The sequence below is a fragment of the Microtus pennsylvanicus genome, chromosome 1 (genome assembly GCF_037038515.1).
Source record: "Microtus pennsylvanicus isolate mMicPen1 chromosome 1, mMicPen1.hap1, whole genome shotgun sequence".
NCBI lineage: Eukaryota > Metazoa > Chordata > Mammalia > Rodentia > Cricetidae > Microtus > Microtus pennsylvanicus.
In genome coordinates, this window is record NC_134579.1 from 23,898,866 (window position 1) to 24,043,044 (window position 144,179).

The 144,179-nt window shown below is 38.4% G+C and overlaps 1 protein-coding gene across 3 annotated transcripts; it reads right to left on the bottom strand.

Moving 5' to 3' along the window:
* Positions 1–12,709: 12,709 nt before the first annotated feature.
* Positions 12,710–112,422, bottom strand: Cyyr1 (cysteine and tyrosine rich 1). 3 transcript variants are annotated; one of them, XM_075959233.1, is made up of 5 exons: positions 112,023–112,420; positions 107,102–107,204; positions 95,826–95,903; positions 32,594–32,751; positions 12,710–17,908 (listed from the first exon to the last, which is right to left on the bottom strand). In XM_075959233.1, the coding sequence occupies exons 1-5, from the start codon at positions 112,093–112,095 to the stop codon at positions 17,742–17,744; spliced, it is 579 nt and encodes a 192-aa protein (XP_075815348.1). In that variant the 5' UTR covers positions 112,096–112,420; the 3' UTR covers positions 12,710–17,741. The 3 variants fall into 3 exon arrangements, with proteins under 3 accessions (XP_075815348.1, XP_075815355.1, XP_075815364.1); XM_075959249.1 differs by lacking the exon at positions 12,710–17,908 and adding an exon at positions 38,877–39,082 and having other exon boundaries at positions 32,704–32,751; positions 112,023–112,422; XM_075959240.1 differs by lacking the exon at positions 95,826–95,903 and having other exon boundaries at positions 12,713–17,908; positions 112,023–112,415.
* Between the last annotated feature and the right edge of the window lie 31,757 nt (positions 112,423–144,179).

Genomic DNA, 144,179 nt, shown 5'->3' on the forward strand with positions numbered 1-144,179 from the left:
TGTCAATAGAAGTGACTTTCATTCTGGAATTCTGAGTATACGTGTGGGGGAGAATGAATAATGCAGCTAGTCTTGTTGATACAAGTCTTTCAGCTTTTGGACTAGCTCATCTTCAATGACAGTAAATTTCCTAGCTACAAACTTTTGATAGTCAAAGCAAGAACAATACTAAAAAGAAGAGGAAGAAGAATGTAAGCCCCACGTAAATCATTATCCCAGGTAATATAAATTCTAACCAAGGTTGACTAATAGTGAGTTTTGTAGTCAAATGCTAACAGCGACTCATGGTGAGTTTTATATTCACACTTTGATATGTTGCTAGAAGAAAATTGGGTCTTTATCTCCTTCCACCTTTCTTTTGAGAAGTCTACCTGAAACAAAGAATTGTTCCACTGACATGACCAAACAGATTTTTTTCTGGATAGAATTGAATACTCTACAGACCAAGGTTTCTGTACACAAGAACACGTGTGTGTGTGTGTGTGTGTGTGTGTGTGTGTGTGTAACAAAATATCTTTGTTAATTTAGCATTGTGATACAGAGCTGTTTTAGTTACATTGTTTATCCCTGGGGTAAATAGCTGAGAAAAACAAAAGAAAGTGGAGGATTGCATGTTTTGTCTCAGTTTCAGAGATTTCAGTCTGCACATGCTTGGCTGTCTGTGCTTGGGCAGATCATCATGACAGCAGAGACATGTAGTAGGGCAAATTGTTGTTGAAGACAAGCAACACAGAGAGAAAGAAAGCCAATTGGAGACCTGGCCCAATACTCAAAGAATAGCTTACTTCCAGTGACACTTTTCTTCCAGCTAGGCCCCTTCCCAAAGGTTTCAATAAGTGACCAAAATTGCAATACTATCTGTTGCATCAAGTATTCAAAACTCAAGGCTGCTAAGGTATTTCACATGTAAATATAAAAGTAATGGGTACCTTTCCGCTTTTTGATGTATAATAAATGTTGAGAGTACCAGAAGCAGTTTCTAGTCCACAGTTTCCTGGCCTGACCTAGCCAACTTTGTAGTCTCTCAAATTCAACAAAAGTGAAGCTCTCATCACAAAATCATGGTGAATGGCACCACCGAGAAGAGGCTTAACTTTCTAATGGCAGTTGGGTTTTTGTGAAGTAACAACTGCCATTAGAAAGTTAAGCCAGGCTGGGGCAGAAGGGACTTCTGTCACATGGACATGGGTATGATTAGATAGAGTCCACAAAATTAAAGAGGGGATGGGAAAATGCAGTTACTAAGATTTTTGGGCAGAGAAAATATTACTAAACTCAAATAATTCTAGAAAGAGATTCAGCTTGAAAAGTTTCAATTTTGGGCTTGAACTTTTCTGGCAATTATAAATAATACAGAATTGATCATTTTGACAATTTTAAGCTCAGATGTCAGCAGCAGGAAGTACATGAACATTATCATGCAACCCTGTGGGCATTTCCAGTTGAATAATATGGCAGAAGTTTTCAAAATTTTACTAACACTGAAGCCTGCTGTTTTATGTTTTACTTTGTCACTTACATTATTATGTAAAAGATCTAGCTTTGAAGAGTTTTGTTAATTTACATTCTACAGATATCTAGCTAATAGATGGTATTATGTGTGCAGTGCTAAATCTCCAGAGATGACTAAAATCTCTAGGAGCAAAATAATTGAAAAATATTCATTACAAATTGTTCCTAACACACAATGATTTGACTTAATGAGTTTTGACTTTATAATGGTGTAAAAGTCATATCCATTAGGATTTTGAGTTTAGATCTCCTGAGCTAGTGAATGGTAGTTACATATTTTCTTATGTTGATGCAAAGTGGCTGTCAGCCATATCATGGAGTCAGCCTCACAAGCGTAAGTATGAACAACCATTATTCTATGGTGTGCTGTGTTACTAAGTGATGATGTTATTTGAAAGTTTACGCATGTTACATATATTTTCAACTCACAATATGTTCAAATTAATATGTATCTTTTGTGTTGTGGGATATTTTTACACTGTATGAAGATGCGTCACTGTGATTGGTTTAAAAAGAGCTGATTGTACAGTAGCTTGGCAGGAAAAGATTAGGTGGGACTTCCAGGGACAGAGAAAACTCAGGAAAAAAAAAGGTGGAGTTAGTTACCAGCCAGACACAGAGAGGAAATAGGAGGTATAAAATGGAAGAGAGATAATGCCATGTGGCAGAATGTAGATAATTATAAATGAGTTAATTTATGTTATAAGAGCCAGTTGAGACAAGTCTAATCTAAAGGCTAAGTTTTCATAGTTAAAAAGTCTCTATGTCGTTATTTGAAGCTGGTAGTACAGAGAAAGAATTGCTACACTTTTGGGGTGCATAACTCAAAATATAAAGGTCAAAGAGTGACTGTATCTTGTGTCTGATATTCTCCCCTGGCTCCAGTCCAGACTCATTACCACCTTCTAAGTACACAAACTCAGAGACTAAAGTTTGGATGAAGCACAGGACCTTTTATATTTTGCTGAGTTTTATTGATTCATATTTATTGATTTTATCCTGTTATGATTAATTAATCTTGATTGCCAACTTTATTGGTTCTGAATCAGCTAATATCTCTCTGGGGGTCTAGAGTTAATCCTGGAAGGATTAATGGGAAGGAGAGGAAGACACCCTCCCCCCAGAGTGGACAGAGCCCTTTGTCTGTGGACCAGGTACAGAGGTGCATGAGAGAAAAGTGGCGTTGATTTCTGTTCCCCTTTGTACTTGCTGGTGCATCTATCCATTTTTGTTGTTGTTGTTGCTACTGCTATAATCCTTTAGAACCCAGCTTCTTCAGGCTTCCAACATAAAATTAAGACCAGGGATTCTCCAAGAATCTTCCAGACTTCCCCACTAGACTGGGGCTGCCAAGGCATCTACTTTACAGAATGAGCAGCAACAAGGGGCAGGCAGCTCTGGTGTGCACATCAATCTACCAAATTTCTTGTTGGAATATCTGCTCTATGTTTCTAAAGCACTCTAGTACAATTTCTCACATTTTTTTATATCATCTCCCCTTCTTGCAACTCTGAATCGACTGCACTCACTGCCTTTGTCCATTCACATCTGAATACCATGAGCAGAAAATGCTTGGTGTGATTCGGCAGGTGTTCCCCGGTTCTGCAAGCATCCTTCTTCTAAAACGACTGAGCTGTTTATCATCCGATACATGACAAGGCATATCTGCCTTGCGTTTCATTTTTTTTTTAAGAAGGCCTTGTTTTGAAAATTAATGGGGAAATATCTAGAGAGAAATCTCTACACCAGCAATGTAAAAGCAGCTCCAGCTAAGATGGTAACAAAAGCTTTGTCACAGTGTACAGCAGAGTCACAGCAGAAAGAGCCTGGAGTCGATCCTTGTGACCCCTAGCTGGCTCATTGACAAACCGCTCAGGCTCCTCCACAGTTTCAGAGACACTGACAAATGTGCTTGAAAGATCGGTGATGTCAGACTGTGTTCTCATTTGGGAGATTATTAAGCACTTGATTTCAGGGAACTCTGTTTAGTTTTAATCAGAAAAAAGATTCTACTCCTGTAAGACATAATTACGAATTATTTTCTAACTCTTGAATCTTCTTCAAATGAAAATATTTGTTTAATATACTTAAAAGTGAAAAAATGCATTTATTTGAGTAAAGAAATGGTAATGATCTATTGTTTTTATAATAAATGCTAATGATTACTGTTTATCTAGAATATTTTTGTTAAAAAGAAGTGATAGACATTTCCTCCAATAGTCTAGATATAATATATTTTATTTATTTTTTGAAACTAAAAGATAAATGCATATTTTCTCACATCTCTTTCTTTTTTTTCATTTACTACATTTTTTATTGAGAAAAGGAAATAAAATTTTCCCCCTCCTTTCAGCCTCCCATTTCCCTCCCCCTCCTCCCACCCTTCTCCCCCTCCCCCCACTCCTCTCCCCCTCCCTCTCCAGTCCAAAGAGCAGTCAGGGTTCCCTGCCCTCTCCAACCTTCTCCCATGCACCCCTTACTTCCTCTCAAATTCATGGCCTCTTTTTCTTTAATTACAGTTGTTACATGCATAAATATATAAACACAATTTGTTCATTCTATTCAGTAGTATATATATATATATATATATATATATATATATATATATATATATATATATATAGTTTCAGGGCTGACCTACTAATTAGGATTGGATAACCAATTGGGCAACTCTTCCTTGGGGAAGACTCATTCTCCTGTTCTAAGAATTCCTTAGTTGCCTATGGAATTCCTATGTTTAGGGGTGGCACCCTGTGAGATTGCCACCTTCCATATTTGTTGTTGGTTGCTTTTACTCTTTGCTGTTTAGGCTTTCTACTGTGTGGGGGGCCCGCCACCCAGCTCCCAAATAAATCACAGAGGAGATGTTTTCTTACGCCCAGCCTTAGCTTGACTTGTTTCTTGCCAGTGTTGTCCTCCTAAGAGATGCTGCCTGCATCTGTCTCCCGCTTCTCTAGACACATATTTATTGGCAGGAAATTTGTTTTCTTAGCATTAAGAAGACTGCCCAAACTGAAGTCTTGAATTGATTTAATTCGACTGCAGAGTTCTGTGACAGTGTTCTAAAACAGTGATTACATCAGTGTTTTCTCAGCTGAAATTTCCTCAGTCGAACAGACAATAGGAAGTTGTCAAGTGAGGAGAGAATCAAGTTGTGCTTATTGGGTAGTCATACTACATCCATCAATCTTATAAGACATGTCAACCCTGCAAGGGAGCTAAGTTTAGTTTGAGATTTCATGTCGAGAGGTGAGGGTGTTCAGGGAACTGTATTATTTTTATTGCATTCACTAACAAAGAAAAACCTTGACCTCACTTTTCAGCATTCCTTCTGATGGGGCTATTTTTGAAATCCTTCTTTTTTTTTTGAAGCCAGAGCCCAAGTGAAGCACAGCTTGGTCCTGAACTTGATGTGAGCTGATTTTCAGAAACTGGGCCAACAGCTATCTCTTTAAATAAGTGACTGTAGCTAGACTAAGGCCCTCTCTTATGGTAGAATGAGGCCTTGGTTGGGGCTGCTGATTTCTGGGTCAAATGATGGTTAGTGACACACTGACTTCATTATTATTTTTACTTTGTGTCATGAGCAGCCCCTGTGAAAGTACAGTGGCAAAAGACAGATCGACCCCTGTAGTTATTTCTTCATAGGACTCCCTAGAATGGAATCTTTCTCCTCTTCACACCTTCCCTTGATTCCCCTAGGAAGAAAAAAAGGAAAAGCCAGTTTTCATGTGGAGATGGTCTCATTTGTGTTAGATGTAGGCAGTCTAACATCTAAATAAAAATCTATTCTCAGGGAGCTGTAGCTCTTCTTGGTAAGAGTTTCTTATTTTATTACGGGAATATATTCCTATCTCCCATCCTCAACCACTACTCCAAAATCTTCCTGTGTCTCTAACCTCTTCAAGGTCCAGCTCACCAAATTTCCTTTATCTTCTGTAGTATGCAAACATGAATCTGGAATATTGTGGTGGTATAGATAGTCAGCAACTGTCAAATAGTCCATGACTACATATTTGCATTAACTCAGTTTCTGTTCTCTGTCTCTGTCTCTGTCTCTCTCTCTCTCTCTACCTCTCTCTCTCTTTCTCCCTCACTCTTGCTCTCCCTTTTGTTCTTCCTTCCCCCTACTCCCTATCATCTCCTCTTCTCTCTCTATTATCAAGCACCTCTATGAGGATAGTGGTGATTGTAAATAGAACCCCACTGGCATCTGAATAACAATATACAAATGCTGCATATTAAAATGAAGTAATATGTATTTTCAAATTTTATCATTAAATTGAACACATTATTAGTAATAGGTTATATATATCTTTCATGAATCTATCTTTCATCTATCTATCTATCTATCTATCTATCTATCTATCTATCATCTATCTATCATCACATATCTTTTATCTATCTTCTATCTCTCTCTTTTGTCTCAATAGTGTCTTGCTGTGGAACAATGGTCTTTTTTCTTGTAGTTTGTATTATTTTTAATAAAACACTGATTGGCCAGTAGCCAGGAAAGAAGTATAGGCAGGGCAACCAGGCAGGAAGTAGCGGTGGGGCAACGAGAACAGGAGAATTCTGGGAAGAGGAATGGTCAGTCTGCAGTTGTCACCCAGATGCAGAGGAAGGAGGATAATACCTCACTGATAACAGTTACTGAGCCACGTGACTAACACAAACAAGAATTATGGGCTAATATAAGTTATAAGAGTTAATAAGAAGACTGAGTTACTGGGCCAACCAGTTAATAATTAATGTAGACTTCTGTGTATTTTTTGGGGACTGAACTGCTGCGGGACTGGGTGGGACAGAAAACAAATCTTGAAAAAAATGAAGCCCCCACCCTTCGGTACCTAGATAGGGTTATGTTTCATGGTCTATTATGTATCAGTAGTATTTCTCTAGGTAATGTACCCATTAAAGATCTACCACAGGGTTCCAATACCTGTGGTTGTGTGGGTTGGGCAATCCTTCCCTGTGAGCTATGTTCAGACGAAAGGCAGCATGGGGAAGAGTAGGGAAGGGAGAGATCTTTTCGTGATAAACACTTTGAGTGTGTGTGCTTGTATGCATTTGTATACGAGTGTCTTTGCCCTTGGTTGGAACAGATTTTGTTGTTCGCAGCTGCGAACTTCCTATCTCTCTACTAAAGGACTGGATTTATAGTCGTGTGCAACCATACCTAGTTTAACCTAGGTCTGGGGCATTCAAACTCAGATCCTTCTAGGTACATAGCATGTGCTTCACACACTGAACCGTCTCTCCAGCCTGTGATGGAAAACTTTTCATGGAAGAAGTTTGAGCTTAAACCCAACTTTGCTTCTATTAGAGCCTGTATTATAATTCTATTAGACACATTAGGTGATTAATTTGGCATGTTCTGTGTTATTTGAGTGCCTGTATTGAGTCCTTAGAGCTATGCACTCAGCAGGCACACCCTCATTCTATTATCATGGAATTCAGAGTCCAGTGGAGAAAGAATACAGGAAAAAACAAATGATGCTGCATATTTGGTTAAATGACTCTGTCTCTGGGCAGCGCATCAAGGAGCAGAGAGGAGTTGTTGGAGACCTATTCAGATGGAGTGTACCGACTGCAGGGAGTGCAGAAGGCCTTGAGTGAATGAAGTCCCTGAGGAATGTGTGATGCTGACAAGGGCATGGCCATGTCAAGGACCCACAGGAAGATGCAGTTATTCCTCCTGGGTGCACGTCTGAGGGATCGCAAAGGTTTCCTCTGGGTCATGTGCAGGTGTTGACAGCACTTGCAGAAAATGTCTACCACAGTTTTTTCCCTGGGTGTTTATGGCCTGAAGACTACTCTGTGTGCCTATAGAGACTGTTGCTTCTGAGATTAGCTAAACCTGTCTCCTTGTTTAGTCAAATACCGTAATCCTGCCACCATATTTATCTGTATGTAATAGCTGGCCTCCTTGTTCAGCTGCATGTAATAACCCTGTATCCCTGGTAAACTCTATATTGAAAAACATGCTGAGCTTCTAGAGGTGGTGTGTTTCTCCCCTAGAGAGGCCATTCTACCCAGCTCTAACTTTTCCATGTGTCCTTGTGTTTGCCTTTTCTTCAGGTCAGGACAACACTAGACAGGGAACAGATACACAGAAGTCCTTAGTTTTGAAAGAGAGTGGCAGTCACAATCAGAATCAAGAATTTGATCAAGAAGTCTCTCTCATAGTGTAGTGGATAACTGAAAAGACTTTCTGGTCTCAGCCTCAACTTCAACCTTAGCTAAAAGTAACATGGAAATTTAACATGTAGAAGCTTTGTGACGGGGCCTGTCTCTATCAACATATACTTTCATTTTCCACTTAGAGCAAGCACTTTATGTAAAGTCGTGGCCCTCTCAGCTGTTCTGCTACTGTGAACATTCCATGAGCCAGTTTCTCACCCATGGATGACTGATTGCTTTATGACCAAATGAGATGATGCTTGTTGAATACTAAATGCTATGTATTTGTTAAACATGAGGTAAATAAGAAATGGAATAGAAAGAGGAGTCAATTGATGGAGATACCACACCAGGACTTGCTCAGCCTTGGTCTTGACTTCAGTGACTGCTTTAAGGTCACTGTCCTGGGCTTGTTAGTGGATCATGTCCTATCTTCTTCCATTGTTCTTTTGTTCTCATATTCTACCATCTACCATAGTTGATGCATCTGAAGGCCCTCACCAGAACTGGGACAGTTCTTTAGACTCCCGGATTGTGACTCAAATAAATTTCTGTTCACTACAAATTACCTAGCCTCAGGTATTCTGTGGCATTAGCAGAAGACAGTCTAATGTGGTTACTTTTGAACTCTGCTGTTTGTATAAAACTAGCTAGCTATTACTCTTATCTTAAAGTTACTTCTTATTATAGCAATGTCCAGTTTTTTTGGTATATATGTACACACACATACATATGTATTTCTTTTAATATTCTGTAATGATCTTGAACTTCTAAAAATGGATAACACAATGCTAACTACAGATTTCACAAGAATATTTGGACAAATATTCCATCCAGTATATTCCATCCAGTAAATCATCCAGTAGATGTCTGAAAGTACAGATAACACTAAACTATATTGTCTCTGTTTTTACCTATAAATATGTACATGCATATATATCATTCATTTTTTGTTGTATCTAATATTCAGGTATGGGCACCTGTGGGATAATCTATTAAAGCTGGGTGCTGGACCCAGATTCTGTCTTAGAGGTAAGAGTCCAATTACTCTCTTGTCTTGCCCATATTGCCATAAAAATTGGAACCAGTGCAGCAAAAGGAAGATTTACAATGGATGAACAAACGGAAGGATGTGAGTCACTAACACTGTTCAAACATGTGAAGGAATTTACTTGGAATTCGAACCTCTCCACCAGGCCCAAGACTCTCTCAGGGGCAAAGTTTCCCCAGAGCAAGTCTAGATGTATTCATTGGTTTATTTACTTTTATTTATTCTTATTGAAAGAACCTATTCTTTTAGTTTATTCTTACAGAACATTTATTATTACTGAAAGAAATGCATTTTCTTTTGAACTGCAAAGTCAGTGCAGTTTTTAACTGTGAAAACCTGAGGACGTTCATAGTCCCTACCACATAGACTTGAGCAGGGTTAAATTTAATTTGAATGTGAAGTGTGTTAGAATAGTTCTTGGCATACACTTGCCCACATTCACACACACAGGTGTTTGCCATTGTTGTGGTGTGCTGTGACATTTGTAAGGTTGAGTCTATTGAGAATCATTTTGCAAGGGGAGTTCTGCACTTTACAGTGTGGGTCGATACACTATTGCTCTCCATATACTCAAAAATAGCACAGATGATGCTTGCCATTTGTTCCTCATTTCCAGCCTGTTTCAACTGATTTTGCTTCTTTTCATAATATTAATTTTTTTCAGTTATACCCCTAAGAAACGCAATGAGCGAATCATGGTGTCTTATTTTCATGCAAATGCTGCAGAGTGAGTCACTTGTATATCATAGCTAAAGTCTGAGTGACACCAGATTCCATTCTATGGAAATGTGACTTATGAAGCAATTCCTTCTTATGTGAAATATGGAAACTCAATTTCAATGTAAAGAATTAGATAAGTGATTCTCCCGAGCTGGCCTGTAGTTGTTTGTTTTGGTTTTTTTTTTCCCTTTTAAGGGAGTCAGTCAGGATGAGTACCTTCCTTTACATGGACAGGCATGTACATTGTACTTAACATCACAGCTCACTCATGTCTGGGTAGATATATCATTAGCTAGAGACTACTAAACTCCAGAATTTGTCCATTTCTTTGATCCACACCTCAGAATCTGGACACCATGTAGAATATTCTATTTACTATTAGCTCGCCTCATTGAAACCTCAATTTTTGTGTGCTTGTGTACAAGTTCATGTGTGTGGTACCCAAGTGCATGTAAGGTGAATGCCCATGTGATTTCTTGTATGGGGAGGCTAGAGACAATTGCAGATGTTATTCCTCATGAGCTGTCCATGTTGTTTTTGGAGACAGGGTCTTTTGCCTTCATCTGTTTAACTTGGGAAATGCAGGCTGGCCCCTGAGCATCAGATCTGCCTGCCTCAGCTTCCCTAGTGCTGGAATCATGTCCCTTTGCTACGATGTCTAGTTTTGTTCTTTTATGTTGGTTATGAGGGTGAAACTAGGCTCCTCACACTTGCACAGCAAGTAGTTTATTAACTGAGATCTCACTCCAACTCAATATTAACATTTTAAAAGGTCAAACACTTTTCTAACTGGATATTATCATTTTGTTGCTTTATGATCTAAATGTATGGTTTTCCCACGAGCCTACAGACAATGTCCAAGAGACAATTTTTGCTTTCAAAGAATTTATAGACCAAAGGGAAGACAGACAGATAATCCTGATGATGAAGAATACAAATGGGTACAAAGTAGGCAGAGCTGGGCAGTGGTAGTGTATACTTTAATCTCAGCACTCAGGAGGCAGAGGCAGATGGATCTCTATGAGTTCAAGACCAGCCTGGTCTACAAGAGCTAGTTCCAGGACAGGCTCCCAAGCTACAGAGAAACTCTGTCTTGAAAAAACAAAACAAAAAAAGTGTCCAGAAGAGGAACACAGTGAATTTTGACGAAACAAACACAAAACTACTATAGTTTTTTCAGAGTTTGTTCCTTTTATTTACATCTGGAGGAATGAAGGCATTTCCACAGAATAAGCAAGAGAATTATCTATCTCCAAGGCCACCATGTAAGGAAACTAATGTTCTATGTTCTCATGGTGGTGAAGAGCTCTGAGGGTTCTTTTCCAAAGCATTTTCAGAGGTGTTGAATTCAGATCAGCTTCCACCTTGATCATCAGAGAGTGATTCATGAGAAGATACAGAAAGGGAAATCATCTCATTTATGCCTCTGGATTTTCGTCAGAAAAAATTAAAATATCCGTGTTTCAGTCCATAGAAACAAGTCCAAATCTGTCATTCATTTACCACCCACAGCCAAATACATGTGAAAAAATGATGTCCCTCCACACCCAGAAGCCACTCATCATGGCTTAGAAGAGGAAAAGCCCAACAGAAAGAACTAGATTTGTAAGCCTCTTGAGAAGGCAAAGGTTCCTACCACATTTGTACAGTCTCAAGCCTTTTCCCAACTTATTGTTTCTATTTTTACTGATGGTATTCAGGATTAAGCTGAGGAACAACTTGATGCATGAACTTCCATCTGGAAGCTTGTCTGCGAGTTTGCTCAGTGAAGATGACATAGGCATCCTGGAATGAACTGAGAACAAGAGGTTAGAATTTGGGACTGTGCTGAGACGTGTCTGTAGAGGTGTGTGTGAGCTGGTATGTGGTGGACTTTGTCCTCTGCCAAGTGCAACGTGCGGAGCAGATGAAATTTATGAGAAACACAAACCTCATGTGTCTCCTTCAATATTACTTAGGAACATGGCATTTAGTTAGCGTGGCCTTTGATTGTTGCCAGATCTGTGTACGATTGTCACTTCAGTAAAAGCAATTTGATTATATTTGGACACAGCGCAGGGATTCCTTTAGCTGTTGACTCACTATGTTCTTGTTAGCAGGAATCATTTGTTTTTCTGCGTCATCTGAAGTACAAATAGCCGCCACAGGAGACTGTGATAAAATGCCTGGCTAATGGGATAGATGGACCCTGGCACTCTCCACCTATTTCGTTCTGGGCCCCGGTGTGATTCCTCTTTTTCAGTGTGAACTGAACCCAGTACCCAGATGCTAAGCAATAGCTATAGTAAATATGGAAGGTTCAAAAACCTGTGTTTTCAGTCCTCCTGGTATTCTGTATTTATTTATCCCTTGGATTCTCTCTTTACTTGCTCTGTGGGGAGGCCCAGAGGCTGAGAAAGTGAATGCAGCCTCTAGTCAATAGCCAATGTGCCGAGGAGGTCCTCAATCCAAATGCCTTCAAGGAATTTATTCTCATCAATAATCTCTGCCTGGGAGAGAGCTTGAAGCAGATCTCTTTAGCTGTGCACCGATACACTGCAGTTTGGAGAGCTTCAGTGCCCCAAGATGCAGGGAAGGCAACCTGGAGTCCCAATCTGTTGAAATGGAGATGTGAATGGTATTTCATGCCACTCAGCTTTGAGATGCTTTGTCACCCAGCCACAGGTAATTATATCATTGATTATAGAAGTAGCAGGGCTTCCCATGGGTCACAAAGCTGGAAAGTGAATCTATCTATCTCTATCTATCTATCTATCTATCTATCTATCTATCTATCTATCTATCTATCTATCATCTCTGCTTGTATTAATTGCAACAACCTGGCAATGGTGATATTGATTATATTTTGAAACACAGTGATGATATATACATTTTACACACACACACACACACACACACACACACACACACACACACACGAGTTCACATATAGTTAAGACATGGTAGAGACTGAAATGAAAATCAAAGGGTCTCCATTTACAAGCTGGGCTCTTTTCTCAATTCGAAGGGGAGATAAGAGCTGGTGGCAGGGTTATGAGGGTAGAAAGCAGGCTTCTTGAGGGAGGGTCTTTTTAGTCACTTTTCTTTCTTAGAGATCTGGACATCTTGAAATGAAACTTAACATAAAGGAATTGACCATCATGAAAACGCAGCCTTATCACATACAGACTGTGTCTATAAACAGTTAATATGTATTTCACTTTCTAAGCAGCCTCTGACTGAAGAGCTGAAAGTTCTTAGACACAGTAGATTTCTAAGCTCCTTCTTCAGTACCATGCCTGCCTACATGTTGCCATGTTTCCTACCATGACGATGATAGACTAAACCTCTGAAACTAAGTCAACCTCAATTAAATGTTTTCCTTTATAAGAGTCGCCATGATCATGGTGTCTCTGTAATACAATAGAACCCAAACTAAGACACAAGGCTATATATCACTTAAAATAGGGTTAGCGAGACTGAAGAATTTTTTTCACTTAATTTCAATTCATTTAAATCCAAATGCACAGGTCTAGAGACTGTTATTTTATTGCATATTTAAAATTTAATTTGGGCTCATATGGAGAGTAAATTTTCCAAGTCTCAGGCTCCAAACTAGAATTTTTGCATATATTCATCTAGTTTTCAGAAAACCCGTTGAGACCCATTATATTATTTATATTTCATAGAGCAGAAATTTAGCTATCACTGATAAAATAGGCTTCCTCAGATCAGGTGAGAGACAGGATTAAAAAGTCAGTGTGGGTCCATATCTATTTCTAGTGCAGAGAAAAAGGACCAAGTCAACAGAAATAGAAAAAAAGAATGACAAAAAGCAGTTAAAATGAGGCTCTTGTTACAATACATTCTTTCATTTTATTCCTTATGATAAACAATTTAGCCATAGCAAATGTTAGTTTTTAAATAACCATAATCCAAAATTTTACATAGAATATTGTTTTCCTCCATATACATCGGTGAACTTTAAACATCTATGATATATTTGTTTACGTTATTATGACACTAAATAAACACAGTAAAATCCTTCATCTTTTGTAAATGTATAGGCTTGTGCTATACCTTAGGGGAAGCCATAAGCCACTTGAAGAGAGATGGTGTGGACAGAAATGGTTCCCGGGCAGGTAATACTTATAGAACATAGGAGGCACATGGTGAATCTACATTAGCGCGACGATGAGTATTCCATTTCATCAGCCTTGCCTCTTCACTTTTCTTTAGGAATGTGTAGTGCATTTGCAAACAACATGCTCAAATCCCAGAGAGTTTGGCATTGTGAATTATAGCTGTAGAGGAGTAGAGACTAATCACATTTGTGTGGGAAAAATAAATTAAAGCCTGTGGACTGTTAACACGATGCTAATACTTCCTGCGAGACATGGAGCCTTTCAGCAGAAGAGTCAGGAGCCCCTGAAGGCTTCTCATCTTCCTAAGATTATCCTCGCCTAAGCCGAGCAAGACATTCCAAACAAATCAAGCCTTAATACCTCACTGCAGACCAGGTTCAGTCAGATCAACACATTTCTGATATAGCTATTTGTTACCATAAAAGCCACTGCTCACTCATAGTGTTTCCCAACTATTTCTTTTGGTTATTTACCAAGTTTCTTAGTGTCATTTTGGAATGCCAATGAATTTTAATCATGATATTGGATTAAATGTTTTAGGCTCCCTTCTAAAGAGACAGAAAGGTCTCATCATCTATACCCAGTGTTCAGCAAACAGTTTAAAAGCACACAGAAGGATCTACATAAAAATACAAATGTTAAGGCCACTGGCAGTAGACTAGAGCACATTTGAATTATTTATTGACTGCCTTTTCATTTAAAGGTAAGCACTTCATAAAAATCTGTACTTGCATAAAAGATAAGGGTGCCGCCTTACCTTTTCCATTACTTATGTAACTTTTCTAAAAGAATAGATTATTTAAAGTTTATAAAATGCAAAAAATGGCTATTACATTTGAGCACATTTCTATAGAAAGAAATCAAATTTTATTTCCCCCTTTAAAAAAGTCTGTTGTATATGGTCAAATTCTGGCATTTTATTACTAATATAAAATCTCTGGGAACATGTTTCTCAATATTTATTCCATAGTTAGAGCAACTTCATCACACTAGTGACTAAAGCCAAGGGGTTTTTAGGAGGAGTTTGTAATAACTAAGGGGATTTTAGCTCCCAGAACCTGTTGGGCACCTTTCATTTTGTTTAAATAATCAAATTAGTGAATAAGATTAATCTACTAAAGATACAACCGGTCATTTTACATCCTCCTAAAACATAAGCAAAAAAAAAAAAAAGCTGAAAGGACTAGTCTGCTCTTTATTTTAGAAATTCTTTCTAGAATATTTCTTTAATGCATAGCTAGATTTTGTTTGGAATCTTGATGGGATGGCAGGGATCTTCACAAAATTTCTAGTCACCAATAATGCTGCTGCAACTGCTTTTTTATTTTTTACAGGTATATCTTAGAGAGAGCATTTGGTTGATTGTCTACCCATATCAGTAACACTTCTTCCATGTCCCCAGTGAAGCTGCCTGTGCTTCTTGTGAGGCAAATTTCACAAGAAAATCACAGATTTCACAAAAGAATACTTTCCGCTTTCCCAGAGCACATTAAAGTTATGTTTAGATTGCCTTTACTAAGTTTCTTCAAAGTAATGTATACACCTGTATTAAAAATATTTTATTGCTGATAAAAGGCAGCTAGCAACCGAGCTTTCAGCAGACGCACATCTTTTTGGTTGTTGGTGGTGTGAGAGTTGTTTAATGACTAGTTTGGTGGTTGCTGACACTCACTGGATGGCTGTTAGTTCCTTCAAATGACAATGAAGCCTGCTGTCTACAAAAGGCTTCTCTGCAGTGTGTGATGCTCTTTGGTTGCATTTCATAAACAGTGTATCTTCTTTCAAATTTGTAGTCATTTCCAATTCTGCTGCTGATTTATCAAATGACTTAAAAGTAAACCCTCTACTATCACCTCATCCCTGCCCACAGCACCTTTCTCCAGGAGTATATTTCACCCAAAGAAACCACTTTTCAGAGCTCACTTATAAGGAGCAATTGTTTATCTGGCAATGATGTTACAAGGTGTAATTGAGTTAAATATCTTTAAATTCTATCTCTAATTCAGTTTCTTTGTGATTTTACCATATCTGTAGGTTCTTCTCCCACTAAAGTCTTCAAACTGCCAAAATTGTGCATGAAAGTTGAAAGCAATTCTTCCAGATGAATATTAATATTGATATCCTGATCTGTTTTCATGAATCACGGATGATTTTAATGGCTTCTACAATGACAAGTTTTTTTTCCAGAATGCCTCTAATGTGTTTTGTCAAACCTCCAGAAGATCCCATTTTTATGTCAGCCATGACCTTATAAAAGACAGTTCCTAAGTAGTAAGGCTTGAAAGGTGAAGTTACTCGTAGTCTATGGGACACAGTAGGCTTCGGACATGAGTAACATAAAAACATCTTTGTTTCTTCTCCATCTCCATGTGAGCTCATGGATGACCAGAGCCTTGCCAATGAGCAGTAACATTTTGAAAGGAATTTGAAGGATCAGTAAATTCCAACACTTGGCTTAAAATATTCATTAGATTACATTGAAAATTGACTTGCTTGTTCTCTATATAGACTGAATAGATTTAGTAGATTCTTAAGGATTTTTGACTAGTAAATGAACATTGGGTATTGGCTTTATCTGAAGGTTGCTGTTTGTGTCATAGACACTAACAAGAAAGGCAGCCTATGTTTTAAGGCTTTGGGGTTAGGATGGCTTCTTTCTGTTGAGTGTGGAAGTTCTAAAGACCTTATCTGCCAACAGTAGGGTCCTTTGCTTTCATCTAGACTTCATTTTACTATAACCATCTTTATGTGCGATCCTAACTTGGTCTGTGGGAGAATAGGATGAGGCCTACACATCAGTGTCTGCTGCCTCACTGTTCACTTTGCTGTTGGAGAGCAAGCTCCTCTCCTTCACTTCAAGACCTGATCTGCGACCTTCAAATCTCTCTCTTACAGCATTTTCACCCCTGCCCACCTCTGGGGGAGGAAGAGAGTTCAGTCCTAACTCCGGATTAAGCTTTATGACTTAAGGGAATGTGGATGTTTTGATCTGCTACCCATACCACTAAAGAGTCTTCTTTATGAACAATGGGTCACCTTTCTCTTTCTTTACATGTGCATGGAAAGAGATAAGTTTACTTTTCTTCAAGAAATCCCAATTTATGTTTAGAGATTAGTTTATGAACTGGGCTAAGACACCAACCTTTCAGCCTATTCCAGATTTGACCAAGCCTTTCTCACTGAGATGAATTATTTCCAGCTTTGAGTTTAAAGCAAGAGCTATATTCTTCTTTTAGCTTCCACACTTAGAAGTCATTGTTGACTTAATAATATGCCTCATTTCAATACTGTTATCAGAAAAGAGAGGGTAAAGGAGGGGGAAGAAAGGGTAATGGGAGGAGTTTTTCAGTGGAGCAGACACAGTTCACACAATATTTATGAATGTACTAAGCTTGATGTCTTATAGGGACAGAGTTTAAAACAAAACAGAAGACGACTATGGCAGTATCAACTGTTAGCCAATCACAGATCACAGACATAATAACAGCAACGACAGCATTTAAAACTTTGTGAGAATTACCAAATGTGATACAAAGATAGGATGTGAGCTCCTATTGCTGGGTGAATCATACTGTTTGGCGCAAGGTTCCCATGAACCTTCATGGTGTAAAAAATGCAACACCTGAAAAGTGCAAAAGGGCAAAGTGCAACAAGATGAGGTAAGCCTGTGCTAAAACCAGAAGTTCCTTCTGGTTTCTTCCATCTAGTGCCTCTATTGGTGCAGGCACAGAATAGACTTGAAGGCACTCAATTCGTATTTGTGGACAAACAAAATAATGAGCAATTATTGTTCTACTAAAGCTATATGGAATACACTTGCTTCCTGATATAACTCAGACTATCCTCTTTTCTTCTTTATTCCAGGTTCAGTGTTGAAATATCCTTCAGCTAGTTCTAACGCCACATGATTAGCAGATGGTCTGCCAAGTGCACTGCTCTAATCTGATCGTGCTTGCATAGACCAGTATATCCCTTAATATGTGACTGCCAAGAACCAAGCATAAATCTCCACCAAGGGTCAACTCTGAGCAGGGTAGGAACCCTGGTATCCACATGGGCATTCTGCCTGAGATATTATCTGTCCTCAACCAGTAGACAATCATTTGTTTGGCATGTTTCTAAATTAAGGCATTCCATTCTGGCAAAAATTGCTAATTAGCACATATTCTGTTGTGGGAGGAGGAATGTTTCCTTGAATTTCCAGGATAAGGAGGGGGTGGGGAGCGCTGGGCTGAAGCTTGAGGGGTCGGAGAGTATGGTGGAGGCAAGTCTGTACAGTATTCCATCTCGTGGTCGTACGTGTAGGGGGGTGGCGCCACTGGAACGAAAAGGAAAACAAATCAAGCATTTAGTAAATATGTTGGTTACTGTTTTAAACCGGTGTGCTAGCTATTTTGAGAAGCTAAATACCCTTTGCTTCCCAAACTATTAATATTTGTGTAGAATGCACACGGGTATGGCTGAACAGATGCATTTTCTGTAAGGTACTGCCCTGGTGAGGGCATTTGGAGTTGGGGCTAATGGAAAGTTGCTTGGAAATAGGATGCTGAAGGGGCAGAGAGTGGAGATACAGAGGGAATTTGAGCTTGGCTGAAAGTACAGAAGCAGAAGGGTATGTGTATTTCAGCAGATTATGGAGAAAAAGAGAACTGGAAATGGAGCCTGGGAGCTGGATTCACCATTAGCATGCTGGCCTTGATGTCATGGGTAGATTCAGTGCTGTGGCATTCTTAAGAAAGAAATTGTAAAATTCATTTTTTTTTACAATTTTTCCTTGTATATATTCACTGAACCCAATACTGTTTATAAAAAGACATTTTTATACAAATGCATATGGCACACTGAATATGTTCTTTTATAGGCTCCACCCTCCCTTTGTTCTCCTTTGCTGTGCTGTGGGATGATGGTCTTGTATTCTGTCACATGTATTATTTTAATAAAATGCTCATTGGCCAGTAGTCAGGCAGGAAGTAGAGGCAGGGCAACCAAAACCAAAAAATTCTGGGGAAAAAAAAGGTCAGTCTATAGTCAACCCAGACTCAAAAAAAGCAAGATAAAAATGCTTCACTGATTAAAGGTGCCAAGCCATGTGGCTAACATAGACAAAAATAATAGGTTAATGTAAGTTATAAGAGTCGATAAGAAAGCCTAAGGTAATAGGCCAACCAGTTTATAATTAATGTAGACCTCTGTGTATTTCTTTGGGACTGAACGACTGCGGGGACTGTGGGACTGCGGGGGAGGGACAGAAACCTCTGTCAACACTCCTTGTTTAATTTCTGCTTTCATGTCATAGATGATGTTAGGTTTCTATATAAAATCTAGGAATCACAAATAGGAGCCACGATGCCTTTCTGAGATGGGCTGAATTCCCTTACTAGGATGCCCTCCTGTCGCATCATTTCCTCCTAAACAGCGTAACCTAGTTCTCCGTTGTGACTCGATGCAATTCTACTGCCTGTGGACCACATTCTGTCCACCTCTGTGTTGCTGGGTGTTGGTTGGTTTCATAACCATGGCTGTGACTAGTGTTGTGTAACACGGACGTGAAAGCATCTCTGCGGTACTTAGAAAAATAGATTAGTGGATGTGAATTATTAAAATAGATTTGTGAAACTACTCCCTTAGAGGGAGAGGCAGGCTGCAGAAAGGTGAGGTGACGGGAATTAGAAGACCTTCATGACAGCAAGGAGGAAATATTCACAAAACAAGTGACAGAGTATAGGTCACTGAGAAAGCAGGAAGGTGTAAGAGGGTGAAAGCAGAGATGAAAGCACTGGGCAGCCAGCACGAGGACTTCCAGAACTTGCGGGACACAAGTTTTGTAATGGAGATGAAGTATCTCCAGAAAATCTGTCTTAATTTTATTTACTGTAATGTATTTTACCACATTAAATAACCACATTTACTATACTTGATAGTGATTTCTCCAGCATGCTTGTTTTGTAGTGATCCTAATTCGGTCTCCAGGGGAGGAAGAGAGCCACCTGGGAGCTGAAATTCATCCATGTCTTCATGATGATAAACCAAAAATAAAATCACCCCCAGGACCTAGATCCTACTTGGGAAGTGACAGGCCTTAACTGGTCACTATGAATGTAGCATAGATCTCAAGACTAATGTCACAGTAATGAGACAAAATCACCAAGCTTTTGGCATTGCAATGACAGCAGAAAATAGCTAGCATTTCAGCAAACTGCTCGTCCCCCAAGGACTTGACAGCTTCCCAATAAATAGGCACACAGGAGGCTTCAATCACTAACAGGCACATGCGTGCACACAGGAGACCTCAACCACTAACAGGCACACGAGTGCACACAGGAGACCTTAACCACTAACAGGCACATGCACATAAGTCTCAACCACTAACAGACACATGCATGCACACAGGAGACCTCAACCACTATGAACATGGAAGCAGTATTTCTCCTGGATCCCTCTGGTGTGCCTCTTTTTACAAAGACCTTGCTCTTTGGAGTTATGTACTGACCTCCCTATAGACAGAGGAAGTGAAGAAAGAGAATTTAGGAAAAGAGAAAACAGGAATATGGATGCATCCAAGTGAGTGGTTTATTCCCAGAGAGAGCCCTGCTCTGCTGAGAAGGTACTCCCTAGTGCATGGGAGAGACAACATCTTTCATCAATCAGAGAAGTGGGCTAAGTGACGATACCAGCAAAGAGGATCTAAGCTTCTTTAACCTTCCTTCAGAGCAGCCTGACTGTACACTCTGTCTCGACAACAAAACGGAGTAATTTCTGGGGAGAGCAAACACATTCTTGTGAGATTTTGTGCCCATTTCCTGGCTCTGTTAAATACAAGAGGCTGATAGAAAGGTTTATGGAATGGTCTTGCGCATACCAAGAAAAGAGGCCCTACAGCCTTCACATGAACTAGCAGATCCCAGGAAGCTCCTGGTCACACTGGTCCTTGTAAACATTTAGTTTCACTTTGGTATTATGCTGAAGCTTCTTACGCCCCTGGTGATGTGGGAGTCCCTTCTGTGTGCTGTGATTACTGTTAATGAATAAAGAAACTGCCTTGGCCTGTTGATAGGGTAGAACTTAGGTAGGCAGGGAAGACTGGACTGAATGCTGGGAAAAAGAAGGGTGGAGCAGGGGAGAAGTCATGAAGCCACTGGAGACAGACATGCCAGAACTTTGCTGGTAGGCCAAGGCCTCATGGTGATATACAGATGAATAGAAATGGGTTAAATTAAGATGTAAGAGTTAGCCAATAAGAAGGTAGAGCTAATGGGCCAAGCAGTGTCTTAATTAATATAGTTTTCTGTACGATTATTTTGGTTCTGGGCAGCTGGGATGAATAAGCGGTCTCCTCCAACACCCTGGCATGAGGAACACAGTTTGACTTAGTCCACATACTGCCTCCCCTTCTTCCTCTGTTCCAAACCCATGGTGTGTGTTTATGCCTCTGCGACAGTGCACATATGTTCTGCCATGACATAATGCTGCTTGTGGAGAGTTTTCTGACAATCCTTAGGGCTCATGCTGCTGTGATTGAACATAGCAATCACTGTTTCTGCTATGAAACAGTGTTCTCTCAATCACAAACCTTTGAGCTCTGATAAGATGACCACAGCACTGGAGCCTGGCGCTTTGAGTGCTATAATCATGAAAGTAGCACATCTTTTGTAACACAATCACTGGAGGACATTTCTGAAATCATGTATAATTGATGGTGTTATATTTCTTCAAGAGAGTAAGGTCTCATGAGGAAGCAAATATTCAAGGTATCAGTTTTGAAATTCCTAATCAATCTTAAGGGGTTTGGTTCCTTTCAGTTGGGAATATGATTTCTGGAAGATGAGACGAGACTTTGACACTGTTGCATAGATGGTATTCCAACCCCCTGATGTAAGTAGTATAAATATGCTATTCCTCTTTAATGTCACATATGGGTGTCTATAATATTTAAAAACAGATGTTGAGTATGGTCATCTGTAATCCCAGAATTTGGAAGGCTGAGGCAGAAGGATCTTGATTTTGAGGTCATCCTGGGATATAAGCAGAGTTCCAAGTCAGTTTGGAATATATAGCTAAACCTTGTCTCAAAATGACTGGCTAAATAAATGAATAGATGAGTAAGCATATAGATACTGAGGGAAAATATGAATTTCAGAGAAGAAACACAGTGTTTTCAACATACTCAAACAATATTTAAAAAATATTAGAAAATATGGATGCAGAAGAAAATCATCCTGAATTTTGTCACCTGATAATGAGGTGTCACCCCGATACCTCTGGGGCATTCACACCTTCGCAGTCACATACAATGGCGCCATCTTTGCCACCTCGTATCATGGCAGTGATTGCGTTGCTGTGTAATCTCACCAATGTTTTATTATTCCTGGGTGTGTAATATTCCACGTTACATTACCTATTCCGAGAGTGACATCTTTATGATTATAAATGACTGACAAGCATCTTCGCACAGGAGACTTTATTGCTGGGAATGATTCCTCTGGAATAAAATTCTAGAAATCTTCTGGGTTAAACAGTGCCTAAGTGTTATTATTTGCAAATGCAGGCCATGGTGAATCTATTTACGAAAGACACTGACATGGCACAGACAGTCTGTCATTTGGTATTAGGAAATTCATAAATGAGAAAACATGGCTATTTTGTCCATCATTTCTCTGATCAAGACTGAAGTTTGCAGCATCCATATTCTATGGTTTTCCTTGGAACTCAGATTGGGTAGTTTATGTATTTACTCACCTTTCTTTCAGTCTGGTAACTTATAAATTGATCTCTTAGAGTTAAGAATAATAAAGCAACAAACATATAAATTAGACGTTTTCATTTTAAGAATAATTTGTCAACTAGGTGTAGTGACTCACACCTTTAATCCAAAGGGTGGATACAGCCATTCAAATCTCTGTGAATTCAAGGCCAGCCTGGTCTACACAGGGAGATCCAGGTGACTCAAGACTTCTTAGTGAGATTTTATCTCCAAATGCAAACAAATTATAAAACAGAGTAATTTATCAAGGCTGCTTATTTTACTACATAATTTTGGATATTCCAAAACTTAAAGTTGTATATAACAACTTTTTTAACCTTTAGTTATCTGTGATTTGAAAGTATAAAATCATTCTTATTTTCACATATCTGATTCATAACCATTCTATTTCTGAGTTTACCCTGCTTATTTTATATAATTATACTTTTTTTGAGGCAGGATATTTCTATGAAGTGTAGGCTGACAGAAACTTAGAACATAGCCCAGGCTAGCTCTGTTCCTCCTGCCTCAACTCTCCCCTGAAGGCTAGGATTATTGAGGTGTGGGTCACAGTTTTGTGTTTGGTACATTTAGTGAAATTCGTTTTTCTTTTTAAGATTTTTATCTTGGCTAAGCCAAATATCTAAATATCTAAGCCTATTAAATAATTCTTACCATTCACATTGTTATAAATCTGCTAGAGAATCTACTTGCTCTGTCCCTATGGACCAGGTGTATCTGTACCAGACATGGCTTATCATAATTATTATTGATTTTAGATGGACTTACTATCTGGTAGTACTAGTGAATTACATAGTATGTATGTGTGTATGCACATGTACGTCTGTATGTATGTGTGTATGTGTTTGTGTGTATGTGCAGTGTTGTATGCATATAGTTTATATACTTGTATACACCTTTTTACATGCAAGTTTTAGTACTGTTGGGGCAAGGCAGCTTTTCTTTATTCCATCCTCATGTTCCCTACCCAAAGCGGAAAGTTTACACAAAGGTTCCTGAGTGGCTGGCAGGATGTCCACAGACCCATCCTCTGACACATCATACAAATACAGCTGTTTCTCCTCCACATAAGTCCAGGATGCTATTCCCCTTCCTCTCAGATAACACCGGAACAAATCAACTTATGTCCTGCATCCTGTGTCATCATGAGAAGGCCACTCTCCTAGGATGGCATACATCTTAAACTTGTAATGCAGGAGGGCTTTGCACACCTAATGTGACCAATTTTCCAAGCTCTCCACACCCACTTTGCTGTGGAAAACAGCACAGAAAAGTCCTAGGTGTTGGTTCTTCATCCCTTCAGCTAAGGAATGAGGACATTCTTTTCCAACAGTGTCTGTTCTGTGCTGTGTGCATGCATGCATGTGTGTGTAGATCAACCAAAAGTGTCTCCTCCTCACTCACTGAGGTGGGTTCTGTCACTAGGACTTGGAGCTCACCATTGACTGCCTAGGTTGGTTGGCCAGCAGATAGCTGGCCTTTTATCAGCTGCCGCCACCTCACATTCCTAACAGTGTCCATTGCTCACAGAAGTGTGAGCTCTTGAGAAGGGATTTGCTGCAGGCTCAGAGGAGTTTTGAGTTTGGGGAAGGAAGAGGAATGGAATACTGTTATCTGAAGTGTATGGATGGGAACAACGGTTTCACATTTGTTTCAAATTAAAAATTTGATTTTTGCATTGACAAGATGTCTCATGGTAATAACGGTGTTTGCCCCAGAAACCTGGCAACTAAGTTTTATCCCCAGAACCCACCAAAAACTAGAAGAGTTGTCCTCTGGCCTTCATATGTGTAAAGAGACACGAGCACCCACAAATATCACAGAAACATATACCATAATAACAATACTGATATATTTTTAAGTATCTGATTTTCCTGCAAAAGATGGATTCCTCTGCCTCACTATCAAACCAGAATTATGATTTTTCTTCTCATCCTACAACCTGCCGGGCCAGAACATATACACACTTATGATGTTAAAGCCATTTTTCAAACCATGATGCTATTTTCTTTTTAAATATCTGAGCTCTTTTCAACCACACAAGCCATGGGAGTCTAACACTTTCTACCTCTGTCTATTACTATATCTTACAGATATCTGAAACCAGTCCTGTCCCATATATGTGTTTACTGAGGACTTAGCATAAGATCCATGGTTAGTGATGGCCTCTAAAATGTCCATGTGAGCCTGCCTCTTGTCCCTGTGACATTTATGCTTTTAGTCATCCTTTTCTCCCCCTGTCATTAGCAATTGTGTTCATATTTTATAAATCTTTAAATATGATTTCTGTTTTTTATTTTTCTGGTCTATTCATTCCACCACAAATTTGGTCCTTATGTTGATTTGCAACATATTGAGGACAAATCAAAGAAAACTATTTAAATTTATGTCCCCTCTCTTCCGTTCGCTTGTCCTTTATCAGCTGGTATTTATGCACCGTTACTCAAATGACTCCTTTGCATCTGTTGTCCAGGCTCTTATAGCATCCTGTCACTATAGTAACCGTGATGGGAGGGATGATTAAAGAGAGACACGTGTGAGTCTTCTTAGACTATCACTGTGCCAAGACATGGACGGCTAGAAATTGGAATTTCCCCCCAGGGATCCTTAGCTGACAGGCCAAGGATGAAGCCTGATCTCAGCCAGAGGAGGAACTTGTCTCCTGGAAAGAGGTTTCACACAATTTTGACAAGTCATGATGTCACCTTGTAGGAAAGACTGAAGCCAAGACAAGAATGGGTCAATGATGGGTGAGACCACACCTTGGCCAGTACTGTTAAACTGTGCATAATTCTTGCTCTCTATTTAGATCTAATCCTCATATTAGATGCCTAAGGATGGACTGATGGTGAGTGGGAGAGATCATTTGGCTCCCTTTATTTTTTCCCCCTCTTCCCAGTCTGGTCACAATGAATAGATACCCTTGTTTTGCTTTTCATGATTGTCTATTTAATTGGTCTATTGAGGACTGATGGCTGAGCATAGCTTGTTAGGGCTGCCAGGGCACAGGCTCTGAGAGTAACAATGCTAGCAACATGACTGCCTGGCAGCATCCAGACTCTGATTAAGTCCAACATTTAAATTACCCTTATGTGTATGTAGGAGCTTAATACTGCTAGACAAGAAAACAACCATGCAGCCCAATCTCACTTTAAAACAGTGACCTTTTCTTAGATATGCTGTCTGCTGGTGTTGCTTACAAAGCATGTTCTACAGCAGGCATTCTACACACCCCACATCCTGAGGTGGGTTTCATGCTCTCCTCACTCTCTTTCCCCTCAAGTTTATCTTTATACCTCTTGACTCTCAGCAAAAGACTGGGTTCTTATTTCATGGAGAAAACAGGAACAAAGTGAAGAAAAGATTCTCATATCTGACCACCAAATCTACAGCCTCTAAGAGAAAGAGAGTATTCCTTACTTATATATGGGATTCTATTCTCTCATGCTCAGACTCTTATTTCTAAAAATTAAATACATGATTATGTGTATGTGATGTATATTTGATCGTTGTGGGCTCTGTCATACATATTGGGTCAGAAAACAACTGAGTTGGTTCTCGCCTTCCAATTTTATTTGAATCACATAGATTAAACTCAGGTCCTTAAGTTCATCACACACTAAGTCATCTCTCCAGGCAAGACTTTGATCTTTAATATTGCCTCCTGCATTCTAAATTTACCAGCGTCCTCCTTTTTATTTTATATAAGTATATTTATTGCTAAAATACAAGATATCATGAACTACAGTTCTCTCTGGAAGAAATCTAGTTCCATCTCTATTTTCTTGATCCACTTTAAAGCCACTTTAAAGTAAAAGCTAAAAAAAATTGTGCCTATTTCTCTACTTCATCACACAATTCATATGTGGTGGTCAATATGAGACTCCTCTGTATAAACTCATGGCAAGACTCTTCCATGGTCTGGTTAAGGGGAAGGTTTTTATTGTAGACATAAGAGAGAGAGTTAGAATGACAGAGAGGGAGAGAGAGAGAGAAAGAGAGAGGGGGGAGGTGTAGTAATAAGAGCAGTGGGGTTGCATCCCTGGCACCCGGCCGCCCGCATGTTTAGCTTTACCCAAAATAATTACATGGAAACTATATTCTTTTAAACACTGTCTGGCCCGTTAGTTCCAGCCTCTTATTGGCTAGCTCTTACATATTGATCTAACCCATTTCTAATAATCTGTTTAGCCCACGAGATGGCTTAGCAGGGAAGATCTTAACCTGCATTTGTCTGGAGTGGGAGAATCATGGCGACTCACTGACTCGGTTTCTTTCTCCCAGAATTCTGTTCTGTTTACTCCGCCTACCTAATTTTCTGTCCTATTAGGGCCAAGCAGTTTTCTTTATTAATTAACCAATGAAAGCAAAAAATAAATACAAGACCCACCTCCATCACGTAGGGATGTAAGGAGAGAGAGAGAGAGAGAGAGAGAGAGAGAGAGAGAGAGAGAGAGAACATTTATAGACATCTGGAGGAGTCTAGAGCCGAGAGAGAAAGAAGCTGGCTGAACATGGCCAACAACAGACTGCACATTGCCAGTACTATCTGAGAGAGAGAAAAATAGAAGAATAATGAGGGGTAGAGAAGAGAGAAAACATAAAATAGCTGGTGTAGGAGCCTAGAGAAGTGCCAAATTATAAGGAGGATAAGTAGTTGCTGGGTGATAGGGTTGGTAAATCCACAGGCTGGAGGGATTTTAGGGTAGAGGAGGGGATAAACAGGTGTGGTAGTTTGAATGTAGTTGACCCTATTAACTCATAGAAAGTAATACTATCAGGAGGTGTGGCTTTGTTGGAGTGGGTATGGCCTTGTTTTAGGAAAGTGTATCACTGTAAGGTCAGGCTTTGTGGTTTCATATGATCACAATACTGCCTAGTGTCTCAGTTGACTTTCTGTGGTCTGTAACGTGTAAAACTCTCAGTTACTTCTCTAGAAACATGTCTGCCTTCATGCCACCATGCACCCTGCTATGTTGACAATGGATTGAACCTCTGAATTTAAGTGCTGAGTTGTAAATGGGCCACCCCAATTAAATGTTTTCATTGATAAGAGTTGCCATGGTCATGGTGCCTCTTCACAGCAATAGAAACTGTAATTAAGACAGAAGGGTTAGGATTGGGTATGGACATAAAAATGCTGCTGAGTGCCACAGGTGCAGGTTACTTATAGAGCCATCTGTCCCTTTGGCTAGAGATAAGGGTAGATGAGAATGGACTTCTCAAGTTCCTGAGGAATTCTGCCTTTTGTCTAAGCACCAGAAATCCTCTTACAGTCTAGATTGAGCTAGGCTTTGGACAAGACAGTGGGTCTGCCCTTTGTGGGGGTGAGGCAGGGTACCCTTTGTGCCTGACAACCCCAGGAAAAGACTCTGGCATTTGATTACTTGGTCCCCAGTTGGTAGTCTTGTTTAGGTGGCTTAGGAAGTGTGGCCTTGCTGGAAGAAATGAGAGCAGGCTTTGAGGTTTCAAAGCTGCACATGGTTACCAGTGTGTTGTCTCTGCTCCCCGTGTGTGGCTAATGAGCTCTCAACTGTGCCTGCTGTCTCCTGCCTCCAGTCATGATTCCGTGACCCAATAGACTCTTATATGTCTAGAACCATAAGCCCTTACTTCTGCATGTTGTCTTGGTCATAATGTTTTATCATATAAATAGAAAAAAGTAACTAATACATTAAACAACACAAACAACTTTGCTGCAGCATGAGTTTTCTTTGTATAATTAATAGAACAACAATGGAAGCTTTTCCACTTCGCCTTTTTGTTCTTACACAGCTAAACAGGTTGCTAGGGTGAGGTCTTGATCATCACTGTATCAATTTTGTTTCTCTTTGCATGACTTGCATCTGCAAATTCATTGTAGCACTATTATCTTATACAGAATATTTCCAGTATCAATAAAAATTGCACATTATTCTTTTATCTATTTAAAATTATTTCATTTAAAATTATTCTGTTAGCTATTCAGTGTGTGTGGTTGTCATGGCACAGCACATGCAGCGGTCGGATGACAGCTCTCAGGAGCCAGGTTTTTCTTTTCATCTCAGGCCCTGGGAATCAAACTCAGGTCATTAGGCTTATTTGTCCAATGCCCTTCCCTACTGAGCCAAGTTGCCTGCCCAGAAAATTCCTTTAGTATGAGTGTGTGGTTTCTAAGGAAGCATGACAAGAGCTTTCCACATAAAGAGCTAGGCCCGTGGGCTGCTCTTGGTGGTGTGAGTGAGGAAGTGCATGCAGCGACTTCTTCTTTCTCTTTTTCTGTAAATGCGTGTTTTGCCTGCATGAATGACTGTGACCCACCAGAGTCCCATAGAGGCTGGAAGGGGGCATTTGTTCCTTAGCAACTGGAGTTACAGAGAGTTGTGATCTGCCACACAGGTGCTAGGGATTGAAACCCCAGTTCCCTGGAAAAGCAGCCAGTGCTCTTAACTCCTGAGCCATCTCTCTAGCACCCAGTGTTGAGGTCTCAGTGATTCCAGGGGATTTTAAAGAGTATAGGCTGGCGGTTTTATGGAGCATGAAAGAAATTTGGGGAACCAAGAAGAAAGCTCATACACATGGATAAAAATAAAAATTTTTAAATCTTACAATTTATTCCAAGTTTCAATTTGCAGAAAGACAAAATGCAAAATGCTTCACGGAATAGCTTAAACTGTTTGCGATGGTTTGGATGAGAACAGGCCCATAGACTCATATATTTGAATGTTTGGTTGCCTGGAGTGGCACTAGTAGAAAGCATTAGGCAATGTGGCCTTGTTGGAGCAGGTGTGTCACTGGGGGCAAACTTTGAGGTTTCAAACGTCTAAGGTAGGCCCAGTGACTTGCTCTCCCTGCTGCCTGCATGCTGCCAGGCTTGCCTGCCATGCTGCGAATGGGCTAAGCCTCTGAAAGTATAAGCAAGACCCAATTAAATACTTTCTTTTATAAGAGCTCCAGCCATCATGGTGTCTCTTCACAGCAATAGAATACTGAATCGGACACTGTTTTAAAATGAACATTAATTAAATCGTGTCTTCCTTTATTGATCAAGCCAATGTGTACCTAAAATGTCTACCTGCAAAACAGTTTCTACTTTCTTTTGAATTAATGGTCTCTGTTTGACTTTCCATTGTTTTCCTGGGTTATAGATTGGCCTGGGAGGGGAGCACTGACAGAAAGAGTGAGGAATAAAATGTAGTTCATTTAAAGTTTTCTTAATATCCATATATTTATACTATCCACAGCAATATTATTGGCACAAAAGGGAATATCTGAATTCACAGGTTTTTTTTTTTTTTGTAAGTAAAACCTACATATTCCTAGGCAGAACTTTGGGTCAGCTTTCTGGATATTGACAAAAGACAAAAAGTCTTGTGAGTTGTGTCAGTTCACTGGTCAGGTTCACTGAGTCCTCACTGTGGGTCCAGTCTTGTTTCACATGTTTCAGACTGAGATATAAAAGAAATAGATCAAGATCCCTTTCTAATAGAGTTAACAATTTAGAAGGAGATGGACAGTCAAAAGTACAACACATGGTCTCTTAGAAGACAAAAACTACCATGGGGAAAAAGTAGATCAGAACAAAGAGTCAGATGCTGGAGTGAGAAAGGGCAAACTGACCTTTAATCTAAGTCTTGAATGAAGTGAGCAAGCCAAAATTTTAGGCAAAGCCTTGAGATAAGAGAGATGAGAAAATGTGTTGTGAGCAAAGAAAAGAAAAGTATCATTCACCATGTTCATTTCTGCGTAATGGCTAGATAGTCTATGTCCAATGAGTAAGTACTGAGATAAAATAAATCATAAGGGCATAAGCAGTTTGGGAATGGAGATATGTGACTTTGGGAAGCATTATCATATAATTTGTTTTAACATGTGGCATGAATGACCAACCAAATAAGGGTAGATAAGTGGAAGAAGACACAACAGTGAGTGGATACCAGAGAAGAAAGGACAAATGGAGAGGTTATTCCTACACCCATCTGAAATACGTTTCTTCAAGTTGAGCAGAAAAGGGTACAGATAAAGGAAGGATTGGAAGTGGATGTACTTAGAAGGTATGTTGTGTTGTTCCTTTATTAAATGGACTGGTAGAAGGAACATGAATATGGATGTGAAAATAATATCCTACAAAGTTATCAAATTTAGAATTTACTCACTATATTTTTACTGTTGAGCATTCTATAAATTTATTATTTTTTTAATTTATACAGGTATACAAAAAATATAATTGCATCTACTTACTCTTCCTTCCTCCAATTTCTCCACATCTTCCCAACATGCCCCTTTCCCAATTTCAATTCTTTTCATCTTTTCCTGATAGTCTACTGTCTTAGTTAGAACTTCTATTGCTGTGAAGAGACACTGTAACCACAACAATTCTTATAAAGGAAAACATTTAAGTGGGGCTGGCTTACCATTGTAATAAGAGCGGCGGGCTAGAACGTAGCCCGCCCACACGGCTAGCTTTATACCTGAAATAATTACACAGAAACTGTATTTTTTTAAACATTGCCTGGTCCATTAGTTTTAACCTCTTATTGGCTAGCTCTTACATATTGATCTAACCCATTTTTAATAATCTGTGTAACACCACAAGGTGGCTTACCAGGAAAGATCTTTTTTTTTATTGAGAAAAGGAAAAAAAAAAGTTTCCCCCTCCTCCCCTCCTCCAATTTCCCTCCCCCTCCTCCCACCCTTCTCCCCCTCCCCCTACTCCAAAGAGCAGTCAGGGTTCCCTGCCCTGTGGAAAGTCCAAGGTCCTCCCCCCTCAGTGGGGCTGATCTATTGGGAGCTCACCAAGGCCAGCTGGACTATGACTGAAAAAGCATGGGATAAAACTGGACTCTCTGAACATGGCGAACAATGAGGGCTGATGAGAAGCCAAGGACAATGGCACGGGGTTTTGATCCAACTTCATGTTCTGGCTTTGTGGGAGCCTAGCCAGTTTGGATGTTCACCTTCCTAGACCAGGAAAGATCTTAACCTGTGTCTGTCTGGAGTGGGAGAATCATGGCGACTGCCTGACTTGGCTTTTTTCTCCCCACATTCTGTTCTGTCCACCTACCTAATTTTCTGTCCTATCAGGGGCCAAGTGGTTTCTTTATTAATTAACCAATGAAAGCAACAGACAGATACAAGACCCACCTCCATCAGGCTTACAGTTCAGAGGTTTAGTCCATTATCATCGTGGTGGGGAGTACGGCAGCATTTAGGCAGACATGGTGCTGGAGAGATAGCTGAGAGTTCTACACCCCGATTTGAAGGCAGTAGGGATAGAGAGGGTTACACTGGGCCTGACTTGAGAGCATCTGAAACCTCAAAGCCCACCCCTAAAACACACTTCTTCCAAGAAGGCCACATCTACCCTCAAGGCCACACCTCCTAGTAGTGTCACTGCCTGTGAGACTATTGGAACCAGTTCCAAATAGTCACATCTACTAAACTCCAGCTAGTGCTGCTCATATGTGCATGGATATGGGGAATGTAAAAAAAAGTGGCCACATTCTCAGAGAAGAATGATCTCCCTATCTTTCAATTCTCAATTGCTCCTCAGCAATGGATGTAGCCTGGAGATCATCTAGTCATCTATATCAGAATTTGAACAGATAATTACAGTTGCTGTGAGTTCATGAAACTGCTCACCTTTTCTATGTTGTATGGTACATATACAAATTAACCTAGAAACACTAATAAGATTCTCTAACTCAAGATTAAGGGCTTTGTATGTAAAATCTTTTGCACTCAATATATTTATATGTAGAACTTCTAGAAGATTCTCAACCCGTGTTTGTCAAATTATTAATATATAACCTTTGCTCTTTATTGAGAATTTTATTATGTGGAAGCTTTACTTTTTGTTTAATGAGGACTCTAAGAACTTTTTTCAATACTTTCCAAGAGACATATGTACCTACTGCCTCAACACCAGTTTATTGAGACAGATTGCACATTTTCCCCATAATTACTTGTCAGAACTCATTGGCAGGTAGGCACAGTGGATGTGAAATTTCTATTTATCTTAATTCTGGTTGACTAGCTACTGCAGTTAAGACACAGCCACTGAGAGTATGACTACATTTAAAGATAAGATGAATTGTTTCTTTTTTACCCAGATCTCTGTTCAAAACCACAGCTTCAATCTATACTTATTTGGGAATGCTCTGAAAATCTGACATTGTTTCAGTGAGAGTTTTTTAATGGTTCTTGAAGGAGTAGAGCCTAAGAAACCTGTTCCATCCTTCAAAAGCTAGCCTTGTTGCTTACCAGGATAAGAGGAGATGGCGTTGATGTGGGCTGCTCTGATGACACCCACACGGGTCCCCCGGTTATTCTTCATGCACATGCAGATGCATATGGCGATTCCTGCAATGACCCCCATGATGAACACGATTCCAAACACGATACCAGCAATTGCAGTGCCCCTAGGAAGGAAAACAAAAGCACGTTGGCCTCAATAGTCTGAAAGGCTTTGAGCCTTAAATACAGCTCATTGCTCTAAGTTAAGAGTTTCTTCACTTTTGTGCTTAAGGGAACGTGTTTTATTTATTAAGAGAAATCTTTAAATTAATTATACAATTGGTCTCTTGTATTCAATAGGTAGGAAAAACTGAAAACCTTTAAAAAAGCTCTGTATGGTACCCTTGACAAACTCACCATTCAGATTCTGCCTTTATTTAATAAATTTTAAGTTAGAGAGATGGTTCAGCAGTTAAGAACGCATACTGTTCTTCTAGGGGACCTAGGTTTGTTTCCCAGCACCCAAGTAAGGCATCTGTTACTCCAGCTCTAGGGGATATATCACTCTCTTCTGACCTTTGCAGACAACACACTTACATGGACATGCCCTGCTACACATACACACACACACGTACACACATGCCTCTTCACAAACACATTCTTACATACACACAGAAATCTTTAAAAGAATTTATAAATTTATAATAATATGAATCTCCAGTTATAAAATAGTAATTTAAAATAAAAAATAATCTAAAATCATTTGATTCTAGATTTGAATGGCTATAGTAGAATTTCATTTGTATTTTAATAAATAAATCTTGCCTGAAGATCAGAAAAGTAAAACAGCCACACTGGTCAGCCTTACAGATCAGGCAACAATGACACACACCTTTAATCTCAGTAGCCATAATGACACATGCCTTAAGTCCCATAGTCACACTAGCTTGCCATAGAAGCTAGGCAATAGTGGTGCATGGCCTTAATCCCAGAACTACAGAGGATTATAAAATGGAAAGAGATAACTCTCAGTCTCCTGGAGGCAGGATCACTATTTTTGGACTGAGATCAAGGTAAAAGCCAGGGACTAGTTGCTTTGCTTTTCTGATCTTCAGGTTGAACTCCAATATCTGTTTCTCAGTTTTTATTAATCATGCTACAAATGGCAAAAATAAGTATATTGAGCTAGGATAATATTTGTTTCAATGAAAATTAAATTCAACTTAAAATTTATTCTTTATTAAAATGCTTCATAGAATAAAGGGGGCTTTTTCCTCGTAAAACAAAGAAAACTGAATGCAACAGCTGTGCTCTTGCACAAATAAAGACAGACAATGATCCAGTTATGTCTCTATGAAAATGTAACCGTTTTTTGATTATTATAATATAAAGCATATTACAGGTATACCAAACAATCCTACAGGTCAGGCAGTTATAGAAAGGTTAAATCAAACTATAAAGGACATGTTCAACACACAAAAAGGGATGGAAAATTACCCATGAGTTAGATTGCATAATGATTTATTAACCTTGAATTTTCCTAACATTAATGAGAAAGAAACAAAGGTAGCAGAGAGACATAGGATAATAGAAAAGACTTCTGAATTAAATCAGCTGGTGTATTTCAAAGATGTATTGATCTCAGATAGAAACCAAAAGATGTGCTACATTGGGGAAGGGGTTTTGTTCTTGTTTTCACAGGAGAAGAAAAACTATGGATACCATCAAAATTAATAAAGATTCCATTTGAAAAGAAGAACCACTTTAGATAGAGAAATAATAGCTCATCCACAATTGTATGGGTGATAAGGAAACCTCAGAAGAGTTAGGGCAGGGTTTTGTTCTTGTCTTTGCAGGAAAATATACATCTTCAAAAAGCCAAGATTTTGGACTTTGGATGTCTAAAGAGGAAAAGATAACTATTCAGAAAGGACCACTGAACAAAGAGAAATGTGACTTTTGAGGACAGGTGATCTGCAACTTAAAATTTCATAGTACATTCTCTGTCCCCATATATATGTATATATATATCATATATATGTATGATATATATATATATATATATATATATATATATATATATCCCAGTAGAAATATAAACTCACTTAAAAAATCAAAGCTGGCTTTGAGGTTGGACAATGGCTATCCTTCTCCAAATTTAAGCATGTTGTTAAAAGAAAAATTCAGAGTTTCTTTTTCATGTTAGAAGTCATTAATATAGGACAGAAAGAAGAAAGATTACAGGAAAAATTTTACTTTTCTCCATACCTATTTTGTCTATATCATATCTTTCATTGAATATATTTCTATATGAATAATCCTTAATTTTTTTTTACAATGAACAGTAGATTTTCCTGCAGTAATCTTTGATGTTTCCAGGAAGAAGATGCGGCCCCACAACAACTCCACCTGGTTGATATGATGTCATGATGCTGATAGCGCTACTTTAAGACTGGTTTTGGGTACCAGCTGCTCAAGATGGTTCCAACTTGGTTAAACTGAAATGGTGCACCTTTTATTTTCATTTATTTTAAAATATCATTTTCAGCCTCTTTCCTTACCTCTGAGTGTACTGATGTCGTCTGTATCCTTTGAAGCTTTCTATACTCCTTGTGTTTTATCCGCCCTGTCTGAATTCCTTTCTTTTCATTGTACAATTTGATGACTCTCATGTTTAGTGTTCCACTCAATGTCTGGTCATCTATGAGTCCTCCCTGCTTTATTTTTTGGATGTGACTAAGGTCTGTTACCCAAAGGCACATGTGTTGGGAGCTTGCTCACCAATGTGGAATGTGAGGAAGTAAAAGGATGAGCCCGATGGGAGGAGGTCAGGTCTTTGAGAGTTTTCAGGATTTCCCTCACTTTCCTTGTTCCCTCTTACCTGTGTTCTCACCATGATTCCATCACTAATGTGATAGACACAGCTAGATGGGGTCTTGCTAGAGGTGGAGTCATGCTGTTTAGACTTTTGGATTTGAAAACTGTGAGATAAACAACCTCTTTTCCTTCTTTCTTTATAAAAGCACTGGTATTTTGTTATAGAAATGAACTAATGAACCTTTCTTTCAAAACTTACCTCTCTGAGGAGTGGAAGGGGGATGTGTTGGGGGGGGAGGTTGAAGGAATTGGAGAAAAGGAGGGAGTGGAAACTGGAATTGGTATGTAAAAGGAAAAAATATGGTTTGTTTTCTTAAAAAAAAAACAAAATAAAAAAAGAGGTTCTGAATAGCCACTCGTAACCTTAGTGATCAAGGCCGAAAGGCAGAATTGGATAAATGAAACTTGTAAGGTCAGTTTTCATATTTCTTTTTCTTGATGAGTTTCTTGTCCTCAGGAAAAGCAGATTTTTTTTCCAGTTTTGTTCTGGAAGAATATGAATCTAACTGGAAATTCCCTAAAGCTTGGACTTTTGGATGGAGAGGTATTGAATTTTCACAGGCCCTCATATGTTTGCTCCAGGCACACAATCTTGTTCTGTCATGACTGCTGACTTTTACCTTTAAAACCATGGCTTCTGAAGCCAGACTACCCTCTAATTGCAGATTGGACAACTCAAACAAATTGCACATCCTCTCTTCACCTCAGTTTTGTTGTTCTTGAAATGACAGTAGGCTTGGTGCTTATCAGCCGCTCCTGCCAGGTTTCTTGTTCTGGATTTGTGTTCACAACTCATTTGCTGGATAAATAGATTCCTACTTCCAGGGCACTGTGCACATCTATCCCACATCTTCTATGATTAGCTCATAACCTCCACCCAAAAGCAAGGTATCTTACAAATTAGAAAGATTGGAATGGTGAAAAGGACAATATGTGTGTGGCATATTGTATGACGGTCCCTGAGGCAACCTTGTATTCTGCAAACATTCGTGTTTCTACAGTGTAGGTTGGTTGTTAATATGCACACATTGCCTAGAGACCACTAGGCAACCTTGGGTTGCTTCAAAGCCTCTTCTTGCACCAATCGACCCTTCCATGCACTTCTGAAATCCTTAAATGCTCTAAAAAGTGAAAACAAAGAGTCTGAACTGATGTTACCTAGAAGACATTTCATCTCCAAGACTCTTACCCAACTCACTTCAGAAACAGAACGCCACTGAGGAATCCAAAGCACTCTTATTTACAGGAATTTTTATTATTTTTTGAATCACAGAGGTTGAACAGGTGGCAAATCTGGAAGTGTTTCTATAAGCAGTTAAAGAACGGCTGAGTCCAATCGTTTCACTGCAAAGAGAAAGACTTGTAGGCAGAGGTAATATGATGAAAAAAATGAAAAGTTATCAGGAAATCTCCTTTGTATTATAATTTTCAGTTTATGATAAGATTAAATTGGAGGACTTAATTTATGTCCCTGAAATAATCAATGGCTCAATTATTTAAGCAAAGAGTTTCCAAATCAAACTGAAATTTTGATATAAACCCAATTTATATTCATTACTCCTCTTCTCTGAAACAGAAAAAAGTGGGACATGAGGTGCATTTTGTCCCTTTGTTGACAGTTCTGGTGATGGCGCATCCCCCTAAGGTCATGTGAGTTGCAGCAGTGTGCTAAACGAGGTTGCTAGATTTTTCTGGATTAAATCTTAATTCTGGTGTCCTTGTTCCTTTGCTGCCCAATAGCAATTGTAAATTAGTGCCTAATACACTCTAAGTATAGAATTTATAGCACCATTTATCAATTAAAAGAAAGAATAAACATTGCAATCTTTGGTATTTAAATAACTTGGTCAGAAAAGAGAGAAGTTTGGTCTGCAAAGTTTAGCATCATTATTACTTGAAAAAAACTTTTAGGAATTTTTTTTTTGAAAGAATGCTTTGCAAGATGAGCACATTTCTTCTCCCTTCATGATTTTTTGCTACAAGCCGCAACATTATACAGTAATTGCTCAGCCATCTTTTCACAAACAACTTATCAGAACCAAGGGATCTGATAAAGACTAAACCAAAAAGTAAGGCTTTTTGGCGTTATTGCTTTGTGAATAAAGTGGTTGTCCTTTGCTGTAGATTTTTTGCTGTAGCTAACTCCCTTTCTGTTATGTATTTGGGAATTATTTCTCACAGTTCAGAACTGTTTAGTGAAAAGGGTTTTCCACTACCATGCCTTGTTCCTCTCTACTAGGTAAGCACAGAGATCTGCCTTCCTGCAATTATCTTTATCAGCAGGCATTTGGGTCCAGGCATAAAGCATCCCATTTAAGATATCCACAGATCTCCAAGGACATACAATTACTACCTGCCCAAGCTGCTGCTCTGGTTTTATCCCATAACATCTACGATCAGAACAGTTGATAACAGCATAGGCCAGAACTGATAATTTAGAGGCCTGAATCTCTTCTCTTAGAGCAATAAGTCTGACTGCAGACCTAGGTCCATAGAAATTACAGTTTCCAGTGTATGTGCTTTCTGATCAAGAGCCATCAGCTTCCCCTAGGTTGACTAGTTACCTCACAGCCTTTACGCTTACTGGGAAAAGTACATGACCGAAGTACATTGATATGTTTATACGAAAATGTAATGAAATCTACTATTTCATGTGCTAATTAAATAGTTTAATTAGAATACACATATACACCCTCCTAAACAAAAAAGATTCAGAGAGCTTCTAGATTGGTATATACACTGAGGTACTGGGACAGGGGTATATCATGAATGAGCATTGTTACAGGTCCCCAGACCTTAGCACAACTGACTCCATGATAGACACATCATTCAGGCCTTGGAATCCAACGCATAGGCAGCACCACCTGCCAAATCAGAAGAAAGACCTAAGCCATCAAAGTTCATTGTTCAGGGAAAGTCCCTAAACATATGGACTTTGCTTTTTGGCTTCCATAGTTATGATTCTGGCTAACTGTTCTTGCTAACTGGGATGTATCAGACCAGGATGTGAACTTTGTACTTAAAAGTTCACCCTAAAAAGGGCTGGGGACTGCACCAGGGTCCTGAACACCCAATATAATTGCTGGCTAACTAATAAAGATTTTCTATTGACTTGAACCCATGTCTGAGTGGTCTTCTCTGTAGGACACGCAACAGGAATGAAGCTCTGAAAGTGCCAACACCCCTTCCCAACACTTTATGCACCTTACATTTGGTTCTTTCTGACAAAAGCCAATAACAATAGCATATACCAATAACAGAAAGTATGGGTTTTCTTGAGTCCTGCAAGGCATTCCTACAAATGCTCAAGACCCATTGTGAAGAAGTAGGAAAGCTTTGTAGCCAAGGCACAAGGAAGTGCTGATAACCTGACGACTGGATATTTGCATCTGGCATCTGAGGGGAGGAAAAGCTTACGGGACTGAGTCCTAACCTGGAGGAATCTGAAGCTAATTCCAGTTAGTTAATATGACAATGGAATGGCATTGTAGGAAAGCAAACTGGGCTTGGTGGCACGTGTGTATCTCCACATCTGGACTGGAGACTGAGATAGGAAGGTCAAACTTCAAGGCCTTCCTGTGCCACATAGTGAGTGAAGACAGCCTGAGTGACTTACTGCGACTTGCTCTGCAAATGAAACTTAAAAATAAGACTGATCTTAGCAAGCTCAGCAAAGCAATTTCTCAGTATGGAGGAGGCCCGGGTTCAGTCCCCAGTACTGCACGTGCGTGGGTGTGTGGCTGCATGAGTGTGTGTGTATGAAAGAGACATAGAAAATCATACACTTCTTTCTTTGCCTTGTTAAAAACAAAACAAGCAGCAACAACAAAATGCAACAACCCTAGAACAAAATTATTGACTAAAAGTTTATAACAAAGTGACATTTTAAAATAGAATCAGATAATACGTTACTGTGATAATATTTACAATTCACTTTTCCTAAGCTCAGCTTGGCCACAGCAATTTAATACAGCTATCTTGACACTATTTTCCTATTAAGTGATATTTATGTAAAATAGTAAATATGAAAAAATTGTGTAGTATTTTCTTTCCTCTCTGACATGACTCAATTTGTAAATACATATTATATTACAATATAATACAATATTTATGAGTTTTCTGTGTAGTGATTTAATGACATCAATCACAACAAGGCAGGAGGGTAAAGAGAAGCTCAGAAAACCAAAGGCCCTCATGAAAATATTAAGAATCAGAAAAAATAATTCTGTTAGGAAAAGTCTTTCATATAGACGTAAGATTTTCTAAGCACTGTTGTGAGAAATTTCTCCAGGAGTGGGAGTATGTGTGTGTGTGTATGTGTGTGTGTGGATGAGTGTGTGTATGTGTGGGTGGGACTAGGCAAATCTACCTCATTTCTTCCTAAGTCTTCTTGACAAAACACAGAATAATTCCACCAAAGTTCACTGGGAGGAGTAACAAGTTTATAGAATTTATTTATAGAGAAATGGGTGAGGTGTTATAGTCAGGAACATGGGAGACCTTAAAGGAGCCACACTGGAGGGTCTAAATCCAGCATGGATGATGGCTCTCCCGTGGTTGGGTAGATAGAGCCCCTTCCCTAGTTCTTCCCAGCTTTTCGCTTCTGGCCCTTCCCCGAGACCGCATACAATTTGGGCAGGGTTGCCTTCCACTGGTTGGACAGAGGGCTGTATATTTGGATAAGGTTCCAAGACCCTGCCATCTTTTCCTTCTTTGAGGAAAAGACAGAATCAGTAAGTCTTACTGTAATAATCCTTTGCAAGTGAACTCAGCTGAACTCAGCAGTGTAGCTGGAGGATATGCCTGCATAACAATAGCAATGGACAGGTTTTTTAAGAGTGGGCTTGCTGGTTAAAAAAAAACCCACCAAATTTTCACAAGAGTAAATTTATAATGAGTTCATTTCTTATCATAACAAATTAAATGTGAGTCAAATTGTTTAGTCCTTTTGCATGGAAAATAAAGGGCCCAACTTATTTATGATAATCGATACATGATGTGACAAAAGAATGCAGAAAATCATATTTCAACAAAGGAAAAAGTAAGACATATACATAAAAAATGAAGTGTGGCAAAATTACCCAATGCAATATTCCAATTACCCAATAGTCTGGGGGTTTTGAGCAATGGATTAAAGTAGCACTCTTCAAAGCCAAAATTTTAGCAAAACATTTCAGTAATTTATAATAAGGTATACAATTTAATAAAATTTCAGCTTGCTTAACTTAGAAGAAATAAATGTATTTTTCTATGATATTTTACTAGATAATCATGCTGTTGTAAGACTAGAAAGACAATTGTCTGGAGTCAAAACTCAGCAGTTGAGAACCCTTGCTGCTTTTGCAGAGGCCCCAGGTTCTTTTCTCCACACCCCAAAGTGTCTGCAATTCTAATGCCAAGGAATCCATAGCCTTTTCTGGTCTCCATATGTACCTTTACACACGTTAAGTCATGTCAGAGAGGAAGGACAACAATACTCAATTTTTTCATATTTATTATTTTGCATAAATATCACTTAATAGGAAAACAGTGTCAAGATATCCGTACTAAATTGCTGTGGCAAAGCTGAGCTTAGTAAATCCCCATAGGACACACAGAGGAGCACAAGTCAATGGAGAACAGTTTCCAGTTCTTTCGTAACTTCCAATAAAGACTGCAGGCCCTCCAAACTGCTTTGTTTTTCTCATCTCTATAGCTAGCTTCATATACACATAAATACCATGTTGGAAGCCTATGATGTCAAGTGTATGGTCATTATTATTCTATGAAGAAACTATTAGTGAAGATTAGAATCACTAATATACATGACTTCACCAATGTTACTACTCTGTGAATAACAGAGGTAAGTTACTATAAATTCCCTAGGAGAAAAGTGCTACATGAAATCATGAAAATGATTCACAAAAGAGAAAAAAAGAAAAAGAATAATTGTCTTGGCCTATTTGGATTTCATAGGGATTTTTTTTTTTTATGTTTTCACTGGTTGCAGGGTGGAAAATTTTAAATCCACTTGCACATTCACTGTCCTCTCCCAGACAGGGCAGCAGCTGGCTTTCGTGGCCTACAGCCGAAGGGTCTCCAAGGTCTCCAAGCCTGGCTTCCTGAAAGAACTGAAAGAGTAGGTGACAGATCTCGATGGGATAATGAGCCGAGGAGCCTTGGCTGGAGTTTACTTACACGGCTCTGCTGACAGCCTGAATATACATTCAAACCTGGCCACTCTCCCAAACAACTGTGATGCTCTTCCTGGACCCTGTCTGTGCCTAGACAAACCTGTGATTGATCACTGTCTACTGAGGTTGTCTCCTGTCTATGGGGTGCCGGGATCTGACACTTATCCTTTGGATGCCACTCGTATGAGCTGGAGGCTGCCCAGACCTGGCAGCTGCTGCCTTGTCACACTTCTCTCCTGGCCTTGCTCACAGGCTCACCTGTGCCAGCCTGCTGTGATGAATTGGAGCCGTCATCTTTGGCTCCTTCCTAGGACCTAGCCTCATTCTCATCAAAGTCATTCATAAGCAATCCACTCTACCCAGGCCGCTGTTTCATTCGCTCTCAGTATAGATGATTATATCTATGTTCAAATTGTTCCTGAGTTTATATCTTACTATTATCTACTTGCAAAAAATTTCCATTTTTATTTTGCTCATTTCAATAGGAATCAGTTGCAGAGAAGGAATGTGATTAGCTAGCTGGGAACAATCTCTAGATCACTACTCATAGCCAAGGCCAGGATTATTTGGAATGACCCAGCTTGCCTTACTTGCCTTCTTCAAGCCTGTCATTGGTAACCACAGAAGAAAAATGTAAATGACATGAAGGTGGTGTGGAAGAAGAAATAAGTGGTTGGCTAACAAAGACATACATGTTCATATATGTAGCTGGATTTTCTTTGGACTGCCAGCTCCCAAAATGACACAGAGACTTTTTATTAATTATGAAATGTTGGCCTTAGCTTAAGCTTGTTTCCAACTAGCTCTTATAATTGAAATTAACCCATTTATATTATGTATGTTTTGCCACGAGGCTGGTCACCTCTCCTCTGTACTGTATATCCAACTTCTTCTGTGTCTCGCTGGTGAAATCTGCACCTCCTTGATTATTCCCCCAAGTTCCCCTCTCTTCCCTGTAGTCCTGCATATCCATCTATTGTGCACTGAGTACTTTATTAAACCAATCAGGTGTCTTGGCAGACACTCACCTTCATGGTGTACAAAAAAGATTATCCCACAACACATATACATTGTAGATTTGTATAGTTGGTAATACCAAAATTCCAGGCTGGCTTTTGGGTGGGAAGATTAGGGAACTCTTCAATGATGTCATAAAGGATTTGAGATGGGAAAGGATGGGAAATCGGGTGAGAGCTCCAGGTATGGATCGGTGTTATCGTGGATAGTAGATAACACGAAGAAAATCTAGTAAAAAGAATTGTACAGTGATCTTGGGAAAGAACACAGAAGATTCAGCTTGACAATGGTCCAGGGAAGAGGCTGAGGAGGTGGGAGTGGAAAAGCAGAAAATTCAGTGAGGGTTGTCTTTGACTCATCAAATCAAACTCCCAGAAACCTATTGCAACCATCTGCTACATTAAGGCACTCAAAGCTTTTGAATAACCCTAGTATTTAAAGGTTACTAAGCCTGGAGGTAACATAAATATTGTGAAAAGTCGGATTTTAAAATGCTTCTATATGGCTATATATGACTATAAGGTTTTAGGATGAATTTAGTCTATCAAATCTTTTATAACTCCCAAAAATTGCTCTACAGAAGGGGTTCTATGACCATTTACAGGAAACACAAGAAGGGTCAGACTAGTGGTCAGACTAGAAGGGATGCTAGGCCACAAACTTGTCCATCTTTTTGCTTAATAGCTGGAAAATAGCGTATTTTCTAAAGGTGAATGTATATTTAGAAGACACATCTATTTTTAACTGTATTCAGTAGAACTGTAAGATAGCAGGCACATACCAATAGGAACTTTGCTTCAGTCTCTAATCAATGACCTGGCAAATGACCTTTGTGTGCTTAAACTTCTGTGAATCATAAATTAAAAATTAGTCTTTGAGTTATTCTTATATAACATCATGCAGTCTGATCTTGCTACCCAGATCTTTGTTCAGTTAGAATCTAATTATTTTAAAGATGTTTGGGGTTCCCTCAAGCTCCTCAGCACTCTGACTAATTAACAGAAATTCCACTTTAGTAACATGGTTGCTGCAGGTCAGTAAAGAAAAACAAAGTAGATAGAAAAAAATCTTAACCTAATGAGCACTAAAATAGAAAAAAGATTGGAATTTGATTAAATTTCAGTGTGAAGATTAATTATGGAGCAATAGAAACAAAATTCAATGCACATTACTAGTTGTAAATCAAACTGTATTTATTCACATAATTCTTTGGCAATATGTTCAATTCTGAGAGGGAAAAATACCTCTTTCCAATAGTTCTTATCTCACTTATACTCAAAGAAAGAAAAAATCTTTGCCTGTGGAGATGTGATAATCATATAGAAAGCAATAAATATTTCATATGCATAATTATAATTGTATGTTGTCATTGCCTATCTAGTGCTTTAATCTTTCTCTCTCTATGTCTCTGTCCCTATCTCTCTGTCTCTCTCTCCGACTCTCCCCCCCACAGTCTCAGCATGTAGCCCAGATTGGCATCAAATTAAGACTGCTCTGGCATCTGCTTCCTAAGTGCTGGAAGTATAGGTAGATGGCACTATGCATGTCACCAAGATGGGTCCTAAAATAATAATGCTTACCTTAGAAAAATATTGTTTTATCTCAAAGACATTAGAAAAAAACCCAAAGCCTACACTATTATGGCAGATATTGTATATGACTTCTTTTAATTTTAGCTAATTAAAGAGCCAAGATATTAATTAGTCCTATTTTCTCTTTCCACAATGTATATATGTATTGAAATATCATTGTAAACACATACATTAATTATTTTTCTCATTTGCCAATTAAAATACATTGAAAGATTAAAAAAAGAAATGGAGTACTCTTTCCTTAAAAGCGGAACATTTCCTTTGGTGGATGTACACAGAGATATTGATTCTGACATTTCTGCTGGATTAAATTGACTGAATGTGGTTTCAAACTGGGTCCTGTTGTGTCATTTATATCATACATTTTATTTGGTTTGAAATTTCAAGAAGCAGCTAACTTTGGTGAGTCATCACTATATACTTTCCTCAGAGTAGTGAAGACCCCATCTTTTCATATAATCATTTGTTACAAGTATTTTTCTGTTGATATAAGGGTGGCCTAGAAGATAATACATTTGACCTCCACCAGAGAAGATGGACCATTACACGGCAGTTATATCTGATATCTGAGATAATAAGGTATTTAAAACCTTTTAATTTAAATAAGACATAAAATATGAGTTATTTAAGGAAGAAAACTTAGGAACTAAAAGCCGATAGAAGCACGAAAGGATGCAAGGCTGTTTTAAGAGCACAGAGTTCAACATGGTAGATGTTCTTTCTGTCTTCGATGGTAGGAAGGCAATTGACTAATGGCTGAGCCTACACAGAAATTAGCTCATGGTCAAGAGGCTTAGTGATGTGGGAGTGATTTCTTATTAATAAAGAAACTGCCTAGACCCATTTGATAGGCCAACCCTTAGGTAGGTGGAGTAAACAGAATGGAAGGCTGGGAGAAAGAAGCTGAGTCAAGGAGTCGCCATGGTTCTCTCACTCCAGACAGATGCAGGTTAAGATCATTCCTGGTAAGCCAGCTCGTGGGCTACACAGATTATAAGAAATGGGCTAGTCCAGGTGCGAGAGTTAGCCGAGAAAAGACTAGATATAATGGGCCAAGTGGTGTTTAAAAGAATACAGTCTCCGTGTAATTATTTCGGATAAAGCTAGCCGTGCAGGTGGCCGGGTGTGGGGACGCAGCCCCGCCGCTCGTACTACTACAGCTTAGAGCCATAGTTGAGTGGGTGATAACAGAAAAGGTTAGGTGCCAGTGGTCAACTTGTGTTTCTGAAGGATGAAGGTTGCAAACAGAAGTAAAAATAAATTTCAGGAGCAAGAATGGAGATAAGGACACCTGCTGGGATGTTGCTAAGTGACTGGGGTGAGGGAAGATAATGGCTAGTATAGTGGTTCAGTGAGGAGAGGGGGTCCCTACAAAGGTTACATTAAAGTCCTAATCCTCAGATCCTGGGAATGCTATGGTGTTTGGAAACAACCATTGGCAGATGCAGTTCATTTAAGGATTTTGAGGTATTGTGATCATTTTGGGCAACCTGAGTAGGGACCGAGTCCAGTGGCAACTGTTGTCATAAGGACAAACAAGGAGGATGTGACAATCAAAAAAGAAGGCAGCGTGATCATGATGGACTAAGTGCTGGGACAATGCTGGGACAAGTCTCAGTACGGGCAGAGCAATAACATTGACACTGGAATCTGGACATCTACACTAGAGATGGCTAGAGAGTTGGGGTCCTGTTTGACATCGGTTTTTGGTCTCCAGACCTTCAGGAAACACATTTCTGACGTTTTAAATTAGAAAGGTTTCTTTAAGGTCATTTCCCATGTCTGCTGCATGTTGGTGGTCTTATAGTAAGGCAAGGGAATCCGCAGGAGGAAGGAGGCAATTCAGGTAAGTAGGGATTCTGAGCAAGCCCAGCAGAGCAGGACGCAGATGTATGATAAATGGATAGCTAGAAGCCAATTTGAGCAGGCATGCAGGCAGCTACATTTGTGAAAATCTGCTGGGTCAGAATGCTCCTATTTGAAGATCAGCAAGTGGATCAGACTAGCTAGAGGAAGATAATGTTTTTGAGTAATAGAAAGCAAAACTAGAAAGGGAATAAAATTAAAGAGAACTCAGTATTTGCTTGGGAGAGTAAGAGTTCATAGCAGTGTAGTGATTCTACCATAGAATAGGCAGAATTTATACCCTGTTCAAATGGAGGACAGTCAGCTTGGGTGGCTATAACTAAAATTACATGCAAGGCTTAAACAGGAGGTATTTATTTCTTACAGTTCTGGAGGCTGATGTGGGATTCACCTCTGTATGCTGTGAATATGTTTTATTACCATTGGTTAATAAAGAAGCTGCTTTGGGCCTATTGCAGTGCAGAATAGAGCTAGGCAGGAATTACAAGCAGAGATAGGGGAGAAAAGTAGGTGGAGTCAAAGAGATGCCATATAGTTACCCAAGGAGACAGACACTGCCAGAACCTTTCCGGTAAACCATGAGTCTTGTGGTAAAATACAAAATAATAAGAGTGGGTTAATTTAAGATGTAAGAGCTAGCTAGGAATATGGCAGAGTCACTGGCCAAGCAGTGTTGCAATTAATATAGTTTCTGTGTGATTATATCAGATCTGGGCAGCCGGGAAACGGAGAAGCAGCCTCTGTCTACAGGAGGCCAGAAAGTTCAAGGTGAGAATGTCTGCTTGCCGATGGCTGCTTTCCTTCTGCATGCCAGAGAAAGGAATCTCTGATGTGTCTGCTGCTTCCTATGTTCATTCATCTCATCATGGGCTTCTACCTTTCTATTCTCATTTAAGTCCATTGAAGACTTCAGCTTTCTAGTACCACCATAACGCCACCATGTTGCAAGCTGCACTCTAATGGAGAAGCAAATAATCATTTCATGATGAAGAATTTGATGTCCCATGGTCCACATGTTGATTACACAGCAGTATCATGTGGGACAGATTCTAACATACCCTCCTGAAAGAGTAATAGGACCACTCCAGGGGAGTTTGTTTATATATATGATGAAGACCAGCAGGTGGCACACAGACAAAGGGAGGGTTATCACTTGGAGGTGTCTACAAGTTCATGTTCTCAGGAAAGGAGAGGCTCTGCAGTGAGACACAGCTATAAAAGGGGCACAGCAGGCAGAGAAAGCATGTAGCAGTGCTGAGCTGCAGCCTTGTGTGGTTCTCTACTCCTCTTGTCTTCTGCACCCTGCCCCAAGCTCTCATAGTGCTAAGACAGATATAGAGTTATCTGCATCTCTCTTCCAAAACATGTGGCCCACCAACTGTTGGCTTTGGGTGGCAGGTGCAGAGAAGCTTCACTTGATATCTGGAATGTTTGCTGACATCGTAGATGAAATACTTAAATTCTTTTTTTTGTTGGAGTCTGTTTGCCTTGCTGGTAAGCCACAGACACATGGCACTACACAGATTAATATAAATGGGTAAATTAAGATGTAAGAGCTAGCCAATAAGAAGATAGAGCTAATAGGCCAAACAGTGATTTAATTAATACAGTTTCTATGTGGTTATTTTGAGTCTGGGGAGCTGGGAACAAACATGCAGGCCCCAACAACATCTTTTGAGTACTGGTACCTTGAGATTTATAAGACCTAAGGGTTAAGTGTGAGCCAAAAACTCATAGATTCTGCTACATGTGAACCAGCAGATGGGGAAAACTTCCAGGGAACAGTAGTGCAGTAGCTGCGACTTGCTCCTCCAATAAGCTACATGCTTCTTCTATGTGTATTGGCACTGAGAGCAAAGGACAGACATTTCCTCCTAAGAGATGCTAGTGGGGGAAACCTTTGTTTAGAAGATAACCAACAAGGTGGCAAAGGTTCCTGATGAATGTTTGCTTTCCTCTTCCTTGGTGCTGCACTCAGGGTGAGTAAATCACAGGATGCAGCCTGTGAGGTCAATCTCATCTCCTGACTGTGAGAGGACGTTTTACACAGAACTTTGGAAAGCATCACATGTGGATTCTGTTTGCTTTCCTGGGTCAAGGGAAAAGTCTGGAGCAAGGTCCATGTAATAGCCCAGGATGGAGAGGAGGAATTGAAACTCTTCTCCATCATTTGGCCACATGCTATCTTTTCCCTCACCTGACACTTAGCTATCTCAGCATCATGTTCTTCACCTGTGTACAGAGGAGATAACGAATCCCAATTTCATCTCTTGTTATCTTGATGGAAGGATCCTTACAGTCAGAGTAAATAAAATTCTGACCACTATGTACCTTTCTAAAGTATTATAAAAATTAACAACAGTCTACTTAAGACATACTGAGAGAGGTGAGGATGACGGTGAGGGGGAGGGGGGAATGGATAGTATTAATAAGTGTCAAGGGATATGCATATTTTAAAGATTGTGGAAAAAAACCATACTTCAGAGGACTTTGGTTTGTTTAGCCTAGTATCTCAGTGATTCATGGCAGAACAGAATATGTACAACAATAACCAAAACACAAGAGCAGTCACAAGGCATGGCAATCCAAGACATTAGTAGTGAATTACTCTTTGCACCCTGAACAAGTAATCAGATTTTACATCACAGCATTGGTCTGTATACTCAGACCAAGATGAAATCCCGCAGCATGCCTGGGAAATGTGGAATTATCTGCATAGGAAAGCTAAAATGGAAGGCAGATATCCAGAAGCAGCATCATGACAAGACTACAGGGACACTCTGGCGCTCTGGATTCAAAGCATACCATAGGAAGAGTTAACATTTATCCATCAAATTGATTATGGCCTTGTTTATAATGATATAAAAGGGAATGAAATGAAGATACATATGAAACTTTCCTAGAAAGATATCTTAGCGGTACGTGGAATGCAGAACAATCTAGGCAAGTAGAGTAAGCAATATTTACCTTGGCTAAATTTATAGAGCAATGCTGCAATAAAAGAATAAGGATGTGTTATTTGTGAATCTTAGACAGTGTTAAAGAAAACAAAAAGTTACCAGGTTACTACTATACACTAATTATTTCAGTCTATAACCTCCCTGAAAAACATAAAGTACTCTGCCCTTCAAGTTTCTCTAGGCCTTTGCATTCACAAGGGTAAGATATAAATTCATGCTTCCTCTTTCCTTCTCCTTCTCCTCCTTCCTATAGAAGACTTAGTCTCTTGTGTACATACAACAGACATCCATGTCAATCCATGAATTAATTCGGAGTGTGTTTTGTGTTTCACATTGTTTGCAGGTTGCAATATTCAAGTGTGCTTTAATGGACACTACAGAGAAGTCATTTAGTCCTTTCTTCCTCACAACCATGTGGAACAGGTGGAAATTCAACCTTTGTTGAGTATTTTTAGGATGATTTTTTCTTTTTATTCCTTATTGACATATGGCATTTTATTTTTTCTAAGATATTTATAACCTGACTGATAGAGATAGTCTAAAGATATTTGTTGCAGTTAAAAAAAAAACCCCATCTATTTAATAATTAACTCTGAGGTAAGTGGGCCAAGGAAAATGAAAGTGGACACAAATGTGGGAAGTTTAATGTTATTTTCTTCTCTTGTTTTCAGAAGGCTCGGGTTTACAGCCTTATTTGATTCCCTACAGATACAAAGCCACTCACTGTGACAACAGCCCTAATTTCAGTGTAGCAATTTAACACTATGAAGGGTACTTTGAGATTCTATTATAAGAAGCAATTTGTGGAGAATCCCTTTTTCTAGAGTGTTTGAAATCTGGTCCTGAGGACCCACTCTTAAATATTTAACCACTTCTCTCAATATGCAAAAAAAATTAGTAAAACTATTTTATAATTAAATTAAATCAAATTTTTATTTGAAAAAATATTAAATATTATATAACTTTGATAAAAGGTAAGATGCTATTAAAATAGCTATAAATATCATAATCTACTTTAAGAAATTATTTGAAACTCAAAATCTTTCATTTAAATTTTTTAAAGTCATACACACATATGCACACAGAGGTGTGTATATATATATATATATATATATATATATATATATATATATTACATATTTTTTTCTTCCTCTTCCAAATTTACTATCTCTCATCTTATTTCTGTTCTCAGCATGATTTATCTGGAAACTCTGTTGCCAGGAGACTGCTGCTGAAGACTATTCACGGCTGCTTCCTCTTTGAGATTTAAGATTTCCAATGAGGAGTCACAAAAATTATTGGTTTATTTGTGAGCATGTAACTGTATTTTAAAAGATAGAATAAAATATTTGTCTAGATATTAGTGATTAATAAATTATATGTAACAACAAAGTAGAAGATGTAAAAAGAAAGAACTTTTTAAAAATTTCTATTGCATCAGAGAGAGAGAGATAGAAAGCGAAGGAGGACAGGTAAAAACAAAATCTCCATCTTGCTTATGAGACAATCCTCCTGTTCCTTGTTACTTTTCCTGACTTTCCTCACTACCTGTAGATCTCTACTTTCTCTGGTTCTGCTCTGTTATTTGCTCAGTACCATCCTCTTCAGTACATAGGAATTTTGAAACAGCCAATTCCATGAACTGGAACCAGAACAGCCATGGGCATGGACAGCAATCGAGGAAACAAAATGCAGTTATAAGAATTGCATACCGCATGGCTTTCTAGAATCCAGGCCACCCACATGTCATCCAGATAACTCACGGTATTATGAGAAAATGCAATGAAAATAATCCTGCCATCTAGAAACTCTCTGAATTTCAACCCAACTCAGCAATGAAATCAGAGGGAAAACAGGACCTCTCATTTCCAAACTTTCATGGTCTTGATGTATTTATTTTGATTCTGTGTACTTTTAGTTTCATATAGTGTTCATGGTTTTCGAAGTACAGGGAAAATGTTCAAAACTAAAATTTACTTCAAAACCTGTAGCCCTATGTAAATAAAGAACAGTTAAAAGCCTATACTGCAAATGAAAATAAGCTTCAACATAAGAATTCAGAGATGCCAGGAGATGATACTTCCCCGGGAACTAAAGATGAAGTTTTGATGATCTCAGTTCTGTGTGTCACAGTGCAGCCTTGCACCGGCTGTGTGACCTCACCAACCTTCAAGGTTTCTTTGAGAGTAAGGAAAAGGCACATTCTTGATGTTCTTCATTTTGGAGGGTAGTGCGAGAATCAAATGAGAGTATGTGTGAATTCGGCATGCGGAGAGTATCACAGAGGCTTGCTCTACCTTGGCTATGACTGTCAGCATTACATTTGGGTTAACTGAGCTGCTAAGACCTTGAACTTCTAAGACAGTTTGTTCAGGGCAGTCATGGGGCCCAGATAGTCACAAACTTCTGCTCAGAAAATGAAAGGAAGTCACTGTCTAAATAACACCATCTAAAGAGGATTAATTCTCCTTGAGGATGTAGGTAAATAGGAAAAATTTAACAAAATATATAGCTCATTTTGTAGGCATGAGGGAGAAGGCCACCTCTTCCTTCTTGGAGATGGATAAAATCAAGGTTCTGTCTCTCTAAACTCTCCATGTTCTATTTTTTTTAACATGATCAAGCTTCTATCATCCTGACAACTTTAATATTAGTTGCTATTATTCTCCTATTGATTTTAATAGTACCTAAATATTAAATAAGTTGTTTGATAAATATGGATGTGAGTGTGTGCCTATGGAACAGTTATCATACCCATTCAGTTTGTTGTCCCCCCAGTATCTATTCCCAAAAGGGTATTACCTCTGTTCAATATTTTGGGGTTTATATTCTGTCTGCCAATATAAGGACCTCATGGTACTCAAAGCCACTGTTTTCATCCATGGCTAACTTTTAGCCCTCATCTACTAATTTTCCTTTATTTACATCCTAGATCACCTTGGCTCCATGCTCAAGTCATCCTCTTTCCATTATTCTCCTAATTCTAGTTCATCTACACGATGCTATTTTTTGACAAATAGGATCTTTTCTGAACAATTAATTTCTGAGGTTTGGTGTCACCACATGTTTTTATTTATAAAGTTTATGAATAGTAGTTTAGCAATATTATGGATTGTAAAGGAACTTGCCCAAAGACTTAGAAAGGACTGGGAGAAAATAGCTTCTAAGTAGACTGGAAGGCAAACTGTAGGGGCAACTACACTCTCAAACTCAGCCCTTCTAATGAAGGCCTGGTTCCAGACTGGGATTAAAATCATCATGCAACCTGCTTAGTTAACAGGATGCTGCTGTCCATGATTCCATATCAAGGCATCCAGTGCCCTGGCTTTTACTCTGGAGATCTGACCCACATGCTTATGTTGTAAATTTTTCCATTCTAGGAAAGAGAAACCACCTTAATTAAAAAGTTGCATGGACTCCCGTTGGGTTCTTTATTCAGTGTAGGTGTGTGCCCATTTGGTAAATAACCCTGGCCCCTCACTTGGCCACTTGCTTACATTTGCTTGGTAAATAAACACGGCCCTTGTTAAAAAGAGTGGATCAGGGTTTGTAACTGATCACAGAGAAATATTGCATTCTTTATCACAGAATTAGCAAGCTTTGAGTTTAGAATTTTTTTCTATGCACTGCCAGAAAGGGTAGAGAATAATGTAACACTAAAGTCTTGGGAAAAAAAGCCACAGTGTCTCTGAAAATGCTCTGCCTACAGGTTTCATTTAGCTCCACTTGAGTGTGCTTCGGGGTTCGTTTTACTTTCATCTTTCAGATTCACAGGGAATCTTGATACATGAGACATATGTCTCAATTCCTTCCAGTACCAACCATGTGAAAACAGATGACTCAACCACCACTATAAAAGCATGTTATGGCAGCAGTCAGCCTATGCTGACTAGAGGGAGACTTCAAGTTGATGAGGCAAAACCCAGCACTGTCCCATCCCAAGACATATGCTACCCTGTAATAAGAAACACGGGGCTAAATATAAATACCAAACAATGCTGCATTGCTGCAGTTAGGCATCTTAGGTATCTTTAGGTGCATCACTTGATCATTGCTTCTGGGACAGCTCCCTCAAGAGAAATCATTCCTTACACGAATTTTATTGCCAAGGGGATAATTTTTCCTAACCATTTTCTCCTTTATAGTCAAAGAACCACACAATATGATAAAGTGAAGCCAGACATAGAAGAATTGTTGTTTAATAATAACCACTGCAGACCAATCAGAATTTTAAAGATAAATTATTCCTGGGCATCAAAATGTCAATGAACAACAAAATGCTCAAAAATAAACAAATAAACAACAAACAAAACATCAATAAATTTCTACAGTGTAAAAGACCAACTTTGATATTAAAATTCTATTTACTTTTAAGTTATCCAATAAATGACTGAAATAAATGCCCATTTTCCTTAAGGCAGTATATCCGAACCCTTTCTGTCTCTTGAGATCATTATTGTGTGTTTAAATACACTTACCACGTTCTCTTAGATATGTCCACACCCAGCAACGGGAGTAGTTTTGTATTTAGAGTTCAACAGTGATTGAGCACCTACTATTTGCCTTTGCTTCGGTGGTTTGACTTTCAAAGAGTTGTCTTATGGTGCTGAGGCCAGTAAGTTCAAAGTCACCTCTGATCTAAAGAGAACTGAAGCTGAGGCCAAGGGAAACTTCCCGAATGTTTTCACATATAAACAGAAGCTGAAAGCAGTAGGAAATTGTGAGATAGACAAGGTGTGAAAATCTTCCATTGAAGGGCATGGTTTTTGTAAAGTCACAGATGTGTGAAATAGCTTATGGCATTAGGAAAACAAATGACATTATATGGCTGTGGCAGCCAGTGCAATCTAGAAGCGACAAAGGATGAGCTAAAAATACATCCAGGAATTTGATCATGAGGGAGTCTTTAAGCCCAACGAAGAGGGAGGGAGGATGGCATAAGTCAGTTTAATTTTGTAGAGATACTGTGTGTAACAGGGAGCAGTGAGATAAAGAGTCCAGGGCAGCTCCCTGGGAGCAATTTCCTCAATTCACATGCCAGTAAGTAAGAGCTAACTTTGAGGCTGTAGGTTGTAGGAGAGGGGGATTGGAGAGACATGTAGGAGAAAAAAACTTCTAGTAATGCCTGGAGCTTCTGATTGAGGAAGTCTAGGGAATTTTCCACACCAGGAAGAGCCATACAATGCTCATAAATCCCAGGGTTCTTTGAGTATCCATCTAGATGTATGACAGTAAACCCTGAAATCCATACTTCTCTGTCATAACCTAGGACATGCCAAGTGATTGCTTTGTATGTTATGGAACTATATTTTCTGATTATCTTTGTAATTTCTGAGAGATAATACTATTGCAAGGATCTCTTTGACAGCTGTTTGGCAAATATTTCAAAGGAGTAAACTGCAACCGAAGTTATAGGGAACTTAGAAGCCTTGTTGTCATCACTATGATGTACATTGTGAACTTTCAGCTAGAATCACTCCTAGGTCAAGTGTCACATGATGAAATGGCAGCATTACATTGCCATAGTAACTAATGCAAGTAACTGTTCAGTATCATAAAAAAATCTTTTGCTCTTACATTTTTTATAGTTTTTTTGCATTTTTAAATTTTCTTTGTTCATTATTTTTGTTTCAAAGAGAGAAAGAAAAAGAACACAAAGTTGGGTAAATGGGGAGGTGAGGAGGATTGGGGAGGGTTTTGGAGAGGGGAAATATGATCAAAATACATTGAATGAGAAGGTTTTTTTTTTCTAATAAAATAATACCCTCTGGAGAAAACAGCTAAATTCATGTAAGTTACTACATTTTATTTTATTTTTCATTGGCTTACAATTAAACTCATAATAAGGGCCAAAGTTCTGACAGTTGCTTGAAATACCCCTGTGATGTGCCTCACTACTTACCTCTTTCACCCTAAGCCATGTCTGTAATGTAGACACACAGTCAGATCAAGAGAGCTGACATGGCCATCTATTCGGTTATATTACCTCTCTGGATTAAGAACATCCAGAACCTCTGCGCAAGCTGTGTGGACGTTTACAGTTTATTATTGACACCCATTCTTGTCTTACTGTGCTGCACAAGATGAAAAGTGTCTTTCTGCTTTAAGGTTATGCCTCTGTACTGGGTCACATTATCTTTATTTCCTTCCTAATACCCTTCCCAGGCTTTAGTAATTAATATTTCACTTTCTACTTCTTAGAGATGAACGTATGAGCCTCTACGCCTACATGAGAACACGTAACATTTGACTGCTTTGTGCCTGGTTTATTTTAGGTAAAATCTCCTCCAGTTTCACTCTTGTTGCAAATGCAGAAATTTATTCTTCCTGGCTGAATAATATTCAACATTGCACACATGTCATATTTTCTTTATCCATGCTCCTATTCTTGAAAACCTAGGTTGATCCCACATGTTGTCAATTGTGAGTTGCACACGTATTTCATTACCTTACAATATCTTCCTTCTAGGAGATTTCTGAATCATTTCAAAATCTTGTTTTTCAGGGAGAGGGCTCAATTATTAAACTGTCTGCTCTCCCAGTGCAAGAAACTGAATTTGGATCCTTCGAATCAATGCAAAGAAAGCTGTGTATGCCTGGGTGTGCCTGTCACCCCAGCTTTGGGGGAAGTAGAGATGGGCAGATTGCTAAAGCTCATTGGCCATCCAGAGAAGCCAGGGGTATGAACTTTGGGCTTTGTGAGAGACCTTGGCTCAAAAACTAAAGGTGGAGAGCAATCTTGGAAAAATGTGCAATGTAGACCTTGGACCTCCACATATATGAACTTGCTGCGCATACATACACAGATGTAACCTATCACAGAGCTCGGAAGCAGAATTTCCAACTGTAGGCTGACATTCAAATTCAAGTACACAGAGAAAGCTCCTTAATACACAGGAGAAATATGTTCAGATAAGATAAAACAAATTGTGTTTTCATTTTACATCAAGACTGATAAAGTTAGCTTACAATTAGGACCATAGGGAATGTTACTCTTTTCAGATGTGAGGGTTATTTCAACAGTGAAATAAGTTCATGAATTGACATTAGCTTGATTTGTTTTATGAATTGACATTAACCATTTTGTATTTGTGAATTGACATTAGCTTGTTTTGTACTTATGGAGCACAGAAAGATTAATTAAAGAATATAAAACTACACATTTAGAGACTATGAGGGGATTTTCTCCACATGGCCTCTGACTCTCAGTGCACTCAATACTGGAAGTGTGTGTGTGAGCTCTGTGTGGGGATCCCCATCCTGGATAGGAGTGTACAATATACTTTACCAACTGCTCTTGATTCCTGACTACTTAGCACAGAGTGTGATGATGACCACACGGCAGGTATTTGAAAATTCTTATTATATTGTATTGAAAGATATATCACCATTGTTTAATGGTATTATTTTTATAGACCTGGATGATTAATGGATACATTTCTTGCTAAATATCAAAGTAAATTAATTTAAACTCTTGTCGGTCTTCCCAAGGTGGTTGTTAATGAAAAATGGCTAATATCAATAACAGCAGTAACGATATACAGTTAGCCATGTTCGGAAAAGTAAAGAGAAAAAAGGAAGAAACCAGTCTCTTATGTAAATTCAATTCAAAATGCAAAACTAAGTGTATATACGTTATCTACTTACAAAGCAAATGAATCCTCTCTATGAGTAGTTCATCTATTCACTATGTTTGCGTCCATCTGTATCCAGCAGTAAATATTTCATGTAGCAAGTTGCTGTTTGCTCTGTGGAAACTCCACCTGTTACTGCATTGAAAGAAGTTCCTTGCTGCTAGTGGCTGTATTATACACACTAAACATTAGGAATATCTTCAAAGTCACGTGAGGCCACAGACAGGAAGCTTAAAGTATTAGAGATTATAAACTAGCGGCTTAGGTTAAGCAATGCACAGAATATAGATGAGAATCTTCTAATTAAACCATGTCATGAAATTTCCTGTTTTCTTATTGGTCTACCTAGCTAGCCCAGCTGTGCTGCTTAAAAGAGAATGGACTCAGCCCAGCCAGACATCAATAGACACCCTCAGCCAGGCACAGGCAGTCAGATGGCACATGGACACCACAGGGTCACTGCACCAGTGCTCTGAAATATGCCAAAGGATGACTTTTAAAGCAAAGTGACAGAGCCCAGTGCAGCGTATTCCACAGGGTGCATTTTCTGGTGCTGCGATGCAGTAGGACATGGTTGTTGCAAGTGACTGCTTCTTTGTTTTTACTTGCTGAAAGCATATACTACTGTCTTCATTCAACGATGTGAGCTACTCCTCCATGCAAAAGATTATAACCTTGAGAAAGATTGCACTCTTATTTTCTTTTGAATGCTTCCATTAACTTCTGTGACAAGAACAATACTCAGCCAGATGGCTACAGTGCCCAGTTGAGGGCACATTGTGAAAAGTGTTTAGAATAAAAAGATTAAGAAAGTAGCTATGTAAAAATAGAAATTCCAAGATTAGAAGATGTAGCTATACACACACACACACACACACACACACACACACTGCACACACACATACACACATCATTCATACACATCACACACATTACAGACACTATACACATGCCCAAAACATATATATATCTCACACATACACAATACGTATACATACATACACACCACACACACCATATCACACCATATATTCATACATACACCACACACACCCTCACACATACACACCACATACAAACTGCTTGAATAATGACAGCAACATAACCTGTTTCCTTTCTCAACACTCATGTTTTCCTGTTAGTCTGCTCTTATTCAGAGAAGCAGTAATGTAGTGAGAAAACTTTCAATGACTTTCTACCGTGACCTTTCATCTTACAACTCCAGCTGTATCATTTACATTGAGCCTATATACCAGGACTCACCAGGCTACAGCCGGAGAAGACAAGAATTTGGACTTGTTCCTTTTTTTAAATGTTCAGTTAGCTATAAACATCATTTTTCTTCACATTGTCAAATAGTTGTGGTAATTTAATTCACAATAACATTTTGTCAAATTAAATTTTGCTGTTCATAAATAAATTTGGGGGATGCGTTCTCTCATTTACCCAGACGCTGAGTATGACTTCTTTTGAGCTACAAGGGCAGGGCTGACTAATTGCGCCCTAGAGTACACAAACTCCACAGCCTAAAATGTCTGCTATTTGGCCATATAAAACACACAAAAGTTGTCAAAGCCTCAGTGTAATGAGCAAGCCCCTGCCAATTGGCAGAGTGTAATTTGTGTGGCTGGCTATGTCCCACCATGCTACCATCAAACATCTGTCACCCTAAGTGTTTTCCTCACTCAGCCATTTCTGGTTTTCTGGAATCTGGAAGAGTTGAGAATGTTTTTATTTAACATTTCTACTCACACCTTATTCTTCCCGTGGTGCCACTTTACCAGCCCTGTGACTGCAATGATACTCTGCTCTTTACCTTCTGATACTTAACGCTGAAAATAAGGTTCAAACATCACTTTCCTTATGGCATTTCAGAGACATGTCAAGCTAATTTGAATTTCTGATGCAAGGAATCCACATGGTGCTTTGAACTTCCTGAAGGTACTTTCTGTATCCCATCTTGCACGGTCATGTACCCAGCTCCTATCTGCTCTTGGATCATATAGTCCTTAAGTGTTAGCACTGTACGTGGTCATCTTTGTACTTTTAATGGTGTTTCAGATATATGCAGGCCCTATACCATCTCCATAGGCTGAGTTTGAGTCTAGGAGTCAAACACTTAGTTAACTGGCAATTCCATCCCAAGGAAATGCCAGTGCCATTGTAAAACACACATTAGAGTTGTAATAAAGGTCTGATGGGCAGGCTGAGTTCTACAAGAAACAAAAGAGTTTGGAAAGGCATGAGCCCAGATGTGAATCCAACAGATGGTACACTGAAAACCAGCTAGACTCTAAAATATGAGATCATATCATGGATTAGAGAGAATCCACTGTATAAACTCATTTGAATGGAGCCCTAAACACTAAGAGTTCCTTAAATTACTCCTGATTCTACTTATACATATAACCCAGAGCCTGGAGATGAGAGGAACCTTAGCTGCAGGTGAAGATGAGAGACACTGAGCAGAGAAGCAAGCAGCGAAGAGAGGGCCCAAGTGAAAGAAATTGACTTAGCACTTACTACTTACTTACCAGAGCCCACGAGCCGACCATCACAATTTCTCATGATACACATGCAATAACTGTACGAGGAAGCTAAATTCCCATGTTCTATGGGCAAAGAAGTGCAGGCTAACAGAGATTAAGTAGTTGGTGGAACAGAGGACTAAAGGCAGGCAAGCATGAACCTAAATCAGTTCTGCTATATGCATCTTACTACAATATGCTTCATTAATAAATGCTATTAAATAAATAAGGAAGACAAAAATGTAGTAATGGATAATTTGTAAGGGTCCCACATAGAATGCTTGATAATATTACTACTTTCCCCACCATGCTTCCTTAAGTTTTTCTTTGTTAGATAGCTTGTGCCTTTTCTATAGCTGTCCCAAGTAGGTTACAACTCATGTGTACTCTGTCCTATGTTGCCAAAAACACAGGGAGTAATTAAAAAATACTGGATCTGGGCATGGTGTTATCTCAACATTCAGGAAGCTGAGGAAGGAAGATCATGAATTCAAGGTCTACCTGGAATCTCTATAAGGAGACCCTACTTCACCAAGCAAACAATCAATAAATTAAACCAAGTAAAAAAACATAGTGCTTGGGGGCACTGCTTTAGATATCAGCCATCAACCTCTTAGACAAAGTAGTTACCCTGAGTTTCAGTGCCTTTGCTACTTTGTTTATTTACCTTAGGGTCTTCTCAGTTAATCGCTGTCATTGCGCACCCTCTGCATTGAAAGTCATGTTTCCAGTAGAACTCATTGCTGTCCCTGAATTCAGAAATGATCTTTCTTCCTTCTCCAACTGGGTTTGCCTACGCTATTTATGCAGTAATGTACTTGATCTGAAATAGTAATTATATATATATATATATATATATATATATATATATATATATGTTACAAATGTTAACATCCAATAATTTGGACTCACTTTTTTGAATCTCACACGTTTCTTGTACTACCATTTATACAAAATCAGTGTTTCCAAAAGTCTTAGGTACTAACAATAATGCATAAATAAAATATCACTTTCTTAGGCCTTGTAGCAGTTAAAATAAAATGGCCCCCATAGTCTTGGTTATTTGAATACTTGATCCCCAACTGGTAAATCTGGGTAGGTTTAGGAGGTATGACTTTGCTGGATGAAGTATGTCATGAGGGGTGGACTGTGAGATTTAGCAATTATGCATCATCCCCTGTTTGCTCTTTGCTTCCTGCTTGTGGTTTAATGTATGAGCTCTCAGCTTGCTGCTCCAGGTGCCATGCCTGCCTGTTGCCCTCCTGCCTGTTGTCATGACTGCCTGTTGCCATGATGGTGATGGACTCTCATGCCTCTGGAACCACAAAGACCAAATAAACCCTTCTTTCTGTAAGTACTTTGGTCATGGCATCTTACAGAAATAGAAAAGTAACTAACGTAGACCACTTCACATTTTTAGTTTTTTTTCCAAAAGTGTATTTTGAAATACATTAAAATGGAATCCTGAGGTTTTTCATATCACTCTTCTTTTCTGACTCCATTTTTACCAATTCATGGTAGTCTTTCTTCTGACTAGTTTTGTGGAAGGAAGCAGTTTTAAGAGATGGCAGAAGTTGGCATGAGTAAGTTAGAGTGTGTGTTCCTCCCTTTATTCTTTTCTCCCTTTCTTTTATATGATGCAGGATCTCATTATGCAGCTTTGAATGATCCACTTGTCTTAGCCTTCAGAGTGCAGGGATCTTCAGAGAACTAAGTCAAGCAAGTGCTTCTCACTGCTAATAGTATGTATAGTGTTGTTGACATAAAATCTCATTTTTCAGTCTTTAAAGAAACTCTACACTGATTGCAACCTAGGTTCATGGATGATGCCAAGAAGTTCTATTCACATCCTTGCATAATTTCCTCTACCACATAATCTACAATGCTGTAACAGTCTGGGAACTTAAGATACCCTTTGAAAGACAGTTTGAACTGAAGGGCAAACCATATTGCGGCGGTTTTAAAGTATATTAAAAGAGACTTTACTTCTTACTTGATAAATATTTATCTTTATTAATAGGTGAAAAATGGGTACTAAATTATAAAAAATCATCTTCATTTTTAGTGTCCAAAGGAATATTTAACTCTATTACAACAACATCCTTCTAAAAACTGTATCTTAAAGAGTACTGATGGCAGAATATCAGACTGGATGGAATGTTCTACTAGGTAATAAATTTTTTACTTTTGATAGATTTACAGATGTCTCCCAAGATAAAATCAATTTTTAATTATCCACCTAACTAGACAACAGTGGCTGACTGTATTGAGCATGATAATGTTCAAAGTCCAAGTTGCTTATATTGTTTACTAGAGAGTGTTATACATTTGAGGCAAAATTTGCTTCCAAATGTTTTCCTTTACATAATATTAAAATCATGTATAAGCTAAAAATTAATGAAGGGGTCCTAGAAAATAATAAGTAGAAGGTTTAGCCAGGATTAAGAATTTACTAGGCTAATGGATCCAATTATAACTTTGACTATAATCAAGGTTAAAAAATAATAGCCTCTCAATAAAGTAAATTGCTGTGGAAGAATAACAACCTTATGCTAAGAATGTCCAAATCTCCCTTCTAGGATCTATTTTTCACTTTTCATATTATTAAATATGGTTTTAATATGGTATTACTTCTAATCTTTCAAGTACTCTGTCAGATAAACTTAATTATTTTTCAGTGATGTGCGAGTAAAAGAAAATTGCAGGGGAAAACGTATTCATCTTATATCATTCAAATAATATAAGAATGTTATTTTGTTAAAGGAACAGACTCAGGAGAAATCAGAAATATGTTTAAATGCTATTAAAAGGGAAAGGAGGGCCCAAAAATTTGAGATAACCTAAATGATATTTTTTTTCTCGAAGCTGTAATAAACTCCAGATGGCTTTCACATGAATACAGACAGGCATTTCTTGGGAAGACCAGTATTTGTTTGAGACCTGCAGGTGTGTAATTGTTGCTCTCACAGAGACTTGAGGTCTTGACTCCTCTATCATTGAATCTCAACACCTACAGTGATTGACAGGACACAGCCACAGAGTAGAGGTTCCATCTTTGTGAGAGGATTGATGTCATAGATGGGTTTGCTCCTGAACTTGTATGGAGGCAATACACCTTTTTCATATTAAGATAGACCATGACTTATTTCAATTAATGTTCAATGTAAAACAACCACTCTACATTTGTGGAAGGATCTTGAAAAAGAGCTGGTGATGATTTGTGGGAGTCTTTGTCCATCAGAGGAGATTCAGACACAACTAGTGACTATATAGCATTAAAAATTCTTTAGGAAAGCAAATGAAAGAATAATTTAAAACTAAGGATAATCAATGTTTCTGAAGAGTCAATTGAATTGGAAAGGTTAAGAAATTTATCCAGAAATAGAAATTAAAGGCACTCTGGGCACAAACAGCAGCAGATTTAAGAGTATGTAGGATCAGCTTGGCAGAACACAGGATTTTTGACCCTGTGGTCATCCATAGAGCTGTCCAATCACATTCTTCACTGCCATCACTCTCATTCTCTTTTCTACTTGTTGTGTTTGCATGCTCAGAATCCCTTTCCTTTCCCCTGTTCCCCTCTCACTCATTTTCCTTACAGCAGGGTGTGCTGCCTGTGCCATCCCCTCTTCTCTTCCTGGGGTAGAAGAGTGTCCAACCAAGTATAAACTAACCATAGGCAGCTATGAAATTTTTAGTGAAATTAGAAATTCATTCTCTTTGTTGCACTAGCAACATTTCCAGTGCTCAGGTCACATTCAATCAACAGATTGGAGCTGGTAGAAATAGCATTGTTAATACTGCAGTGGAACCTGGCCTGTGGCAGATAACAAACATAAACTTGCGGAAGAGGTAAGTAGCTGAATGAATACCCAAGAGGTCTGCCATAAACTGCAGCTTGATGTCGCTGTAAGGGGCTACTTTCTTCTCAAAAATCAGTCAAAGCCCTGTTTCTTGCTTATGTAAGGGAAATGAAAGAAAATAAGGACGGAATAATGAAGGAAGGAAAGAAGAGAGTCAAAAGACTATGGCTGTAATATAGATTACTGTTAAGATACGAATAGCCAACTATTGCTAATGCTTATTTTTCTTCATGTGCATACATGTATGTGTTAGTCTGAGTGAATGGATCAGAAGAGTGTCTGATTCCCTGGACCTGGAGTCACAGGCACTTGTGAACTGTCTGACATAGAGTCTGGGAATGAAACTCTGGTCCTCTGAAAGAGCATTACCTGATGAACATCTCTTTAGCCCTCAATATCCAACTATTATGGACTATGTTTTGTATGCCCCTAAAATTCATGTATTGAAGCCCAAACTTTCAGTGTGATGGCATTTTGAAATGGGCCTGTGGGAAGACAAATGAAGTTATGAAATTAGTGTTTGTATACAAAGAGAAGCAAGACCAATGTCTTGTGTGTCTGCTGGGTGACAAGACCACAGTGATAAGACAAGTCTCTATAAGCCAAAAAGGCTACCTCATCATGAACTCAATCAGCCAGCACCTTTAGTGTGTACTTCCAGGTCAAATACTGGTGAGAAATGTATACTAATTGGTAGCTTGTTAAAGTGGCCTGAGTGATGAAGACAAGACAACAAAGTTTGGATGGTATACCTTGTTTTGCTTTACCCATAGGAAACTATACCCTTGTTAGCCACACTGAGTGAGTGTGTAAAAAACAGTCTTTTTGCCACTGTTAGGGCCATCGGGAAGAACAGAGAGCTCCATTCTGGTTATCAGAAAAGAGGGAAGGAGAAGAAGGAATCTGTTTTGTTCTTTAATAAATAAAAACAAATAAGAAAAATGAAACCACTTGATTCCTCTAATAGCATTTAATAATACAGAAGATTAATGTCCAATTCTCTCAACTGGAATTAGCATTATTCTCACATAAGAACAAAAATAAGAATGGAGAATTTTGATAAATTTATAGTTGGATTAATGAGATTTTTGTGCGATAGCTTGGTAAACTAGGATTGTATAAGTAAATTATCTTAAATAATTTAGATTAAAAGTATTTTCTAAGGTTCAGATTTGACATTTAAGACAAACACATGCGCCATCTTACAATTTTTTTTTTTTTTGCAGGTTGCAAGAGGCTTATGTTTCTTGTGCTTAGGAATCTTATCCATTGAAGCATACCTATCCAACTTTGTTACTGTTTCATTCACCCAGCAATTCCAAACAGCTCACCCTGAATGTCTGGGCCACTCCCATTAAAGTTGATGTTGTGGAAAGGGAGAAATATGTTTGATTTGAGCACATATGACACCATAATCCTCTTTCCTCAGCAACAAACTCTACCAGACAGACTCAAATAAGCTATCTTGCTGGAGAAATAGCAGCTTAAGCGGGCTTTGGCCGACTCAGTGGAGTTAGGATGCCCGGACACTGAAGGTGCTCCATCATCAACTTAGAAGAATCTCACTAATTTTTGCATATGTGGTATGAGTGTGTGTATGTATGTTTACATGTGTGAACATATGTGTACACTTGCATTTTTAGGCCAGAGGTTGATATCAGGTATCTTCCCCATTCTACACTTAAAAAAAATTAATCAAGGCAGGGTCTCTTGGTGAACCCAGAATTTGCCACATTCTTCTGGTCTATTTAGCCAGCTTTCCCTGGGGAACCCCCGTGTCTTCCTCTGACTGATCTTTGTGTTGGCTGGCAGCCTGAGACACAGTTCTTTACCAGCATGCTTGTGTGACAAAAATTTCTGTAATTTTTTTCATTGAAAATCTGGGCATTTTAACTTTCTGCTTCACCAAACAAGGATTTTTTAAACAATCGTCTACCTACCATCTGGAATGAACCGACCTGAACATCTTATTGCTTTGCCTCAAGTATTTATTTTCTTTCTTCCTTCTATTTTTCTTTCAACTCATACTTCTTATAAATATTGATTCTAGCTGGGCCACATTTTCTGTTCTTCTAAAGGACTATATCCCTAAGTAATAGCATTCCTTTATCGAAATTTTATCTATGAATATTTCTACAAATTAGTTAACTTGTGTTTTTTTTTTCTTTTATCACTGTATTGAATTCCATTGCCTGACAATCTACAATTCATTTATACTTTCTTAAGTGGATGGTCTTGTCTTGTAATATGAGCAGTGGGGCTGCATCCCCAGCACCCCGGCCGCCTGGCTAGCTTATGCCCCGAAATAACAACACACAAATTGTATTCATTTAAACACTGCTTGGCCCATTATATCTAGCCTCTTCTCGGCTAACTCTTGCACCTGGATTAGCCCATTTCTAATAATCTGTGTAGCATCAGTCTTACCGGGAAAGAGTCTAGCCTACGTCCATCCTGGGTAGGAGCTTCATCGCGTGTGCCTCAGAGAGCAGAGCTCTCACGTCTGCCCGGGAGAGGGGAGCATGGCGTCTCTGAGCTCACTTCCTCTTCCTCCCAGCATTCTGTTCTGTTTACTCCACCCACCTATGTTCTAACCTATCAGGGCAAGCAGTTTCTTTATTTAATTAACCAATGACCTTCCTCCATCAGTCTTGTGTGAGTTTATTGAAATATTTACCTGCCCAATGACAAATAATGCTTCAGTAAATGTCTTTGACCTTGATTTCATCATTGATGAATAGTTTCTCTTTACATTTCTACTAGTAATGGGAACAAAAGATGTTTGTCTAGCCCTAGGTGATCTGTCCTCATGTGTTTAGGATTTAATTTAATTTTACATTGGTTGGTCTGTATCATACCATTCTGTCACTACTGTTCAATTTCTGTGTTGTTGCACTCTGTAAATGCTCCCATAAGTTCTTGAAAGAAATATAAATATCCTGCTTTTTCACAGAATTTTTTAGTAAAATTTTTACCTGCACTCTATTTCTTCAAATAGTTATCATTTATCTAAGTAATCTTTTGGTGTCTATGAGGTCTCTTAACATCTCTCATGGTTATTGGGGGGCATCACTCACTCCTCTTTAATATTCGGTCAATTTTGCTTTATTTCAGTCTAAATAATGTGTCCAGTTGCAATGAATTAGGGCTCTGCCTTTGCAATGCTCACTGTGCAGCTGGATTGTGCTTTTCCCCCATAGTTAGTGATCATATTATAGATAGTGCCTCTGCTTGCAGGTACGCCTTGCAGGGATTTCACTGCTGTTGATTTCCCTGAGATGGTTTGTAAGTCTTTCCTTTGATTAACATTTGTGTGATATAGCTCTTCCACTCCCTTACTGTCAAAAATTTTCACCACTTATTTCTTTTATCTTAAAAAAAATCAATATGTAAGTAGAATGTATCATAAATGATTCTGACATCTAATGCTTGCTAATAGGTTTATTTTTATTATAATTGTGACAATATGAGATTCTATGCAGTGGTGTGTGAGTGTGTATATGTCTGTGTACAGAGATATTTATGTTGTTATTGAGCAGTGAAGTTTCTTAATTAAAATGACATTATTATTATTTGCATATGGGCTATTTAGGGAATTTACAGCAGTATATTGAATGGGAACTTCTCTGCTTCCTGAAAGATTGGTTTGTTAATTAAAGGTGTGATTGGCTCTGTGACCTCCCCGAGCCACTGTAATCATTGCTTACATTTAAATCGTTTAACTGACTGTCTTTCTGGATAGTTCCCACTGATTAAAGAATTCATTTTCCCCCAACTGTTTTTTTTTAAGTAAACAATCTACAGTTTACTATCACCTGGCTTTATAAAAGATATACTTTAAAAGTCTTATATGATAGAAGCTACTTTCTTGTTAAGCTCATTTAAATTAAGGGAGTAAATATTATACAACCACGCTTTAAATGAAAGAAAAAAATTCCAACACCAACTAAAGACTCACTCCAAGAGCACACTGTTGGCGGAGACTACTAGTTCATTTCCTGGCTGCCCAGATCTGAAATAATCACATTGAAACTACATAAATTGCAAAACTGCTTGACCAATGATTGTAGCGCATTCCCAGTTAGCTCTTCCATCTTAAATTAAACCATTTCTATGAATCTGTGTATCGCCATGTGGTTGTGGCCTACCGGTAAAGTTCTGTTCAGCGTCTGTCTCCTGCGATGGCTACATGGCTTCTCTTTGACTCTGCCTGCTCTCTCCTCCTCTATAGCACACGATTCCACCTTGGGATTCAAGTACAGAATCTTGAAAACCCCTAGTTCCAGTCTGTAACCACTTTTAATTAAGTGTATTTGAAACTTCATAAGCCTCTTCCACACTTTTAATTCTTGTTTTGCATTTTTTTTTCATCTTTAAGGTTGTAGAATAATCCCTGTCCTTGCTCTAGGGTCCTAGGTATCAAAGGGAATAAAGAAGGTAAAAATATTTTAAAATTAAGGAACTTCACTCAAGAACTGTACTATGACCTGCAAATGCTATGACTTTGTTCATTTTATCTGCCTGAGAAAAGATACTCTTTTCTTTTCTGCATAAGAGAAACCAGGAGTTCATACCAATCACTAAGAACAAAACAGAAAAGAGAATGAGCTGACTCCAGATATGCAGAGAGACTTTGGATTAAAACATTACCCCCAAGTGTCTGCTCTAATTCAGAATGTGTGTGCTCAGAACTCAGATGATGGCTACCCTCTTGTAATTGGGCTACATAAGAAACAACAGCAATTTAGACATTTGGAACTAGCTAAAGCTAGATAGTAAATAGAGATAGATGTTCAGAAGCATTGACAGGTTCTACACTTTCTGTTTCCCTCCCCCTTTCAGACCAAAATTATATGAAAATAAAAATCTTGTCAATAAATGAGGGTTTGGAATTTATAACTAACCAACATAATTTCTGAAGTTCTCCACTTCCCCCTTGATATTATGGCTGATGCATATGATGTTTTAATTATGTAAAATAATCTGTCACGCATTTAACAAATAAAATGTCTTTGTTTTAATTTTCACTCAGTGGCTGTCATATAAACCTACAAAGTTGACCAGAAAGAAAAGCCTAACAGTCGCTTTTAATTTTCTTTCGGTTATTGACATCTTTTCATTATATAGGCAATTACTAAGACTTGAACGGATTTATTTCCATCATCAAGTAAAGAAGGTTGGCGTGGGCACACTTCGTTTCATTGTTACAGTTTTGTACCCCGTTTATGATGAGTCACACAACCAGTAAGACTCACAGCTCATCTGGAGCAGGCTATTTCCATAGAATACTGCTGCTAAATTGAATTTTGAAGTATCAGAATCTTTCCCAGAGATCTGGAGGATATTTGGTTCAAATAATACAGCAGTTCAGCCATCACTTGGTCTTTTCACTCATTGGGTCTCTAGAAATTCTACAAATTCAGAAATAATGAAGGTGAAGACAACATCATTTGTTTTGTTGTTTAAAGTTTAGACAAAAAAAAGATGAACTCATAAAAACAATACAGAAGCTTCAAGAAACAAACTCTTATTCTGTAATTAGAGCCATTCTTGTAAATAAAGGAAAAAGATAATTTCTAATGACTGAAAATCCAGAGATGTTCTTTGCTAGAAAGCATGACAGCTGTCAGTCAGTGAAAGAGGATCAAGAGGGACTACAGAAAAAATGATTTGACAGAGTAGATATAAATACAGTTATTTTACACCCAAGCATTATCATTTTGTTAATAAGTAAAGCTTTGATTTAGTCTCAAGGGTTTCTTTCAGACATTTGTCGTAAATAATATTTCCTAGAAATGTATTAATGTACTGCTGGAATGGCCTTAAATGGAGAAATAAGTGCACACAAAATTTAAGCTTTAGTTGGTCTGTTGAGATGGTGTTATCTTTTAAACTTGAATCATTTTCAGATCAGAAATCAATCTGACTTACTAAAAAGTGTGACTATAGACTCCAGGTGGGAATCAGTGAAGAAAAGGGTAAGAGAAGGAGGACCACTCCATTAAAGCTCTTGAAAGCCTTCTAACAAAGATTTTCCCAGAGTGGGCAGATGGGTTAGCCCTCTGAGATTCTGTTGTTTACTGCCCTTTCTCCACCCATTATAGGCCACAAGCAAAGGGCCAAAGGTATGGTGAAAATAACCTTCTCAGCAGTTCTAGGTGCTTCTCCACAGCGCTGGCATAAATACTCATTCATAGTACTTAGGTCTTGGAACAATCTTGTAAGTATAAGTTGTCATTGCTGCCAAACATAGAAAAAATGGGGTTCGAAAGAGTTTAGTAGCTTCCCTAAGGTAATAGCATAGTAGTTAATGAGGCATTTTGATTTGTTGAATGCCTAGTTAAGAGTCCATTCTGTGTTGAGCACATTATATATGCCCATTTTGCTTATTTACAGTATTTTAGGAACTAATTGAGTTATTGGGAAATTAGATAAAGTAGCGTTTTAAAGCCTAGATCCTTTAGCATATACTAAAGACACTTATTAAATGCCAGACATTAGATTTGGAAATTTCTCAGCTTGTGAAAAATACTGGTCTACATGGGTATTTTGTTTCAGCTTTAAAAGTTAGTGAATCTTCTTGGCTTTGAAAGAATGGGACTACATCTGTATACATCATAGTTTTGTGGGAACAACCATTATCATGTTCTTGGAAGATATGCCCTGCTGTGCAGAACTGGAGATTGGCTCAATAGCATGGCACTTAGAAACAGATCATGAAGGCACCAACAAGCACGTTTTGCAATGGCTAGAGCCAATGCCATCGATCCTAATTTCATTTAAGTTAAAGTAACCAGCTGTGGGCAGTGCTGCTTTTGAAGGTCCCCATGGTTCACTGCAATTGGGTTTTATCTTATTAAGCACTTAGCTATTTGCTACAATGACTAGGTGGGTAAAGATGTATCCAGAGCTTAAGGGCTCGGCCCTTCGATCTTAGGTGATAACAAAACTGGTCTTCTAAGGCTCTTTTTCTGACAATGTCATTTTACTGTTGCCCATCCCATCTTCTAGAGACAGCAATAAACTCTGTTGAACACTAATATGCATCAGCAAGAGTAGGGGCATTAGAATGGAGCATTTCCTCTGGGCACTTACTATACCCAGCCTAAACCGTGATTGTGCACTATGAAGCCTAGCTTTGCCATGCTCTTTGCTTGTGCTTGTATATTGTAAAAGTTGCTAAGCTTGAGAAATGGCTTCTGAAACTCAAGATGCTCACAAGAAAGGGTGATTTCTTTGTCTATAATAAAATTATCTTTTATGAATGGGGTATTCTAGACCCAAATGTTCTAAAACTGTCTATATAAAAAGTATTAGTTACTATATTAGAGTTCTTCAGAGAAATAGAGCCAACAGTGCTTTAGTGCAATGGTATTTAAATTACAAACACTGACTCACAGGCTTATGGAAGTCTAGATGTCCCACCACAATCCATCTGAAAACTGGAGAAAAACAACAGTCAATGTTAGAGTTGATCAGAGTCTGAGAACCACAAGTTGAGGAAGAGTTAATGGCTGCTGGTTGGAGTAAGTCCCAACATCCACAGGTCTGAGAATCATGAACATTGAAGTCCAAGGACCAAATACAACCTTGTTCTCCCTCTGCCCCCTTGTTCTGGCTAAGCCCCCAATGGATTAAATGGTTCCCACTCACTCTGACAAGAGTGATCCCTTACTCTGGATGAGAATTTAAATGCTAATCTTGTTCCTAAGTTTTGACACAGCACAGCTCAACTTTCCTTAGTGATTCAAGCACGTGGTATCGACCTACACAATCAGGTTGTTGATATTGCTGCTACTATTGTTGTTGTTTGTGTGTGCGTGCATTTGTGTATGGGTGTGTGCCTGTTCACTATTCAATATTTGATATCATACAAAGACTAAAAAATGAATGCTATAGAATACTATTTTAAAAAACAAATAGGTGTCATGGTGCTCACCTGAGCCCTAGTTCCACCACTGAGTGGTGGAAATAGGAAGATAAGGAGCTGAAATATAGTCTATATATAACCTAAATATAGCCTAAATATAGTGTGAAATACAACAAAGTTAAGGCCAACCTGGACTACAATGAGACCCTGTCTCAAGAACAGGACAACCAAACTAAATAATAAGAGTAAAAGAAAACACTATTTTGTATGCCAACCAACTAAGGCCACATATTATTTCCCAACAAATGCTTAGAAACTTTTGTTTAGAATTTAGAGTTCAGATATGAGTAAGGGTGATTCAAAGAATATAAAATTCAGTATTAAAGTCAAAATGTACCCTGGATATAACTCTCCAAGTACACGTGACATGCCACTTTCTGCCATTTCTGGCACTGTGATCCCATTCATTTCTAATCAGTTTAAGAAACTGGTCAACCAGAAATCCAAACAGGAGAACTGCAAAATACTTTGCGGCCCATTCACAAACATTTCTATGTTTCTTCATCATAGCAATCAGGGATCTACAGTTTTCTACTGTTCAAATTCTGATTTGTTTTTCTTCTTGCTGGGCCAATTCCTACATCAGTGGCCTCTTTCAGAGTCCCATCCTCCAAGACTATTTCATTGTCCCACCAGGCTTAAGATCAGAGGAAACCTGAGGCCTCCGCAGTCTCATGTTCGGCAGACCCCTCTGGTGTAGGAGGTCCTTTTGTCTATGTGTTAAAGAATAAAGAATCTGCCTTGGCCTGATAGGGCAGAACTTAGGTAGGCCGAGAAGACAGAACTGAATTCTGGGAGAAAGAAAGCAGAGTTGGAGAGCTGCCGTGGAGCCACCAGAGTCAGACATGCTGAATCTCCTGGTAAGCCACTGCCATGTGGTGATATACAGATTCATAGAAATGGGTTAAATCAAGATGTGAGAGATAGCCAATAAGAGGCTAGAGCTAATGGGCCAAACAGTGATTTAATTCATACAATCTCTGTGTGGTTATTTTGGGGAGAAGCTAGCCAGGCCTCTGGGATGAACAAGAGGGCCCTCCTTACTACACCCCCCCCCCCATCCAGGATCAGCAAGTGTGTATGCGTCCATTAGCATTAATAGTTATGTTGCCAGGGAAGCATAAGAAAGAGGAAGGGTAACACATTGTGGAAATCCACATAACTATTAAGCGCTGCTTCCCTGAAAGATGCCTTATTATACTTTTAACAAATGGGCGTCTAACTCATGTAGGTGAAGACACAGTGCACAGGATCAAACGAAGGCGATGTCAAATTATAACATTTCAAAAATCGGGAATGGCAGCAGCTGAAGAGCCCTTTTGAGAAGGTATAAGTCATGTTAGTCCACTTTGAACACCATTTCCTGCAACGCTCCGGGGTTTTCATGTTTGAAAGGCAGGGTGGGAGCAACTCTGATGTGATTAGAAACAGCCTGGAGCTCGCTTTGAAAATTTAACATTCAAATGGAAAGGAAATGGTAACTTTTCTTCACTTTGATATTTTTGCTCTCTATTTTTATAACTCTAGCCAGCCGAGACACCAGGAGGAAGTGTGTCTGCTCCGTGACATTATCAGAGCATCACTATCCGACAGTCCTTTAGTGGCTTTCATCCATTCCAGCATTTTTGTGTCTGCAGTTCCTAAGCCACATCATGTCTGTATTCTTTAGACTTATTCGGAGCTTTCTTGATGTTCCATTTGCTTGTTCATTTGTTCATGGAGGTCTTAGGGTGCAACAACCCAAGCAGTGACCTTTAATACTAAATGTGAACATTCCGGCCAAGCCCAAGACCCAATCTCGTGAGTGACGATGCACTTTCCAGTGCTCTGCAGGTAAAGGCACTTGCTATCAATCTTTGAGGACCCAAGTTCAAGCTCTGGGATGCACATGGTGCAGAGCGGACTCCTGCAAATTGCCTTCTGCCTTCCGAATGCATTGTGGCACACAAACACACACCTGCTCTTAACTAAAGAAAGGCAATTTTAAAACTTTCCCAAAAGGAGCAATGGTAAAAATGAGTCAGATTTGTAAAGGAAAGCATTTGTAAATGAAAGTTTATTTGCATTTATTTTTTAATAAAATTTATGCACATGATCATTTTATTTGTATATTAACCACATGTGTGCAGTATGCATGGAGACCAGAGGAGGGTATTGACTGGAGTTACAGATGCTTAAGAGCCACTATGTGGATGCTGGGAATCCAATCTAGACCCTCTGGAAAAGCAGCTAGTGCTCTTAACTTCTGAGACATCTCTCCAGCCCCACATTATAGGAGCCTAAATAAAGGAAGCTTATTAAAAAGAAACAGAGTTCAGAGGCATTTCATGGGAAGAGATGTCCGGAAGAGAACTGAGGAACAGGGAGGCATAGGAGAAGGACGTTTTAGTCAGGAGCTTATCAGAGAGAAAGGGTAGCTTCTAAAGAGTCCTTTCACTCAGGGAATGGTGCTGAAATCGGCAGTGCTGGACTCCAACTAACAAATATATAAGGTAAAGGCTCAGGCAGAAAAAAAATCTGGGTTTACTTTCACTTACTCTCCTTTTTTTGTGTGTGTGAAGTAATTCCCTTGGGTTCATGTCTTGACCTATTTTCTGTTGCTATTAATAAAAGAAAGGAAAAAGACCTTAAGACCATGAAATTTATATTGAAATTTATTTTTCTCTGGTTTAGAATCTGGCAAGTCAAAGCACATCTTTCCAGTATCTTCTAAGGCTTTCTTGCTGTGTCATAGTATACCATAGGGATCACATCATAGCACAGCATAGTGAGGCCCAGCAAGGAAGTCCATGTCTCCCGTTCTTGTTTTAAAATCACCAATGCTATTCTAGAAGCTCCATCCTTATGAATTGATTTTATCTCAATGTCTCCAAAAAGCCTAATATGTTAATATTTTCATATGGATTTGGGTGTTGGGTTTCTAACTGAGGAACCTAAGGGGCAGGCACCTTCATAACTCACAAAGAGAGTGGATGCATGGAAATAGATGGTTGTTCTTGTGAAACACAAACTATCTTAAGCTCTCAGGGTGGGTGGAAAGGAGGATTATCTAGTATTGTTCAAGCTTTATGTGCAGTCTGAGCTGGCAGGAAGGAGGCCTTTGTCCTCCGTTGGCACCAGCCTGGAGGAGGCTTCATCACTGCGGTAGAGAACAAGTGGTACCAGACCAGATTGGGAGCCAGTCTTTCTCGAGGAGCATAGTGCATTTGCTGGCTGCTGGGGTTTGAATGTGATGTGCATAGACTTATTTGTTTACATATGTGGTTCCCAGATGAGGGAGGGCCCCAGGGAAGAGCCTCGCTGTTGGAAGTGGGTCACTAAGAGGGCCCTTGAGGTTTCGTAGCTCAGCCCTACTTCCAGTCCTCCTTGTGTTTCCTGCCAGTGGTTGCCATGTGATTAGCCACTTCATGCTTCTTAACCATGCCTGCCCCACCTTAATGGCCTATACCCTGCACGATCTGTAAGCAAAATTGAATTCTTCATCCCATAACTTTTTTCTTACCAAGTCTTTGGTCACAGCAATGAGAAAAGTAAGTAATGCAGTCACAGGATGGCCAAAAGCAAACCAAGAGCAATGTTCAAATTAGAGAAGGGCGGAGCAATCCCACAATGAGCCTGTTAATTAGAAAACTGGGACGATAGGACAATTCTTCTAGATCCAGTGCTTATCCACCCTCCGGATTCATACGGAAATTGAGTCTACCAAAAGGAAGGTAACCTCTATGGAGGTGATTAGTTTCTGAAGGTTAAGTCTTCAAGAACAGAATAAGTACTCCTGTAGAAGAGGCCACAGGAAGCCATATAGCTAGCTAGCCCCTTGCACCATGTAGGCATAGGGAAAAGATAACATGTGTGTGAAATGAGGCTGTCTTTAGACATTGTATCTACCAATGCCTTAATCTTGGAGCTCCCATCTCCCAATGCTACACTAAATCAATTTCTGTTGTTTGTATGATATCCAGTTGATGGTCCTAATTATCATTGTCTGAATGGACTGAATCAGTGAGGAACAGTAACAAGGTCCACAGAGATGAGCCTTTCCTTTGTCAGATATTAATGTTCTGATAAAGAAAGAATCGCTGATGCTGATGCCCTGCATGTATCTAAGCCATTTGGGGACCTCTCTTTACTTCTGATAGTATGTTTTTAACAATACTTGCAGGCAGCGATTTTTGTACAGAAGAGATCAGAAAGTGTTTACTAGGGTGCATAATGTTTTTACAGATGTAAAGTAAGCCTAACATATGCAATACCATTCCACCCCATCGCTCTCTACTTTCTAGGTCAAGAATAATCTTGTTTGAAATTCTAGTCATTTACTCAAGTTTTAGCTGAAACTATTGGCTTTAATTCCAAGAGCTTCTTTCGGCTCTTTGTTCGTTTGTGTGTATTATCCTGGCTTTCTTTTATGGATGCAATATCGTTTGTATTTTCTTTAGGATATTAATTATTAAGTTTCTGTTGGTAGTTTACTTTTCTACCACTTTGTCTGTCTCCTCTTTGCCCTTGTTTGTTTCTTTATCTGTTCTGCTTCTAAGTTTCATATCAAGGCTTTCCTCAAATGCCAGCTCTTTCTAAGGTGTCAAATTATAATTAAAAATGAGCCTCAAGTTGGACCTGTTTGTGCATTCCTCTTATCCCACCTACTTGCATGGTTGAGGCAGGGGCATCGCAAGTTCAAGGTCCACATGGGAAATTTAGTAAGACTGTGTCTCTATAAATAAGTAGATGAACAAGTGAATAGGAGCAAAGGTAGTGGCAAGGTTCCAAGGTGGATTGCTTGTGCAGCCTGTAAAAGGCTTTGTGTTCAGTCCTCAGTATGGCAGGAAGAAAAGGGAGAGGGGTCATAAGAACTGTATGGGGAAGCCTGAGTGAGGTTATCAGTTTATCAGCCTCCCTGTGTGTTTGTTACCATGAGATCATTGTTTTGATAGGGGAGACTCTAATAGCATGCCTATTGTTCAAAGAGTCTTCGGTGCTATGGCACTCTGGGGAAGCTCATGGGCTCTTTCAAAATGATGTATTCAGATTGCTGTAATTTATAAAGTAATGATGTGATTTTGAGAAATGCAGGAAGAATCCTGCATAAAAAGCTAGCCGAATCCTGCTCGTCACAGAGTCCTCAGGTGTGATTACATTGTCAAGGCGTGCTGCTTGCATTAGAAATGAGAGACACTGTAGCATTTAAAGGCTGTGAGAACAGGATTGGATTGCTGCTCTCATTTAGGTTCACAGACTCACTGGTTAAAACCCCTGCTGTAGGATCTTTCTTCAGAGTGGATCGATTTTTCCAGGAGACAGCTCATCAACCTCCAGCCTCTCATGAACCATGCAGAGAATAAACCTCTGCTCACTGGAAAGGCTTTTCTAATGACCCTTACACCGCACTCCATCTCCGATACATTAGCCATGTCCAAGTTCAGAGACTGTGTGACCAAAGCCCTCTAGGACTCCAAATATCTTCCTGGTGCAGCAGAGGTTCAGCGGGGACCTGGAGAATCCAACTTTTCTTTGATCCTTCAGCAACACTTAAGTTTCTAGCTCCAATTTCTGAAAGTGCAGGTATGTCTGCCTGCAAAGAACCAGTGGATTCTAACCTACATAATTCTAGGATTTTATGCACAGATATTCAGGTCTTTAGCTTTTGGCCTCATTGTACTCAGCATTTTGGCATTCTGCCTTCTCTAGTCTGAAACAGACACCAGGAGTTGCACTGCTTTTCAGATTGCCGAATGTTATTGTTCCATCTGCTGTCTTCATTTTGTCCTCGAGTGTGTTTGTTTGTTTAATTATTTTGCCATCCGAGCTTGGTGAAGATTCTGGGGGAATTATAGGTAGACATTTGCATTCAGTCGACACAAAGTAATCTAAAGCCTGGTGCATTTATAAATAACTTATTTTTAAAAATCACACCTGAATTGTATTCCTGTCCCAAGTAGGAGTTTATCTCTTCCTCTGTGGTTTAGTAGAAAATTAAATGGGAAACAGGCACAATGCATTGTAGGAGACCAAACGCAGGAGGAAGTTGGAGGTGAGCCAAACCACCAACCCAGACTCACATGGAACAAAAAAATGCTCAGGAACAAGGTTTTCAAAGTAATACATAAGAGTTTCCTTTCTTTTTAAAAATTACAATATTTTAATTAATTCTTTTCAAAATTTGGTGTGTTCATGTGACCCATCCCCAGACTGGGGTTCTGACTGGCTTGGTCTTCTGCTAGTCTTGTGCAGGCAACTGCTCCAGTTCATGAGCAGTGCATTGTCATAAGCAGCAGACACTATTTTGCCCTGGTCTTCCCTAACCGCTGGCTCTTACATACTATCTGCCCCTTCTTCCTTAATGGCTACTAAACACAGGGACTGTGACACAGTTTCATTTTTAAAAGGAGAAACAGACAAAATTATCCAGTAGACCATTCCTAAAAGAAGAATGCAAGTTCTTAAGAAGAGGGGAAATTATACCAGATAAAAGTTCAGATTAATTTTGTTGGTCCTCTGGTACTCGGACACTTGCTGGCAAAGTGCTTACCTACTGGGCTACCTTCACAGTCTCAACATTTAGATATTCAATCAATAAAATAATTATGCCTGCTCAAATTTAAATGATAGCATGAGTAACACGTTATGTGAAAACCATTGTATAAGTTACGGAGAGGGTGTAAAAGATTTATAAGAAAGCCATTATGCTTTACAAGAAGTCATGGAACATTAACTTTCAATATGCTGAAAAATTAATGATACTATATTATAATCTATAGATCATTACCGAAATAATCATAGAAAGAAATAATCAGATAAAATAGAATCCCCAAAGCAATTTCAATGGTTTCAAATGTGGTAGGAGAAAGGCAACCAGGAAACACAAAGCAAACATAAAATGCATAGTGAGCCAGTAGGTCCAACCACAACAATAATTACACCAACTGGAAATGACGAATGTCAATTAAAAGGTATGGAATGCCAGAGAAACTTTTAAAAGCACACGTTATTTGCTGTCTAGATGCCTGGTACTTTATGGAAACTCAGGGAAATGAACTCTGAATAAAAAGACTCATTTGGAAGCTGGGAAGATAAAATACTATTCTCTACCACAAAAGTTGGATAAAGTAGGAGAAAAAAAGGGGAAGGAGGGGAGGGGAAGGAGAGAGAGAAGGAGTAGGAGAGGGGGGAGGGAGAGAGGAGGGTACAGGAGAGAAAGAGGAGAAAGAAGGGAAAGGGGGGTAGAGAGAGGGAGAGCGGAAGAATGTTTTCCTAGTAAAGCAAGAGTGATGTAAATTTTGAACATCAACCATTTAAAGCACTTTCCCAGAGAACTAAAGGTGAGCTCTTAGATCGATGCAAAGCAGCACTTGATGAAGTTCTTCATCCTTTCTAAGAGGCCCAGGGCATCGTATACAGAAGCTAGATGCATCAGATAATTCCCTCTGCCCACTAAGGAGGCTCAGTTAAATGGTTAAGGTCACACTTAACTGAACCTCTTTCCCCAGGTCCCATAACAAGACAGACTGTCTTACCTAACAAGTTCTATTCAACATGTCCAAATAATGAAGGTGAGACAAAGAAGGAAAAGACATATGCTAGGAAGGGGAAAGTAAAGTCCTATTTTACATGGCATATATGTATATTACATAGACTAGATAGTAGGAAAATATATAGATAATGCACGGAGAATCTTATCAATGAGCCAAATCATTCATCAAAGCACAAGGTTAATTTAATAAGGTTGTTGCATACACAATATGCAAAACCATTGCACTTTTATAATCTAGCAGCAATTAGGAACTACAGTTTTCTGTATTAGCATGTTAAGAAACAAATTAACATACCAAATTAGTAATGCATATAGTTTATGTTTTTATGTAGTACTTTAAACTTTATAATTAAATTTTAAAATAAGGATTTTTTTTTAAAGAAAATAACAACAGTATTTTAAAAAGGCAAAGTTTTAGTTACTTACATAATGAGTGACAGAGTGTAAACAACATATTCAACTGATTTATCCAAAGACGCAATACTGTTTCTTTCTATCAGAGGAATTCATAGTTTGTTTCAAAATTTACAAGTTTTTGGTTGAGAGATAGCTCAGTCAGCAGAGTGCCTGCCATTCAGGATGGGGTTCTGATTTTGGTTTCTAAGACTCTAGTAAAAAGGCAGCCATCATGGAGTGAGCTGTACTTCCAGTGCTGGTGAGGTGGAGATAGGGTGATCTCAAGGGCATGCTTCCAGTCGGTGGAGAGTAATTGGCAAAATCTGGGCCATTGAGAGTCCCTGTCTCAAACAGCAAAGTGCTTACAAGGTTGGCTTCTCTCCTTAAGGCACATGCATGCAGTGCACAGGCAGACTTGCACCCAAAAGAACTTTCTCTCCCCTCCCCACCCCTCAGATTGCATTCTCTCTCATTTACTCATCCATGAATAAACATTTCAGACTTAAAAGAAGGAGCCCTGCTTCAGGGACTATGGTCTTCCCTTGGTATCACTCGACTGAGCTCATTTTGCACTCTAGGCAGAATAAGGATTGATTTTGCACGTGACCAGTTGATTGGCTGAGAGTTGTGCAGTTGCATACCCTTCAAGATAAACAGTAAAATGTCTATCCTGGGACAGCGAGGCACTCTATTACAACTCAAATTTTTATGAAGTGAAGACTATTGACTGAAGATTAGAAAACAACCAATGGTTACTCATTCACAAGTGCTGACTGACTGGAAGACGTTTAATTGCAATTTAAACTTGCGAATACTTAGAATAATTTGACACATTAGCATTATCAGTGCATTTGTAGCTCATTTTTACTAACCTACCAAAACACATAGAAAGTTCTATTCTGTTAATTATTTTTGTTGTTGTGTTGAGATCTCATACTGCAGCTGAAGTTAGGATAAAAACCCTGATCTTGTCCAATTTGGTCTTCTGACCACTGTGCTGACTTGCCTCGTCCAGCGCTGGGATGACAATTCTAAATCACCATACCTCTCTCTGTCTGATGTTTCTATTTTCCATTGAAACTGCAAGTAGAAAATCAGTTTTCTTCACTCAACCCCTTAAGTAAAAACACATGAGATTCACTTCTAAGTGGTGATCATCTAAAAAACCAAAAACATGCTGAACAGGATTTATAAATTACATGCTAAAGCACAAATTGTACAGTAAGATTTGTGCCTGATCAAATTAATAGATTTTTGTATACTGACTCATAAATCAACCCCTGAAATCCCAAGGGCAACCGAAGCATTTATAAATCAAGCTTACTTGGGATTTACTGCCCAAGTGATGACCAGAGGGATGCTATGTTTACAAATCTCTTTTCAGTTCACAAAACTAGATGTTTATAAATTTAGACACCCTGCTTGAGGATACTTATCAATGCTTTCTGGTGACATTGGGACACACTGACTAAAAGACCATGTCAGAAGGCAAGTCATTTGTCTTAAACTATTTAATGATATTCACCATTTTATAATAAAATAATACCTACCTATATTTTAAAGAGGAATTTCATAATAAAAACATATCTGTTTGCTATATACTGATAAAGATAAATTATTATTTGAACATGAAATGGCATGTAATTGTTTGTTGAAGTAAATGCCTAAAACATCTGAGAGCATGTTAAATGATTCAGAACACATTAAATGTAAAACGCTGTCTATTATATATTGTGGTGTGTATTTAAATTTTAATTAGGCAAATATATTTGCTAATATTAACATAATGCATTTTTTAATGAATGTAAAATGCTTAAGGTGATTTGGTAACCATTCTTGTAAAAATGCAAGTATTCTAAGGAGACATTTGTGTCTCTCAACCTAACTATCAGATTATAGAAACAACAATGGACGCCATAGAAATGGGAATTTCCCCAGGAGTCTCATGTTAGGAGGAAGGTACCAGCCAGAAGGGGACTTGTCCTTCTTCAAGAGATTTCAAACAATTCTAACAACGTGTCAGACCATTACAGTATGAAACTGAAACACAAACAAGAAGGAAACGAGGTGGTTGGGACCATCCTTGACTGTGACTGCTTAGACACCCATCTTGGTCCTTTCTCTATTTAGACTCCCTAAAGATAGATTTGAAGGTTTTCTGCATTTCTTTTTCTCTCTTCTCTGTATGTCCTATTGAATAAATCTATTTTTATGCATTCCACTGTCAATTTGCCTCTTTTTATTAGCTTTTGAGGACCAGTGTCTAGACCTGTCTTGGAGCACAGGTAGGGACCTCCCCAGATCAATGTTATCAGAGCACATTTAATGACAAAATTAATCTACTGCCTATCATAGTCTGTCTTTAAATTTTAATTAGGCAAACATATCTACGAATAATAAAATCATGAGTTTTGTTCCCACTATAAAATGGTCTAGGTGTTTCGAGAAAACACAATTATTCCAGATTCAATTTTCTCCATGGGATTTTCTGCCCTGAATCTTAGGAAGTATTTCCTGCATGCTCAATGGTATTCTTCAAAGAATTCACATGGCCCACCTTCTCACTCCATTCCATTCTCTGCTCTTAAGTCCCTTCCTCAGCACTTGTCCCATTATCCTGTCCTTTCTTCACAGAAAGATGCTAATAAACAACTCAAAGGTTTATGTGTAAGTTGGCAGAGCTTACAAATGTCCGCACGCATATGTCAGTGCATTGTGTAATGGTTTCTAGCTCCTGTTTAACACAATGGTTATTATTTATATTTATTTAATAAAATATCTATAATTGCATTTATAATTAAATAAAGTATTACTATATAATAAAATTAAAGATAGTTTATATTATTTGTTGTAAGTAAAGAGAGACAAAACAAATATAACTTAGTCTGCAAATTTTGGATTTTCTAAGGAAATGGATCTTATTATCCAGGCTAGATAGCAGAGATTTCTTAAAATGTGTTCTCATAGTTTTTAAAATTGAATGTGAATTAAGTAAATGTTTCTGGAAATCAATAGTTTGTATAATAGTTAAAATATGTAATGTTTCCCCCTCTTAAATGTTCGTGTGTTAGGGGCCTGGTCACCAGATTGTGGTAGATTCTAGAAATTCCAATAGGTAGGAACTAGCAGGAGGAGAGCAGTCACTGGGGGCCCAGTGTCTTGGACTATATATATTGTCCCTTTCTCTCTTTTCTGTCCACAGTGAGGTACAGAGGTTCCTCCCTGTGCCACACGCTGTCACCTCCATGGTGCTCTGCATGGTGTGAAGAACCATGAGGAAAAATGAAGCCGTGAGTCAAAAGAAATCCTCCTTCCTTTACACTGTCCCTGTCAGGCATTTTGTTATAACAATGAGAAAAGTAACTCACGCAGCATGATTTTAGGTTTTTAAAAAAGGTAAGTAGTGTTTCTATGAGATTCAGTTCTATTGACTATAAAAATAAAACATACACAGACAGACACACACCACATCACAAAGTACCAACATTTTAGAACATCATTAGTTTTAAAAGGAAGAATTTGAGAGAACAGATTTGAGGCAGAATATTTAAAAGGTATGAAACTTGCTTATCCGAATAGTAGGTCTGTTTCAAGACTGACTCTTATGAAATTTGGGAGCGTTCTTTAAAGAAAACAATACATTAGGGAACTATCAGTCAGATCCTAGTACCACAAATTCCTACATGTTTTATTGTAATTTTTAGCTACAAACATTCCAAACTCATTTTCATGTGACTACAGTATCTTTCTTTATCTAAGGGGAGAAGAAAAAACTAACAATATTGTGCTATTATCATGGGTGCAATTTGCTTTTAGCTGATCTAAATTATTTTTAAGCTTTTAGTTTGTCAGCAGCAAGGAGTCAGTCTTTTAGAATATTATCAATTTTTGGAGCTGCCCTTAAATGGAATGGCCAGCAGCAACTTAGCTACACATGAAAGTGACTGTCACCCACACAAATACACACTAAATGTAAACACAAATCCTTTTCCCCAAGTAGGATATCCTACATCATGCCATTATCTTAAGCCCATTTGAAGGAGGAGGAATTGAAGATTAATGGAACAATGGTTTTGAAAAAATGATTAAAATACCTCTTTCTCCATTGCTATAAAAATCCATGTCCTGTCTTAGTCACAGAGGACAAAGCTGTTGTGAGTGGGATATGGATTTGTCCCACAAAGTTTCAGTGTGCTATGTAGCAATTTTCTCTGAACTGAAACATTCCATCCCAGAAGGACGCTCACTAAGATTTAGGAAATTCTAAAGAAGACTTCTTGCAATTCAGGAAATAAACAACTTGTACGGCTCAGAAAGTCCCTAAAAGTGTCCGGAAGTACAAGGGTTCTTTTCCTCTTCAGGATCATATAATCAGTTAGAATTGCTGAAGAGACTCGAAGAAGCACAGCCTTGAGAATCTCTTACCTGCTGAACCTCCAGCATGTCTTCCAGAGAGCTACAAGTTTACAGCTTTTGTGGTTTGTCGCCCATGCTGGGGTGGGTTTTAGTGTTGCAGCTGCCTTTGACAGTCCCATGATTCTCCAAGTAACCTCTCACTAAAACTCCTGTAACTGACTCTAATAAATTCAATGTTACAAAGTTGGATTTTGGAAATATCATCTGTTCTCTAGATAGGGTAAACAGACATTTGTACATGTCTTTCCAAGAAGAGTGTCACCCACAAAATGGTAGAACCTTGGTCTCCCCTTGTAATAATTTCAATGAGAAACGCCCCCTAGGGGGTATATACAAATACTTGCTGTCTTGGTGGTGGTGTTAATTGGCATGGCTAGGGAACATTTGGGACATGAATTTTTGTTAAGGAAAGTTTGTCACTGCAGGTAGGTTCTGGGAATTTCTAGCTTTTCCACTTCTAGTTCACTCTCTTCCATGTGAATGGATGCAATCTCTCAGCCCACCTACTGTCACAAATGCTCCAGTATTCGGGACTCTACTTCTGGAATTATATGTCAAAATAAGTTCTTCCTCCAACAGATTGCTATAATCATGCTTTTTTTTTTTTGTGGCACAGCAGCAAAGAAGTAACTAATGTTAGTGCAACAGTATTGAGGCCACAGGCAAAGATAAGACTTAAGGTGGAGAGGAACCCTGAAGAGAAAGATCTATATGACAACAGCCTCAGTCCATTCAGATTACTACAGCAAGAGTAATATCTACCCCAGAAAGTAACTTGGCAGGTGCTAGAAGGAAGCTCATAGGATTTGAAGCTGTCTCAAAGGAGATTAAAATGGCGCAAAAAACCCAGTAGAAACAGAGCTGGGCGGCGGTGGCGCACGCCTTTAATCCCAGCACTTGGGAGGCAGAGGCAGGCGGATCTCTGTGAGTTCGAGACCAACCTGGTCTACAAGAGCTAGTTCCAGGACAGGCTCCAAAGCCACAGAGAAACCTTGTCTCGAAAAACCAAAAAAAAAAAAAAAAAATCCAGTAGAAACATCACCTTTGTGGCATCAAGAAACTAAGAATGGAAGTAGCCCTTGAGTATTAGTTACTCTAGTATCAATTCTCAACTTACTCAGTAGATGTGTTGCTTCCTTGTTACCATGACTAAATTACGTTACATCTCAAAAAAGGAAAGGTTTATTTTTGTGGACAGAGTTTAGTCTGTCAAGGCAGAGAATGCATGATAATGGGAGCGGCTGTCTGTGGCCACAAAAGCATGCAGCTCCTAATCCTTACATCACAATAGGCAGGAAACAGAGAAAACAGATCAGAAATAGAAATGACCATATCCTTAAAGGCTCGCCTCTGTTAATCTACTCCTGCCAGCCAAGTTCTTTCTCCTGAAGGTTCTAAAACCTTCAAATTAGTGCCACAAGACAAGGAATGATAATTCAAAGCAAAAGTTTACAGGGAACATCTTAGATTTAAACCATAACACCCATCGTGTATTAGTAGATATGCTTGAAGCTTGCTGTACGAAAGACCATGTGGTAGTTACAATGGCTGAGTACCAGCTCTTATTCTGGACTCGTTTAATCCTGTAGGAATCAATGGGCAGATTCTAATGACATCACCATTTAATGACCCTCAGTTTAGTAGAGACAATGTTTTATAAATTCAGCTCTTTTTTTTTTCCCCCAGAGGTTCTGAGAATTCATTGCTCTCCTTACTTTATTCAACTACTTTGACCAAAGAGAAATGAATCTTTGTATTTCACTTTCAGTACTCTTCAATATAGTTGCTATAGTGATTTAAGATAGCTCTTCAGGGTCAGTCTGCTTAGTTGGAAATAATCTATGGCTTATGAAATCACTGTTTAATTATGTGTCATATTTGATAACGAAGTAGATTACTATGACTCTGAAATGAAATAATTTGGGGTATGGTTTATTTAAACTGGCATGTTCCCAGGACAATTTGTTCTAGGATTTTCCTGTGAGAAGAGGTGGTGGCAACAGATCTGCTCAGCCCACATTTTACCTTCTGTGTCTGAATGTCTAGATTAAGTCTTGGGAAAATGCACTTTTAGAAGACACTCCCAGTAGTGTTTCATGGATATCACCCATTGGGAACTTAAATACTGAAAAAGTTTTGATTTAGTTTTTGCTGAATAAACACAATGAAGACTGGTGTTTATGAATGCAAAAACACTGAAAAACCTTGCATATAATTTAAGAAATGGATACATTTAATAAATGTTTTTTTATTCTTGTATGTGGAAACTGACTTGAAAGCATTACTTGAAGTAAGTGATGTTATGCAGAAAAAAATAACTTACATACTCTTCTAGGTCTTTAAATCAGACCACTGATTAATTGAGACACCTGGGTGTTGCAGTGTCTAATGACATAATCCGAAAAGCAGAACAGATTATACTGGCTTTGGAAAAATCGTTCCAGGGTAAGTTTCCCTTGAGAACCCTATTTTTCCTCCATCCAGAACTGCATGAATTTAGGAGTCTCTTGATTCTATGTGAGCACTCTCTTCTCTTAAATATTTAGGCTACAAGAAAAAGAGTCAAGAGATGTTTTTTTAATTTAATGAATTTTTTAAAAATGTATGAACATAGTTTGGAAAGCTTGCCAATGATTAGTATGTCTTCATTTGAATGTTGCAGTCTTCCCTCCCAAATAGCAATAAGACCTTTCACAAAACATTATTTTCTCTTAATAAATTTACTAAAGCCATTTTTACTTGTTTTCATCATGAAATTTAATTATCAGCATTTGATTTCATGTTACTTATGGGCTCCCTTTCCAAAAAGCATGTAAATTCAGTATTTCAACTATTACTACATGGGGTTTCCAATGAATTGTGGATGTACAGAGTGAGTCATCTCCCAAAGATCTCAGTTACTTACTGAGGTCCTGACTCATACAGAAAATGATAGGAAGTGTTCAGATTTTGAACTGGAGTAGAATGGCAGAGATATAAGTTGTCCTGGTATTATTTATGATCTACCAGTATAACATTCAATTGAAATGAAAGAAGTAATAGAGAGAGCTGCAGGTGGTGGCACATGCCTTTAATCTCAGCACTTCAGAGGCAGAGGCAGGAGCAGGGACAGAGGCAGAGACAGAGGCAAAAGCAGGGATAGAGGCAGAGGCAGGGGGATCTCTGAGTTTGAGGCCAGTCTGGTCTTTGAAGAAAGTTCCAAGACAGCTAAGGCTACACAGGGCAACTCTGTCTCAAAAACCAAAAATAATAGCAATACAAAATTATGTACTAGAGAGATAATTAGTCACATGTAGGCCAACATGAACTTCAGCATAGCTAAGTTGGTTTTTTCCCCTTGGAAGATGATTTCAAAACATGAGGTTTTTCATTTTCTGCTTATAAAATCCAGTGTCCAAACTGCACATTTCTGCTTTTAATTTACAAAAAACAAAAAAAAGGGAATCTTGATTTTTTTTTTCATTAAGGACCTCTCCCATAGTAATGCACCCAGCAAGGTAGTTCAGCATGTATTCTCTTTTGAAATTTTTAAAGTGCTATGTCTTGTGGGCTAACAAAATGGGTCCAGGCACTTCTTTTTATTTACCTGTCAATTGTAACAGTTCCATCTTCTTGTCCGTTTATGCTATTACAGGGCAATTTGTTAATAGAACATATGATAACACGCATTTCAGTAACTCCCAAGAGTGACATTTTGGTCAAATATAAGCAACTGTTAGATATTCCTCATGAGTAGATTTACGCCAACATAGGACATATGGTTCTTATACTGAGTCATATAATAATCAAGCATTTCAGCAAGGCAAATGGTGCATGCTTTTGATTTCAGCACTCGGAAGCAGAGACAAGTGTATCTCTGTGAGTCTGAAGCCAGCCTGATCTACAAAGAGAGCTCTAGGATAGCCAGGACTGTTATACAGAGATACCCTGTCTTGTATAACCAAAATAATTAATTAATTAATCGGCATCATTATCAGCATTTCAATGCCCCATGAAAATGACATTTTAGTTTAGAGTCAATTATTGTTGTCTATTCTTTGTAAGTTTGTTGAACTATCTATTAAAAAAAGCTCAGAGTTTTTTTTTTTAAATGCATCTACACAACAGAGCTACTAAGAACCCTAGACATGTCCTAGTACAGGTCAGGGTTTCTCAGTCTTGCCACTATTGGCATTTTGAACCAAATCATTCTTTGTTGTGAACACTGGCCCATGTGTTAGAGAATGTTTAGCAGCATGTCTGACTTCAACCTGCTGGATGTCAGTGACACCACTTTTTTTTAGATATTTTTTAAAGACGTTTGTCCACAGTAGGGGCAAAATCTCATCGATTGAGAACTGTTGCTTTAGATATTTCTGTATTTTTATTTTTTTTTATTTAAAGCCATCTAATTAGAGGGGCTCTCAGGTGCCCAGGGCGATGTCCCCAGTCAGTTCCTGGGGCAGCTGAGGATAGGGAACCTGTACTGGCCCTATCCTATAGACATACTGATGAACATCTTGCATATCACCATAGAACCTTCATCTGGCGATGGATGGAGATAGAGACAGAGACCCACACTGGAGCACCGGACTGAGTTCCCAAGGTCCCAATGAGGAGCAGAAGGAGGGAGAACATGAGCAAAGAAGTCAGGACCACAAGGGGTGTACCCACCCACGGAGACAGTGGAGCTGATCTATTGGGAGCTCACCAAGGCCAGCTGGACTGTGATTGAAAAAGCATGGGATAAAACCGGACTCTCTGAACATGGCGGACAATGAGGGTTGCTGAGAAGCCAAGGACAATGGCACTGGGTCTTGATCCTACTTCATGTTCTCGCTTTGTGGAAGCCTAGCCAGTTTGGATGTTCACCTTCCTAGACCAGGATGGAGGGGGTAGGACCTTGGATTTTCCACAGGGCAGGGAACCCTGACTACTCTTCAGACTGGAGAGGGAGTGGGAGAGGAGTGGAGGAGGGGGAGAGAAGAGGGAGGAGGGGGAGGGAAATGGGAGGCTGGGAGGAGGCTGAAAATTTTTTTCTTCAATAAAAAAACATAATTTAAAAAAAAAAAGAAAAGAAAGCCATCTAATTTCGTTGCTGTGATACATCTTGGTATATCTTACCCAGAGTCCACTGGTGAATCCTTTTCTCCTACTTTATAGTCATTCATCTTATACAGGAAACACTTTTTATGTACAACTTCAAGATGTTTTCATGTGTAACTGATATGCCTATATTATAATATTATACATGTTCATTATAACACAGAGAAATATACATTTTATAGTGAAGAAATAAAATGAATATAAATTCTATGGCTTCCCACTAAAAACTCAGTGACTCATCTTCACAGATCTTCCATGAACACAGTTGGGGAACCACCCTTGTTAGGCATATGTCTACACTTTTCAATAAAAATATGCCGTGGGTGACAGCACCCACCATCTATGGATCCACACAGCTCCAGAGTCAAGCGCTGCCACTGTGCAGACTTTACAGGATTCTTCAAGTTCATATTATGATCTTCTCTTAAGTAAGATGAAATTGAGAGTTAGTGGAGTAAATGAATTTGACCACTTAACTGATATTATAGTGTCAGGAAGGGACCTAACTTTGTTGGTCTCCATAGCTCTATCTTTTGGAAACTTATGGGAAGATTTGTAAATGTCTGTAATTTAAAATGTCTGTGTCTATTAAGTGGATGGCCTTTTATCACACTCGAACTGAGTCATATAATAAAAAAAGGTATATAAAAATGAATATAGCATGTAGTTCCTCTTAGGAGTTTCCAGTCAAGTAGTGGTATCTCAGCTGGCATGCAAAAGGAAGGAGCTAAGGAGAGAGCAAACTGTTTGAGAAATACTGAGAAAGGGATTAAAGGATTATTTACTGTCTGGATGGACAGAAAATTGTTAAGAACGAGAAATAATTGAAATATGTATCCCTTGATTTAAGTTCATTTTGCAGCTTGACGTTTCTCCATTTTATGGTTATTTATCCCAACTGCAGGAGTAAAATATTTTGTAATATTTCATCTTTCCTAACACTGGTAATTTATGTCTCTCCCCGACTTTTCCAGTGTTCCTAGAAGCTTGTCAATTCTATTGATATTTTCAAAGGATTGCTTTCCTACTGTTCTTTTATCTTCATGCTCATTGATTTTTGCTTTGTGATTATTTTCTTTGTCTTTCCCTGACTTCCAAAGATGGAAGAAGATTAGTCAAAGAATTCATTTCCTAATATAAGCTTTAATGCTATGTATTTCTTTTCAGACACTGTGTAAGCATCATTCCTTATTTTTTATGTTCAGTTTAAAGCCTTTATGTTTTTTAAATTGGTCTTCTTGAACCATATGTTAATTTTGTAGTTAGGCTGATTGGCATACCCAAGGCCCCAAGTATTTCCTTCATCAAATTTCCTCTTACTTTTTTGTTTCCCGATTTCCAGAATATTTATGTTATTGACAAATTGTTCGTGTCATCCTTTTCAGTTTGAAGTGTGTGCCCACGGATTTGGTCTATCTGAACCCACATTTGATGACAGCACTTGCAGAAAATTTGCTTCTGTTGACTTGAATGTTCTGCCCCTATCAGTTAGTTCCACAATGTGAGTCAAGTCTTCTAAATCTTGCTGTTTTTTTATTCTAGGAATTCTGTGTTCTGAGAAGAGGGCCCATCCTAAGTACAGACTTGTGTTTTGCACATCCCAGCTTTTCCAGTTTCTGTTTCATGAACTTTTGGTCTTTATTATTAGCTGCATGTACACTTAGGATGGCCACATATCCTTGATTAATTCACTACTGAATCATTATGCAGTATCCTAATTTATCTTTGGTAAAACCCTGTGCTCTGAACATCATTTTGCATAAGTTAATGTAGCCACAGCACTTTCTTTCAATTACTGGCTCCATCGTATATCACTTTCAATTCTCTTGATTTTTTTTAAATTAAATCATTATAATTCAGATTAGCTTCATATAGATAGCATAGATTTGGGCTGGTATTTTTCAGATTAGCTTCATATAGATAGCATAGATTTGGGCTGGTATTTTGCATTTTTAAAAATTCATTTGTTGTCTTTTATTTGGGTTGTTTAGACTGTCAACATAACCGTTAGTATTTCTAGGGTTAAGCCTATAATTTTACAATTCACATAGTTTTTTCCATCTATTTCTCCTTCCTTTTCAGTCCTTCGTTCTTGGCATACAAACATGTCTGAGTTACTTCCTTTCACTGCTATGACAAAATTGCTGACTAAAGCAATTGAAGAGTTCATTTTGGCCCATGGCTTGAGGGCACAGCCCATCATAGTGGGGAAGGCATAGAGGCAAGTAAGAAATGAGGTAGCTGATCATGCTGTATCAGAAGTCAGAAAACAGGGAGAGATGGATGGCATTATCAGCTCCTTTACTCCTTTCATCTTTGCTCAGTCCAGAACCGCTGCCCTGAGGACAGACCTGATGAAATTCAGGGCAGACCTCTCCCGGTAATACCTCTCTGGAAAGAAGACTGGCTCAGAGGTGTATGGCTACATGCCTTTAAGTCAAGTTGGCAGTAAAAATTATTCATTATCAGTGCCATTCCATTTTAATATATAGATTATGAATTTCAATATATTACTCTATAGATTACTAAAACTTGCTTTTTAGTGGGAGCTCTTAGGGATGCTAAAAGACAGTCTTATCTGCATTTTGAACGAGTTTGGTTATCATTTTCACAGGAAACCCTGTCATCAACTCTCCCCCTTTGCTGCATTAGATATTGTGCCTGTAATGTAACCATGCTCATTTTAAGTTCATTATAGCACATTATGCTTTTCCATGTGACAATCAACTGCATTTTGAAGACTACAAGGAGACAAAAAGCAGTCTAATATTACCATATTTTCTTAATCTGAGTTTCTTCCCCGTATTTCAACTTTTTTCTTGAATCATCTGCTCTATTTCTTAGCTTCTTCTAGTAATCTTTTTGATCAAATCTTCTGGCCTAATGTTGTCAGTTTTTCTTAATAATGCAGCCTTAGATTTTCTTAACCTCTAAATGGCTCTCTTTGCTGAGGGATATTTTGTCTGGGTACAGCATGGTAGAGATAAAGTTTTATTATTTCAAAAGTGTTACATTTCTGTCTCCCAAGATTTCTGATAAAAAAAATAAATGATGTGGGATATTTGATCACACTGTGACTGTTAATAAAGTTAACATTGAGTCAGGGGCAGAGTCAATGACAAGCTGAATGGATGGAATTAGACATAGAGATTTTCGAGGACATAGGAAAGAGTTGCAAGGGATTTAGAAAGATTCCTAGGCCATTCCAATCTGAAAAATGTGGAGAGAGAGGGTTAGCTCGTCGTTCCTTCAGTGCTTTCTTGACCTATCAGATTTTTATACAAATCCAAGTTCTTATTAATAATGGAACAATTTAGATAAACTCTTCATCTGGTACCACACATGGGGCACGGGATCACAAGTTATCTTGTGCTAGCTCTCCAGTCACAGGAATCACAACTGCTCACTGCCAGCTCTGCAGCTGCCTGTGTTGTCCTTCACAGACATCTCTGTCAGTCATGGGGTTCCCACACCCTCCCCCATCATGTGGGCTTCTCCTGTCCACTCCCCTACAGCACCCAGTATTTTTAGGTGGTCTAACTAGGCATGACTCTGTTTAGCATGTGAGATCAGATGAGATTGGGCATATTCAGGTTGGTACAGCCATAGATATCTTTAAAGTGGTTAGCTAAGATAGTCTAGCCTCATAGACTGACTACTCCAGCCAGGACTTCAGAGAAGCCCTGAATTTTCTTATCACACTGGGACTAGAAAATAGCTAGCTCTCTCAGGACTTAATCATTATCTTAATTTTTTTCAGGGTTCACTAAAGATGCCTTTGCCCTCAAACAGCAGGCAGTAAGTTTAAGAACACAGGGTCCACAGACCACATTCCAAAGATGTGAGATGAGTGGTTTTTGGGTAATTTTGTGGATTATAGATGTTTGTCATCATTTAGGAAGGTTGGTTGCAAATTGTTATTGGTCTTGGTCAGAGAGGAAGCTAAGAAAATAAGGTTAGGTTCAGGGATCTTTTCCTGAAAAGATAAAAAAGGGGGAGGAGGGGAATGTTAGAATAAAAGGGTGTATTAGTGATTCTACTTTTGAACTAAAAAGCAAATATTAACCTTAAATATTTTACATTGGTATGAATTTTTGTATATTGATACAAATTTAAGGTTATTTTTGTTATAATGTACTGTGTATATGTTTCTACTCTTGTTTAAGGTATTATACCTATGCACCTCGTTTAAAAATGTAACATAAAATTCTAGTCCTTGAGAGCTACTATTATAAACTATTTAGGATAATCAAGAAACACAGGTTAGTAGTTAGTCACCTATAACAATCTAGCTTATAGTCATATTAGATATGTTTCCAAAGTCAAACAGAGATATATTTTATATAGATAGTCTTTGAATACTTCAGAGATCTACAAAATATGGCATTTAAGATGTTTTAGTAATATAAGACTGTTCATGACTATGAGATAGATACATCTGCTCCTGGCAGCTCCAATCTACTTCAAAGAAGATGATAGGTGGTAAAGAACCTCTATATAGCATTTGCTTTCTTTTCTGCCAGTTAGCCACTGAGGAAAGGCACTGCCCTTGCCTCAAATGCTGACAATATACTGTAAAAATTGGAAAATTAGGTCACAAAAGAATATGGCTGCCAAACTGCCAAGACAAGGTAGGACATTCCTTCAAAATTCCTGTTTCATAGAAAAGTTTGTCAGAAATTCTAGACCTCTATGAAGCAGGAAAGATTCATCAGCCCTTTTGATTGGAGAAGCTTGGAGAGAGGGAGAGAGTAAGCTGATTGTTCCTCCAATACTTTCTTAATCTATCAGGTTTTTAGCTGAATATCTGACTCCTGAGTTTTTAATAATAATAGAACAATTTAAATAAAGGCACCAAAGAAGTATTCAAACCATGGATCCCCTATAGTAGTGTTCTTTCAAAGTATTTTCCTTAGGTTTTTGTTTGTTTGTTTTTCTGATTTCTTTCTCAACCCATTTATCATCTACATAAAGGAGGGACACTGATTTTTTTTATCTTGTATCCTGCTACATTACTGAAGGTGTTTATAAGTTTAAAAGCTCCTTGGTAGAATTTTTGGGGTCACTTCTGTAAACTGTTATATCATTATCAAATAGTGAAGGTTTGACTTCTTCTTTTCTGATTTGTATCCCCTTGATGTCCCTTTGTTGTCTTATTACTCTAGCTAGAACCTCAAGTGCTATATTGAATAGATATGGAGAGAGTGGACAACCTTGTCTTGTTTCTGATTTCAATGGAATCTCTTTGAATTTCTCTCCATTTAATTTAATGTTGTCTGTTGGCTTGCTGTATACTATCTTTATTATGTTTAAATTTGTTTCTCATATCCCTGTTCTCTCCAAGACTTTTATCATGAAGGAATGTTGTATTTTGTCGAATGCATTTTCAAACATCTAATGAGATGATCATGTGGATTTTTTTCAGTTTGCTTATATTGTGGATTACATTGACAGATTTATGCATGTTAAATCATCCCTGCATATCTGGGATGAAGCTTACTTGGTCATGGTCGATGGTTTTTCTGACATGTTCTTGGATTCTATTTGCCAGTATTTTACTGAGTATTTTTGCACCAACGTTCATAAGTATGATTTGTCTGTAATTCTGTTTCTTAGTAATGTTTTTGTGTGGTTTGTATATCAGGGTAATTGTGGCCTTGTAAAAAGAGTTTGGCAATGTTCTTTCTGTTTCTATTGTGTGGAACAACTTGAGGAGTATTGGTATTAGTTCTTTGAAAATCTTGTAGAATTCTGCTTTGCTTGGGTATAAGTTTATTTGGGTTTTTCCTATTCGGAATTGGATATTTTTGAGTATGGAGAGTCTTTCACCAAACTGGACATTGCTTCAGTGTGTCACACTTGTTCCATTTTCCTCAGTGAATCTGATGACACATTCAAGTGAGATGTGACCCTGCAGGCACCTGAGGTTTGGCTCATTTGTTTTTCATTGTTTCTTCTTTTGTTGTGGGAATTATCTGGCTGGATAACTTCTATTGGTTTGTGTTTAGGTGTACACATTCTTTACTATGACATCTCTATTTTGTCACAGAGCACATCTAGAGAATTTATTTAAAAATGATGGCTGTACCTTTTATTTTAATTTTTTTATTCTGTTCATTGTATTTTCAGCACTTTAAAAGATTGAGTCTCCTCACTAATTGCAAGTAGTATTTTCCCTTTTATACCCCATTTTCAGTATCTTCTCTACATTTTCCAACATCCCTGTCATGTTTTCTTTGTATTCTTTCTTGTTAGATGTATATTGGGTAATGGTAAATTTGTATCTTCGACTTTATTAAGTCCATGTCATGAGACAGAATTCTGTTAGAAAATGTAATCATTTAGGTCCCATTGAGAGAACAGATCCTGCTTCTATGAATAGCAGTTATTGTACAGCAATTTCCTCTAAGTTGCAATGTTCTACACTGCAGGGAATCTATAAGACTCAGGACATTCTAGGATGACAGAAATTTCAGGACTTCCTGAGACTGACCAGATTTACTAAGCCCCTTCTTCTCTTCCATGAACCTGTACCCATACTGTACATTAGCATTTCAGTGATGCAACTGCTTTTAAGTCACTTTTGCTCCCTTAAGTAACCCCCCATTCCTATTCCTGTAAGTAACTCTAATAAACTTATTGGTTCACTCCATTTCACTTAGGTGGTATCTTTATTTTTGTCTGTTGTCAATTTCCTAGCTGGAGTCACCAGGCATTTGTTCAGGAGTTTATATATAATTATAGAAACCCCTTTTTTTAGTTTCTCCATTGTCATGATCTTCATAGTATTTTCTGCTTCCTTGAGATAACCCCTTTTGGATCTCTTGCCAAAAAAATGTGCTTTATTTACCCAACTCTTTCAATATATCCACAATGGGCTCATATGTAGGAGGAAAAGGAGAGAGGGAGGGAAGAAGAAAGGGAGAGGGACCATTACTTGGAAAGAGATTGAGACTTACTCCTTAAAGACTGGATGTGCATCCTACTCTTCTCGTCCAGTATCATCCTGACCAGAAAGTCAGGTCTACATTAAAATTGTCTTAGTTTTGAATCCTGCTGGATCTTATTGTTGTTAATGTACCTGCTGCTGCTTCAGTGTTTCAAGGATAACCCAGGGTCTTGGGTACAAGGGATTAGAGAGAAGAAGAACATTACAGAATGTCCCCCAGGACCTGAATGCAAAGAGACTTTGCTTGCTCAGCTAGAGATAGAGAGCTCCTCTTGCAGTTCTGTATGGTACGGAGGTCCACTTACTTGTCAGGGCTATGTTTGGTCCATAGTGGATTAAATAGAGGAAGAAACCTGGAAAAGGCATAGCGAGTTACAAAGAACTTTGGATTTGGCTTGAATTTGCCAAGGATCCATAGCCCTGAAGTAGCTGCTGCACATACCTTGTCCAGGGTGGAGAGATGGTTTTGGTGTCGACATGGGGCAGAGTATGTTTTCCTCCATCTTGCCCAGAATCAGAACTAAGGTTTACAGTGGAAAGTAAGGAGACAAAAAAAAGGAAAGAAAGAAAAAGGAAAAAAAGAAAAGAAAGAAAGGAAAAAGTTACCATAAACATGGCATATACTTTATGATGTGTAATATGTTGACTGTAAAATGTCATTATAAAGCCAACAAGATGAATGAAAAAAATTGTTTTAGTCTTGATAAATCTCAGTCCTTGGAATAATCAGTAGCTTTGATTTGGCATACAATCTGGCTCTTATTTACTACCACTGGAAATGGTTTCCATCTGGGGACTGCTGTGATCATAGAATATATACAACATCTTCAAGGGAAGTCGTTGTCCTTAACACACCTGTAAGTTTTATAAGCACCAACTTTTATTGAGAGAACTGCTAATTAGTGCAATCTTTGAAAAGCCTAATACGGACAATTCTAAACTGCAACATGCAAAGGCACACTTGCATCTATAGATCAACATGATCTTACTGCAAAAATGCACAGCCACCAGAATACTGTTGCGTACACTAATCATCCATGTTCCAATAGAGAAGAGCCAGAATTGTTCAAAACAGATGCCAGAGCACTTGTGAATTAAATTTTGAAAAGGAAATTAATTAGAATTCTATAACAAATCTATTTGTGAAGCAAATCTTTACCTCTTGGCTTTGGCTATTTCTTTTTCATAAATAAGAGTTATGTATCTTTATTTAGACTTCTTCCTGCTTCTGACTCTGTGTTCTAACTCCCTGGTCAGCCTATGGTAACATTAGACTTAGGATGTGCGACTTTCACTGACCTGAAGGATGCAGCACTTACTGAGCTGCCTTCCAGTCAGCAGATTATAACCACATTTGATGGAAAGGGAGGATTGCTTCCCATGAAGGCCGAGGGTGCTCTCTGTGGCTGAAATGCCCCAGTGTCAGGAGGTGGCTGTAGCAAATCTTGGTAGTCCAGAGGGCCACGGAAAGCCCTTACCAGGAGTGGCAGCCTGCACAGCCTCCAGAATTCTGAATGACCTCAGCGAAGTCATTTTGGTTTGTATTTGTTTTCTTTTCTCTCTTAGTCCAGGTATTTACAAAGCCTGAAAAGTTTGCTAACAAAAAAATGCTCAATTTTTTCCTGATTGTTTTCATATATAAATAAAGTCCAGCACCGTTATGACAAAAAGGCAAATTATTCCCATTATTCACCCTTTTAACCATTTTCAAAGGATGATCAACGGCATTATGAAAACTAAGAAAATTCTAAAGACATTTTTTTCTGGTGAGACATTTATGATCTTTCTTCTAAACTTCACTTCATTACAGCTATTATGAAGTACAAGCACCCTCCAAAAATGTTTGCTGTTCAGTTTTACCTTGCAAATGGTGAGTACTCTCCAGTTAGTGTAAGAATGGATATTCTTCTTTGAGATAAAAACTTAGAGAGTTTAAATATAAAGCATGTGCTTAAATTAGTTCTAATCATTAGCTGTGGCTAAGATGTGAAATCAGTCTAGTTTCCTAGCAATGAATGGATGGGTGGATGGACGGATGAGGAATGAATAATGATATTCACTGTTTAGCAACAGAAAGGAATAGAATGCTGTCATATGCAGAAAAATAGCTAGAACTTGGGAGCATTAAGCAAAATAAACCAGAAACAAAAACATGACATTTGTATGTAGAATCTCTAAAAATATACCTTTTTTTTTTGTATAGAGGAGTAATTATCTAGGCTGCGAAGTGGGAGGTAGATGGGTAAAGGTAAGCTTGGTCTGACCACTGTGTATCTTCTGCCTTTGTCCATCACTGGACTCTACAAACTTGTGCAATTAATACATTTTCATCAAAAATAAACTTAGAAAAATAAAAATGCATGAACACTAGATTTTTTTGTGTATAATATCTTGAAGGCTGATCTTGTGCTATGCCTGACATCTGTAGAGGAAGAATGCATTTTAACATTTTAGAATTGGTGCTCTGCAATCCCAGGTAGTTATTGTTTTTGCAAAATGTAACATAGAGAGATACTGTTGTGCTGACCTCTTGCCAGTGCAAATGTGTACAGCAATATGGTTGAAGTAATTTGTGATGTTTTCTGTAGTTTTGTGGGGTGTGTACAAGCACAAGGGTTCCTCTTGTTGCAGCCAAGGTCTACTTCTTTCTGCCCCTTTCCATTACAATCATATAGAAAGCACAAATTCTGTTTGTCTTGAGTTGCAGAGATTCCATGGGTTAAATAGCCCAGACTTCCACCCGCCGTACTTCGAGATGGAATCCTATTAGACTTTATGAGGTTATCCTTGCCTGCTGAAATTTTCATTAGTTATGAATTGTGTTCTTCCTAACATTCAGGAGTTGAGAAACAGCTGGGAGACGCTGTTCTTGGCTACAGCTGCCTGCCGGAATTCTTCAGATACAATGAAGCAAAGAAAATCACTCAGTGTGTGTAATTTTTCCTTTCTCAATAAAACATTTTATCTCCCCAAATTATGGAAGGGAATAAAGACACATAGGAGCCCCTTGCCATAACAGACTATGGCTGGTGGATCCCTCTGCCTCATTGACAGAGCACACTTACCAGGAAATACAGACGTTAAATCATTATAATCAAATCAGCATTTCAACTCCGGTTCCTCTCATCTAATTCTAATTTATCATAAACAGTGTGATTAGGGAGTGATGAGTGACTCTCATTCCCTTTGCTGTGATGGTACTAATCTATATTCCATGGAAAGATAGTCTCAAAAGCCAATAACATATTTAAATTATGATTTGAGTTTTCTAAATAAATATTTATCCAGATGAGGCATATTAATAATTCAGTGCCCACAAACTCTCAAGGTGTCGTGCTTCAATGGATGATTGACTCGCATTAAAAGGGTATGTTATTGGTCTTCTAGAGCCGAGAGTTTTGATGGTGGGTGGGCAGACTGACTTCTTACCCTAGCAGGCCCGGGGGATAGAAGGGCAAACAAGTGACCTTAGGAACTGATGGATAATAGGGTAGACAAAGAACAGTAGCATAGGATATTAGGGTAGAGAAGATAACTTTTAGTCCGGATATTGAGATCAAGAAAGGGAACTTCCCCAAGTACACTGTTGAGGTCCTCCTAATGATAGTGATGGATCCTTTTTATTCACCCCTATCTTGTGACTTTCATATCTTCAGGAGCTCCGTCACGGCAATGGAAAGTTGAATGCCTATATCCTGTAGAACAGTCAAGTTCAGCTGAGCTGATCTTAAGTCAGCCCTGTAGACTTACGTTAACCTAGAGTTAGGTAAAATTATCTTAGACAAAGTCCTACTCCCTTAAAACACACACACACACACACACACACACACACACACACACACACACATACACACAAATGGTTACTTTGAAGACATGATGGGATATGAAAGCACAATACTACATTTCAGATGTGGAATATCCCCAAAGTTAAAAGTATGTGTTAAAAGTATGTTCATCTGTTTGGTGCAATTGGACATGTGAGATTTCAGAGGTAGGATTCAATAAATGGAAGTTGAGCATGTGCCCTTGGCGGCAATACTGTGACCCAGAATGCTCTCTTTCCTTCCTAGGTATCATGAGACAAGAGGCCTCTTGCCTACACACTCTAGTAATGTACAGTGCTGCCTTGGGCTCAAAGCAAGCAGAGAAAGTAACTTTGGAATGGGAACCTCTGAAAGTCTAGATCACGGTAAGCCTTTTCTCTTACTGTGTGGGATGTATCCAGGTTTTTGCTACAGTAATGAAAATGGCTAACATAAAAGATCCAGGAAGTGCTGCAACAGTGCCTTGTCCAGTATCAGGTGCTTCTTCTGTGATGGTGGCCTGACCAGGAGCTGTGCTTGCTGTCGCTGTGACCACTATTGAGGTACTGCTCATTGCGAGCTTAAGAGAAAAATCACAAACTCCAAGTGCTGTTTATATTAAATTTCTATGATTTTTACACAATAAATTAAATCTATTTTTAACTTATAGGATATATACATACATGAGGATTACACATGTGTGTAGATGCATGCATCCTGGGCCATTTAAATCACATTCAACACATCATATTCTCAAAATTTTCATTTTTTTCCTAGGGAAAACACTAGTACCCTTCCTTACAGTGTTTGAAAATAGAGGTTATGAAGTTGCTCTCTGCCCATTTGAAAGGTCGGTAAATGCCTGCATTTGTGTCATAGCCTGGGAAGAGCAGCTGATTGGGTGGACTGCAATGCGCTCCTCCTCTCTGATGTTTGTTCTTGGGGCCAGTTGCTCTCCAGCCTCCCTCTTCCCTGATGCTTCAGTGATGCTTCTCCAGTTTATTAAACTGAGACCAGCAAACTTCTAAGCCCTTCATTCTTTTGATTTTTCCATTACTAATAACACTCCATTTATTTTTAGTAAGCATATTTTTTAATTTATTGTTATCATTACTATTATTTCTTTAATATTATTATTTGTGTGTGTTTGTGTGTGTGTGTGTGTGTGTGTGTGTGAGAGAGAGAGAGAGAGAGAGAGAGAGAGAGAGAGAGAGAGAGAGAGAGAGAGAGAGAGAGAGAGAGAGGGAGGGAGGGAGAAGGAGAGAGACAGAGAGTTGGTAGCCATGTGTGTGCTATGAAGCATGTATGGAGATGAAAGGACAATTCTAAGGAGTTAATTCTCTCCTTCCACCACGGGTTGTGGGGCTCAAACTCAGGTTGCCAGCCACTGAGATATCTCACAGGCACTATTTTCTTCTAGAGACAGGATCTTATTATGCTTCTCTGGCTAGCCTTGGCCTCATGGTCATTTTGCCTTGAGCCTCTGAGTAACCAGGATCATAAGGGTATGATAAATGTTCCTATCTCTCATGTCCACAGGGAATGTCTGTTTGTCTTGCTTTTATGACAACCATTTCCAGTTTTCTAAGATCTTCATCACACATAAATCTGAGAGCCAGTCTCCCAAACTCAATAAAAAGCAGCTCTGAGGATTTTGCCTGAAATGACGGGGAATTGACAGAGAGCCCTGGAAGAACCGGCCATGTTGAGTATTATTGACAATATTGAGTAATATTGACTACAATATTCTACCCACAGAGGAAAGCTGCCTCTCTTCCCCACTCACCAGGATGTGGTCTGAATAAGAAATGTCCTCATAGGCACATGCGTTAGAGCCTAGGTACCTAGTTGGTGGTGCTGTTTTGGCAAGTTCTGGGAATTTGAGGAGGGACCTAGCTGGAGGAAGGTGACCACTAGAAAGAGGTCCTTGAAGGTGTGTTATCCTTGACTCCCTCCTGTCTCCTCTGCTTCCTGCCAAGGAGCAGTGAAGAGCTCTTGCCACACACATTCTCCTAATCCAGAGATTCTGTTCAAGTAGGGTAGCCATGCAATCAGGTGTTTTGGCCACAGTGACACAAAAATAATAATAATATTGATCTTTTATGTGTTTGTGTTGCTCGGGAAATGCCAAGAATATATGGAGTTGCTTACTGTTTACTTTGAGTCTATTGTGTGTGTGTGGGGGGAAGTGGCGTAGTAGGAATGGTGGGATGGAAGGCAGGACATTCCACGTGCAAGGCAAGTACTCTGCTGCTGAGCTTTAACTCATCTCTCTTACAGTCCCAGGGCAGTCTGGGATATTTGTTTATATACACATTATGATTCCTAATATATGTTCCTGGCGTTTAGCAGTCCACTGACTTCGGTGCACAGATTGTGGAATTTTCTTGTTAGTTTAGAAAGTCTTCATAGTGACAGTCACATCATTTAAAAATGGCGACAGTTTTTGTCTTTCTAATCATTTTATCTTTTTTACAGCATCTGTGGGTCATACAGATTAAGATTTTGGGTACAATGTCAATTGGCCACAGTGACCGACAGGCTTGTCTACCATTGGCTTTAAAGGGAGGCATCAATTTCCTACCACTAAGTATGGGTATTATGGCAAAGTAATTTGACCTTATGAAGATAATCTATCAATCAAAATTTCCCTTCTGTCCTTAGTTTTATGTATATTTTAACAATGTGGAATATATTTTTATCAGTTTCTTTCACTTTTGATATTTCTTTACTTATGACAGAGTGTCCTGAAGGTAAGGTGGCTCTCAACTTCTCATAGCTGAAGGTGGCTTTGAACTCCTGACCACTCTGCCTCCACCTTCCAAAGCCTGGCCCTACAGGAATGTACCACCACACTTGGTTTGGGCAGGACTGGAGATCCAAGTGAAGCACTTGTCCATGTTAGTCAAGCTCTCTAGCAGCTGGGCAACACTCCCAGCTCCTGAGGTTTATTTCACAATATCTCCTCTTCAAGAAGCCTTCAGGGCACCCTCAAGTCAAAGTGAAGCCTGCTTTTCTTTGGTTCTGCCAGACCTTCATCCCAGAGCATGGTGCAGGTCACTGGTAGCTGGGAGTGCATTTGTAGAAATAATTTATTGGCACTGTGTCCTTGAAACCTCACTTATTTTTTCTTAAAGCAAATTATGTTTATGATAAGTAGATTTCATATACAAAGGCAACTTGAGTAGATAATAAATTTAACTGAAAAGTTTCATTTATTAACGTATTCACATTTCCTGTTAATAAAATAATCCCAAACATATGATCATGTTCTCTGGAAGACATCTACTTTCTTTTTTGATTTTGTTATATTTTCAATCAGGTTCATCTTATTTTAACATTATCTTTTGTTGCTGTTGTTCATCATGGTGTTATTATTAAAACAAAAATGAAGACTTTCACTGTCTTCATTAGTAATTTTTATATCAACTCAACAAAAAGTAGCGTCACCTAGAAAAAGGGAGCTTTAACTGAAGAATTGCCCCCAACAGAGTGATGCCATAAGCACCACTGTAGGGCATTTTATAGATCAGTGCTTGATGTGGGTGATGTGGGAAGGTCAAGCCCACTGGGAATGGTGCCACTTCTGGACTGGTGTTGTGGGGTTGTATAAGAGGGCAAGCTGAACAAGCGACAGGCAGCAAAGCTATTCCTTTACAGTCTCTGTTGCACTACCTGCCTCCAGATTCCTGTCTTCACTTCCCTCTATGACAGACTGTGTAAGCCAAATCAACCCTTTCCTCCGCAATTGGGCTTTGATTGTGGGGTTAATCACAGTAACAGAAAACAAACTAGAACTCTCAGGAACTTTGATTTGCTCAGTGCTTTTCAGAGTTATTTTTCTCATTTCTGAAACTAAGATCATTTTATTTCATTTTTTCATCTGTTCTTAACGGATGCACAAGTCTCCTGAGTTTAATTAACACCCTCAACTACTTAGTGATCACAGGACCACAAATGCCATTTGAAAATGTAAAACCTTTATCTGTTAACTTCCTCTTGCACTCATGCATAGCATGGCTCTAAAACCACAGTCGTGGCATTTATTGGCTGTCTTTGTAAAACTGTGGGTAATACATATTTCACATCTCATTGAGAAGAAAAGAAACCGAATCTTACCAGGATCTCCATCATTAGTTCTTTCTGTGGGAAACTATTGTTGTTATTATTATTATTATTATTGCTAATAGATGATGTGTTTGGGACTGGTCTTACAGTTGCAGACTGACAAAGCAAATTCCTCTTTTTGAGTGAGAGATTTAAGTCCTACATCTGATGGTTGGCTCACACTGCCTCCCAACAGTCTGGCTCACATTTAAGATTTTGTACAATAATTTTCTGCATGGCAGAGTGTAGTTATTTTCAGTAACAAATTTTTAGTTTGCTACCGTGGATCACAGTAAATAGTGACTGGGTAACCCCCCTGTGTTCTCTTAGGTTCTGCCACTCTTCAAAACACAGCTTTGTCCTGGACTCACTTCTAGGGAATGCCAGCTGGGTTTGATCAGCATCCTGAGTGCTCTCACCTCTTCACCTCTTCCCTATCCATCATGGTGTCTGCCCCGCCTTCTCTGTGGGAGAGTTGCTGAATGATGTGTGTGAATAAATCTGATGGGAAACTCCTTATTTCTCAAATTAAACCAAATTTTCAGTATTTTTTAAAGCATAGAGAGCCTTTTAAACTTCAAGTGGTTGCTCATATTATCAGAAATCTCTTAAATATAGAAAAATTATCAGTAGTTTATCCAAAGTGTTCCACATACTGCCCAGCCTCAATGTATACATTCTGATCTTTCATCAATGGAGTACTCTTATATTTATCTTCATTATGGGATGATAGAGATTATCTTGCTCTTTGTGTTCTTAGTGCTATCTAAGACTCTGTCCACACTACTTAAAGTCAGTTGTATACTTTTACTGTGGAATATGGAATTATTTCAACTTAATTTGAGAAGAATATAGCCAATAGGAGTCTATTAATAAGAATTCATCTTTTATTGGACCCACATTTTTCTAGCTTTGAATCCAAGATAAACTCTCACCCACCCCCTAGCCCCTGCCCCAGCAACTTTGAACAAGAGATCATTTCCTTGCTTCTATCTTTGGCTGTATGTGAGGAGTCTCTGTGTCTGGAAGGCATTTCCCTTCCTCCACTGTCCTTTGTGTAAACATGCTACCCTTCCTTCAAATCTCTCATCAACTGCCATTTGTGAAGCTTTCCCTAAACATCTCACTGCATACTCTCTCTCTATCTCTGTCTCGCCCCCCCCCTTTCTCTCACTCTCTCACATACAGCACAAGTTTTTAATAAAGCAATGAGTCTCTCTCCCCTCACCTGTGATTGCTGCAGTGGCAGAGGGGCCAGGAAGAAGGCCCCACAGACCTCCCTTAACCTGTTTGTAGACATGACAGAATGCCCTGAGTTATCTTCCGAGTTCTCCCTTGTTGCTTTTAAAGTTCATTTAAAACTCAGCCAACATCTTTATTTTGAAAATAAACCATGAGGTAGAATCAATTTATAAAAGTATTCAAGATATATTCTATTATCTCAATTGCTCTCTTCTTTCCTACTTCTCTGCTAACATAAAAGTTTATCTTTCTGTCAAGACGGTCCAAATTATTTAACCAAATGTGCCCAGATGCTTAAAAGAGAGGAAGTGTAGTTTTTGAATTCCAAACCAGAAATATTGGGAAATGTGTGCATGAAAGAACTCTTGTGAGCATTCTTAGAATTGACTCCCCCCTCCCATTCCTCCACTACAAAATAACAGAAGAAAGCTTGGGTGGAGTTGAGAACTCTTTTCAAATGTGAAACAATGACTGGAAATCCTGAAAATGTATCCTCCTTCTTCCACTGGGAAAAACACTTTAAAGGGTTTTTTTTCCCCCAAAGTATTGTTTAGCAAGAGATTTACTAAGAAGTTTCTATTTTTGACAGAAAGTTCAGTTTTAACTGCCTGAAATATAATGCCATCTGTGTTTACTTTTCCCTTCTAAAACACAACTCTTTGTCCTCTCTGTGTGGAACAAGCGCATGGTTCTAATAACCCAGATAAATGTGTTGATCAGAAAGGGGTGTAAATTGCATCTTTTGGAATCTAAGCCACAGAAAGCATATCTCCAAATTAAAAAATGTTAAGCTATTTTGGCTAATAGTTGAGTCCACGGTATTTATTTCTGTCTAAGAGGGAGTGGGGAGTTAGGACACTGGGTACAATGTGTATCAGAAAGTAGTGAGTGCACAGATAAAGGCCTCGGGCCACTGGACAGAAGAATCCCAGACTCGCTCACTCCTGCCGTCTCTGTTTCCACTCACATATCTACATGGCATTCAGAAATCATTCATTATAATACACATAATTTATTAATCAGAAGCTTTACATTATCTTATGTTCTGTGACGAGATCTATAATGATAAAAATTGTTACCAACTTACGTTTGAGTTACCCCATTTCTGAAAAAAAAATTATTGATTGACAGTTAATTGCTTTCCCAATGAATCTTCCATAAGGAAAAATTCAGAAATTTGACTTAGTTTATATTTTATTGAATATTTGATTTGTACTGAAAATTAATAAATGTTTAATTTTTAAAATTTCATCCTAGAATTTCTTCCATAGCTAACAGTCTTCAATAATACCCCAAACCAGATTTTTGGGAGTGAGGTCTATAGTCAAACAGATCTCTAATATCAGGTCTAGCATGAATTCTAGAGAGTGTCTGTGTCCGGTTTCCCTTTTGAGAAACAGAGGACTTTGTTGCCATCATCTCAGTGGGCATGTTCCCCAAGAAGCTGGACCTGCTGAACCTAGCCTATTGCTTCCTGCTTCCTCTTGAGCCTTCGGAAGACAGAAGCTAAGCTGAAGTACTTGGGAATGGAAGAGTTGCTCCCAATCCTTCCATGTGCACGTGGAAAAGAAGAGCAGCAGAGGAGAGAACCTGGACCTGCTCATAGCTGAGAGCGGACCTGAGGAGAGCCTCACTGCAGGTAGGGCTCTGTTGCCAACTCTTTATTTTTCACCGCCAACTTTATGGGCAGCAGAATGGCAAGCCCACACTCATGAAATAATTTCCTAGCCTTTCAATCCAAAGGCAGGCTTTACCTTCACTGTCCTCTGCTCAGTAGCGGTACTAAAATATATTTTGAATCCAATACAGGGAGCTACTTACCGTCTGTACTTTTCATGTGTGTGAGGTATGATTATATATTGCTCACACCTGCCTTCATCTAGGTTTTAAATTTGTTCCTCTGAGTTGTCTTATATACATTATGGGAAAAAAAACTAAATTTTCCTATTACAATTGTTTCATTTATTCACAACCTCTCCTTTTCTTTAACTAGTGGATGTATTAGACAATTAGGGTATGATTGGTAAAAGAAGTTGACCATCATTAAACAACAAATGTTAGTTTATACATCCTTCAACACAGGAGACAAAACCATATCACGAAAGCATTATCAATAATAAGACTACTTAGCTCATTACAATAATACGCACAAGAAACAGTGAAAGGATCCTTTTAAAACTCCCTATTAATAGAGGCATTTTTTTATTAATTTATACATCTGTCACCTAAGAGGATACACAAGTTATTAACACATGTTTCAACTTCTAGTAAAGACTTTAAATCAATAACAAATGTGTGTGTGTGTGTCTGTGTGTGTGTGTGTGTGTGTGTGAGGAAATCACACACAGAAGCTGAGACTGGACCGGAACTAGCTATGTTATACAGGCTGGCTTCAAACCCATGGCAATTCTTCTGGGTTAGCCTCCCCAGTGTTGGAATTACAGGCGTGAGACACCATCTTCTGCACCAACCTTCATTCTCCTGTCTGCACCTGTCACTTAGTGTTACTTGAAAGAGTAACTTGACCAAAGGAAGAAAAACACTGTCCAGTTGGAGCGCTACTCACGAGAGAATGTTCCCAATGTAGGCATAGTAGGAGCAACAGTAGGGGGTACTTCCATCGCAGCAGTAAGACCTGCAGTCTTTGCCACACTGAGCAAGGCAATCCTCTACAAAGGAAAAAGGAGAGCAGTTGAGTTGTGAAGTCACAGCTTAAAGAAAAATGATTCTGTTCGTGTCTGAGTCAGTCAACCAGTTTTTAGCACATCGATGTTCATTTTCACACTCAAAATTCCAAAACGTTTCCAAAGGTCTCAGTTGGCTTTTCTCCCCAGTAGACTTAGCTTGTAGAAGTAAGCCTTCCTCCCAAGGCCTTGCTCTGAACACTGTAACTGTAGCTGACTTTGGGTGAACAAGATTAAGATGAAGGGAATGCATCAACCCACCAGTCAATAAAGTTGCCAATAGAGTTCTTATCATAGTTTCTAAAGAACACAGTTTCATGACGTTAGAGTGCTGATTCTCTATTAACTTCAATTAATAGAAATTATTATTGGCATAGGTAATACCAGTAGTAACCATTGAAAACTAATGTGTACATTTGCCATAGTAATTTATTAATGTGCTTCCTTTTATGTTGTTATTTTTCACCTCCACAATTAAAGTTCCTATACATACAATTACATAGTTTAGTATGCATGCTGTTGGTCCATTAGACTTGGAAGATAATGAGTTGAGGTACCGAAGATGTTCATATAAATAACTTGTAAATTGACAGTTCACTTAATGCCATATTGAAGAATCAATAAGCTGTAAAACAGTATAACGTTAAGCAGGAAATTTCTGATTAAAACATTGCTTTTTCCTTAAGTACTTTTCAACAAGAAAATTTATACGAAAATATTTAACTTATAGTCAGCAGGTTTCTGTTCCACCTAAATGATTTACTTTTCAGTATATAGCTACCATTTAGCCTTAACAAACAGGATAAATTATGGTGTCTGGGTTTCAGGTACACATTTAAAAAACACTATAGTTCCACAGTTTACAGTCTATGCTCAATAATTTCAAAATAAGCCATTTTAGCAGAGCTACTGAAGGCAATGTCAATTGTACAGGATAAATTAAATGAAGTTTTTGGTTTCCTGTCAAGGTTAAAATAGTGAAAATACAGGTATTATATTTACGGTAACATGTTTTATTGCTGTCTCTTACAAAGGAAACTTTAGTAAGTTTTTATGTTAGGTTTTCCTAAGATGTGATCCAAATGGAGTACATCCTGTCTGACTTTGTTAATTAATGTGGGTTTTGTGGAGCAAGTGAGAAAGGTCATATTTTCTTCTTATTCGTTTTATTTCTATATCACAGATCAACAAAATGAACTTTAAAGGTTTCCACTTGACTGGAGAGGGAAATTATTTTTGCTATTCTACTTAAATCCACGCAAGAAACATAATAAATCATATAGCTCCGAGAGAGGACCTTCTGCATTAACAATAGTGTTTTCAAAAAAAATTCATGAGTTTTAAAATTTCTTTGGTTTGTTTTTTAGATATACCTAAGTAATGTAGTCCAGGCTTGACTGGCTACATGAATGCTGAAGATGACATTTACCTCCAGATGTCTTGGCTTTACCTTCTGAACACTAAGATTAGATTCGAAGTATATGCCACCTCTCCCATCTAGAACATTATAATTTTTTTAGCCTTCCTATACTACAGTGTTGTTACTGAATTTCTCTGCTCAATTTTTTTGTTGTTGTTGAATTGATTCAAGTATTTAGCCAAGCCAGCTACCTTCAGAGTTTAGAGGAGATGTGCCACTGTTTTTGTCTTTGAAAACTACTCAAAGTATGAATTCATGGTGTTGGGGGCAATGATTTACAATTAAGCTGCCGGGGAATTAAACGATTCAACTGCCCCCCCCCCCCATTGCACTAGGTACTGCTGCTATAAGGACACAGTGTTATCAAAATACAGTGAGCCAATTTTACAGGAAACCAAGCCCCAGATTTTCTGGCCAAGAAACTGAATAATTCCTGCAGCAAACATCCATGTCATGTCACACACTGTTCAGTATTTTTATGGAATTTTCTAATACCCTTGTCTACTTCCCAGAATTAAACTATGGAAAAAGGGTAAATTTAGTAGCTTGATGAATGGACTAACAATCATAGCCCTTCCTAACGGAGGCTTCAATCAGACTTCAAAGCTTATTGTATTTATCATAGTTACTTTTTCTTATATTATGAGAATAATATGATGAAGATTATAGTTTGGACTACACAGGGCTGTCTCTCTCTCCTTTGTGAAATAAGGGAGCAGTCCAGTTGCCCTCTGAAGACAAAACAACATCATTCCTAATATCCAAATATACCTGAAAGTCAGTTCAAACTGTCTTCAAGCATTTTTTAATTCAAGGTGAGATCTGGAAAGTTCCCCCAGAATAATTGCCCACCCCACCTTCAGGAATAGGTAGTACAGGATAGTGCTATCTGGCTAGAAGTCTTTGCTTAGAAATGGCTTCTGCTGAGACTAAAGACAGGAAGGAAAAGGAGGGGCAGAAAGCACAGGCTGAGGCCCGGAAGGTAAAACCTTGATAGAATCCTGTCTTTGTAACCTGCAGTGGGGGTTGGACAATAACATAAACACTTCATCAGAATATCTTTCCAAAAGCTCCTCCACAAAAAAGCACAATGTGTTAAACGTAGAAGAATTTACTCTCATTTGCTTAACCAATAGACCATTCATGTATTATGCTTGCTTTGTGCAATGTAACTAGGCCATAGTCAAAGTATCCACTTAGGTTTTGTGTGTGCATGTGTGTATGTGTGTGTGTTGTGAAACTAGCAAATCACTTATTGAATATTCAGGCATCTAACCACATGTGTCCAGTTGCATCTCTTAATTCCAACCTAACTGAGCTATCCATTGTTCGGATTTCACATTTTATTATGTAGCCTTTTCTAAGGCACATTGACTGAGCCCTTAGCCTTGCCTGTGAGTGAGGCTATTTTGCTGAATAAAATAAGCATTAGCAGAAGGGGCTTAGTCCTTTGAAATAGCAATATGGCCGCCTTCTTTGATAGTGCTAGTACAACACTGTACCTGTTCTGTGATACATGCTTTCCCACGTTAAACTGACCCAGGAGCTCACCTTACCCCCTCCGAAAACTCAGAGCATGGCCTTTGCGCTAGTATCAAATGGATATGGCTTTAAGACAGCCTCTGGCTTCTGAGGTTCAGGTTCCACCAAAGAACTCATCAATTCAGCATTCCTTACACGAGATAACAGGATAGGTTAGTGTTGGCTTGCAACTACTCTGTAGCTTATTAGGTAGGAACTTAGGAGAGAGCATTTTAACATGGAAACTCCCGACAGAAACCACCCAGCTAACTGCTGTCCAGTGACGCTGGTTCCCCAAACCCTGGAGGAGCTGTGGGTAGTCCAGAGAACTTAAGAAGGGCTAGAGCAGGTGTGGAAAGAAGAAGCCAACCTTTCAGCCTGCCACAGGGGAGCAACTCAGAACACAGAAGCTGTGGCTCCATGAAGTGACTGAGTCAAGGCAACAAGGTCATTAAAGCTCCATTTGTTTCTTGTTATTTTCTTGTGTTTGTGTTACTTGGATAAGCTGAAGAGGTGGGAAGAATCAAATCGTTGCTTTCAAGAAGCTAGGGGAGAGATGCTGATGTAAAATTCAGGAATGCAGTTGATTCTTAGTGCCTCCCAATGGGGAAGCTATATACAATCTAAACAGCAGGAACACTGCCATCACTAGAATTGGAACTATATTCATCAAGGGCACTCTTCCTACTTGTAGTAATTCCTTATATTAGAAGGTCAGCATTTCCCCTATAGAATCTTTAATATGATAACTTTTAGACAGTAATTTGCTGTTCAAAATCTGCTTATTTTTGAAATAGAGTCTCATATATCCCCGGGGTCTGGGAGAGAGGTCTCAAACCAATCATGTAGCTGATAAGGACCTGGAACTTCTGATTCTCCTGCCTCCACCTCCCCAGAGCTGGGATATCTGACAGGGGCCACCACAATTGGTTAATGCCCTGCAAAGGCCTATACTCAACCCCAGGCCCTTGTTTGCATCTTAATAGATTAAATTTTTCTACAAGTAAGGACTGCTTTCTGGCAGAACTGGGGTGAGTGTGGGGTGGGGTAAGGGTGAAGAATTCGATTATTTTGCTGCAATGCTGCAATTCAATTCTTTGGCTGCAACTCACAAGTTGCAATGTCTTGGTAGGTATGAAGACGTAAACAGCTCTGCGGATTCATCGTCAGCTTGTGATTCATTGCCATAGAAAGTTAGAAACACTAGATGTTTAAGCTTATACTCTGAATAGGTGGTTGCAAGGAGTGTACTTGTAATTAGCTTTATACTTGAGTAAGCAGCGAAAGGCCACATAAGGCTCCCCATCAATCAGAACAAGAATACCACTCTGCTTCATTAATTATTAGCAACTGCCACTAAGAATAATTATAAGGAGGGAGATGAGGGGCTTTTCACAAACAGGTGCCTAATCACACAAAACAAGAAAGAAACTCTGGCAATATAGCTCAGAGCATCTGATTGCTCAGACACAAATCTAGACTCAAGTCCTTGTGGATCTTCTAAACAACACCGGGAAGTGTTTAAAGTGTCTGAGAGGAAAAACTGACATGAAATGCAAAAGTCACTAACGCGTTTGTTTTTAATAACTTTGCCTTTGAATTTCAAGTATTTTAAAAAGTCTCTGCAGGCCCTCTACCAGGGTTCACTTAAGATGTGTTTTTATACTAGTCAGATTAAATCCCCTTAAAAGAGAGTTTCTGAGTTGTTTAGCAAACAGAAAAGCAAGCAAAACAGTAATGTTAAAGGGGAGACGGGGGTTCCAGCATGAGGGCGGCTGGAGTTGCCTGCTAGGGGATCTCACTCTTTACTGCTATGGCCCCAAGCCCCAGCACCCTCTCTCCCTGTTCCCGCTACCACTGACCTGCATAGACAAAGAGCAGAACCAACTTCGGAAGCAAGACCCCAGGACGCCGGGGCAGCCTCAGCAGGTCCATCCAAGCCGGTGGCACCAAGCTGCTCTGTAGGACAGACGGGTAGACCTGGCAGAAGGTGGAGTAAAGGGACGGCCAGGAAACCCTGCAGCGATGAGGAGGATTTAGGGTGGTTAGGTAGACAGGGCTGTGCTGCAGAGAGCAGGGTCCAAAGCAGGCCTGGCCATGACCCTAACCAGAGCCCTGAAGAAGCCGGCTGGCTGCGGGGAGCTGGGCGCTAGTGGTCCTTGCCTGGCAGAGCTGCAACAGGGGCTTTGTCCCGCCCAAAGGTGCTGGCTCTGGCAAGCAAAAGGCTCTGGCGTCCTTGACCACCCAGGCTCACATTTCATCTGTGAGGGTGGCACCTAAGTGGGATGGGGGTGGGGAGGTGACAGACTCCTCCCCATTTTGCCGAGTTTTCCTCTGTTGAATGACAGGGTACTTGGCTCAGGAAGGAACTTCTGAGTTGTTTGGCTTTTGTTACCCCTGGGAACTACTGTCTCCTTTGGATTAAAACACTTCCCATCTGCCTTGAAGCAATGGATGGAGACTTTAGCTTTTTGCCTAAACAAATGAAGATGGGAATTTTTGGATTTAGAAAGAGATTGCACAAAGAGCGACAGGGATGACTTCCCAGAATGGGAAACTAGAAGAACTGGGCCCAATCTCCAGTGAAAGCTGGCACAGCGTATATTAATCAAATCCTTGAAGTTTGTCAACCAATTCCGGGAAAAGAAATGAAACAAGAGGTGTCTGATCACCAGCATTGCTCTGGAGTTACTGCCCGGTGCAATTAGATAGGAGAAACAGAAAAATTATAAAACTTGGAGACAAAATTATTAGCATATCAGGTGTTCATATGGGGGGAGCTCAATCAGTGCTGAAGCTCTTTCCTAAAAATCCGAAAACGTCGGTAGTGTTTAACACTATGCAGAAAGGGAATCAGAAGAAAATCAAAGGAAATACTTTTCTTCATCAAGAAAAGCAGCAAAATAAAATGTTTGCCTCAAGTATTATTCAAGTTGAGGATGAAATAGATCTTAATCTAATTGTCGACATGAAGTTTTTCAGGTAAATTGGATTTCACAGTTTGTACAGAAAGTGACTGTGTAAGGGCAACCGAACAGCTAACAGAAAACCGGAGACACTTACAGACAACTCGCTACATATGTCAATGGCATTTTTCTTCTCCTTTAAACACTAAATTTATTGGAAGACATTACTTGTTAAGTGTGAAACCAAGTAACTAAAATACTATTTTTAAGAAGCAACAGACACATATCTGAGCCTTAATTCAGTCAATCTTCCTTGAAGAATTTTTACCTATGGACGTGAGTCGAAGACGGCAGTCTGAGACCACAGCATCTCTGACTACGTCTGAAGTCTGAGGAAGACCCAGCATTTTCTCCTCCCAAAGAACGCTCGTCAGTTCCACCCTCACCTCCAGCCAAGCACGCTGACATTTTAATAGAACAATCTATTCATTGCAATCTAGAAAAATATTTTAATACATTTATTTTATTTAAGGGATGTGCGTATGTGCACATGTGGAGGCCCAAGGACAACTTTCTCTTTTCCCACCATGTGCATCTCAGAGAACAAACTCAGTTTGTCTGGCCCCTCAGCAGGCACTTACTTGTCTGCTGCGCTATCTATTCTGATTTTAACGTATTTCTCTCTGACACTAGTCCCTTGCAGTCTTCACTAGAAGTAGGTCTCCTGCCCCAGAAATACTTGCCCCTACAGTTTCATTTTTGTTTTCCTTAAGCTACAGAATAAATCACATCCACATACTGGAGTCCAAGTCAACAGTTTTACTCTTATGATTGGAACCTGGAGAAGACCTCATACATAAAGAATTCAGTCTTTAAAGAAGAATGCACAGATGTGTAGCCGCAGAGCTGGGATGTAGCATCATAGCCGTGGGGTGGGAAGATGATTGCTCTGCAGATAAGGTCTGCAGGGTGAGGGCAGATGCCTCGGCATGGAAGATGCGATCTCTCCTACCTCTGCGTGTACACAGCTCTGGAAGAGTTTTAGATTAAAGATCGGTGGACCTCAGCCCGATTTCAGGGGGTAAGAGGTAGACCTAAGAACCTGTATCTTTAATATTCTCCCTATTGAAGGAAATGTGTCAGCACCATAGTGAGACCCACTGGCTTAGAATACTTTGACACACCGCCACTGATGTCAGTCAGAAGGTGAAATGTTGGTTAGTTAGAGAAGTTTCTCCCAGATTCTGAGAACAGAAAGCCTTATATGGTTCAGAAGATTGATCAAGTCACCTTGCTTGCTAGTTCACCACAGTCCAAGAACTTCTGTCTTGCAGTATTCAAGGTATCATTACCCTGTCGTATCCAAGTCTGTTTATGTGTGAGGATAAGAAAATCTACAGGCAGAAATGTTTCTGGAAAGTGAAAAAAAAAAGTAGCTTAAGATTCAAAAGTAAAAATCCAAGGAAACTTAACTATTATAAAACGGTCACAGGTGAAAAGTAATTTTCATTACTTGATCAAATGGATCAGATTTAATAAAATGGAAATACTAAAACTCCAAAGACACACGCCCCACTTCTGAGAGCTGTATGCAAGCTAGAAGAGATTTCAAAAGTGAAGAAGCCAACATCAAAGAAAGCTCTTTCTAATTCTAAGCTATAAAAACACTTTGACTTTTAGATTTTAAATGGAGAATTCCAACAGAGACCTGTTTGAACAAATAGAATTTAACTGCATTTTGAAAAGTTTTCTTAAAATAAGAAAAATATCAGTCAGACAGCAGTTTTATTTGCAATTTTGAGATGAGAGAGAGCCCCCTGAGCTTTGTTCAAGGAACTAGGGGTAAGAATTTGTGTTCAAACAGTGTATTTGAAATAGCAATTTAGTTTTAAATTTTCATTTTAATCTTTATTAAAAATAAATTTAAAATTTACATTTAAAAGTATGTGGGATAAACTTTCTGCAACTCATTTTGTGAAGAGGTGACCTATTGACGAATGGCGCTTAAAAGAAATCCCATACTAGCTCAGAATTGAGAAATGGATAGTTATTTATTTGGGGGTAAACTCACAAATCAGAATTCTCTGCTTGAATGCTGGACAGAAGTTGAATGCAAAAATCAGAAAGAGCAGCTAGCAAAAAGGAGGGAAAAAGGTATAAGAGGCCACGTCCCAGTAGGCAGGTAACCACAAGCTGCAAGTCTTTCTACATCAATTTTGTGTGATACTATGTGTCTTAAACTATCTTTTAAAAAATGTCACATTATGCTAGTATTTCCTCTAGGTATGGGATGCAAGCAATTTTATATAATTATTTCAGACGTACAACCCAAAATTTCTTTACATTTATGGAAGGCATCCCCAGATTTTTACCTCATAAAAGACAGGTGGAAGCCAATACAATAGCTTTATAAAAAGAGTTTCTTTTATGCTACTCTGTTTTGAATGGTTTTTTCTAGCAGCCTAGATACTTGTACACACTCAGGATAACTATGAAAATTGCTTTTTGTAGGCTTATTTTTATACCTTTAAAAGCATTGTATCAATCAGAAAAAGTTTAAGAGTAATACTTAGATACAGTCTCTTTTACCTAGATTTCCTGTTTTTAACATTTTGTCCCATTTATTCATTTATGTCTTATTTTGCTTTCTCTATACTTGTACACATACAGTATTTCTGAACTATTCAAAGAGAAGTCTGGTTGTTGAGTTGAAAGGTAAATGCATCCATAGTTTGGTAAGCCTTGTCATGTTCCTCTTTGGGAAGGGATGTTATATTTTGTTGCTACAATGAAAAGATTTCTTTTAAAAGAGTGAACAGTATCCTGTTGTGTAAAGCTTTTGGTTTTGGCTTTCCAGGTTTGCCAATTTAATGAGAGAGAATGTATTTCTTACATTTCTCTAATTATGGATGAAACTGAACATTTTCACAGGCCTGTTATTTCTGATATTTTGTGAGTTTTTATTCTTATCATTCATTGCCTATTTTCTGTAAGATTTTGGATTCTGCTATATTAAAAAGCTCTTTGTATGCCATAGAGAATAAATCTCTTTTAATATGCTTTCAAATACTTTATACCATTTTTTGCTTGCTTTTGCCTATAGTGTATATGTCAAACAACTAATTTTAAATTTTTTGTTGTACTAAGGATTGAAATCAAGGCCTTGCTCATTGTTGGACAAGTGCTCTAACACACATCTATATGTCAGCTTGTCATTTTAACTTTAACACTTTTAATTACATTTTATTCTATTTATTTAGAGTTTGTATATATGCATGTGTGTGTGCTTGTGTGCACATGTAAACACGCATATCACAGCATATGTAGAGGTCAGAGGACAACATTCAAGACAACAGTGTCTTCTTCCACTGTGTAGATTCTGTGTAGCAAGTCCCTTTACCCACTAAACCATAATTTTAGTTTTTAAGAGGTAAAATTGATTTTTATGTAGGATACTTGGGTTTTGGTGTTTAGCAGAGTTAAAAAATATTAATCTTTTGATCTTTTTATGTCTGAATTTCAAAATTATCATTAACCTTTTTTTCTAAACCACAGATTATAGAAGAATTTATTCTCAATAGTAATACTTTTAAAGTTTCATTTTATTCATTATTTGGTAAGGCAACATTAAATAAAATTAGCATGCAGCAAGCTATGAATCTGCATCTGATGTGGGAGTGTTATATATCCGTTGCTTTCACTGGTTAATTAATAAAGAAACTGCTTGGCCTGATAGGTTAGAACATAGGTGGGTGGAGTAAACAGAACAGAATGCTGGGAGGAAGAGGAAGTGAGGCAGACGGCATGCCTCTCCTCTCCAGATGCGATGAAGCTCTGACCCAAGATGGACGTAGGCTAGAATCTCCCTGGTAAGTCACCACCTCGTGGTGCTACACACATTAATAGAAATGGGCCAAGCAGTGTTTATATGAATACAGTTTGTGTGTTGTTATTTCGGGTATAAAGCTAGCTGGTGGCTGGAATCTGAGAGGCTAGGAGGTGGGAAGCTGCCCGCAGCTCCTTCTACATGCAGCCTAGAAATCCTAAGTACTTAGAAGCTGTTTTAGCTCCTTTCCAATAGCAAACAGTTTCATAAGAAGACATGAAATTGAAAGGCCAACATTATTGTCCATTTGGTGCTTGGATGCATCAGTTTTTAGTATAACTGGAATGTCCATGTCTTGGGGTTTCTATCGCTGATATAAAACCTCATGACCAAAAGTGTCTTAGGGAACAATGAGTTTATTTCAGCTTACGAGTCCATGTTGTAGCCTGTCATAAAAGGACTTCAGGATAGGAACTCAAGCAGGCAGGAACTGAAGCAGAGACCAAGGCAGGGGGAGGTGAGTACTGGCTTTCTTTTCATGGCTTGCTCAGTTGGCTTTCCTGTAGAACCCAGGCCCACCAGTGCAGGGGTAACACTACCCAGAGTAAACTGGGCTCTCCCACAATAGTCATCAAGAAAGTTCACCATAGACTTGCTCAGAGACCAATCAAGAGGAGGCATTTTTTTCAATTGAGATTCCTTCTTCCAAAAAGGTCCTAACTTGTGTCAAGTTCACACAAATCTAGCCAGTATAGTCTATGACTGGATGATGTCTTATTTGTGCTTGAAGAACAAAGATGGGATGCCTTTTTGTATTAAAACAAAACAAAGTAAATTTTAGTCTGCAGTGAAAATCACAAATATAAAAATTTACAGGAGTTGGAAAGAACTCTTTCATTTAATTAGAAAAAATTTTCAATCTGTATTGTAAAATGCTACATTAATTTAAAAGTGGAAAGAGAAGAATACTTCGTCTTTGTTCTCGCCTTTGTCAGGTATGTGGTCATAGCAACCAGAAAAGCAGATAATACAGCTTCACAACATGAGGATGTTACTTGTGCTTCTTGAATGCTATCCTCCCTTCCCTCTTAGAAATAATGTGATTTTATTCATTTCCTTTGTGTGTATAAGTTTTCTGCATGAATATAGGTATATAAATATGCCTTTGATAAACATCATGACCTCATCTTCCTTTATAGTTAATAGTGCATCGTGGTGAGTGTGGTGGTTTGAATAAGAATGGCCCCCACAGCTTATATATTTGAGTGCTTAGTCCTCTGGGAGTGGCATGAAGAGGTGTGGCCTTATTGCAGCAGATACAACTTTGCTAGAGGAAGTATGTTACTTGGGGGCAGGTTTTGGGTTTTTAAATGCTCAGATCAAGCCCAGTGTCATTCTTTCCCTGTTGCCTGCTGATCCAGATGTAGAACCCTCTTCAGAACCATGTTTGCCTGTTTGCCATCTTGATGATAATGGGCTAAACCCCTGAACGTAAGAAAGCCCCAGAGGTGCTGTGGCCATGGTATCCTTTCACAACAGAAGAACACTGACTAAGACAGTCAATTTCCCAAATTCGAAATGGTGCTCACCTTCATCATTTTCTATAGCTGTTACTCTTCTCCACAAAGCTGTTTCAGCATACTTACTGAGACCTCCCTTTATCATGACAGAAGTATTTATGTATGTCCATTTTCATGTTTCATCAGTTCTAAACAGATTTTTTTTTATTTTAGTTACCTAGTCTTTTAAAAATAAAAATATATCTGATGTGAGATTCCCCCTTTATTTTTCTGTGGATACCATTGGTCAATAAAGAATCTTCTTTGGGCCTATTGTAGTGCAGGATAGGGTAAGCTGAGAATTTCAAGCACATGGAGGAAGAGAGAGTAGGCCGAGTCCGGGAGGCGCCATGTAGCCCCTAGAGGAGACAGATATCAGAACTTTACCCAGTAGGCCACAGCCACTTGGCAATATTCAGTTGAACAGAAATGAGTTAATTTAAGATATAAGAGTCACCTAGAAATTTACATAAGCTAATAGGCTGAGCAATGTTTTAATTAATACAGTTTCTGTGTGCTTATTTCAGGTCTGGGGCCAAGGAACAAATGAGCAATCTCAACCTACATATATCCAAATCTTCTGCTCACCGAAACTCATGTAGTCTCTTTAGAATTAGAGTATAAGTCTCATTTTCTATGAGACCTGGCATCATGGATATCTTGAATTGCATCTGACTTTCTGTCTTTTTACTGGCCAGATCTGACAACGTAAGCCTCCTTGAAGTTTCTCATGTGAGAGTGTCATTTTTCTGGCCACATGTTCCATCTTATTGAAGCTGCCTTCCCTCCAACCTCCACCTATAAATCACACCCAAAGTTTGATTTTCTCAAAGCTCATTTCTTTATTAATTGTCCACTCTTCTTGATCAAACATACAACTGGTTTCAAAAAACTTCCAGGTAATTCTCACAAATGTTAGTTTTTTAGAACAACTGATCTATAAAATTTCTGCCCAATAAAAATATGTGAACCACGTATGTAATTAAATTTTTATAGTTACATTTTAAAAGTAAAATAAATGAAGTAAATAAATTTAATGATGTCTTTTGTTTAACTTAATCAATCCCAAACATCATTTCAAATTATAAGTAGTATAAATAATCATTTTTGGCATACTTTATAATGCCTTTTCCGATAATGTCTTCAAAATCCTTTGTGTGTTATGTTTACAACTCATCTCAATTTTGGCTTTAAATTTTTTTCAGAGATATCAAATCAATATTTAGACTCCCTGTGCAATAGCAAATATGGGGCTGCACAAAATTTGATTCTAATATTCTTGACATTTTCTAGTAACTGAAGGAATTAGTTTTAGATTAAAACATGAATTAATTAAAATGAGAAGAAATAAACAGTTTAATTCATTAGTTACTCTATCTAACTTTGATTTAAGTATGCTATAGATCTGTTTGTGTTTGTTTTTATCAGGTCTTGTAAACCTGCTTTGTCTCATTGGGATGTACAGTAAGTTTTGATTTTAAAAAAATGACATTATGGTTCACACAAGAAAAGTTAAACCAAGAAACAAAGCATAGTTGATTCACTGTCTGGGAAACACATCAGCTTCCATCTTAGCCTTCTGGGAGGAAGAGGTATATTAGTCTCCTGGCTTCTAACTTTTGCTACTGCCAAGACTGCTTCTCTGATGTCTTCCAGGGATTTTTCTGGAAGGTAAATTAAAAATGGAACATGGATGATAGAAAAGCCCAAGGATAGGGAATCTTGAATGCATACCCAGGGATGCTTTGGTTCTGACCTCTAGAGTTATATCATTGAGGGAACTTGTTTGCCCACACTCTTTAAAGGAGTTGACTTGACCATAACATACAGAGGAGTACACATGGGACCTACAAACCTTTTCTCTCATAGTGTTGTTTCTTAGATTAAAAGGGGACATCCAATTTCAATACTCATTTCCTAAATGTCCAACAGTTTCCGACATTGCTTTCTGTAGCACTTCATGTGAAAAGCCATCCATATTCCCAGGCACTTGAATGCTTGTTGTCCAGTTGGTAGCTCTGTTTGGAGAGATTTAGGAAGTGTGATCTTGTTAGAGGAAGTGTGCAGTTTTGTTTTGTTTTGTTTTTTACTCTTTGAGGGGCCTGCCATCCAGCTCCCAAATAAATACACGGAAACTTATTTATGAATGCCAAGCCTTAGCTTGACCTGTTTTTAGCCAGCTTTTCTAACTTAAATTTCCCATTTCTCTTTAACTATGTTTGTCTCTGGGCTTTTTAAATTTCTATATTCTAAATACCTTTCTTTCCTTGTTACTCCATGGCTGACTGTGTGGCTGGGTGGCTGAGCCCTGGCGTCCTTCTCTCTTTCTCTAGTTCCTGATTCTTTTTCCTCTCTTGAGCCTAGATTTCACTTCCTATTTGTTCTCGATGCCTGGCAGACCTGCCTATCCCTCTCCTGCCTAGGTATTGGCCCACTCAGCTCTTTATTAGACCCATCAGGTGTTTTAGACTTGCAAGATAACATAGATTTACAGAGTTAAACAAATGCAACATAAAAGAATGCAACACATCTTTGCATCACTTAACAAATTCCACAGCATAAGGAAAAGTAACATACCTTAAAACAGTATTCCACACAGGAGTGTGCTGCTATAGGCTGGCTATGAGGTCTTAACGACTTGAGCCATTGTCAGTGTTCACTCTCAACCTCAACTTTGCAGTTCCAGATATCAGCTCTGAGCATTCTGCTCCAACCTCCATGCCTGCTGCTTCTCCATCACAGCTGACCCTCTTCCTCCTCTTCTTCTGGGACTGGAAGTGAAATGAACTCTCTCTTTTATAAGTCACCTTGGAAAGGATTTTTTGTCACACAATAGAAAATTCTTATAACAAATATAAAAACAAACTTGTAACAAATGCACTTAAAGACAAGGGAAGAGTGTCACACTGGGTTTTAATACACTGGGATTCAAATCAGAAAATACACAAATAATGAGTCATGGTAGCAAGTGACCTTGCTTAGGAGCTTTAGAAAAGTGGCAAAAGTGGGTTCTCCTCTTGGAGCCATGACCTCAGCAATCACAGGTGTTTGGCTAGGTTTACAGTGTTAGACATTAATTCCTTCTTATCAAGTGGGCTTTAAGATCCCATGCTGTGAGGGCCACGTTTGCACCGTTAGGCGTATCTAGCTTTGCTGGTAATTGTTGTGGTTTGTAGAAATGATAGCTGCTATTGACAGTTTGGGCAGCACCTTCTGATACAATGTCCGTTCCAGATCGATTCTTTCGAGTTCTGAGTCTGAAATGTGTGGCAGCTTGGGAGACAACCAAGGGCAACAGCAATAGCCTATATTCTTCTGCAAATCTCTTGGACTCCTCTGATCAGCAACTCAAAGGGAAGGTACCCATGCCTGGCTTGGTTTTTCGGTTATGTAATGTGTGTATGTGCTCTTGTCGGCGGGACATTATCTCTACAAGTTGCATAACTTCATTTAAACTGTTTACATACATGTGTCCATATTTATACATATTATATATATTACATATATTTATGTTCATTCTTGTGAACACATACATTTTATGTAAATATGAACAAATATGCTTCCTGTAGCTTTTTTTCAGTCACCCTTTGTCTTTCTCTTCCCTCTTCCCCCCTCTCCCTCAGTATTGCTCTTCTTTCTCTCTTTCCAAACAATGTCCCTCCCCCATTTTTGCTATTTTGCTTGTCACCACACCTGTGTCCTATTATCCCCCTCTCTGGAGCTCCTTTTTCAAACCCCATGGTCTCCATTTTACTTTCCTGGTTGGCCGTTAATCTCATATCTGAAGATTTGAAGATGGGACCCACAGCTGAGCTAACCTGTGGCATTTGTCCCTCTGGGTTTGGGTTACATGTCTCAGTGGACAGTCTTATTTTCCAATGACCTCAGAGTCAGTTGGGCATCTTTAAGAAATCTAAAATTTTATCTTGTCTGTTCTCTGCATTGTATTATAGGTTTCAATTTTAGATTAGAATCTTTTTCTAGATTTCAGCTTCCTAACTAGGATCAGCATTTTCTCCCTTCTAAGGTTAATCTACCTACGTATGTTTTGACTTTTGCTTCCTAATTATTATGTCTCCAAGAGATTTACTTTCTGTATATTTCCTCATTCTGCATTTTTGGCATATCTTTTTTCTTGGCTCTTTTCCCCACTATGTAAATATGACTGCAGATGTTATAAACTAGGAAACTATATGGTCTCTTTGGTAATTTTAACTGTTATGCATAAACTTTTGGCAACGCTATGTATCTATGGATTTTGTTTCTCCTTGGAGGATTTTCTGTTTTATGAATATATTTATATTGTAATATGCCTGTCTACTGTAATTTATTCTTGGAGATTACATGTTTTCTTTCTTGAGTGGGTATTTTCTGAAATGAGGCTCTTATTTCTGGTAAAGAGAACTTCAAGAGAATGGTACAGGTATTCCTTTTAACTTACATAAAAAAAGAAATGGAAAAACAAGGGCATTGTTTTTCAGGTAGCATGGGCACTTCATTTTTTCATCTTGCCGAAAATAAAGTAACTTAGATACTTGGAAGAAACTTCATACAAGACTCCTGTGTTCTGAGATGATAGTCCAATTGAGACAAAATGAAAGGCTACAACCTTGTCAAGGAAAGATCCCTCCTTCAGAGAGGCATTCTTGGTTCATCAGCTAGAAAAAAATGAAGAAGTCATGAAATAAGGTCGACCTCAAGCTAGGTTGGAAAGAACTTTTCCTTTAGTTGGATTCTTAGGACAGTGAGATTTTGTTCAGTCATTGCAACTGGACCAATACACCTTGAAGTTCTCTTGATTCTTAGATTCATTACTGGTGTTATAGATTCTTAGACTAGGAAGGATTTTATTAACTGCCCTTAGCAGTTAGATAAAAATAAAAAGTAATTGACATTTAGGAAGGAATGCCTCTGTTAAGTTTACAAGGTATCTGTCTTTGGGGTTACTCAATATTTTTATCACCCACTTTACTTTAAAACTGCGTCTTCTACTCTCCATCAGCAAGTAAATGAGAAACTGAAAGAAGCCAATACCATGAGAACAAAACACAATTACGAGACTATGGGAAGCATTACAAAAAATCCTGTTGAGGAAGTTCAGTAGAAAATGATTGCTTTAATTATATGCTAATGAGTTATGTGCTCATAGCATCCCAAGAGAGGAGGCTTTTAAAGTTTAGATACTGACCTCAGTACCGCATTATTAGACCACTGAGTGGTGTAAAAGTAAGTGAGACTCTTCTTCTCCCTTCTCCTCTTTTGTTTTCATTTGCTACTGACTGTGAAAGGTGTAAGAATATGACCCTCACTGCTACCAGGCTGATATCTATTCCCCTTCCTGAAGATCTACTTTACGCTGGGAAGTGGTGGGTAGGGAAAGATGCATTAGATAATAGTATGTTGTGGAGAGCCTCAATCATTCCTCCTGCTCTGAACCCCATCTTCCTCGCACACTTCTATTATTCTATAGGAGTGGTTGGTCCTCAGCTTTTCCTGGCAGCTAAGTCCATTATTACACACATATCTGCTTTCTAGATTTTTAAACTATTACTGCATGGCCTGTTCTTGCTCCTACTGTTCTCCATACTCAGAAGATTATGATGTTCACGTTTTTAAATCATTTGCTGTTATTTTGGTGAGATTCCTAGAAGCAAGAGTGGGAAAGTGCATCCATGCAATCTGCCACTCTGGAATAGATACCGTGGTGAGTGTTTTGAAATAGAGAGAAATAATCTTTGGAGTCTCAGACTCTTTTCACAGACTTTCTCCTCACGCTTTGAAACCACTTAGGTCTTAACAAGCTGTCAATTCATGTCCATAAAGGAAGCAACTGGTAGAAGCTTATAGAATTAGCCTGTGTAGGAACATTATACATAGATCCTTCCATCCTCCAAAAAGAACACATTTTCTTCTCAGCAAGTAAAATGATGCAGAGGCACACAACGAGATGGTGAAATGTCTTTTAATGGGAACTCAAACAAAAAGCAGATCAACATAACCAAGCAATCAGTAAATCATGACTGAGATTTCAGGTTGTGCCTATTGCTTAGAGACGGAATATCATCATCTAATATCCAGATTAACTTGGGGCAATTCAAATAAACAGTGTTCCCCACTGAGTTTCCAGCAGCTGCTATGCTACCAAACAAAAATTTCTTATTGCAGATAAACAACGATAAGTAAAGAAATAAAAGATCATATAAAGAAACACTTGTTTTCCAAAGCATCAGTTTTTTTTAAGAAAATGGTAAACTAGGTCTATTTTTCATTGATTGACTAGGTAACATTTCTAGATATTAAAGTTGATAACCTAAAAGATTCAGAGAAAAATCTCTTTTCTAAATGTCTAAGAATTGTGGAAATACACATTTAAAAATAGCTTCAGTTATGAGAATAAACACGAAGAGAGCAAATAACCCATTAGTCAGTTGTACAACAAGTTGCTAACTTATATTACATTTTGGGTTAATCATACTTTATGGCGTAGTGTTTGGGGGAGAACTGGAATGAATATAAGGACTAAGAACAGGAATGTGTTCATAATCCCTTGAGAAAATAATTCTTGAGCAAATTATTTCTTCATAAAGTAGACAGAAAATGAAGCAAACTTCCCAAATCCCAAGGAAAAAATAAGCAGTAATTAAAAATCTATTATTAAACAGTTAGAGCAGTAAAAATTTATCTTTATGGCTCTGTGGTAATAATGAAGGTGTTTGGTAAAGCTCTGAGTATAACAACATTTAAACTAGCCAGCTCAGTATGCAGAATGTTCCCAAATGAAGTCTTGAGAGCTTTCATCTGATAGTACATCTTTAGCAAAGAAGCTGACACACTCATACTGCTAAGACCTCTTTGGCACACTAGACTTTTCAGACTCTCATTCTACTTTATTTTGAAAAGAACGTTCTAGTCTATTGTCTTGAAATTGAGCAGGGGTCGAAGACCTTGCCAAGTGATCTTTTTCTTAAACATTGTTTTCTCTTTCTGTGGGTATTGCCCTGTTCTCATTAGTCTCTTTGGGAAGCAATACCACATTTTCCCTTAGGTTGCAGAATTTTGATGGTGCTGTATCTGAAACCAATGTAGAAATTGTCAATCTGTGTTGAAAGATTGGACAATGGAGAGTGAAGGATGTGTTGATCCAGTTTCTTTACCAAAGGTTGGTGCAACAGTTGACGTCCTGCAGTAGTAAACCCACTCTGCAAGGTTCATCCATCCTTCCCTTGAAGATAATGTGAACAAAGAAAGACAGATGTCATTTCAGTTTGAGGACAAGAAATATTAATACAAGAAACCATTTTTTGAAATCATTGACCTTGCAAGCTATTTGGACATCAAATTTGATGTCATGTGAATGTTTGTTGCTAGTGTGGGCTTAAGGGGAAATTCTTGTGATTGGTAAGACCTTCAGCATTGAAACTGTCTTAATTGAAGAGGAGACTGTACAAGAAACGAAGACCCTATGCCATGCAGGGAACAAAAATGCTATTCTAGACTCTGTGACACCAGGAGAACTATTCCAAGTACTAGATGCATTGTTTACAGCTGTTACCATTAGACAGAAAGCAGACATGTGAGGCCTCAAATCCATTAAATCAGCAGAGCGTTATCCTCACCTGTGTGTGAAGTTTGAAAACTGATTCCAAATCTAGGGCTGTGATTTTATTTCAATAACTGAAAGTTTTTCTTTGCTTTGCCCTGAATAAATATGAACTCTGGGTTCTCTCTAAACAGTGACCTTTTGAACTTTCCCTCTTTGTGGAAAGCAATTCTGCTTGCTTTATTGTCTGGTGAGCCTTAGCAAGCTTTTAAATGTTGGCAGTGTAAATGAAACAACTTGCAGAACGTTTTTGCAATAGATTGAGTTGAAAATGAAAAAGGGTACTTGAAGCACGTGTCACCAGATACAGTGCTAGGAGGAGTGAGCTAAACTGTGCCTTTGCTATTGATCACATTACAGATAGCAGGGTTTCTTTAGTTGGATCTGAAAATATGTTGGTTCTGTTTTAATTTTGTATTAGTTTTATAATACATGTATATAATGAACAACGTATATGGCAAGGACCTTTCTGCAAACCTCATGGTGGCTACTTCAGTCTCTGAAAGACCCTATGTGCCCTGCTTAGTTGATTTGGTGGGCCATGTTCTCCTGGTGTCCTCCAGCCCACAGTCTTTCTGTGCCACCTCTTGGAGAGATGGCCAGCTGAGACTCCATTACTAACAGTCTTCTCTAGGATCACTCTCATAAATCCCAGAAAGTTTTCATTGTACCAGGTTTCCACACTGCCCTCCAAATAACCCCCAAATTCCAGCTGTCTCTCCCTGCACTCTCTGCCTCCATTCTGTCTTCCCCCTACTTGGTCCCTCTAGCTCCCATCCTCACCCATCCTCATTCAACCTCTCTGGGTTTCCTTCTTCCTCAGGGATCTTTGGCCACTGGATTGTGAGAGAGGAGGGAGAAAAGGTAATGAGCAGGGTCCAGAGAACATGACAGAAATAGCTTTCCAGGAGTTAGTTTCAGTGAGACAGCTCAGCTTCCTCAATCCTATATATTTCCCTTACTCTGAAATAAAGCTTTAGGCAGCCCAATGGATCCTACCATACAGGTGGAGCACAATACCTAATTATCATACAGGCAATGGGTGGGGGGTTGAGGGAGTATTTGCAGGGAACTTTGTCAAAGGTCACACGTTAATCAAGCAACCAAACTCAGATAAGGTCAGGAAGCCCTGAAGGCAGAAGGTAGTCTTCCTTTTGAACAGAGCTTAGAGAGCTGTCTGAACATGGTGGACTACAACCTTAAGCAGCAGACCCCTTCAACATACCTGAAAAATCTATTCTATTTCCCTTTCCCCTAGAGATTCTATGTTGATTTCTAAATAGTTGAACCAGTTTGTGGTGTGGGACAAATGTCTATATTCTGTCAATTATACTTTAAATAAATGCTGATTGGCCAGTAGCCAGGCAGAAAGTATAGGTGGGACAAACAGACAGGAAGTAGAGGTGGGTCGATGAGAACAGGAGAATTCTGGGAAGAAAGAAGCCAATTCCTCAGCAGTTGTAATCTGCCCACAGAAGAAGCAAGATGTGACTGCCTTGCTGAAAAAGGTACTGAGCCATGTGGCTAACATAGACAAGAATAATGGGCTAATGTACATTTTAAGAGTTAATAAGAAGCCTGAGTTAATGGGCTAATCAGTTTATAGTTAATGTATACCTCTGTGTGATTTCTTTGGGACTTAACGACTGAGGGAGCCTGGCAGCACAGAAACTGGGCAGGACAGAAACCTCGGTGAGTTTGTACTCCCAACAGCAATTGAAGAGTGTTCTCTGTGCTCAACATCCTTGCCAGCATGAGCTGTCAATTGTGTTTTTGTTCTTAGCTATTCTGATAGATGTAAGATGGAATCTCAAAGTAGTTTTGATTTGTATCTTCCTGATTTCTATAGTTGTTGAAAATTTTCTTAATGTGTTTCTCAGCCATTTGAGATTTCTGTGTTGAGAATTCTCTGCTTAGATCTGTACCCCATTTTGAAATTGGATTATTTGGGTCTTTTAGATTTCTAGTTTCCTGAGTTCTTTGTATATTTTGGGTGTGGAATTGATAAAATTTTTTCTCATTTTGTAGACTCTTTCTTTGTCTGATTAACAGTGTCCTTTGCCTTACAGAAGCACTTCAGCTTCACTAGGTTCAATTTATTAATTTTTTATCTCACTGCCTATAATGTTCTTTTTCAGAAAGTCTCTTCCTGTGCGGATGCAGTCAAGGATGTTCCCCCACTTTCTTTTCTCTCAGGTTCAGTGTGTCTGGTTTTATGTTATGTCTTTGATCCAGTTAAACTTGTTTGGTGCAGGGTGATAAGTAGAAAATTATTTGCATTCTTCTACACAAAGACGTCCAATGTGACTAGCACCATTTGTTGAAGATGTTGTCTTTATTTCCGATGTGTATTTTTGGCTTCTTTATCAAAATTCAGGTGTTCATATAGTGTGAATTTGTTTCTGGGTCTTCAATTTTATTCCATTGTCCAATGTATCTATTTTTATGCCAATGCCATGTGATTTTATTTCTATAGTTCTGTAGTACAACATGATATTGTGGATTGTGATATCTCCAGCAGTTCCTTTATTGTTCATTATTGGTTTTTTTATATGAAGATGAATTGTTGAGAATTGTAATTTTGATGGTGATTGTATTGAATTTGTAGATTGCTTGCACTAGGACGGGCATTTCTATGTTAATCCTACCACTCTATGAGCATGGGAGACCTTTCTTTCTATCTTCTGATATCTTTTTCAGTTGTTTGGTTGGTTAAAGTTATCCCAAAATATTTCATATCAGTGGAGACTATTGTGAAAGGTGTTGTTTCTCTGCTTTCTTCTTCTTTTGTGAGTTAATCTTGTATCCAGCCACATAACTGAAAGTGTTTATCAACTATAGGAGTTCCCTGGTGGAAATTTTAGGATCACTTATTCACTTTACTATTTACAAATAAAGAAACTTTGACTTCCACATTCCAATTTGCATCCCTTTGATTGCCTTCAGTTGTCCTAATGCTCTAGCTAGAATTTCAAGCATTCTATTGAATAGATATGAAGAGAGTGGACAATCTATGCTTGTTCCTGATTTTAGGAGAATTCTTTGAGTTTCTCTACATTTGATTTGGCATTGGTTATAGGCTTTCTCTAAATTGTTTTTTTTTATGTTTAGATATATTCTTAGTATCTCTAAATCCTCCAGAACTTTTATCATAAAGTGTTTTTGGATTTTGTCATAGGCCTTTTCTGCATCTAATGAGATGATCATGTGTTTTCTTTCTTTCAATTTGCTTATATGATAGATTACACATAATTAGTTTTGTATTTTTAAATATTCCTGCATATATGGGATGATGCTACTAGATTATGGTAGATGATCTTTTGATGTGTTCTTAAATTCATTTTACAAGTATTTATTGAAAAGTTTTATATTTATGTTCATAAGGAAATTGGTCTGCAATTCTTTTTGTTTGTTAATCTTTAAGTGCTCTGAGAATCACAGTAACCATGGCCTCATATAATGAATTTAATAATGTTCTGTCTGTTTATATTTTGTGGAATAATTTGAGAACTATTAGTATTAACTTCTTTTCTAATGTCTGGTAGAATTTTTTGCTAAATCCATCTGGCCCAGGACATTTTTTGGTTGGGAAACTTTTAATGACTACTTTTTCATTGAGGTTATAGGTCAACTTAAATTGTTTATCTAACCTTGATTTATTTTTTTTAATTTATTTATTTATTAAAGATTTCTATCTCTTCCCCGCCACCGCCTCCCATTTCCCTCCCCCTCCCCCAATTAAGTCTCCCCCCAGCCCGAAAAGCAATCAGGGTTCCCTGTCCTGTGGGAAGTCCAAGGAACCCCCACCTCCATCCAGGTCTAGTAAGTTGAGCATCCAACCTGCCTAGGCTCCCACAAAGCCAGTGCGTGCAGTAGGATCAGAAACCCATTGCCATTGTTCTTGAGTTGTCAGTAGTCCTCATTGTCCGCTATGTTCAGAGAGTCCAGTTTTATCCCAGGCTTTTCCAGACCCAGGCCAGCTGGCCTTGGTGAGTTCCCAATAGAACATCCCCATTGTCTCAGTGTGTGGGTGCACCCCTCGCGGTCCTGAGTTCCATGCTCGTGCTCTCTCTCCTTCTGCTCCTGATTTGGACCTTGAGATTTCAGTCCTGTGCTCCAATTTGCCCTTCAATGGAAGAATGGATGAAGAAAGTATGGAATTTATACATATTAGAGTACTACTCAGCAATAAAAAACAAGGACTTCATGAATTTTGCATACAAATGGATGGAAATAGAAAACACTATCCTGAGTGAGGTAAGCCAGACCCAAAAAGAGGAACATGGGATGTACTCACTCATATTTGGTTTCTAGCCATAAACCAAGGACATTGAGCTTATAATTAGTGATCCTAGAGAAGCTAAATAAGGAGAACCCAAAGAAAAACATATAGGCATCCTCCTGAATATTAACCTTCAGCAAGCGATGAAAGGAGACAGAGACAGAGACCCAAATTGGAGCACAGGTCTAACCTTGATTTAATTTGGATAAGTGGTACATATAAAGAAAATTATCCATTTCTTTTAGATTTTCAGTTTGGTGGAGTATATTTTTTTAAGGTGTGTCATTCTGATTCTCTGGATTTGCTTGGTATTTATTGTTTTTGTTTCCTGTTTGCTTCTGATTTTATTAATTTGGGTATCCTCTCTCTGTCTTTTAGTTAGTTTGGAAAAAGTTTACCTATCTTGTTGACTTTCTCTAGTAATTAACTTTTTGTTTAATTGACCTCTTGTATTTTTTTTACTTATTTTTTATTGATTTTACTGGTCAGTTTCTGATGTGAGATTTTCCTCTGCATGCTGTGAATATGTTTTATTGCCATTGGTTAATAAAGTAGCTGTTTCAGCCAGTGGCCTAACAGAATAGAGATAGGTGGGAAAACGGAAAACAAAACTGAATGCTGGGAGAAAGAAGGCAGAGTCAAAAAGATGCCGTGTAACAGCCTCTGAAGACAGATGCTTCCCCTGGAGCCCGGCAAAACTTTGCCAGTAGGTCATAAACTCTGATTCAAAGATTAATGGAGATGGGTTAGTTTGGGATTTAAGAGGTAGCTAAAAATATGCTTAAGCTATTGGCCAAACAGTATTGCAAATAATACAGCTTCTGTGTGTTTATTGAGGGACCTGGCAGATATAAACCTCTGCCAGCAAGTTTTCTTATTTTTTGCTGTCTACTTCCCTTGTTTTGTTTTAGATTGTTCATGTATGCTGTTAAATTGCTAGTATGAAATTGCACCAGACTTTTTTTTAAATGTAGGCACTTAGTGCTATTAACTTTCATCTTAGCACCGCTTTCATTGTGTGCCATATGTTACATTATGTTATATATTCATTTTCATAGAGTTCTGGAGAGTCTAGAGGTTTGTAAAGTTGAATGCTATGCATTAGAGATTCAAAGCTAGGATTCACGTATGAGGGAAAACATATGGGATTTGCTTCTCTGATCCTCGGTTTCCTAACACATTTTTCCCCAGTTCTATCCATTTGCCTATAATTTTCATATTTTAGTTTTCTATACAAATTAATAAAACCACATCATGATATATACCACATTTTTATTATCTATTCAGCTGTTTGACACCTAGACTGATTCCTTTCTACTGTGAACAGAATGATAATGAACAAGGATGAAGAATATCCCTATAGTAGAATATTTGCACATATTCCTAGGAGTAGAACAACCGAGTCACATGTTAGTTTTGTTTCTAAGTTTTTGAGGAATGTTCAAATTGACTTCAATAGTACTAGTTCCAGTCTTTACTCCTACCAATAGTGAATAAAATTTCTCCATATCCTTTCCTCTCCTCTCCTCTTCTCTTCTCTCTCTCTCTCTCTCTCTCTCTCTCTCTCTCTCTCTCTCTCTTCATTTTTTTTCAAGATAGGGTTTCTCTGTGTAACAGCCCTGGCTGTTGTCCTGGAACCCGCTCTGTAAACCAGGCTGCCCCTTGAACTCACGGAGATCTGCACACAAATCAACTCCAAATGCATCAACGACATTAACAAAACCCTGACACTTAGAAACTATTATAAGAGAAGGGAAGATGACTACTGTATCATATAGGCACAGGTAAGGATCGAGCTTAGGGAAAATAGAGCTCAGGTCATTGAAGAAATAAGAGCAATAATGAATAAGAGGAACACTGTGACATTTTGAAGTCTGTACAGCTAAGTAGACAGTCAATAAAGCAGATAATGGGAGGAAATCTTTGCCAGTTATACACCTGACAGAGCATTAGTATCTAGAATATATAAAGAAATTAAACATCAAGAAAACAAATAACTCAAATGAACTTCATGTATGAATGGAGAATTCAGATGTATCTAGTAAACACTTTAAAAAGCATTCAACACCCCTCGTCACCAGGCATATCAAATTAAAATAACTTTGAGATTTTATCTTTTCCTGTCAGAATAGCTATTTTCAAGACTTCAAATGTTTCTAAGTTTTTAATCTTCTCAGCTGTGGGTCCATTTCTTTTAAGACCCAATTACTACTCAGATTGCACATTTGAGACAGAAATGTATTTAGAAATAATTTTAGCTTTTGAATTTCAAAAGGAATTTGAGCGTTGAGCACTTCATGTCATAAGTGTAAGTGGCTGAGATGTTGCACTAACGGCAATGAGACATTAAAAATGTGATTTAATCATAGACTTTCTAACACTGGGACTGTAGTGTTACCATCAAGCATTCCTGATCTTTCTTCAGAGATTAAACACAGGTAGGCTCAGTTCTGAATGAGTTAAGGAAAAGTCTGGAATGCTGATTTCTGCTTTCAGAAAATATCAGAACCATGGTTCTTGATTTACACTTGATTTTTGCTCCTGTTAAGCAGGCAGCATCATAGACTGAACCATTTGAAAGCAGAAAAGGGACAGGACTCTAAAATGCCCAAGAAAATGGAAGCAGCCGTGATTAAGCATCTGAAATGCTTTCACAGTGTTCTGGTCATTCATAGATGATTAGAGATATTCAGTGTTCATGTGCTTTATCTTTGAGAAAATAATAAAACCATCTCTGCAAATAATATGGTCCACTCCAGTTTCCTAGCATATATGAAAAAATGCACACAGATTATGACATGGTCTTTGCGGCCATATGAATTTGTTCTTATGTTTCCTAGTTACTCAATAGGGACATTAATACATACATAGGAGGTTCACAAATGAGCAAAGCAATTTAGTATAAAATGCATTTCTGAGTTTTATTTAAAATAGTAGCAAACAGGATCTTGAAAACTTATTTGTATTTCTACAACCATTGTATCAATATTTATAATAACAAAAGTGTTGAAACAACATATCTGTAGATTCAAATAAGTTGATAAGCTACATATAATAAACACATATAATGCAATATAATTCTGTTTTAAAAGAAACAGTCATGCCATAAGAAACAGTAATGGTGACCCCGAGAAGAATAAACGCATGAAGAGTCACAGTAAAACAAATATTACATGGTTTCACTTACATGAGGTATCTAAAGTAGTCAAATTCATGAAACCAGTGAGCAGTTTGATGGTTATCGGGGCTTGAGAAAGGGAGGATCTAAACAAAGGACATGGACATTTAGTTATGCAGGGTGGGAAATTGCTATCTATCTGTCATACAATGAAAACCTTGTTAATAATATTGTAACACACACTTGAATCTTTAATAAATTGGATTACACATTGCATACTTTTACCAAAATTTAAAAACCGTATGTACCAAATGAGTTTGTGTTTATATGAAACTGTGTGAGTTTTAGTTGCCATGAGGGTGAGAACAGTTCCTTAACAGAGGCTGGCTTAGTGTTTCTGGGTAGAAAAAGGATAGCTCCTGTACAGTTTCCCAGAAAGGTAGTGACCCAGATTCACCATTCAGAAATGCCTGGGAATTAGCATCCATTAGAGATAAAGGACAAAGAATAAGTAGAGGGAGGTACTGGGCTCTTTTGGGGTTACAGCCTGACACCTGCCAACCTGTGTCTGGAGCAGGATGGCTATGTGGGTTGTGAGAAGTGCGCTATGGATCCAGGATGCACATGTATCAGTCAGTGGTGCCAGAAGACCCTGAAAGGAGGCATGACTTTGACCACGGTTTCTCTGTTTGGTTTCTGTGAATCAGACGGCTTTGCACACAGAGGGTTTTATCCATTGCAAGGAGCATCCAGGAGCTAAAACCAAAGGGTTGAGAAAATAAAGACAGCACTCAGAAATTAAACACAGATGAAGGACGTGCACAAGAAAGAGGGGGAGGAGATTAATTAGCAGAAGAAAATGTTTCTCTGGTAGAGAAGAGATGTGGGTTAGATTTGAGGTTCTAGCACTGAGTTTAGGATTGTGGGAGAAAATTTCCAAATAAGATTTTATATCCATGACCTTATTTAAAATTGCCATAGTAATCTAGAAATATGATCACCTAAAACTTGGGCTTCCATATTAATATGGTCTTTAATGTGTCACAAAAAATGATTCTTGGAACAAATGGCACTTTCATGTAAAAATTATGTTAGTGCAGATCTCTGTCCTTGAATTTGTAACCAAGTCTGTGCTTTTGTCATACTTATCTATCTTCATCATGCACATTTCACCAGGGTAGCACAGTTTCTTCCTCCAAAGACTTCTTTACCCTCTAATCTCTTCTCAGAGGTCACAATGATAATTATGACCTTCTTGCTCATACATAATACACGAACAGCAGAAGTGGGATATTGAAGTCTGCCACTTCCCTTCTTCCCCACCTTTACAGATGATGTAGAATGAAGAGAAATTTAATATATAAATGTTTTCTACTTCTTTGTATAACCAAGCTGTAAATTTAGACTGTATATGCATACATGGGACTTTGATAGAATAAACAATAGGCTAGGACTGAATTCCAGCGCTTTCTCTGTCATTACCTTGATGTGGGAACTTGGTGAAGGATTTTTATCCCTCTTTGTCTCTTTTGTTATTTACCAAATAGTTTTAGATTTCATAATGTTTTCTAAAAACATCTCTGTAAGAAGTTGAAACTGGGATGAGATTGCCTGTGAGCTTCTGGTTTTCTTCTATTCACCCTTTATTTCTATTTATAATATTCATTTTAAAGAACAAAGACTATTATTCCTTACCAGCTATAACTCATTGTCCAGCAATTCCCTGCACAGGGGAATGGAAAGGGTTGTGATTTGTGGGTTTACTTTTTTTTATTTTTTTATTTACTTATTTATTTATTTATTTATTTTGGTTTTTCGAGACAGGGTTTTTCTGTGGCTTTGCAGCCTGTCCTGGAAATAGCTCTGTAGACCAGGCTGGTCTCGAACTCACAGAGATCTGCCTGCCTCTGCCTCCCGAGTGCTGGGATTAAAGGTGTGCGCCACCATCGCCCAGCTGATTTGTGGGTTTATGTGGATAGTATTGAAATCTATGCATATACTCTGTTCATTGTATGTCCTGGAGATTGCTCACACCAAACTAGAGTTAACCTGCCCTTCCATGTTTTATGTCCCGGCACTGTCTTTACTTTGAGGTAATTGTTAAGTCAAATAAAGGTTCATCAATCAGGAGCAGTGTGACACCATGGGAATTGATGTGAATATCGGGATGGCTACCAACAAGGTAGCATGTGGTACATATCACATGTGTATACAATGAGAATAGCATGACTCATGTCCTAACCTATCACATGACTTATAATGGTAGTCAACTAAAATTTCTGAATGTCTGACTTCTAAAATTTTCCATTTAAAACTTTCAGACTATCGTTAGGCACAGGTAACTAAAATCATGGAAACCAAAGCTATAACCAAGGGGTAGGTACCATACTGTGTCCAGGTAGTTTGGGTGCATAGTGACATTGAAGTATCTTACGTTGACTTGTTTTCTAAAATTCAGTTCCAGCTTAAAAGTGTAGTAGTGTATGTATATTTATAAACTCATAAATGAAAGTTTCTTTCTTTTACGTAATTGATCATGTAGTTTCCATCTAATTTTTACTAATACTATAGGCAATAACAATCCAAAAACCCCTTTCTGGAATCCTTCTCTTTTTCCATCCTGTCTCAGAAGGAAAGACAGTGCCCACGTTTCCATGAGTGGTGGTAATTCATGAATGTTGCTTGTCCTCCAGACTGGAGTCTCCTGTTTATCTGCTCACAGGTACCTGCTGAAGAATAGAATAATTGTTTAACTTTGCAAAGCTGTGTTGCATTTGTTTGTGTTGCAGAGTAATTGTTTAGCTATTTAAAGATGTGACTCATTTGTTTATGCACCATCCAGATATAGAGGAAGCAAGAAAGCAGAATGGACTGTTCATAGATGAGGTAAACGAGCCATGGGCAGCACATATATTAAAATAAATGGGTAATTTAAGTTTTTAAAAAAATCTAGCTAGATACAAACTGTGCATTCATCATTAATAATGTCTCTGTTTTATGATTTGGGGACTGGCAGTCCAAGAAAGCCAGCTACAGATATTAATGTCTGCTATGATAGAGCTGGGAACTATAGGAAATGCAGATCATATTATAATCTAAATGTCCTCTTCTATTCAGGGAACTGGGGAAGCACTTTCTCTTTGGTTTCATGTTATAGGTTTAATGCTAATTCTAGCCATAGACATATAAATTCTGGACGCTGTTTTCTTGTGAATAATTGGTGATATTTACTAGCTCAGCATGTCCTCCAGTTTCCAACAGTTCAAACACCAAAAAGTTTTGACTACATATTTTACCTAGAACTTACTGGTCACCAAACTTTAGTGCTCCAAGGCTCCTCAGTTGATCTGGCTGTGTTAAAACCAAAGCCAGCATAATGCATCTAAACATATATGTTTGACTTGTGTATTATTCTTCCATTTTCTTCCTTAGGTCCTGATTTGGGCCTAATTTTCCTCACTTCTTCTTTTTGTATGGGTAAGGATATTTCTTGTGTAAATTCTATCCTCCAGCATTTCAACGAGGGTTTTATTTTCTATTTTCCATGAAGGACTACTTGTCACCAATCATAAAGACATTTTGAATGATATTTGAAACATTCCTACTACTGAAGCATAGTTCACACAAAATTAAAAAGTGAATTGCTTTAGTTTGTATGAAAGAGAAGGAAAGCATTTGGTGGGTCCCTTTGAATTGATGACAGTGTAAGACACATCAATGGATGCTGTTCTGACTCACTTTCTAGGTAATCTGTGGGCTGCTGGCCTTTCAGTGTGGACGGGAGGGGCTTTCTTCTGCAATTTAGCACTTTGCCATGTGGCCCTTTTGAAGACTTAGGATCGATTTTCTTTGAACTTTCTCTGGCAGACTGGAACATTCTGTGGTTCCTCTGGTTAATCCAAGGAGGAAAATTATTGAGTCCTTGGGGGCAGCATGCTTCTAACTGTGTGTTGTAACTGTGAGTTGTGAAATCCATTTAACAGATCTTGAGCAGCATTTGGAAAATGTGATAGAGACCAGAATGGAAAGAAAAATATCTGAGTACATAGCCCATTGTAAGGGCAATAGTGACAGAAAACTGGTTTTCTGTAAATGTATCACTTACAGAGTTCTAAAGTTGCATATTTTGAAAATCAGTTTTCTAAAGATATTTGAACAATGTCTTAGCTGTGAGGTCAAATAGCATGTTTTCTTTAAAACAACAGCGAAATGTTTTTGGGGTTGGCAATAAGAATGGAAATCTGATCAATGGGTCTTTGATTGTGACACCTAAGGGTACCTCATTGCTTATTACCAACTACATGCGGTCTGGTCAGCAATTGATAAATTAGGGTCTGCCCAGCACCATCATACTGTCAAATTCAGTGGCACTGATGAAACAAGATGGCTACCAATCCAAAACATAAAAGGAAGTAATGAAACTAGGTATATCTCCTTCCCAGCTGCAGCCTCCCACCTGCCCTATTGCCAACAGCAAGAGTCCCAAGAGGAGCTCTAGTGAAATTGCTAACTCACTTTAGAGAGAACTAATTCAAAATTCCACAAGACTTACCTTCCGTGGGCAAGCCTCTATGATGTTCTCCTAGGCTTTAACTCTTTAGAAGTTCACTACCCAACTCTTCCACAGTGAGAACTAAACTTCAGAAAAATAAGCACTTTTCGTGACATACTACATCCAAAGCATAGCATCACCCCAGGGTCCACCACTTGTAGGTGATAGTGTACTGACTGATACTCTCTCTAATACAGAACCATATGGAACGAGTGGCTGTTTTGAACTTTCCAGCCATGGAAAGGAGTATTCTGTCCTAGCTGGCTTATGCTCTTACATAAATCTGGATTTTCTACTTCTTATCATGCAACAAAAACTTGTATTGTTCAGCTTATTGGATATGTATTTAAGTTTCCTCATTTGCCATGTGCAATATTGAATCTGAACCACTTAATCCATTTCAGGGTAAATAAGGAATGTAGATAGAGCCTCTTGCTATTTGTTAGTTTTATCTTGTATTTTCTTAGTTTGAAACTTCACTCCCCAAGAATAAAGGGGAAAGAACATTTTATGACCTAGTTACAGCCCAGTTGTTAAATCATTTTGCAGGACACAGTATGAGGCAGTCACTTATATATGAACAGATTCTCTCATTGCTTGAATGAATATGCTTTAAGAGCAGGAGGAGGAAGTGGATTTAGCAGTTCCCATCTTTATAAAATGTCATTTCCATTCCTGAAATTTGAGGTGTTTTTGGTTATTAGCAAGTTAAGGAAGTGATAATTGCCTCCATCAAGAGATACAATAGTTTCTTAGAACTCAGAGTAAGATTAGGAGGGAGGAACCTGGATATGGAAGTCCAGTGAGGTGGTGATGTGGGATTTCCCTCTGTATGCTATAAATGTTTTATTGCCATTGGTTAATAAAGAAGATGCTTTTGGCCAATGGCTTAATAGAATAAAGCCAGGCTGGAAGAGATACATATATATAGAGAGAGTAGGCAGAGTCAGGAAGAAGCCATTTAGCTGCTGTTGTAGACAGACACACCAGAACCTTGCTGGTAAGCTATAGCCATGTGGCGATACACAGATTAATAGAAATGGGCTAATTTAAGATATAAGAGCTAGTTAGCAATAAGCTTAAACTATTGGCCAAACAATATTGCAATTAATACAGATTTCTGTGTGATTACTTGGGGAGTCTGGGCAGCTAGGAATGAGCAAGCAGCCCCAAACTACAAGGAGGCATGGCAAATGTACCAGGAACCGATTTGTGGCTTGGTAGGGGGGAAAGGCAGCTTGTTAAGCTCCAATTCTTAACTTCATGCAACACTAAGACCTGATGTCAGTATGATCATGGGGAACTTCAAGGGACAAGTATCATTGATCATTCCTCACTTTAATACCTACCTTGAAATTTGGCTGAAAATAGGTCCATTAAACTTTTCAGGCAAAATAATAATAGAATGTGTCAGAACTATTGGTTTTGAATAGACTTACCATTAAATTATAAATATAAACAGATTAATAGCACCTCCCCTTTTCCATTCTAGGTTACATCACCCCAGAAAATGATATGACTTCTTTGCTTTGCCTTTCCTTTTTCTCTTAAAGCCAGGGAAGGTTGCCTGAATACAGGATGCCAGACACTTCACACAGCATATTAAGGATGGATTCTTGCTTGTTCTTCAGGGAAAAATCAGAATTAATCAATTTTAAAAAGACTTTCTTGTTGTTATACTGTTGAAGAAAAACTCTGTGACAGAATGAATTGGCAGATAGGAGATTTAAATTGTTATTTAAAGAAGAGAGAGAGATATTGAGTGGCAGCTGGAAGAAGCATGCAGGCTTATAGCACATGGCACTTAGAGAAAGACCAAGGTGAGAAAATGAAATACTAGGAAGGGTGAGAACATCAGCAGGGGAAACAAAGGCATTAAGTTTCTGTGTGTCATAATAAAAGTCCGTTTGATTCAATGATATAAAGGAACTTAGAAGATTTTCAGAAGCAAACTTTCCTAAAATGTCAAAAGACACAATTATTACCATAGAAATACATTATGGAGCCATATACTGACAATGTACATGAAAGGCTATATCTATTTAATAGATTTATCAAAACAAAAGATACGTATACAACATAACTTGTACCTAAGGCTCAGGGAACATCAAGGAAGAGGTGGCAGAAAGACTGTAATAGTCAGGGGAGCCAGAAGTCAGCTGTGAGATTATATCTTCTTGAAATGACAGGGAAGCTTTACCTCGACAATATGGATGCCTAAACAAGACCTGAATAATGACAATGTCAGTAGACAAGCTAAATCAGGAGAGAGAAATCTTAGAGGGCCATCCATAGACAAAAAACAATGTAGGTTTCTGGTGAAAACCGAGAAATAGAGGATTCGTCTTTTCCAGGAATGAGGCCCCTAACTAGCTATCCAATACTGGGAGGGGGTCTTGAAACCACACACACACACACATAAGCAACGTTAAATGGATCCATCAGGTTATATTTATTTATTTATTTATTTATTTATTTATTTATTTATTTATTTATGTGATTTATAGAATCATAATAATCAAAGAAAAATAGGGAGGGGCACATGGGAAGGACTGGAGGGAAGGAACACAGGAGGAATTGGAGAAAGGGCACAGGGGAAAAGCTGGAGAGAGGAAAGGGAAGGGAAGAAGTTACATAACTATATTTTAGTTAAAATAAAAAGTGAAAACATATAACATTCGATTTTCTTAATCCTTTTATTAAAATGTTGTCATACTTAAATATTTTATATTCAAATAAAAAGAACATAAAAAGAAAATAATATATTTGAACAACCTTTCATCATTGTAATAACTTGTTTGTCACAAATTTTTGCTCTATTTTCTCAAATGGCTTTGTATCTTCTTGGAAATGTTAGTCATTTGTCAAATTGGATGTACTTCATTAGAACAGGCTATTTCTTGACCCTATGCTTTCCCCATCAGTCAAATGTTCTTTGTAGACAAGTTAATTTAGCTCTATATAGGAAAGTGTGTGCTTTAGCTTGGAAGCTGTGTTTCACATCCAGAAACTACACACTTGACACTGCACATCCTAATAAGGCATATTAAATTAATACTTATAGTTGTTTTTTTTACTTTTCCTCTAGCTGATTTGATCCATAATTATGAAGCCAGTTGGAGCAATGAGAACACACTGTACTGACAGATCTGTTAAGGCTCACACTATAGGTCTGCTTGATTCTTCATGCCCTCTTCTGTGTTTGTCATCATGATTGATACACATTAATTTCAAAAACCTTTCAAATAGAATAGGCACATTACAGAATAATTGCTTCTTTAACTGATAGCTTTGCATATTTTCATTAGCATCTCCGGATTTTCCTGATGCATGCCTTAATTGGCTTGAAAACCACTTCAAGAATTCTCTTACCTAGGCTCATTCTAGATTATTCACTAAGCAGGTATTTATTCATGATGGAGTTATGCCGGTCTCATGGGTGAAAGCTTATTTTAGAATTTTTCCCCAGAAATCATTTAAAAACATTTATATAGCTGTAATAGAATTATTATAGCACATGATGCATTTTAAGCATTCAAAGCAAAGGAGGAAGAGAAGAGATAACTTAAAAATAAGTAAATTTTTTTCTAGTAAAATAATGATACCAATAATACCAATTGTCCCTTCCAATGTTTCTTCTACCATTATCGTTCAAGATAACTGTATGGCTGGGAGTTGCTCCATAGTAAGGAGCATCTCTTGCTAGGACCTGCCTTCCTTCTCCTCATCCCTACAGGCAGCTCACAGCCTCCTGTAATTCCAGCTCTAGAGAATCTGAGGTCCTCTCTTGGTTCTTTAGGCACTTGCCTTACTGAATCAACAAATAACCACAAGTACTTACTTTTAATTAAATAAAATATATTAAAAATTATAATTGATCTCTTTCAAACTTGGTCCTCAGAGAAAATGAGGTTCATGGGGAAGTCAAGTGTTTGCCTTTGTGGCTGAATTATAAAACTGGATAATTTTTGACTCTTAAACAGAAGCCTTTTTGTTGAATTTATACAACCAAACTTAAATAACTAGTTCACAAATTCTTAGAGTTAATGTCAAATAATATGTTTCTAAGTTCAGGAATAGTTTCCTTCAGATCTAAATCCTCTAATATTATTTTTCAATTCTGTTACATGTATTGTTCCCCTTCAATCCAGAGTGACCCTTTACTTCCAACAAGCTCTTTGTGTATGAAAATGGACCTGTGTGGAGGTGGAGGATAAATGGGATATGGAGAGGTGGTGATAATCTAACCTTCAGATTTTCTATTAAAAAAATATAAAATGTAGCATTTCTGTGTCCCAGAGAAATGTTGTTGCTATGGTGACTGCCTTTATGAATTCCAGTGAAACTGACATTAGCAACAGTCGTCTGATTTAAGCCGCCAGTGAGGTAAGGTTGCTCAGTCTCCAAAGATTTCTGTTGCTTGTTGAATATGTATCTCCAGGGCAGCAGAGCGAAGCATGTAGATATCTGTAGGAGGCCATCTTTTCCCATAGCGAAGTAGGGAACAGGAGATAAGACACCAAACTTTGAAAGAAGATGATATGTGTTCTCATTGCATCAACATATCCACAAAATATCTTTTTTGTAGTTCTGCATATAGGAAAAAAGGAAGGCATAAATTCAGGATAATGATGCTGTAATGAGGATCAGCTGTAGAGCCGTGTGCAGGCTATGCACGCTCTCTACTAGTTTGTTATTTTTTTTGTATATACACACAAAATAATAAATATATATTTGTATTTATTGTAAATATATGCAAACTATATATGTATATATGCACATATATTGTATGTGTGTGTGTGTGTGTGTGTGTGTGTGTGTGTGTCTGTGTATGTGTGTACAGTCATCAGACTTGGTGGTCAGTGCCTTTACATGTGGAACTCTCTCATTGACCCTTTCTTGCTACTTTATAGTTTGGTAACAGACTCTTGGTAAGTTGTCCAGGTCGACCTTAAGCTTGGGATCCTTCTAACTGAACTGTGTCATCAGGTTTGACTCTGAATTATTTTTTGTACTTCAGGATGTAAATTTATAAATAAAAATTTTGCACAAATAATATTTATTCACTAATTTGATCTCCACTGGCTTATAAGAAATATAGCACATTCTGATTAAGATTTTTCAGTAGCATCATAAACAATTTACAACAGTAATGTATGTTTTCTGTTTTGGTTCATAGTAGGGAAATATGGCTTATCTTTCTGAATGTTATTGCAATTCTGGTTCCATTATTTAAGAAGATAGAGAAAAAAGTCAATCTTACTGAAACCAAACCAAAATGGTCACATATTTCTTGGTATAAAGTCCCCAATGGCCATGCTCAGAAATAGTAAAGTATCTTTTCTTGTTGCTCAATAACGTCAGGATTTAATTTGCAAAGGGCTGCTTTCTAACATGCATGCTGACCCTTTAAAGGTGATGGTTTGATGAACATGGAGCTCACTCTCCACAATCTCCTCACCCCCATCTGTGTGTACCTTGTACATTCTATTAGAAAACTAGTTTGCTTGACTTTTTTTATCCATGCTTTTCCCAGACCATGGGACCCTGGAATGCTGATCTGTGCTTTCAATTTGTCTGACTTCAGCAAATACATAATATAGTGCATAAAATGGAAGGCTTGGAGTGTTTTTAAGGAAATACAAGCCAAATCCTTATGAATATCTAGCAAATTCACCTCAGAATTTGGAAAAAAATATAGAAATGTTTGTTTTGGTGTTTAGTTGAATATATGTCTTAAAACACTCAGGTTTTTTTTTTGTCTTATTCTTTAGATGGATCTGTGTTCCAGATGAGACTATATTAGGTACTGGACAGATATTAAGAAAAACTATCACTTAAGTTTTACTGCAATAAGTGCTGTATATCCGTTTCCTTTGTGATCCAAATGGTCTAGCTTGCAGGGAAGCACCTTAAGATAGAAGATAAACAACTCAAAATGGCTCTAGGAACTCCCTGAAACTGACCAGATTCACTAGGCTCCTCCCTCTAAAGTGTATATAGTCAAGACTGCCGAAAGTCACTCTCAGCTAAAGCAAGCTGCAAATAAGATTGTGAGACCAGACCCATGCCTGGAAGAAATGTGGACCAAAAGAGTCACCTAAAAAGGGTACTCTCCAACCCACTGAGCTTCTTCCAAGTTGTGTGCAGTGTGTTCCAGGTTCCTTTTGTCAGCT

What these genes read in the sequence shown, in the direction of transcription:
- Cyyr1 (XM_075959233.1), bottom strand. Translation starts at nt 112,095, where the DNA reads ATGGACCTGCTGAGGCTGCCCCGGCGTCCTGGGGTCTTGCTTCCGAAG. An exon ending in TACATTGGGAACATTCTCTC is followed by an intron (nt 95,904 to 107,101) that starts GTGAGTAGCGCT and finishes TGTAAACCTTAG; the next exon opens with TTCTGATTCTGGGCAAGATG. An exon ending in ATCTCTCCACCCTGGACAAG is followed by an intron (nt 32,752 to 95,825) that starts GTATGTGCAGCA and finishes TTTCCTTCCTAG; the next exon opens with GGGCACTGCAATTGCTGGTA.